Source organism: Podarcis filfolensis (genome assembly GCF_964270895.1).
Source record: "Podarcis filfolensis genome assembly, chromosome: 15".
Classification (NCBI taxonomy): domain Eukaryota; kingdom Metazoa; phylum Chordata; class Lepidosauria; order Squamata; family Lacertidae; genus Podarcis; species Podarcis filfolensis.
In genome coordinates, this window is record NC_139618.1 from 6585325 (window position 1) to 6707220 (window position 121896).

The 121896-nt window shown below is 47.1% G+C and overlaps 1 protein-coding gene and 2 long non-coding RNA genes across 3 annotated transcripts; 2 read left to right on the plus strand and 1 right to left on the minus strand.

The window, feature by feature from the left end:
- The first annotated feature begins 35722 nt into the window (after window positions 1–35722).
- Window positions 35723–58411, plus strand: LOC310750231. Its single transcript, XR_014541999.1, has 3 exons — window positions 35723–36868; window positions 56934–57083; window positions 58256–58411. It is a non-coding gene; the product is annotated as an uncharacterized lncRNA (long non-coding RNA).
- LOC310750257 lies at window positions 43244–64933 on the minus strand. The gene is made up of 2 exons (XR_014542028.1): window positions 64866–64933; window positions 43244–44207 (listed from the first exon to the last, which is right to left on the minus strand). It is a non-coding gene; the product is annotated as an uncharacterized lncRNA (long non-coding RNA).
- A 166-nt stretch (window positions 64934–65099) lies between these two features.
- Window positions 65100–119831, plus strand: LHX1 (LIM homeobox 1). The gene is made up of 6 exons (XM_083587886.1): window positions 65100–66748; window positions 82871–83097; window positions 92069–92346; window positions 113599–113764; window positions 117795–118203; window positions 118379–119831. Exons 1-5 carry the CDS (start codon window positions 66579–66581, stop codon window positions 118172–118174), a joined length of 1221 nt encoding a protein of 406 aa, XP_083444012.1. The 5' UTR covers window positions 65100–66578; the 3' UTR covers window positions 118175–118203; window positions 118379–119831.
- The last annotated feature ends 2065 nt before the right edge of the window (window positions 119832–121896 follow it).

Consider the following 121896-nt stretch of genomic DNA (forward strand, 5'->3'; position numbering starts at 1 on the left):
ATGGCTCTCCCTCACAGTCACTCTGAATGGGAATTCTCTAGAGTAAGGGCCATATGCCATTTCGGGACTTCCCGTCCCAGTTGGGGGAGCCTCTCCCTCCCCCCACCTACTCCGTTCCTGATTGTGGCTGAAATTTGTGCTGTTCGGGGCTCTGAGCTTCTCAGCTGGTTCACGCACACGCCCTCCTTGACACCAGAAGTGACCCCTTCTTTGTGGGGCCTGCACGGATGGGTGGGGCAGAGCGGCTGGGTGGGAGGGCCAGGCACCCCAGTGCAGGCAGCGGGTCCACACGTCTGCCTGCCCCACCGTAGCACAATGTGGGGAGAAGGGGAAGAAAGAAAAGAGTGAAAGGTCCATTAAAGCCACATTTATCTCTGGGGGGGAAAGAGATTTAAACAGCTCCACACCACCAAGGGGCCTGAAGAGCCCACACTTGTAGCTGTTGACATGTGCATTTGTCCTGGGCTCGCCTCAGCAAGATGTCTCTTTTCCAGCCAGCTCTTGGGGGGGGGGTCTGGTTTCCCGACATGCAAACAGACGGAACACGCACATTTCATTTTTTATTTTTTTTTGTCCTGAAAAGCAACATAGCAAAGAGTCCGGCGTGTGTTTCCCTCGCCAGAGTTTGGTCCTACGACAAATGGTTGTTGGTTTCCTCCTGTCTTGGGAGACAATGGAGAAGTGCATCTTTGGGGAGAAGTCAAACCGTTGGAGAGTCGCGGCGCCTGCTGTGGCCGCAGAGACTGATGTGGGAGGCGCATGTTTCGTTGCCGCTGGGGCAGATAAAAGCGTCTGGTTGTGCTGCTGCAAATGCACAACTGTGTTTCTTCTCTCTGTGCTCCTACCAGCAGCACCTACCAAGGCAATCTGATTGGTGGAGGCCGGTCCGCTGGGGTCAATAAGCCCCGCCTCTGCCTGCCTGAGCAGTCCATCATCCTTGACAACTGACCATGCCAGCTGGGGCTGATGGGAGCCCAACAGGTTCCTGAGGGGGCCACAGGTCCCCCACAATCCCTGCTCTTGGTCAAACCATAGCCTATGGCCAGTAGCTCAGGGGATAGTGTGTGTGGATGTCTGCCAGTACCAGTCCCCAGCACCTGGGAAAGACCCCCTGCTCTAGTGAGCCGCTGCCAGCCCGTGTAGACAGTACTGAACCACATGGACCAAATGGTCTGGTTTAGCTCCCAAGGGAAGGACCAGAACTGAGTGTCGGAGCAGGTGCTTGGCATGCAGAAGGTTCAAATTTCAATCCTTGGAGGCTCCAGATAGGGCTGAGATCCTGGGAAACTGCTGCCAGACAGTGTCAATAATACTAAGTCAGATGGACCAATTGGTATAAGGTGGCTTGCTATCCTATGTTCCTATCTAACACTGTGTGTGTGTGTGTGTGTGTGTGTGTGTGTGTGTGTGTGTGTGTGTGTGTTTTCCTAATCCCTGGCCATCTTTTCCAGCCTCTGCCAAGATGGCACCAATCTCTGGTCTCTCTGATGGCAACTCCATGACTTATATGCGCCAGAAGAAATCAGAATGTACTGTATTGGCCCGGATATAAGCCGCACCCAAATATAAGCCTCACCTTTAAAATTCAAGGGGGGGGCAGAGAAAAAAAGACAATACTCGAATTTAAGCCACTCCCTTAAAATTCCGCAGGCACTCACAACTGTTCTGTTTTACCATATGTCTGTTTCGGCAGCGATATCGTAAAAGCCCATTTTTGTAAGGCCGCGAATTTAAGCCGCACTTTAACTTTGCACGGTCAGAATTTGGAGGGGGGGAAGTGAGGCTTATACAGTGGTACCTCAGGTTACATACGCTTCAGGTTACAGACTCCGCTAACCCAGAAATACTGCTTCAGGTTAAGAACTTTGCTTCAGGATGAGAACAAAAATCGTGCTCTGGCGGCGCGGCAGCAGCAGGAGGCCCCATTAGCTAAAGTGGTGCTTCAGGTTAAGAACAGTTTCAGGTTAAGAACGGACCTCCGGAACGAATTAAGTACTTAACCTGAGGTACCACTGTATTCAGGCCAATGCAGTATTTGTCTAGGGAGCCGTGGGGAAGCGGGGGGGGGGGGGAATGGGCAGCATCTCTTTTCCGTGTGTGTCCGATCCGGTTCGCAAAGGGTGACAGCCTCTGCCCACTCTCTCCTCTGCCACCTTCCCAAGAAGGAAGCTGGCAGCGGGGTTTGCGAGGACGGGGGGGGCGGAGAAGCCTTGCTAAATGTTTGGCATCTGTGGGCAGCTTACAGCTGACAGATCAGGCAAGCAGGCATCTGCTCCTGCAAACTGAACACAGAACAGATGCCAGTTTAGCGAGTGAGGCGGGATGGTGGAGGGGGGGCACCGAAACCCCAAATTTCACTTTTACAGTTGAGCGGGCAAGAGATAAATTGGGGGAGAGGAGGGCAGAGATCGAACCTTCAAACCTGTGCGGACTGCCTTCAGCCCAAGCGCATTCCTCTCTTGTTTATTTACTTACGTTTAATGGGCCCCCTGTTTTGTAGGTGTGCGAGTCTCTCTTCCTTTATTTTGCTCCTAGGTCTTTGGCTGCGCAAGACGGATCATTTGGGGACGGCCTTCTTCAGCCAAACCTGCTGCCCATCCCACCCCTGAGGCGAAAGGGGCATGTGGTACTCAGCGGTGGAAGTTGGAGCTGCCAAAATGTCAGATAACCAGCCAAAGAGTGGCAGGATTTGTGCGGGGGGGGAGGCATTGTGCAGCAAAGGTTTCAGGAAGGAATTGCTTTCTACAAATGCAATTGAAAAATGGAAAGCAGAGAGAGAGAAAGAGACAGGCAAAGTTGTCGATTGCGGTGCCCCTTCATTTCCCGTTTTTTCACAGTCTTAAACCAGTGCTCACCACATTTCCACTTCAGTTTGTGAATTTATTGTAAAAAAAAAAAATTAATCCTCACGGAAATTCATCAGCATTTCTCGTAACGCGGAAATTGTCCATGAGGTTTTGCCCAAAGGCTGTGATAGGAATGGGATAAAAGAAGTAGCTTCTGATCTACTCTTACATTTGAAGAAATGGCTCGGCCGCTTGTCCGTTTGTTCTCTATGCGTTCAGCCGCCTCTCAAGACATCATCTCCAGACTCTGCGCAAGGCTCCCCAAGATGGGGGTGGGGGGTCTTCGTTGCCTTTTGGACACCAGGCGCCATTTTGGATCGAGACAGTGGGTCAAAACATGACTTTGGCATCGGTCTGGCTGCCTCTTGAGAGATCATCACCCAACTCAGTGTGAGGCTTGCCGGATGCGGGTGGCAGTCTTAGTCACTGGGCACCGGGCACCATTTTGATTCCAGCTGGTGCACCAAAATGTGACTATGCCATGACTTCACCCAATCTTTGGCATGATAGGTCCAAGCTCAACAATTACACTGTCCATTTAAAAACCACAATATTACTGGGTTTCTCAAACTTCCCCACTTTGTTGTTTAGTCATTTAGCCGTGTCCAACTCTTCGTGACTCCATGGACCAGAGCACGCCAGGCACTCCTGTCTTCCACAGCCTCCTGCAGTTTGGTCAGTTTGCCGTGGCAAAGGGGCTTGAATAACTCAGAGAAGCTATGAGCTATCCCGTGCAGGGCCACCCAAGATGGACAGGTCATAGTGGAGAGTTTTGACCAAACGTGATCCACCTGGAGCAGGAACCGGCAAGCCACTCCAGTATCCCTGCCAAGAAAACTCCATGGACAAAGACAACAGGCATATAAAAGTTCCCCACTAGTAAGGAATAAATGAGCAGCCTGCCCTCTGTGGGCTGGGCCTCGGAAACGTCCACAGGCCACACCCTCTTCCCTCAGACCAACACTCCTCACTAGATCTGCTTCACATCCTCCTTTGGTGTTTTTGCCTGAATTGGAAATGTGTCCTTGAGCTCTAACACAGCCATTTGCTTACCCAGAGGAAGGATGGAGATATGAGAGAGACAGACAGAGAGAGAGAGGAGGAGGAGGAGAAACGAGTCTACTGTACCAAGGTAAAATTAGCATGTGATGCTCCACCCACTTTTGCCTCTGGGCCCGCCCACCACTGTCATTTGGCCCCCAGAAAGTTACCCAGAAGGGACTGTGGCCCTCAGGCTGAGAAAACTTCCCCACAGCTGGTCTAAACCAATTTAAAAACAAACAAACCTTCTGCATTAATAGGGAACGTCGAAGCAAACTGGAGAGCATTTAGACTGACTGCAGCATGCATGTATTTCTTGGAGGTGAACGATTTGTTGTTCAAGAGGGAGGAGGAGGAGGAGGAGGAGGAAGAAGAAGAAGAGCCCAGGCTGATTGATAAGGGGGAGGTTTCCAGGCGGTGCATTGTTAGCAGAGCGCCAAATAGGCTTTTAATTTTCTGGGGAGAGATGCGGGGCGTCCCCAACGGGCATCCATCATCATCATGAGGATCTCGGGTCCCAGCTCCCAAGGGGACTCTCATTGTAAAGGGCTCTCTCTCCCCCCCCCCACACACACACCACCCCAACTTGGGGGCCGTTTCCCCGCTCCAGCACTGCCCCCTCGGGCAGACGAATTATCCGCTCGCGTCTCCTGCGGCGAATTAAAAAAGAAAAGAAAAAACTCATGTCATCAGCAAAAAGCCTTTAAATGTGGCCAAGTCATTGAGAGTTCCCTTCTGGGGATGCGGCGAAGCCATGAGCCTGATAACTGGGGGTGGGAGGACAAATGCAGCTGGCTGTGGAATGGAAAACGGGAGGGTGGCCAACATTTCACAGTAGAAATGGGAATTTTGAGTGTTCCTCGGTAGATTTTGGCACTATCGGGGGGGGGGGGAGGTCCAACTTGGTATAAGGCAACTTCCTACTTTCTTGTTTGATTCAGCACTGGCATGAGGACTAGAAACTTAATTTATTTTTAAGCGAAGGACCGGAGCTCTGCTTGTGTGTGCAGAAGGCGTCCGCTTCCATCCCTGGGATCTGCGGGTCAGGTTGGAAGAGACCTCCATTTGCCCACTTGAAACCCTGGTGAGCTGCTGCCAGTCAGTGTCGGCAGCACTGTGCTAGATGGGACAACTGCCTAACTCAGTGTCAGATAGCTTCCTATGTTCCTATTTGAACCACCCTTCATTCAGAACCATGAGGACTAGGACGCTGCATCTCTCACAAACACACTGGGCTCAGAGGGGTTCCCGAGGGTGATATTCAGCTATGGGGAAGGGCTGTGTGGCTCAGTACCAGAGCACCTGCTTTGCATGCAGAAGGTCCCACGTTCTATCCCCAGCATCTCCAGGTAGAGCTGGGAATGCCTGGGCAGCCGCTGCCTGCCAGTGTAAACAACCCCGAGCCGAATGGCCCCATGTCCCGACTCTGCGAGAGGCAGCTCCTCTATGTCCCTGCGTCCCAGAAGCTGGCAGCATCGGACCACGTAAGCCAAAGAGGTCATTTTCACTTCTCCTTTCCTCCGTCAAAACTGCAAACTTCTGCAAAAGTGATCGGGAGAAATCTTGCTTCTCGAAAAGGCTATTTGGCCGAGGGTTGAAAAGAGGCATGTGGGGTAGCGGGGAGGAGAGGCAATTCTTGCATTCGTCCCCCTCCTTAGCTTCTCTCCCCCGCCACCTTCCTCCAACAGATGCAATCCCCAGTGCTGTAATTTCTGGGCGAATTGGTTCATCTGAGGTGCAGATATATTTGTGTCAAGGTGCAGCTGTACAGATAGCTCTCCTCTATGAATAGTAAGAGGCTTTCTGAGAGAGAGGTTAGGCCCCAGAGCAGGGCCTTATCAATGCAACCTGACTGCCATTTATCTAGTCCTCCATCAAATATGAAAACAGGCCTCAATCTGCTGCTTCTATTTTCCTTGGGAAGGCTACGGCCGGAATAGTAATGCCGCTCCAGGGCTGGGATGCAGCGGGATTTCACAGAGAGTTACGAGATTGGGGGGGGGGGGGGCAAGGGAAGTGGGTGTCTCATCTCCGATGGTCAACCTTTGGCAAGAGTCAGCTCTCTCGCTCTAACTTCCCTGGGTCCTTTTCGACAGCTGCCAAAAGTACATATATTCCCCTACACACACACACACACACACACTTCCTTTTTTATTTAGGTGACTTCTAGGCTGGTTGGGGTGGATATTTGATTCGGTTTGCATTTGGAGGCGAAACTACCTAATTCCGCACTTTCCAGGGAAATGTATGGACCAAAATGCAGGCCTTTCTCAAAAAATTAGGCAAATATGTTGGGACTGGGAGAAATCTGCACTAAAACACTGGTGGGTTTTCATGAGGACCAGCCTCTTTCTTTCATTTGTGGTGGCTATGCCCTTGAGCGCAACTTTTTTCAGAAACAACTTTCATGAAACAAGGGCAACCACAAAGCCCTCTGCCAGGAATTCTTTAGCTTTGATTACTGCATGGCAGGGGGCTTGCACTAGATGACCCTCAGCATCCCAGTGCTGGGTTTATTATTACTGTGCTGGTAGTTATTAACTGAATTTATATACTGCCCTATACTCGGTGGTCTCAGGGCGGTTCACAGAATAAAATAAAGATACAAAACCACAAAATACATAATGCAGTCATACCTCGGGTTGCGAACGCTGTGGGTTGCGTGTTTGCGGGTTATGGACGTGCCGAACCCAGAAGTACCGGAACGGGTTACTTCCGGGTTATGGCGTTCGTGCATGCGCATAAGCACTAAATCACGTTTTGCACATGCACAGAAGTGCCAAATCGCATCACACCCAATAACACCCCCCGCCCCAAAAATACACATTTTAAAAGGGCATAGGGTGTGAATTTAGGGATTTAGGGTGGTGCGGGCAGTTCCCCTGTGCAAGGTGTTGAGGCATCCTCACGGTTTGGTGTTTGGGGGGGAAGGGGTTATTATTTTGGGGGGGGTTGTGTGTTAACTATTTATTTGTGCTTTTGCCTTGTTTTTATCTTGTGAACCGCCTTGAGATCTGGTGATGAAGGGTGGTATAGAAATCTAAAAAAACAAAGTAATAAAATAATGGTCGGAGCTGGTACAGCTCCAGTCGCTGCTTCCTCCTCCTCCTCCCAATCCTGGGAACCCTTCCAGTGGTGAGAGGGCAGCTGGTGTGGACGCGCAGCCCCCCTCCCCACTGAAGAAAAACATGAGGGATGGATGAGGCAGGCAGTTCTCCTCCGCCCTGCTGTCCACTGCCAACCTCCAAGTAGACCACTGGATTCGCTGCAGGGGGGGCGCCAAATTTTGTCTTCGCTCAGGGCACCATATTACCAAAGTCTGTCACTGCAAGGTCTCTTCCAACTCTGCAATTCTATGAGCATGTGATTCTACACTGCACCCCCAACAGATCTTTGCCAAAAAAATAGATTTGGGGGGGTCTCTAGGGGTTTCATAGGCAGGATCCTAGAAACTGATGTCACTCCTTTAAAAGCAAAGGTAGGGAGCATTTGTGACCCTCCAAGTGTCCCTGGACTCCAACTCCCATCAGCCCCCAGCTAGCATAGGCAGCAGTTGGGGATGATGGGAGTTGTAGTAGGCCCTAGATAACTGCTTCTGGTTAGAGCTGAGCTATGGCCTGTCTGGACTGAAGGAAGGATTCTGTGGGCACTTAAGCGGGGCACGTAACAAGTGGTGAAGAAGCGGCCATAGCTCAGTGGGCAGAGCAACTGCCTTGCGTGCAGAAGATTCCCGGTTCAATCCCCGGCATCTCCAGGTAGAGAGGCTCCCTGCCTAAATTCCTGGAGAGTCGCTGCCAGTCAGTGTAGACAATATTAAGCAAGATGGATCAATGGTCTGCTTCAGTAGAAGGAAGCTTGCTATGTTTCCTTAGCAGGGTGTTCTGCCTCTGCTGTCTAAAACCATGTGCAAAGGTTAGTCTGCCAGCTTTTGAAAATGCAGCTGGTCTATAGGATCTGCATTGATCATACGGAATATTATATTCCAGCTTATCCAACCCCAGATATATTTCTTGTCCTTAATACCTCCTGTACACACTCCAACCTTCCACGGGCAGCTTACAATCCTTTAATGCAAATACATCTTCAGGAATTGAAGAAAGCAGAGTGGAGAAATCTCACAGGCTTTTAGGCTGAAAAGGACCAGACCGCTGGCGATTATTCCCCATTTAGTTTTATTTATATTTTTGAATCCCTTCGTTAAATCGCTTCCCGTAAAATGCCCTGAAGCGGTTTCCCAATAAAAACATCAGCAATAAAGACAATTGCCCCATTTCTAATATATAAAAGCAATTATAACAATTTAAAACGAAGCAATTAAAAGCACTTCCTTACGTAAAAACAATTAAAAACACTTCCATGTGTAAAAACAACTCCAAATCCAATACAGATGCAGACTTGGGGCTGTGTACACACCGCACATTTAAAGCACATGACTTCCCCCACCGAAGCCTCAAGGAATCCTGGGAACTGTAGTTTGTTAGGCGTATTGGGGGTTGTAGGCTTAAACTAGTCCCCAGGATTCCTTGGGGGAAGTCACGCCCTTGAAAAGTGTGGCATGTACAGCAGCCCAGAATAAAGATCCCTACTTCAAAGATGAGAGTCTCTGAGATATGCTTGGCAGAATCAGCATATGAAGTCAAGTCCGTTCCGACAGTCAGGCAAACAGCAATCCACGTAGTCAGACAATCAACGGTCCAGACAGAGAGCAGGAAGCAGGAAGGTGGGACCAGGAACCACAGGTGTTGTTTCCAGCATCTGATGCTGCTGAGAGCTCTGGTTAAGAAGGTTAAGAAGGCTGAAGCCAGGTAGGTCTTCAGTGCCTTCTCCTCTGTGTCCTTGAAGGCTGATCAGCTGCAGGTGGAGTCAGTCTGCCTTTGTGATGGCCTGGGATTCGGACTCAGAGGCTAAACCTGAGGAATCCCAGCCTGCACAGGAGTCTCCGCCTCCAGAACCAGCTGAGCCGGGGCTGGGGCCTGAGCCTGAAGGGTCCTCACCTGCACTGGAGCCTCAGGTGCAGGCACCAGCTGAGTCTGCTCTGGCCCCTGAGGTGAGGGAAGACCCATTGCCTGCAGGTGCTGCACTCTCAGCCCCATCAGGGGAAGAGGAGGTTGCCTCTGGGTCCAGTAACCCTCCAGCCTCTCCTGAGCTGCAGAGGCTCAGGGCAGAGAGGCGGAAGGAACTAAGTTCCCCCAGGAGAAGTGCTCGCCTCCAGGCCAGGAGAGGCGAGTCACCTGTGGACCGGGGCCGCCCTATGCCTCGGGGCAGATAAAAGCCGGTCAGCCCCAGTCCCGGGTTGTGGGAGCAACGTTGTTGCTAGCTTGTTCCTGCCTGCACCCTGTCCTGCTCTTCTGCCAGAGTTCCTGACCTCACCCGACTCCCCGCCTTGGACCCAGCTACAGCTTTGACGGACAGCCTCCATACCGCACCCTCGACCTCGGACTGGACTCGGACCTCGCCTCTCAGTTAGCCCCCAGGACCAGCACAGCCTTCAGCAGGCATAGGCAAACTCAGCCCTCCGGATGTTTTTGGGACTACAACTCCCATCATCCCTAGCTAACAGGACCAGTGGTCAGGGATGATGGGAGTTGTAGTCCCAAAGCATCTGGAGGGCCAAGTTTGCCTATGCCTGCCCTTCAGCTTCAGCAGGCAAAGCTGACACCTGGCTCATGACAAGGAGATCAAACAAGGGAGAAGCTTCCTGATGTAGAATAGGCTGTCACTATTTTCATCTGAGAAATGCAGGAGAGAGCTCCAAATCACGGGTGCCACCACAGCAAAGGCCCCGTTCTTCCACCACCATAAAGAGCAGGACTTGTGATAAGATGGGATCTGCCTCTCCTGCAAAGGGCTGTAGCCAGCCAGGTTTGCAAGGGGTGAGACATCACCCCAGGTATCGTGGCCCCAAGCTATATAGGGATCTGCGCCCCAGTGCCAGCACCTTGAACTTAACCCAGGAACTAATTGGCAGCCATTGCAATCCTTTTAGCTGAATTTAGCCTGTGTAATACCAATGTGAGAGAGCTACCGTAATATTGCAGAGCACAGCCCATCCCTCTCCTCCTCCCCCTTCCCTCATCAAATCCCTTTTAAAGACACCTTTCTCTGTGAAATAATGCACGCTGAAAAGCTGCCACGCTTACAGTCTTTTAAAAAAATATTTTTTATAAAAAAATCCGTATCTGTGTCTAAACTGCTGATGCCAAACTCCGATTCAAGCCCCGAGCTTCCAAGGGCAACGCAATCCAAATGTTAATATTTTAAGCCCAAGCGCTAATATTTTTATGTGGGAAATTGAGATTTTCTACGGTTGGCGGATGAACAGGCCTGTTCTCTATGCCGAGGGATGAAGACGGCATCTAAAAGATGGGTGGCCGGGGTGGGGGGGGGTGATGATGGAGGTGGAGGGACTCGTCATTTAGCATATTTGTGTAAGAGAGATTTCTTATTTTCCACCTGCTTGCTGCTCAGGCTGGTGCCCGTTGCACGGACCAGGGCTAGCTACTCGCAAAGGGCCTCCTGTGGGCCTGATCCTGTATTGTATTGATGATCCCCATGTACAGGGAGTCCCCATGTACAGGTTTACCAGCAGTGGTGGCCTGCAAGTGTCATGGTTAGAGAGCTGGACTAGAACCTGCAGCCACCAGAGTTCAAATTTCTGCTTGGCCACGAAGCTCCCTTAGGACAGCCACTGTCTCTCAGCCCAGCCTACTTCTCAGGGTTGTGTTTGAGGGTGTTTGAGGGTGACAAGTGGGGGAACGAGGGAGAACCATTCATACTACACTGAGCTCTTAGGAGGAAAAGTGGGATATCATACTCTCCAACATTTCTGCACTAAAAATAGGAACATCTGCTGCTGCTGCTGCTATATTTATAACCCATCCATCTGACTGGGATGCCCCAACCACAACAAAATGTTTTTTAAAAATGCATCTTCTACAGTTCACATGCATTAACAGCAAGCACAGCCAGGTCCAATCCTCCAGGAAGTGTTATCAAAACAAATAAGCGATGGGGATCCCGTGGCCCGCAAGATCTTATTGGATTCCATCAGCTCCAGTCAGTCTGGCCATTGGGATTCCTGTTCAGTCCTTACCTGGCTTTGGAAACTTCACCAGTCATTGGCCTTTCAAGCTTCTCTCGCAGCCTTAAGGACTGAGAACTTGTTTTTCAGTCAAAGCTGAAATTCTCAGGATGCCAGCAAACTCCAAAGAGCTGCCGAATGCCAAATTCTGCGCTCGTCTTTTATCTGGGGGATTGGGGGAAACTTTTTCAGCCTGAGAGCCCTGTTACTTTCTGTGTGTAACCTTCAGGGAAGGGGCAGGGCAGGGCAATGGTGGGCGGGGCCAGAGGCAAGAGTGGGAGGAGCAAGTATTGTGAACTTTACCTTTGCCTTTTACTCTGTCTCCCATCAAGAGAGAAGAATGATCAGAGGGCAAGGGCATGTTCCAGCCAAGGAAAAAACACATGAGGAGGGTGCAGAGCAGGGCTGGTCAGAGGTGTGGCCCAGGGAGAGTTTTGAGGGCCAGCCAGGAAGACCTGGAGGGCCACATTTGGCCCCCTGGATCTGAGGTTCCACCCCCCTGTGTTAAAACACGCAAATCTCACCAATTAAAAAACATCAAACCTGCGTGTATTCCCGATGAGCATCGGTACTTTTTGCATGTGGCAGGCTGTGTCTGACCAGCTTGCACAAACGCACCCAGAGGAGCACGGGAGGGAAGGAATTGGGGCTGGGGGGGGGGAGGGAGAAAGATACGAGGCAGCTTTTTGTGATCAGCTAAGTCACTGTCCAGGCTTATCGCTGGCGTAACAGACAGTCCATCTGGTAAAATAACTTGATGCCGAGAGAGGTAGTGTCTCTCCCTAAAGGCCTGCGATAAATCATGTTTATGGGCAGCAGTCACGGTCCAAGCCGTGTGGTCCCTCTCTTGCCGGCTTTTTGGAAGCAGAAGGGGAGCCGGGGTCAGGTGCAGCTGTAAATTACCACCTAAACTCAGGCCATCCAGAGCTAATCAGAAATTGGTGACAGAATGCAACGCAGGCACAAGACTCAGGCCTCGCACGAGCCTTTAGCCAAGCAATGGGGTTTTTTTGGGGGGGGAATCTTTTAAAGCTTGTCCTTGCAACCATGAGATCTAGAAACTTGCAATTAAAAGTTGTATATTTAATATATATATATATACATACATACATACATATATAGTAAAGGTAAAGGGACCCCTGACCATTACGTCCAGTCGTGGCCGACTCTGGGGTTGCGGCGCTCATCTCACTTTATTGGCCGAGGGAGCCGGCGTACAACTTCCAGGTCATGTGGCCAGCATGACTAAGCCGCTTCTGGCGAACCAGAGCAGCACATGGAAACGCCGTTTACCTTCCCGCCGGAGTGGTACCTATTTATCTACTTGCACTTTGACGTACTTTCGAACTGCTAGGTTGGCAGGAGCAGGGACCGAGCAACGGAAGCTCACCCCGTCGCAGGGATTCAAACCGCCGACGTTCTGATCAGCAAGTCCTAGGCTCTGTGGTTTAACCCACAGCGCCACCCACATCCATTTATATATATATATATATATACATATATATATATACATATACACACACACACACAAACCCTAGGTGGCTTTATAAGGGTGTTAGGCAGATCCATAGGGGATAAGGCTGTAGGTGGCCGTGTTCTGTCAGGGGGTATTTATGGGATGAAGTGGTTAGAACCGGGATTTCCCTACAACCTACGCCATTGCTCAGCATAACCTTGGCAACTTCTGTTGGGAAAGAACCAGGGATTTCTCTGTGATCGGCCACCAACGCCTTTTGTCATGTTAACAGCCTCTATCCCAGGTGAGGCCCCGAGTTGGAAAGGAAGCTTAGCCTGTATTTGTCCACTGGCCTGGAATCTTCCATTCCGTACACCAAATATTACCTACTAAATTCTAGCATTTTACCAATTTCTAGCACTCGCTAACTCTAAATCTGTGGCGTTGTGATCTTCCTTGCCAGCCCCATCTCCTTTTTCATCCTTTTCGACACCTCTTTTGGGAACGGAACCAAGTTTGTCCAGATGCACAATTCCATCCATCGCCCCCCAAAAACCAAAAATGGACGAACTCCACCCATGAGAACAGTTCTGATCCATTCAACTGGGTTCCTAAAACTCAAACGATCTATAACTTGGGAATGAGCTTCCACAGACTCCTTGACTTGGCAAAGAGGCATTTGGAGAGACTAAACAGATTGGAGATGAAAGTGGATAAATATTAAGACAGACGCATCCCAGCACCTCTCTGGTAGATCAGCGTGTTTTTCATCAGAATGGACGTTAACAAGAAAGCCAGGAGGAGAGGGGGGAATTCCCCCGCCCTCTGATTATAGATTCCTGTGAGAGAATGGGACAGGCTTGCATCATTGCTTAAGATAAGACCCTGATGCAAATTGGCAGACGTAGAAATGAGCGGTCAATATAGATTAGGATTAAGCCTCTACTCCTGTCCACAACCAGAGGGCCCAGCATTGATTGGATCACGGCTGCCAGAACACTCCAGAAAGGCCCCGTGAGAGAAGTCAACGGGCCGAGGAACCGCCACTCAGTCTGGGCTTCAGTGCTGAATCAGAAGCCCAACCGGAGTCCTGCATGGGTTTCTCATATTATTATAGTTCCAGGGTTGGGAAACTCAGGTCCAGGGGATGAATGCGGCCCTCCAAGCCTCTCCAAGCCTGGCCCTTGGATGCCTCTCCCCAGGCCCTGACCCTCACTGGCCCTGCCTCACACCCTCCTTGGGTGTTTTTGCTGGCTGGAATGTGTCCTTGAACTCTGATCATGCCTCTTTCTTCCCTGGATGGAGGAAAAGAAAGACAAACCAGTACTAGGGTGTCTGTTCTAGGGCACCACACCCCATCTGCACTATCTATTTCATAAAATCATAGAGTTGTAGAGTTGGAAGGGACCACAAGGTTCATCTCGTCTACCCCCCCCCCCTGCAATGCAGGAATCTCTTTGCCCAACATGGGGTTCAAACCCACGACTCTGAGATTAAGAGACTCATGTTCATACCACTTTTAGAAGCCATGGCTACTAAAACTACACTTCCCAGGATTCTTTGCAGGGGAAGCCATGCCTGTATAAAGTGGTCCGATAGTGCTTTAAATGAATAGTGCAGATGCAGACCTACATTGTAGTCAAAAGTAGACCCATTAGAATTAATTGGACCCACATTTAGTCACGTTCACTGATTTCAGTCAGTTGACTCTAGGAGTGACTTAACACTGGTTATCGCCCTCAGTAAACAAGTGTGTCACCAAACAGAGATCAGTTTAATTAAACACTGTGTTAATCAGGAGACCGGAAACCGGCTAACTAAACAAGTCTGAAGCCTATCTCCCTGGATCCACTCACCGGTAGTATGATCCTCTGCATAGCCTTGGACCAATCTTTCCATTTGGGTTTTCTCTCAGTTTCTCACTTTTCCGTCTCCACATTTCCACATCAGTTTGACTTTTTTGTATATGAAACAGTGATGGAAATTCATCAGCATTTCAGTGCTCATTTCCTCTAATGTGCTCATTTGTGAATGCAGTTTTCCCTCAATAAATATATTTTTGCAATTTTCCCTATTGCCTTTATTATGTTATTTCCATCAACATATGAATGCTTAGGCACCCTTCCGTCAAATATGTGCAGTGTTTGTTACCGATTGGGTTGCATCAAACTAAATTCTACTCAGAAAGACCCACGGAAATTAATGGACCCAAGTCAGTCATATCCTTTCAACAGTTCTACTCTGAGTAGGATGAGCGCTGGCTACAAACCATTATTATTTATTTAGAGAACTGTTTTGCAAGAGTCGGACACGACAAAATGACTAAACAACAACTTTACCCTAATGTGTGCATTTTGCATGCATTTCTTTGCCGGATAATTGCATCTTAGAATTCGGAGACATGCGGATTTTGAAGGACAGTTGCTTTGGGGTTCGCATACCATTTCCGATGCTGCAAATTAGGTAGATTCTCCTTTCGATGAAAACTGAATCAAAATCCTCCTCCATCCCTGGAAAGAAGCCCCACTGTTTTCACTCTGGCTCTCTCCTCAGGAATCACGCAAAGGACGGAGGCCTTCTTTTGCATGCCGGCGTTTTCTATTTTTCTTTCCACCCCAGCACTGTTACGACTGGGGTCGGAGGCCTGTCTCGAACCAAGATCCTGCCTAGCTTAGCACAGGCAAAAACGGAAAGTGTGTGTGTGTCAGGTGGGGGCTTGTCGTCAGTGGAGAGGAAGAATAGCTGGCGTATAATAATATGGATTTGTACCAGACGAGGATTTGCATTCAGATGTTTGCCTCCCCCCTCAGACTCTGAGCTTTATCATGTCAGTACAGGCAACAGCTTGTTTATGAATAAAAAATGTGGCAGGCAACCAAAGGAGTGAGTTGTCTTTGTTTTGTCGAGAGCGCCAAAGACAAAACGAGCGCCCCCTCGCAAGTCTTCACTTTGTACAAGCCGCCTGGGACCTCTCGGGGCAGCTGGCCTCAAAGCCGCTACCTGCAGGCCCGTTGCCATGGCGAGCCGCCTTCACCCTCCTTGACAGGCCCCGATGCATATTCATGAGCTCCGGGCCCTGTCTGCCTCTGGAGGGACCAGGGAGATCTTTCTATGCAAAGCAGCGGGGCTTTGACAGACAGCCACTTTATTAACTCATTAAGCTCATCTTGTTCCCTTTAAATGCAGTATAATTACAAATAAAGCTGTCACACTTTGTTTGCAGTTATATAATTTAGCTAAGTACCGCTATGACCCAGGTTTCAAGGAGGAAATAGAGGTTATGAGCTCAGGATACGATGACTCTCTCTCTCTCTCTCTCTCTCTCTCTCTCTCTCTCTCTCTCTCTCTCTCTCTCTGATACGAGACGCAGGCCAGAGACGATACAGGCCCATTCACCAAACCTGGGTTTCCCCCCTCATTTGTGATTTGGCAAGAATGCGCTGAGAAATAAAGTCCGGGTGCTTTTGAAAAAATCCAGGCTAACCTGTCTGCCACAATTTATCTCTACTCGGGGGTGCCAACTTTAATAAAATATGGGGGTGGCCAGGTAAACCCGACCCCACAGTACTGATCGCAAGATTGTGTGTGGCGGCGCATGCACGCCATTTGAATGGCAATGCCCATCAACTTTTTAGGGGGTCCAGACCCCTCAAATATTTTATTGGGTGGGCCAAAGGCACCTCAGCCCCTCGGAGTTGGCTCCTATATGTCTCTACTTATCATGATGCTGTTACACAAATCTGTGGTGAAATCTGCACTTAGAATACAGTGTACATTTCTTTTCACCTCACCTCACCCGGTTGCCATCTTCAAACGTCTGAAAGGCTGCAACATGGACAACAGAGCAAGCTTGTTTTCTGCTGCTTCAGAAGGTGGATTCAATAGATCCAGTCGATTCAAACAGCAGGAAAGGAAATTCTGACTCAACCTTAGGAAAAACTTCCTGATGGTAAGGGCTGTTCTCCAGTGACTCCCTCAAAAGTGGTGGTCTCTCCTTCCTTGGAGGTTTTTAAGCAGAGTTTGGGTGGCCATCTGTCAGGGAGTCTTCCTGTCAGCTGAGATTCCTCCATTGTGGGGGGTTGGATTAGATGACCCTTCCAATTCTACAATCCTATGGTCCTTTGAAAAGGGATGTTGTGGCTCTGGAAAAAGTTGGGCAACCAAAATGATCGAGGGGACGCAGCGACTTCCTTATGAGGAAAGGTTCCGGCAGTTGGGACTTCTTAGTCTGGAGATAATGTGAGCAAGAGTCGACACGATAGGAGTGTCTAAAACTATGAAAAAGTTTTTTCACATAATGTTGAAACTTGGAGTCCTCCAAAGAAGCTGAAGATTCGGGACAGACAAAAGGAAGTTCTGCACACAGTTCTTAATTAAACCATGGCATCAGTAGTGATCCCACCCACCCCTCCAATCTTGTCTCCCCACCCACCATCCCATACACTCTCTCACCTAGAACCTCTGCTTCCCCCAAGAGGTATTGGTGGCAGAGCCGTCTTTCCCATAGGGCTTAGTGGTGCGTCGTGCCAGGGTGCCGGCCTTTCAGGGGCGCCCCAGCAAGTGGGGGAGCTGCACGGCTTTGCTGGTGGCCTCCCCTTCCCCTGCATGCCCGCCAGCTGCGCCCCTTCAACCATAAGGCTGGCGGGCTGTGCAGCCTCCCTCCCAACCCTCCTCGGGAGGAGAGCGATCCCCGCAGAGGCTTAGGATGGAAGCTGTGCCCTGCCAACCATAAGCCTCTGCGGGGATCGCTCTCCTGCAACGCCATGGGGGAGAGTTGCACCCCCCTCCCCCAGATGGCTGGCAGTGCACAGCTACAGCAACCCCAACACGATCCTTGGTAATTTGGGGGCTCTGTGTGGATACTTGCACCCCAGCACCGCATCTGCTGAAGACAGCCCTGATTTGTGGCCAGCATTCTACAAGTCCGGGTTTAAAAAAAAGTTTTTAGCAGGCGCCAAAAACTACAGTGAAGACACCTTGCCTGATGTCAGCAGGCAGAGAGTCCCGGAATGTGGGTGCTGCCACACTAAATAAAATGATTTCTTACCAATGATGGCTCATTCGGTAGAGCATGGGGCTCTTAATCTCAGGGCTGTGGGTTTGAGCCCCACATTGGGGCTCAAAGATTCCTGCATTGCAGGGGGCTGGACTAGAGGACCTTCATGGCCCCTTCCAAGTCTTATGATTCTGTGGTTCTGTGAAATGAGTATTATCTGGTACCTCTAGCAGTGCCAGTTCCACAGGTCCAAGTGGTTGAGTGGGCATAAACGGAAGAAGACAATCTGAACCGGGATCTCTCACAGAGCTCACATCAAAATCTAGATCCGATGCACTTTGGCTTCGGCCATTCAGAGAGAGACAGATTGTCTTTCGTCAGGAGAAAAGGATGCTGGCCTGATCCGGTAGGACTTGCTCTCGTGTTGTCAGGCACCCTTCATCAGACACGGCATGCCCAAGCAGAAATGCTCAGGGTGCCCTTTAAAACTGCTGTTGCAATTTTAAACAAAAATAGAATTTAGCATGCATTTTATTCTGCCGTTTCCAAGGTCTTCCTTTAAAAAAACCCACCACCACGCTCAGCCTTAGATTTCACAGCAGCTCTTGTAAGGCTGGGAAGAGATAAATCCCCAATTGTGCTGATGGGCCCTGCAGAGTGGTTACATCGTCCTCAATGACACTTCAGTCCCTGTTGTCATGACCCCACATAATCCAGCATCCCGGTCCATCTGACACAGACTTGCTCTTAACATTTTCTTAGAGACTCTATAAATGAGATCTCTTTGACCTTCAATCCTTGGCTAATTTGCTGGCTTCATGTACAAGACTGGCTTAATTTTACACAATAATTACCTGAAAGAGACACTACTGCACGAGGCTGGGGGCAAGCTAGAAATGTCAGAACTACGGGGGGGGGATAATATCAAACGGTGGTCAATTTCCTTTAGGAATAGAGACAGAGACTCTGGGGCTTTGGGGAGGGGTGTAAATCTGCCTGTTTAGGAGCTGCACGGAATCCGGTTGCAGTTTTTTAGGTTGAAGGCACAGACTTGTAGGTTTGTTGCCCGAAAAACACAGCCAAAACATCGTTTTTAAAGAAATGTATATATCTGTCCTGCCTCGCACCATTATTTTCCCATGCTTGCGCTTCCTTCTTCTTCCTGCAATTGTGGCGAGGGTGAGCCCAGCACATCGGGGAACACAGAACACAAAGGGCATGCACATCAAGGGCCCACTTTGCCCAGCACCCTGTTCTCACGATGGCCTCCCAGGTGCCTGTGGGAAGACAACAAGCAGGACCTGAACTCGGCACTTCCTACTTGCAATCCCCAGCCACTGGTATTCAGAGGCATACAGCCTCTGACAGTGGAGTGAGATCAGGGACTTGGGGAAGGGCCATAGCTCCATGGTAGAACATCTGCCTTGAATGCAGAAGGTCCCAGGTTCAATCCCCGGCCTCTCCAGGTAGGACTGAAACAGACTCCTGCCTGAATCTCTGGTTAGCCACTGTAGACAATACTAAGTGTAGTATTGTCAGTGTGGACAATACTAAACAAGGCGATTCTGCATAAGGCAGCTTTCTATGTTGCTGGGGATCATAGAATTGTAGAACTGGGACCCTGACGATCATCTGGTCCAACTCCCTGCAATGCTGTCCCCTAACAGGGATGGAACCTGCAACCTTTGCATTCTCAGCACCACGTTCTAACCGACGGAGCTATCCAGGCATGTAGAACATGGACATCCTAGCTCATGGCCACGGATCGCCTCATCTTCTCTGACTCCGCCTGATCCTCTTTTAAAACCATCCAAGTTGGGGGTCATCCATCACATCACTACACCTTGCAATGGCCACTTCTACAGGGTACAGTGGTACCTCGGGTTAAAAACGCTTCAGGTTACAGACTCCGCTAACCCGGAAGTAGTACCTCAGGTTAATAACTTTACCTCAGGATGAGAACAGAAATCGCACAGCGGCAGCAGGAGGCCCCATTAGCTAAAGTGGTGCCTCAGGTTAAGAACAGTTTCAGGTTAAGAATGGACCTCCAGAACAAATTAAGTTCTTAACCCGAGGTACCACTGTATAAAGATGCGCTGCAGGAAAATGTACTTCCTTGTCCTGAATCTTCAACCATTTGGCTTCATTGGATCCCCCCTGGTTCTGGTATCATGCGAGAGGGGTCAAAATACTTCCCTGCTCACTTTTATCCATGCGATGTATAATTTTATACACCTCTAGCATTATCCCTGCTGTACTCACCTTTCTTCTGAAAGAAAAAAGCCCCAAGTATTGTAAGCTTTCCTCATAGGGGGCTTATTCCAGCCCCTTGATCGTTTTGCTAACCCTTTCCTGAACCTTTTTCCAGATCAAGCATATGCTTTCTGAGGTATGGTGACCAGACATGCTCCTGGTTGTCTGTATGTCTGTCTGCATCCTGTCCCTCTCCCAAAAACAGCCATTCAGAGTTTGCCTTCCAGCCTACCTCTAGAATTCCTTCTTTTGATTACCACTCCTGGCCACGTTGAAACCTCCAAAGTGAACAAAAGTCTTTTGGGGAACTAACAAAATCTCCAGGGCAGGAAGAAAGTGAAGGCTTACTGGGAAATGATATATAATGAGCTTTAAAAAATGTTGAAATATACCTCTGTAAAGAAACCAGAAGCCTTTCTATTGGGTATTGTAGGTAGGGAAATACAGTACATAAACAAGATAAAACATTGTTTTTATATGCAACAACTGCAGCAAGAATTTTACTGGCCCAAAAATGGAAACAGGAAGAGATCCCAACAAAAGGAGAGTGGCAGGTGAAGTTAATGAATTATGCCAAGTAGGCAAAACTAACTGGAAAAATTTGGAACCAGCAGGACCAGACCTTTCTGACAGACTGGAATAAATTTATGTTGTATTTGAAAGACAATTGTAAACAACTGACATTGTTAGTAAGGTTACAAGAAGTTTTGTAAGGTCAGAGATATCACTTATTATCAGTATGATATTTAAATGGTGTGTTTAAGACTTGGATTAAGGGTAATAATAATAACAAAATGCAATATTAGAGTACAATTAGGAGGAGGAGGGAAGTCTCAGGTCAAGATGGCCAAGTGGTTTTTATATATTATATGTAAGATTGTTGTTTTGCCCAAAAAAATTGTAAAATTAAATAAAAATTATAAAATAAAATAAATCTCAAGGGCAGGAGTACCAGCTTGGCTGGGGGGCCATGGGTACACAGTGCCATGCGGCATGCATAGCCCTGGCACTGAAATTTGTAGGTGCCCGGCCCCTGCATGGGGAAGTTTGTGGGTGCTCGGGCACCCAGGACCCCAGGGAGTTGGCACCTATGCCCCAGAGTCAAGTGGCACAACCCTTGCAAGCAATTTATAGTGATTCCCAAGAGTTGAAACCTGACAGAAATCTTAGGGTGCGCTGTGCCCAGCCAGGAATGCACTGGCCAGAGTAAAAATGGCCCCAATCTCAATGCTTTTGCTCCAGTGGCGCCATCATTTGCCGTGACTGCTGTGTCCTCAAAGGCACTGGCAATTATGCTGCCATCGTGGGGACACCCGTCAGTGCCCAGCACAGGGGCTCAAACACTCTGTGAATGTTCACCTCACTACCAGCACACCCCAGTCCTGTTCTGCAATATTGTTTCCCCTGTAAACATCTGATTTTGGGGTCACCTCACCAGAAAAGCAACGTAGGAAAGGGTTCAGAAAAGAGCGGCTGAAATGGATGGAGGGACTCCCCTATGAGGAACAGTTGCAGCATTCGGGACTGACTTTTCAAGTATGAGGTGACATGATAGAAGTCTATAAAATTCTGCACTGTTATGTACTGAGTTGAAAAGGATCCAAAAGGCAGCAGTCTGATTGGTCCTAGAACAATAGGGTCCAGAATGCAGCAGTCTGACTGGTCCACAGGAGCCACCCAATCCAGCTCCAGGTGGAAGTGAATCCGCAACCTGATTGGCCTACAGGAGAATCCCGGAATTAGCCAATCACGTGGGGCCCATTGTGTAAATAATGTATATAAAGCAGACATTCTGGGGGAACTTTCATTCCTCCTCACCACTATGGGCTGAATAAAGAGCATGAAATCCACTCATGACTCCAAGTATATTTCATGCACGCTGTGGAGGAAGCGGATACCAAAAAGCTTCTCTCCTTCTCTCATAACACTAGAAATTGTGGACATCCAGCAATGCTGGATGCTGGAGGATTCAGGGCAGATAAAAGGAAGCACATAGTTGAACTATGGAACTCTCTCCCACATGAAACAATGAAGGCCATCATCTTGGATGGCTTTAAAAGTGGATTAGGCAAATTCCTGGAGGATAAGGCTTCCAATGGCTACTGGGCATTGCTCTGGTCAGAGACAGAAATCTGTCTGGATACCAGCGGCTGGGAACCTCAGGAGGAGAGAGCTCTCTTGTGCTTGGGTCCTACTTACCAGTTTCCTACAGGCATCTGATTGGTCCCTGTGAGAACGGGATGCTGGACTAGAGGGACCAATGGCCTGTTCCAATAGGCTCTTCTTATGACAATTGCATAAATGGATGGGGAGTGGACGTCTTTGGGATGGGGCCTCCCACAGAAAGATCAGGAGTCACATCTGTTGCTCTATTCCTTTTCCATTGGACCCCATCCACCAATGGCATGTGACCCTTGGAGGGTTGTCCAGATTGGAATGCGGCCCTCAGTCTGGAAAAGGGTTACCTGCCCTGGTCTGCACGGACTGACATCAGCACTCTAGAACTTCAGGCAGGGTTTTCTCCCAGCTCCACCAGGAGATTGTTCTGCAATCATTCTGCATGCAGAACAGATGCTTAGCCCTTCTTTTAGAGAGTGTGGGAACACAAACATACACCCAGCATATTTTCCAGAGTGTGGATAAATGAATGAATGAATGAATGAATGAATGAATGAATGAATGAATGAATGAATTGATTTATTACAGTCACAGGCCAGAGATATGGACTGGACATATATAACAATAGAGAATGTATAAATATAAATAGGTTAAAATCAAACTCTATAAACGAGAACACTGTAAATAATACAGATTCAAAAACCATTGAAATATATAGATTAAAACCTTAACCACTAATTTAAAATGTGTGTGTTAAGACACTGGCCATCAGATTCATTCAGAGCCTGTCTCCTTAATTTTATAGCAGCAGCACAAAATTCAGCCACTTTTAAGGTAATCTCTGGTTCCCTGTCCTCTATTAGATATTTAGAGTATATTAGATATTAGATATTTTAGGTAGTGTGGATGTTATTTCCAGTTGCTTTTAAGTCCTTTTAAGTCCTTGCTGTTGAAAAAGTGAAAAGGAACACAGGAAGCTTCCTCATACTGATTCAGGCCATTTGGTCCAGTATTGTCTACACTGACTGGCAGCAGCTCTCCAGAGAAGGGATATTCTCAGCCCTACCTATGCCAGGGACTGAATCAGGGACTTTCTGAATGCAAAGCAGATGATCCGCCCCTGAGCTTTGGTCCTTCCCCTTAAACATAATGTGTTCCATGTTGGGCAACCTCTGAAAAGTGCTCCAGAACTTCAGCTGGTCCACAATACGTCGCTTGGTAAGTTGTCCATCCAGGTCCAAAACAACAAAAATGCCTCATTTCCTCAAAACAAACAGTGGGAGCCCATCGGCATCTTACTACTGCAATGCCTCTTGCATTGGATTCAATTAATTGGTGGGTGAGATTTGGACTAATGAAAATAAATTAAAATCATTCCAGCAATTAAGTCACTGTAAACATTATTGACAATGCTTCCTGCATATAGTAAACTCCAGATTTAGAGCCATATGGAGCAATATTGGATCGCAGGTTGGTTGCTAAATCGTGTGTTGCATGGACTGGCAAGCACAGATTTTGGCCCTATCTGCACTAAATGCTGTCATATCCTTTTAATCAGTTATGGCTTCCCCCAAATAATCTTGGGAGTTGTAGTTTACGAAGGGTGCTAAGGGACCCCCTATTTCCCTCACAGTTCCCTGGGTGGCTTAACGATCCCTCTTTCTAGGGAACTTCCCAAAGAACCGTCACCAGTCGCTGAGAGAACCAGCAAGTCTTCCTCAAGCATTTGGAGAACTAACTTGGATATGAGAGGTTGCGTTGTCCAAATATTGTTGGCAAACCCTGAGCTAAGGGTTGGGGCTTCTAGCTCTGTAAAGGTAAAGGGACCCCTGACCATTAGGTCCAGTCGTGACCGACTCTGGGGTTGCGGCACTCATCTCGCTTTATTGGCTGAGGGAGCTGATGTACAGCTTCCGGGTCATGTGGCCAGCATGACTAAGCCGCTTCTGGCGAACCAGAGCAACGCACAGAAACGCCAGGAGCAGGGACTGAGCAACGGGAGCACACCCGTCGCGGGGATTTGAACCACTGACCTTCTGATCGGCAAGTCCTAGACTCTGTGGTTTAACCCACAGCGCCCCTAGCTCTGTACCCTGCTGCAAATGGTTGTTGTTGTTGTTTCTTAATAGCTCTTCACTAAGAGCTTCCAAGGTGGGTGACAACATTTTAATCACGCCATTTAGAATCACTTAAAACAAATGCGTTAATCGTCACTTTGGTCCGGAGATTCTGTCTTTTGCTAGCAAAGATCATGAACACTTTTAGTGCACGGTTAGTATGCAAAAACGAGCCCCGTATAAACCTGTGTTGCACCAACGGCTTTCTGTTTTTTAACTGTATTTCTTCGCCACATCCAACCATTCGAGGACCAGGTGCTGTGATGTGGATGTGTTGATGATCTGCGAATGGAGAACCGCAGAGGGCCAATTTAAGAGGGAGCTGCTAGCGAGAGATCATTATCGGTTCTGCTTTGGGTGCAAGGGTTAATGTATGCCGCAAAACAGGGTGCTTCTTGCCAAAGCAAGAAAACTTCACATATAAAAATATTTACTAGGCCACAATTTGCTCAGGGCCTCATCTCCCCTTTTGCAATAAAATGGGAATGTGTCTTACTTCAGCACATTGGTTTGCCAAGAGAAGATGGAGGTCTGGGGTGAGGAGAAGGGGACACACTCATGGGAAGGAATTCTACAGGGAAAACACTGGAAGTGAGTTACCTGTTCAGCTTCCAACACCTTCTCCTCCCAGTCTGCTCCCTCGTCTCCCTCTGACTTCTCAGTATTGTCCCACCAGCAGTCCCCGGATTCTGAGCCTTCTTGCCTCAGGAGTTCCCTAACTGGTGCCTTCCATCATTCATCTGTGTCCAGCCAGTCCATGACACGGGGTGACCTCAGGCCAGTCAGTGCCTCTCAGCCTCACAGATTTGTTGTGGGGATTCCTTGTGGGGCGGGGGAGAAGCAAGTGCCCCGCCTTGAACCCCTTGGGGGGGAAGAAGAAGAAGAAGAGGAGGAGGAGGAGGAGGAGGAGGAGTTTGGATTTGATATCCTGCTTTATCACTACACTAAGGAGTCTCAACCTAGCAGTTCGAAAGCAAGTCAAAGTGGAAGTAGATAAATAGGTACCACTCTGGCGGGAAGGTAAATGGTGTTTCCGTGCGCTGCTCTGGTTCGCCAGAAGTGGCTTAGTCATGCTGGCCACATGACCCGGAAGCTGTACGCCGGCTCCCTCGGCCAATAAAGCGAGATGAGCGCCACAACCCCAGAGTCAGCCACGACTGGACCTAAGGGTCAGGGGTCCCTTTACCTTTACCTTTAAGGAGTCTCAAAGTGGCTAACAATCTCCTTTCCCTTCCTCCCCCAAAACAAACACTCTGTGAGGTGAGTGAGGCTGAGAGACTTCAGAGAAGTGTGACTAGCCCAAGGTCACCCAGCAGCTGCATGTGGAGGAGCGGGGAATCGAACCCGGTTCACCAGATTACGAGTCGACCACTCTGAACCACTACACCACACTGGCTCACTGGCATAGGAACACAATCAAGGAGAATAAGTCGGAGGTTTCTCTACACCCCTCTCCATCCAGGAAAGCAAAGAGGACACATTCCAGCCAAGCCAAAGCTCTGGAAGAGAATGCAGAACAGGGCAGGAGAGGAGGCGTGGCCTGGGGAGAGAGGGGGGGTGTCGAGGGAAAGAAGGGAGTGGCCTGGGGAGAGGGGGCGTGGCTACAACCTTGCAATATCTGGAGGTCCACAGCTTCCTCGTCCCTGCCCTACCCACTGATGCTGGACACGTCCCACCCCATAATCATCGCAGGGAAGTGCCAGCCTTAAGCCTCTTCATCTCCCTCTCATCCTCAAAGCAGGCTCGATGGGGTTTTTTGTTGGCCTTGTCTTGCTGCCTTAAAACGGCGCCACGGAGATAGTTGTACTTTCCAAGGAGCTGGCAACCCTTAATCAATGTTAATTGGCTCTAATTAGCATATGTTAATTAATGATATTTACTACAAATTAAAGGTATGAGTGCTCCCAGAGGGTTTCCTGTTCATCCAATTAGTGCCAATTAGTGGCAATTAACACGTGTAAATGAGATGCCATTGAACCCAAAAAAAAACCCACCAAACAAACAGCACATTGCTAGGCTTGGGGTTTTTTGTGTTTGTCTGTTTTGTTTTGTTTTCCTTGAACAATCCGGGAATGTGCCAAGCTAGGGGAAAGGAAGGGAGGAGAGATAAAAAGGGTGTTTGAGGAGATTTGTATTAGCTTAGCATTCCCACTCCATAGAATTATAGTTAGCGGCGCCATCTGACAAGACTTTGGGGTCCCTCACTGGGTTCCCACCCTGCCCAATGAGCACAAGAGGGCCCACAGACACAGCAGATCAGCCTTGTCCCAATTAGAGATTGATCTGAAGAGGCCCCCGCACTATGACCAGTACATCCAGAGCCTAAAAAATGGGTGGGGAATCTTTTTTTCCACCACAAGGGCCACATTGCCTTCTGGGGAGGCTCTTGGGGGCCACATGCCAGGAATGGATGGGTGGTGCCCGAGAGGGACCCATGAGCAGAGCAAGGTAGGCAAATGTTACCTTTGTGTAGTAGGCGAGATTCTACACACCAGGCAAGCAAGAGGCACGATTGGAGTTCAAGGACATATTCTAGCTAGGCAAGAACATTCAAGGAGGGTGCAAAGCAGCCTGGAGGGGATGGGGAGGAAGGGGTGAAGCCCAGACAGGGTCCTGAGGGACAGATGATCATATTTCTCCCCCAGGGTGCTTGGTTCCCCCCCTTCCCCATGTCATGGACTGGCTGGACACAGAAGAATGGTAGGAGGGAACCCCTCAATGGAAAATGACTCAGAGCCAGGGGATTGGTGGTGGGACAATGATGAGTGGTCAGAGAAGAGGCAGCAGATTGGGAAGAGGAGGGGTCAGAAGCTGAAGAGGCAACAGGGCTTAGTGAGTGGGGGGAGTCTGTGCCAGAGAGAAGCCCAGAAACAGAAGCTGAAGCAGGAGAGGAGGGAGGTCAAGAGGCAGAGATGAGTCAGGCTGGTGAAGAAGCACAGGGGTCGTTCCCTTCTGCTGCAATAAGGTCCCCTCCCGCCTGGTCTCCCAGGACCATGAGAAGCATGGAAAGGGAGCAGCAGAGACAGACAAGCCTGCGTAGTCTCAGAGTGCTTGGGAAAGATTCAGGAGAGGAGGGGGCTTAGGGCAGCTGTGGGGAGGTGGGGACCTTTCATCCCTACAACTGCCTCATACGGGCAAGACCTACTGAAGAAGAGTTGCTCATTAGACCTGGCACCCCTGTTTCGTCTAATAAAGAGTTAACATCACTTGCTTAATGTGATTTATTGCTGGCTTGCCTCTGACAGCCTCCCAAGAGTTGGTGTCCACCAGCACTGGAGGGAGCCAGGATGGGGAAAGGCTGATCAATAGAGGCAGAGGTTTTCCACCTCCATTCCTGCATCTCAGGAATGGTGACTCAGATGTTGCTGAGCTACATCTCACATCATCCTTAACCACTGACCATAACTCAGCGTCTTCGAATTAAGAAGAGTCAGCTGGCTTCCTGCTAAGGCCGTGTGTGTGTGTGTGTGTGTGTGTGTGTGTGTGTGTGTGAGAGAGAGAGAGAGAGAGAGAGAGAGAGAGAGAGAGAGAGAGAGATATCCTAATTTTAGGGACAGACCATAGCTCAGTGATAAAGCAGTAAGTTGCTATTTCAGTCCCTGGCATCTTCCATCAGGGCTGTAAGAAGAGCTCTGCAGGATCAGACCCATCATTTAGTACTGAGTATCCCAAACTTTCTTGGGCTTTCTTTCTTGGGCTCCATGATCACTGCAGGTGGCGACAGCAGTCACAAAATTAAAAGACACCTGCTCCTTGGGAGAAAAGCAATGACAAACCTAGACAGCATCTTAAAAAGCAGAGACATCACCTTGCCAACAAAGGTCCGTATAGTTAAAGCCATGGTTTTCCCAGTAGTGATGTATGGAAGTGAGAGCTGGACCATAATAAAGAAGGCTGATCGCCGAAGAATTGATGCTTTGAATTATGGTGCTGGAGGACACTTTTGAGAGTCCCATGGACTGCTAGAAGATCAAACCTCTCCATTCTTAAGGAAATGGAGCCCTGAGTGCTCACTGGAAGGACAGATCCTGAAGCTGAGGCTCCAATACTTTGGCCATCTCATGAGAAGAGAAGACTCCCTGGAAAAGACCCTGATGTTGGGAAAGATGGAGGGAACAAGGAGAAGGGGACGACAGAGGACGAGGTGGTTGGACAGTGTTCTTGAAGCTACCAGCATGAGTTTGACCAAACTGCGGGAGGCAGTGGAAGACAGGAGTGCTTGGCGTGCTCTGGTCCATGGGGTCACAAAGAGTCGGACACAACTAAATGACTAAACAACAACATCCCAAACTTGGGTCTCCAGCTGTTATTGGACTACAACTCCCATCATCCCTAGCTAGCAGGACCAGTGGTCAGGGGTGATGGGAACTGTAGTCCAAAAACAGCTGGAGACCCAAGTTTGGGAAACCCTGATCTAGTCCAGCCTCCTGTTCTCACACTCTCCCCTCCTGGGGTTTCCAGACGCTGGCATTCAGCGGCATTACTGCCTCCGGCCATGGATGCAAGATTTCTTCCTGAAACCCTGGAGAGCCGCTGCCGGTCAGTGTAGACAATACTGAGTTAGATGGGCAAACGGTCTGGCTTGTTACAAGGCAGATTCCTGTGTTCCTCCTTCCTGGCATATCTAAATAACGGTCATTGCCTTGCAGACTTAACCGTGAAACGCAACTGAATAGATAACTCTTTGACCGAGAAATCATTACGAAACAGGTTTCTTATTGTGCTTACAGACCCAGCTATCTTATGATTTCCCCGCTTGAACCCCCTACCCCGGGCAAATCCAGCACCAGGGGTGTGCTCTTGTTGTTCTCTAAGAAAGCTGTTTTTGTGTTTAATGTGGGAAGGAAGGAGAAAGTTTAATAAAAATTAAAATTAGCTTATCCTGAGTGAACACATGAGCATACACACACCCGCGCACACACACACAGAGCTGGCATTTAAATGAGAAATTATGATTTAATAACTTGTCAAGGAATGCACACATGCAGCCGCCTGAGAATTACAGCAGAGGATATTTGTCATCTCTTTTCTGCCCTACGCTCGGCCGTGGGAAAGTCAGGTAATCGCATCGCGCCAGATTGCAAAACGTTTGCTGCCGGTTGCGAGGAGTTCTTTCTGAAAGGCCCCTCCGGTGGAATTTGTTAGTGCTATTCTTTATAATATTCTATCCGTGGCGGCCTGGGAGGGCTTTAGTTGTGAAATCAGGTTTAGCCCCTGGAATTTATACTGTAGAAAATGGGAAACCGCAGCAAAATGTTGCAGCGCAGAGCACTCCTATTTGTGGTTCCCATCAGACTGTCACACCCTTCTCCAGAATACTCAATTCCATTCCACCACCCAATCAGTTTTCTGCCCCCTCCCACCAACAATAGGTCTACTGAGCATGCTCAGTCCTCTGCTGAGGTGTTTTTATGCTCTCCCCAAATTCACAGTGTCTTTTCACCAAAGACGGTTTTGCACTTCTACAAACCTCAGGGTTAGGATTTGGATGCCGTGTGTAGAAACTGGCCTACTAACCAGAGGTGAACTTTTGCCCCACCCAGGAGAGAAGAATGCAGAACTCAGGCTGAATAAAGGTCTCTCCCCAATGTATTTTGCTATATGCATGTGTTTTACCTTGATGTGCACATTTCCACATATATTTTCCTCTAAAACACACAGTTTTTAAAGGTGGTTTTTGTAAATCTGTTGTGCGGTGAACTGAAACCCCAGAATTCAGAGAAGTCACAGAATCACAGATTCAGACTTGTTGGAAGGGACTTCCAGAGTCATCTAGTCCAACCCATTGCAATGCAGGAATCTTTTGCCCAATGTGGGGCTTGAACCCACGGCCCTGAGGTTAGGAGTCCCATGCTCTGCCAACTGAGCTATTCCTCAGGGTGGCATCCGAAGCATAGCCACGTTCTGACCCTTATATAAATTCCTGAAGGCACACGATTAGGCCACTCCGCTTCAAAACGTGGGCCAAACGAAATTCTCTTCCATCCCTAAGATGTGAGATGGAATCAGTATTGATGTATTGATGCCTAAAACTCTAAGGGGGCTCTTTTGGTACCAGCGTTGCCTAGCACCAAAAAATACAAGCAAAGACCATTTTATTCTCCCAGATTTTTAAAGTTTTCTTTTATTTTTGGATCTAGTAAAAATTCCATTTGTATTGCAGGCACTGGGCAGCATATAAATAATAAACTTACTTCTTCTTCTTCTTCTTCTTCTTCTTCTTCTTCTTCTTCTTCTTCTTATTATTATTATTATTATTATTATTATTATTATTGGATCTAGTAATAAAAATACCCTATCCATTTAAAAATCACAATGTGGTTTCTACATATTCCTGGGCAGCACCAGGTACTAGTTTTACCATAAAATTTATATATCTATATATAAAAGCTTGAGCCCCAACAACATGAGTTTTCCTTTCTTTCAGAAATTAAAGAGTGGAAGGGTAGGAGAGAGGCTATGTATTTAAATTGAGGGGTGGCTTTCATTTATTTGCTCTTTTTAATGAGCTTGTGGCTCTCCAGCACAGCCCTGAACAAATAAATAAGATCTAACACAATCAAGGTTCCACCTTAACACCTTCTCAGCTCCATTTGGGAGCCCGGCAAATTTGCTTCTCTTTAAAAGCAGGAAGCCAGATAAAGCTCTTCCTATTCCCATCACATGCTTTCCCTTAATTTAAATTAGAGTTTCTCATATATATATATATATATATATATATATATATATATATATATATGGTGTTCTTTAAATTACAATCTCATATTCTTCAACTAGTTGATTATGGTATATGACTCTCTGCTGGAACCCCTTTAAAAAAAACACACACACAATGATTTACAAAGCATTTAAAGTGAAATCAATGTCATAAATATTGAAACACCGTAATAGATAATTCTGAGAAAGTTTAAGCAAAAATGGAGCCCGCAATACAATGTTTAGTTAGGAAGAGGATGGTGAAAACTTGAAATAGGAGTGTGGCAGCAGAGGTAGTATCTCTCGCTCTCTCTCGATCTTTCTGACTTCAGCATTCTGTAAAGATCTCGGATCAATCGAAACATAACAAATCTCAGTTAACCTGAGATCCTGAATATACCATCATGTGTGAAAACATATGTGCTTTGTTGGGTCAGAAGAGCGGGGGTCCACTCTTTGGCATCTGCAGGTAAAGATGGGAGAAAGACCTCTGTGTCCAGTGCCCAGGACAGCAGCTACCTGCCAGTGTGCAAACCAGGCCTGGGCAACCTGTGTCCCTCCTGACACTGTTAGAATTCAACTTCCACCAGCCTTATCCAGGAGGGAACTTACTTGTGTAGAACTCTGGAGGGGCCCGACCCCTTCATTGAAAAGTTGTCGGTGCCTGGGGCCCACACAGATGACGTCTATGCCCTTGAGTGTTTTCGCCTGTCTCTAAATTGTCTTCAAATTTTGAGAATGCCTTTTTTGCTATCTAGGTGGAAGATTGTTGGCAGGGGACAAAGGTAATATTAATAGACTTTTCTGCACCCTCTCTTGCCTCTGGCCTCATCTGCCACTGGCCTGTGGTCTGCAGAAAGTTGCCCAGGACACAACGTGGCGCGCTGGATTAAAATTTTTTAAAAAGAAGCTTTCCAGCCCTGGTCTAAGCTATGTCAGATAACAGCCATAAATCCAGAGGTTTTGGACACCCAATCCAAATTAACTGCAAAAAGCAAAGCTAAGGGGAAATTATATGAGGGCAACAAAAGATTTACTGCAGATCCTGGCAACACCACGGGGGCTTTGCTGTTGTTGGGGGCAGGAGGGGTCCTGCTCAGTAAAAACCAGTGTTATCACACCGTAAATCAAAAGCAACCCAAGGTAGTCTAGCAGGCAGCTATTTTCCTGACCATCAAACCATCTTCTTTTCATTCCTGGTTATGAATTTGTAGGCGGTTGGAGAATTCTTGCTGCGTCGCATTTGAATTGGGACCTCGGCACATGAACAAAAAGTCAGAAGAATGCCGGATTATATAGGGCTGGAAAAGTTAAAGGTCACCCGGTCCAACACCCTGCACAATGCAAGGATCAACGGTGCAGGAAGCAACGGTCACACCCATGAAAGATGACTGCAGCCTAAAATCACATGTGCCCTTTTTGCTGCCGCATCACACTGCTGGCTCAAGCTCACTTTGCATTCTGCCATCTCTTCCCACAACCTGTTCCCGAGAGCAGCCAGCCAAACATGTCCGGGGAGGTCACAAGCCGAGTGTCAAGGCAAGAACTTTCCTTGTATTCTGGCATCTGGTGCTTTCAGGTAGACTGAGCCTCAGCCTGGAGGTACCATTCCTGTGTATCAAGGCTGTGACCAAAGAACTGCCCTGCCAGATCAGCCCAAGGGCCCATCTAGTCCAGCATTCCAGTTCCCAACAGCAGCTAAACCAGGTGGCGCTGTGGGTTAAACCACAGAGCCTAGGACTTGCTGATCAGAAGGTCGGCGGTTCAAATCCCCGCGACGGGGTGAGCTCCCATTGCTTGGTCCCTGCTCCTGCCAACCTAGCAGTTTGAAAGCACGTCAAAGTGCAAGTAGATAAATAGGTACCGCTCCGGCGGGAAGGTAAATGGCGTTTCCGTGTGCTGCTCTGGTTCGCCAGAAGCGGTTTAGTCATGCTGGCCACATGACCCGGAAGCTGTACACTGGCTCCCTCGGCCAGAAAAGCGAGATGAGCGCTGCAACCCCAGAGTCAGTCATGACTGGACCTAATGGTCAGGGGTCCCTTTACCTTTACCTTTAACTGCAGTTCAGAAGGTTGTGCCTCCTTTTCATTCAGAAGGTGCCATGTTCAGTCCCTGGCACCTCCAGCTGTGGAAGCTGGTTCATTGGGGCAAATGGGGCACTGCCCCACCAACCTCAGTTTGCTGTCCACCAGCCCCTCACCTGCTCATTGTCCTACATATAGCCAATCATAGTGTAGTTCTGCCTGTCATTGGCTCTGGAGCTATCAACTTCTGGTCTTCCCCTCACCCCCCTCACCAGTTCCTACTGGTTTCCAGTTAAAAGTACCAGATGATGGGGATAACCTTCGTTTACCCAAGACCTGTAGTGCTGCTGCCATTCAGAGTGTGAACTGGGAAGCTTTGATATTATTGTTGTTGTTTTTTAAAAATCACTTTAAGCATCCGGATCATGGGAAACTGGATTTGTTCTGCTTGTTTCCACTGACGTGCTTTTTTAAAAAAGAAAATTACGCCAGGGGCTTCGCTACCTCCTCAACGTGACACCTAAGCTCCCATCTGCCCAGACCACCCCAGGTGAAAGCATGGCTTTTGTTAAGGGGTCTCCGTTGTCGCTGTTGTCAGGGGAGTCGTATTGATTAAGCATCACTCTGGAGGACTTAAGCACAGGACAGTGAAAGCAGCTCTAATGTCACTGTTAAAAGATGTGAGCGAGAATGAGCTGTGGAGAGGAGATTGGGAGAGGTGGGGGACAGAGGGGGAGGTTTTGCCACCAGGTGAAAACAGAAGACCCCTCCTGCTCCACCCACCCAGCAACCTTCAGTGTGGAATGCTTCTTCTGAGTTTATCTGGCCAATTCAAGTTTAGGGTTCTCGTGCCATTTTTGATGGTCTGAACGTCCATAAGGACATAAGCAGCCCCACCACACACATAGGTAAAGGGTAAAGGGACCCCTGACCATTAGGTCCAGTCATGGACGACTCTGGGGTTGCAGCGCTCATCTCGCTTTACTGGCCAAGGGAGCCGGCATACAGCTTCCAGGTCTTGTGGCCAGCATGACTAAGCCGCTTCTGGCAAACCAGAGCAATGCACGAAAAGGTCGTTTACCTTCCCGCTGGAGCGGTACCTATTTATCTACTTGCACTTTGTGCTTTCGAACTGCTAGGTTGGCAGGAGCAGGGACCGAGCAACAGGAGCTCACCACGTCATGGGGATTCGAACCGCCAACCTTCTGATCGGCAAACCCTAGGCTCTGTGGTTTAACCCACAGCGCCACACACACAAACATCGGAGCAAATTTCATACCCTCCAACATTTCTCCAATGAAAATAGGGACATCTTCCTATTCCATACTAATGATGATAATTTTACTATTTACAGTATACCTCTGATTGGGTTGTCCCAGCCATTCTGGGCAGCTTCCAACGAAAACATAATAAAACATTAAACATTTAAAAAAAAAATACTTCCCTATACAGGGCTGCCTTCAGATGGCTTGGGGGTCAGATAACTCTATACCCTCCAACCTTTCTCTGAAGAAAATAGGCACATCCTAAGGAAAAGCAGAACCAGGACATTCAGGGATCTATTATTATTATTATTATTATTATTATTATGCTGTATTGTTTTTAACACTGATTGGGAGCCGCCCAGAGTGGCTGGGGAAACTCAGCCAGATGGGCGGGGTATAAATAAATTATTATTATTATTATTATTATTATTATTATTATTATTATTATTATATCAGAAACTGGGATGGCTTCTGTAAATCCAGGGCTGTCCCTGGAAAAGAGGGACACTTGGAGGGTCTGAAATTTTCTAACCATTTCACACGACGGCTCACCAAGCAAGTCCACATGCAGACCTTAAGATCATAAGAAGAACACTACCTAGTTCAGCATTCTGTTCTGACAGTGGCCAATAAGATGCCCCGATGTGAAGCCTGTGAGCAGGATCTGAGCACCAGAGGACTTTCCTATGGTTTCCAGCAGCCGGTATTCACAAGCTTTGATGCCTCCAACTCTGAAGACAGAGCAAAGGAATCATGGCTTGTAGCCACAGATAGCCTTCTCCTCTGTGAATGTGTCTAATCCTCTTTTAAAGGCATCCAAGTTGGTGACCATCACTGCTTCCTGTGGGAGTGAGTTCCATAGGTTAACTAGGACTGGGCAAAGAAATACATGCGGTCTCTCTCTCTCTCTCTCTCTCTCTTCTAAACTCGGGACCAGACATCCCAAGCCTAAGGGGAAGACACACTGTTAGGTATTCTGCTGCAACTTCCTGGCCATCCAAGTGTCCTCTTGTTCCCTGTAGATGGCGGTGAGCCTAGCGACAGTGAGTACCAAGAGGACGGGTGTGCTGCAGCTGTAGGGGAGGGGGGGTGTAATTGAGAACTGATAAGCAGCAGGCACCCCCTTTGCCTAGAAACAAGTGCCTTGGTGTGCCAGGTGGATGGGAAGCCCAGATGGAGCAATCTTTAATTGTGCATGTGCTTTAGATAGCTGTAATCGGCGCTAATCTAAAAAAAAGGATGGCGGTGCGGAGGGGAAAGTAAACAGACTAGTTGAAATGGATAGTTAGAACATATCTGAACAATTTTAACTAGTCTATGTTTATATATAGATTCTCCCCATCCCCCACCTTCACCCTTTTTTGTTTTGAATTAGATTAGTATAGTTTGGCCCTGAGAGCAGCCCAGTAGTCATATTGATTGATTGATTGATTGATTGATTGATTGCTTTCATTTATATGCCACCTTTATCTTCCCAGGATCTCAAGGTGGTGTACATGGTTCTCCTCCTCCCCGTTTCATCCTCACAACACCCCTGTGAGGTAGGTTAGGCTGAGAGATGGCGACTGGCCCAAGGTCACCCAGCGAGCTTCATGGCTGAGTGGGGATTCGAATCCTGCTCTCCCAAGTCCTAGTCCAAGACACTAACCCAGGGGTCAGCAACCTTTTTCAGCCATGGGCCGGTCCACCGTCCCTCAGACCTTGTGGTGGGCTGGAATATATTTTGCGGGGGGAGGGAATGAATGAATTCCTATGCCCCACATATAACCCAGAGATGCATTTTAAATAAAGGACACATTCTACTTACCGGTATGTAAAAACATGCTGATTCCCAGACCGTCCGCTGGCTGGATTGTGAAGGTGATTGAGCCGCATCTGGCCCACGGGCCTTAGGTTGCCTACCCCTGCTCTAACCCTTATACCACACTGCTCTCATCTGCTGTGGAAGAGAGCACCAGCATCTTCTAGCATGTAAGATGTGGTATTCTCCCCACTTGTGATTCCCGGCAACTGGTACAGTGGTACCTCGGGTTACATACACTTCAGGTTACATATGCTTCAGGTTACACACTCCGCTGATAAAGAAATAGTGCTTCAGGTTAAGAACTTTCCTTCGGGATAAGAACAGAAATCGGGCTCCAGCGGCGCGGCAGCAGCAGGAAGCCCCATTAGCTAAAGTGGTGCTTCAGGTTAAGAACAGTTTCAGGTTAAGAACAGACCTCCGGAACGAATTAAGTACTTAACCTGAGGTACCACTGTACCCAAAAGCAAACTGCCTCCAACAGTGGATGTAGAGACACGGCCACCACGACTAGTAGCCGTCAACCATCTTCTTTTCCGTGAACTCCATGAACTTCTGAACCCTTTTAAAGCCCTCCAGATGGGCGGCCATCACTGCTGTCGCCATCCCTGGTGTGTCAACGTAGGGGTGCGGCAAGCGTGTCACACTTTTCCATCCGTGAAATGGCCGAGGGCGTGATGTAAAGGCCTCTGCTTGAAATTACTGAGCTCCTTAATGATTTTATAGCCCTTGCCTAGGGTTTCAGAGCGGTCTCCTGAAAACAAACCATGTTTGTGACTAAGATAAGAGGTGTTGGCGGTGGCTGGGGTGGAGGGAGCAGGAATGGTGTGGGGAGGAAGTGGCAGTAAATCTCACCATTGATTCCCAGGGAGCGTTGTCGCCAAGGGAACGCCACGAAGGCTCCTCCCGGGCCTACAAAGGCCTGTTTTAGTCACTGGGAATCATAGAGTTGGAGAGGACGATGTAGACCAGGAATGGGGAGCCACAGACTGAGGGACAACTGCGGACCTCCAAACCTCTCCATCTGGCCCTCAGGACTCTCCCTACACCACACACCATCCTGAGCTACACCCCCTTATGGGCCTTGTTTGCACCCTTTTTGAGGGGGGGTGCAAAACAGAGGATAGAGAGAAATGCGTTTAAGTGTGCGAAGAAGCCAGCCTACTATATCAAGGTAAAACTTACATTTGGAAGCAGTGTGGTGTAGTGGTTAGAGTGTTGGAATAAGACCCAGGAGATCAGGGTTCAGCTGCATGAACCTCACTGGGTGACCTTGGGCCAGTCACCGACTTCCAGCCTAACCTACCTCACAGGGTTGTTGTGAGGATAAAATGAGGAAAGGGAGAGCCACCTTGAGCTCCTTGTAGGCCAACAACATGTGGAAGGCCAGAGGCTCCCCACCCCAAGACAAGACAGTGCCCTAAAGATGGTAGAGATAATTCTGGCATTGTAGCTTTCATATACGGTGGCACCTTGGCTTACGAACTTAATTCGTTCCGTAGGTCTGTTCTTAACCCGAAACTGTTCTTAACCTGAGGTGCGCTTTCGCTAATGGGGCCTCCCACTGCTGTCGCATCGCCAGCGCGCAATTTCCATTCTCATCCTGGGGCAAAGTTTGTAACCCAAGGTACTACTTCAGGGTTAGGGGAGTTTGTAACCTGAAGTGTTCATAACCTGAGGTGTTTGTAACTCAAGGTACCACTGTATTAAGTTGTAGTGCAAAAGTCCACTTAAATCCCCCCAATAAATTGCTTTAAGCAATAGAGGGCAGAGTTGGGGAGCCTGTGGCCCTCTGGGTGTTGTTGGACTCCAACTCCCATCAGCCCCAGCCAGCATGGCCAGTGGTCAGGGATGATGGGCAGCATAGTCCAACAACATCTGGAGGACCCCAGGTTCACTGCCCATGGTACAAGCGGAGCAGAAACACAACCCCACTTTTCCTTTGCAAATGGTACACTGCTCACGCAGCCTTTTATGCATGCAGACATAAGTGTGAGTGTGTGGTCCAGTGATTTGTGTGTTGGACTAGCACCTGGGAGGCCCGAGTTCGAATCCCCACTCGGATCTGAAGCACACTGGGTGACTGTGGGCCTTTCACTGTTGCTTTGCCTAAATGAAGGCGAGGAGGAGAACAATGTACCCCACCTTGAGTTCCGCAGAGATATAAATGAAACAAATGTGTAGTCGGAATCTCCTTTCTTGAAACTTATATTCTTATCAGGAAGAACTTTCTGACACTGCTAAGGCAGTGGAACGGACTCCTTCAAGAGATGGTGGGCTCTCTATCCTTGGAGGTTTTTAAGTAGAGGTTGGATGGCCTTCTGTCATGGATGCTTTAGTTTAGATTCCTGCATAGCAGGGGGTTGGACTAGATGACCCCTGGGTCCCTTCCAACACTATGATTCTGTAGAAATGGAGTACCCACAAATTGCAGAGAATTGAGGCCCAGATGTCCCTCCTTATGTAGCTGTGATCAAATGGAACTACAGCCCTCAAAGGGAGAGGGAAATGTACAAAGTTGGCCTTTAGATTCTAAGCGAATGGGATACGGCAAACATTTCACCCTTCTGCAGGGATGTGTTGGTGGGAGAACACCCCGCTAACTCTTTCTTAAACCTGTCTGGAGCAAGAAAACCTCATTGATATGCAGTTGTTCACGTGTGCAGTAAATTCCAATTAGTTTTACGGAGGTCTGCTTAACATTTATGGGAAAGAGAGCCTCGGTATTGCTGCAATATTATCAGCGAAGGAGGTTTGGGCTAAGTGAGGATTCTTTCCCCTCTTTTTAAAGCTCTCAATGGGTTAATTATATTTTGCAGATTTGGGGAAGGGGTGCTGGGGGGGTGGAGAAGAGAGGATTTCGAATAACTCCTTGAGACAAGGCTAACAATCCCGTGTGTTCTTTTGTGTTCGAGTGACACTATATATATTTGCAATGGCAAGGGGTCATTTTTCTGACCGAAGGCAGCATTCCCTCCTGGGCAACCTCTGAGGGGGTGAGCACATGTCACTGGTGGGCAGGACCAGGGACAAAGTGGGCAGGGAAACCATTGTAAAATTTTGCCCTTTGTACAGTAGGTTGCTTTCTACATGGGCCCTCCTCTCCATCCTTCAGCCAGGCAGGTGAGAGACATTAATAGAGTTCAAGGACACACAAAAGCCAGCCAAAGACAATCCAGGAGGGTGTGGATAAGGAGAATCCTGATAGAGAGGCTTGCCCTGATTTATTACATCCATTCCACCCCTATTCGGCAACTATGTTGTGAACTGCCCTGGGATTGATGGGTGAAGGGTGGTAAACTACTACTACTACTACTACTACTACTACTACTAATAATAATAATAATAATAATAATAATAGCTTGATAGCCTCAAGACAGCCTCCTATCCCTTTGCCACTTTCCCCAGAGGAGGACAATGCAGAAATGGTGGGATCTAGTTGGTTAAAGTCTGTAAGCTGTTTGAAATTCCGTGTGCTGCCAGGCCTCTCTTAGGGGTAGGGACTGCCTGAGTGGTGCAGCTTGCTGTTTTTAGACTCTTGGCTTTCAGAATGTAACAGACTGGCTGGACACAGGGGGATGTTGGGAGGAACCAGCTGGGGGACCCCCAAGGAAAGAAGGCTCAGAGCCCAGGACGTAGTGGTGGGATTACAATGAGTGGCCAGAGGGAGAAGACTGGGAGGAGGAGGGGTCAGAAGCTGAGGAGGTGACAGGGCTTAGAGAGCAGGGAGAGTCTGTGGCAGAGAGAAGTCCAGAATCAGGGGCAGAAGCTGAAGCAGCAGAGGACGGAGGCCAAGAAAAGTCAGGCAGGTGTTCCCCACTCCTGTTGCAGCAAGCTCCCCTCCTCGCTGGTCTCCCAGAACCAGAAGAGGCATGAAGAGGGTGGAGAAGTTATCTTCATTGAGGCACAGTCTCTGATTGCTTAGGGAAAACCCTGGAGAGGAGGGGGCTTAGGCAGCTTTGGGGAGGTGGGGACCTTCAGTCTCAGCAACTGCTTCATGGAGGCAAGACCTGCCAGAGATGAGTTGCTCTGCTCATTAGGCCTGGGAAGCTCACCCAAGTGCAACAGCAACTCTTGTGACTCCCAACACAACACATTGCTGCCTCCAACAGTGAAGGAAGAACACAGCCATTGTGGCTACCAGCCATTGGTTGCCTTCTCCTCCATGAATTGCTCTGATTTTCTTTGATAAGCCTTCCACATTGGTACCCATTACTCCATCTTGCAGAAGCAAGTTTCTTAGGTTAGCTATGCGCTGTGTGAACAAGTCCTTACTTTTGGTCTGTCCTGAACCTCCAGTTTCGTTGGATCTGCTCACCCCTGGAGTTTTAGCATTATGAGGGAGGGAGGGAGGAAGAAAAACCTTCACCCTAATCCACTTCCTCTGCATACATTTATAATTTCAAGTACCTCTGCACACACACACACACACACACACACACACACACACACACAATCTTCCCATAACACACACCTACAGCAGACCCTCCAGGTGTCTCTATTTTCCAGGAACAGTCCCAGATTTACAGAAGCCGTCCCGGTTTCTGATTTGATCCCGGACTGTCCCACTTTTCCTTAGGATATCCCTATTTTCATCAGAGAAGTGTTGGAGAGTATTGAGTTATGCGACCCCCTGAGCCAAGGAGATAAGTACAGTGGACGCTCGGGTTGCAAACGAGATCCGTGCGGGATGCACGTTCGCAACCCGCAGCGTTCGCAACCTGCGGCTGCGCGTCTGTGCACACGCTGCTTGCAATTCGGTGCTTCTGTGCATGTGCGACCGCTGAAACATAGAAGTAACCCGTTCCGGTATTTCTGGGTTTCGGCGGTCCGTAACCTGAAAAAACGCAACCTGAAGCGTCTGTAACCCGAGGTATGACTGTAACTATACAACCTTTAGAAGATATCTGAAGGCAGCCCTGTACAGGGAACTTTTTTTTACATTTTTATGTTTTTAGATATGTTGGAAACCGCCCAGAGCAGCTGGGGCAACCCTGTCAGATGGGTGTGGCATAAATATTTTTATTATTGTTATTATTATTAAACACGACGTCCCTATTTTCATCAGAGAATAGTTGGAGGGTATGACACGGTGCCCTTAACCATCCTTCAAGTACCAGGTCCCTCTTCCCAGTGACAGGCCTTGCTCTGTTTACTTGGATGCGGCTACTTGGTGTGGGGGATAGCGGTGGCAGTGAGGAAGCAAAACCGACACGAACCATGTGCTCCCCCATCTGCAGACACAGGCGTAATCTTTCTGGCAGGTGTACATAAAAGATTTATTTTTGAATTAGCATGCTATTGATTTGTATTATGTAAAGCCCCGTGCCGGGGGCCTGGAGCAGCCAGCCGGCATTATGTTCCCATAGTGCGCACGGGGCCATATCTATCGGAATGCCGCAACAGTGTCAGCGATGCTGCAGGTGCTTCGTTGTCACGAGGATGAATGGGATTAGCGTCGGTGATGGTAAAGTCGATCGAGCAGCGGGTGGGCCCCGGCGTTTAACTTCTGCTAAGAGATGATCTGGAGGCTTCCTGTCCCCTTGGAGTCTGTGCTCCTCTGACCCGGAAGCCATGGTCCCTGAGGCCTGGAGAGAAGGGGATGGAGGCAGATCTGGCAAAGGAGCTTTCACAGAAACACAGAATCGCAGAGTCAAGGAGGGGACTCCAGGGGTCATCTAGTCCAACCCCCTGCAATGCAGGAATCACAGCTAAGGAATTCCTGGCACATGGCCATCCAAACTCAGAGAAGTCTACTTCTGAATTTCCTCCTTAAACTGTGGTGCCCAGAACTGGCCACAGGTCCTCAGAAATACGCTCTCCTTGCCATTTTTGCACACTCACAAGAGCTGAATCTGGGCCACCTAGAATCATAGAGCTGGGGGGACTCCAGAGGACATCTAGTCCAACCCTCTGCTCAGGGCAGGATTGGCAGGGCAGGATGCAACTGCCCCATCCCTCACAAGTTGGCCGGCCGACCTCCTACTTAAGCACCTCCAGGGGAAGGAGAGTCTACCACTTCCCAAGGCACACGCCACACAAGTCTTCTCTCAAGGAATCCTGGGAAGGGTAGTTCACACATTGCAGAACTACAGTCGCCAGCACCCTTGACAAATTATGCAGTTCCCATTATTTTTTGAAGGGGGTTGTTTTAGATGTGTGGTATATACACACCCCTAGTTCTACGCTGTAAGTCTTACTGTTAAGAATCTCTGAATAGGAAACCCTCAAATGCGGCCCTCAAGGCCTCTCCATCAGGCCCTTGGGACTTCCCCCCAGGCAGGAGTGCCAGCTTGGTCCCACAACCGTGGGTGCCCAGCACCTTCATGTGGAATTTTGTGAGTGCTTGGGCACCCAGGGCCACAGGGAGTTGGCACCTATGCTCCCCAGGCCACACACACCTCTCTTTTTTTTCCAGGACACACCCCTTTACACCCTCTGTTGTTTCCAAGTTGGAAAGTGTCATTGGGCAACGGTCACACTTCTTGCTAGTCCGTACAGAGGATGGAGGGGCAAGCCTACTGCACAAAGTTAAAATTAATATTTGTTGCTCCTCCAGCCAAAATAGGGACACGGGTGGAATAGGGACGCGGGTGGCACTGTGGGTTAAACCACAGAGCCCAGGACTTGCCGATCAGAAGGTTGGCGGTTCAAATCCCCATGACAGGGTGAGCTCCCGTTGCTCAGTCCCTGCTCCTGCCAACCTAGCAGTTCGAAAGCATGTTGAAGTGCAAGTAGATAAATAGGTACCACTCTGGCAGGAAGGTAAACGGCGTTTCCGTGCACTGCTCTGGTTTGCCAGAAGCAGCTTAGTCATGCTGGCCACATGACCCAGAAGCTGTACCCTGGCTCCCTCGGCCAATAAAGCGAGATGAGCGCCACAACCCCAGAGTCGGCCACAACTGGACCTAATGTTCAGGGGCCCCTTTACCTTTACCTTTACCTTTTACCAGCCAAAAACTGCTTCCTTGAAATCTTTGGTTCTATTTCCTACCAACAACCATCACAATGTCTTGGAGCAGCCCACAGAGAATCCCTTTCATATCTCCACATCACTGTTTTACTTCAGGAAATTCACTGTTGTCTCAGTCTAATCTACTTTGCAGGCTCATTGTGCAGACATGAATCTTAAAAAGATTGTGACATCTGATGATACTTGACTTTAGTACTTGGCCACAGTGTTTTGTTTCCATCAGTTGTTGTTGTTTTTTAACTTGATGATTTGATTGCTGGCATGCAATAGTATTTCATATCTGACAGTGTTTGGTAGATTGAGAGAAACAAAAATTGTCCACTTCCTACTGGAATTGAATTTCTTATTGTGAGCAGTGAAAAGCTGTGACTTCTGAGCTTCAGAGAGTCTGGGATGCCTTTACATAGAAAAGCATATGGTGGGGTTATTTTTAAATGATATTTTTTTTATTTGAGTCATTTGAATGATTTATATGAGCCATGCAATAATCACGTATGATCTTGGTGACTTGTGTTTTGTTTTAGATGCTCATTCAGTTTGGTTACATCCTGTGGTCATATTTGGCATGAGACAGTGTTTACTCTTTGACCATTTTTTAATAAATGACATGCAATGTCACCTCTCTTTTTTTCAAAATTGACATGCAATGTTATTCGTAATTGATAGCTGATAAGCAATGGTATTGGCTGGCAGCAGGCATGTGATGGTATTTCATGCTTCACAGCTTACATACAATATCTCTTAGGATGTTTGGAAGGCATGCGATAGCACGAGTGGCATTTCCCCCCACTCTAGTCTTTTCTGGTGATCCATGATCTTTCCTCCTCCACCCCTATAATTCCCATTATTCCCACCCCAAAACAGTAAAGTCTGTCTTTGAAGGAGAAGCACTGCAACTGTCATTCTGAAATTTAGCCTGTTTCATCCTCTCAGAAGGGTGAGCATGGCTGCAGATTGCATCCAAGTCTGGAAGAAAACAAGACTTGTTTCTTTTAATAATAATAAAAAACCCCAAACTTTAAGGGGTACACTGCCCAAGCCCCCCAGATATATCATCTGCTTACAATTTGGCAGGCTTGCTCCAATCTGGAGGACCTTCTGTGCCTGAAAATGTCACCTACTTTTCCAAAAAGGGGATATATATCTCCATTTTTTATTCCCCAGTATAGTGAATGGGGAGAAAATAGGGCTTTGTTTCTGATAAGATCTAATTTGAGTCGAAGTGGATGGAGCAACTTCAGAACAGATTGGGCTGCTTCCCAAAGCTACAGATGCGAGTCAAATATTGTAGCCACCTAGCGGATGAAGCTAGTTGCTTGGTGCTCCCAGTATGGGGTGTCACTGAGGACTAGTAACCCAAATGCTAAATTTGTCAATGGCCGGTGCATTCACCCTGTATCCTCTGCCTCTCCAGCCACTGCTGTGCACTGTGTATTGTTGAGTGACTTTGGCAGCTGCCAAACTAATCCCGTAGTTGCTTCTTCTCTGTGTGTGTTTTCACGCTGGGACTCTGCAGGGCGCCTGGATCCCATGGGAGGGTCTAAAAGAGAGACAAAACTGCAATTGTTATAAGTCCACAGTGAAGCAACTAAGAAGAAACCTTTTATCGCAGCCATGTAGCATGCAAATTGCTGGTCAAACATTACGAAATGTCATTAGCCCCAGAGTAAAGTTGAGTCCCGTTGAGTGAATTCATACGTGCTTCTGAATAGATCTGAATGGACGCTGCTCTTTTTCAGGAGCATTGAAAGTCGCCCTCACAACAGCCTTGCAAGGTAGGCCATATTATTATCCCCACATTGCATATGAACATGTGGTGTAGTGTGGTAACCAGCATGCCGCCTTGAGCCAGGATGAAAATGCAATGAAACGGTGTTTTAAAAGTTCCTGAGGGGCCAGAAGAATTTGGCCGGTGAGAATTTACTTCTTTCACAGCTAGTTGGATTCCAAGCCTATCTTAATCTGCCTTGGCCAATTGTACAGCAAAAGGATAAGCAGGATTCATAGCAGGCAATCCCTCTGCGGGTTTATGAAAGTGGACAATTCTTAACAATAAACCACCTCAAATCTTGTGTTTCAAAAACATCTGGGGTGGCAGGGGGTCAAGCAAGGAAGGGAATATGGGTCTGTGAAATATCTACACATTTGCATTTTTCTGTCTTCGGATATCGCTTCCTTGCCGACTGCCAGGGAGAAGGAAGCTCAGAGGCTGTCTTTTAAATCATTCTCACTTGCAGAAGTTCTATCAGGGAAAAAAGCCATTAATAAGAGGGTGGGGTGGGGGGGAGAAAGCATTACCATCTATTATTTGCCATAACATGAGTTTAAAACCAGGAAGTCGAATGATAAAATATGTGGTTGGTAAGTCTGGGGAGGGACAAGTGGAATAAGTGATAGCGCTGGGCCTCCGAGCCTTCAACTTAATGTGCTAAGTAAATCCCCGAGGTTAAAAATGTATGGAAATTGTTGCAGCTCGGGGAGACATATTTTTAACTCTCCAAAAGGTTCCTGCAAATCTACTGCCAGGGTTTCCCCCCCCCCCTTCTCTCGTCCAAGAGTTGCACCAGACGAACAACTCTTTAGCATTTCTTTGTGTGAGATGACACACTCATTGCCCTGCTGTGCTGTACTTGGGACTGGTTCAAGGTCCTAATCTACAAGGCACCTCAGTGACTTGGGTTCTAGGATACCTTGAGGACCGCCGGGCAACCTTATATATCCCTGCCTGCACTTTGCAACCTCCTAGCCCTTTGAAAACTGACCCTGCTCTTGATAATACCCCAGATCTCTCACACACATGGTCCGCCTATGAATGGACTTGTGAAATTGTTTCGCAAGCAGATTTGAACACGGCAGTAAGTGTGCAAATGTACTTGGGGACAGTGGGAGGCTAAATTATTGCCAAGGTTCACAGACCCTGACCCTGAGGACACAGAAGATGGGGAAGACTAGGGGTTTTAACCACATTTGGAGAGAACATGCCTTGCAGGGGTGTCTAGTGGGAGAAGACCCACCGTTGCAGGGCGTTGGACTAGATTACCATTTGGGTCCCATCCAACCCTACAGTTCTGTGACTGTATGTATACCAACCGTTGCTTTGCCTGGGGAAGTAGGTCTGTCCCCCTCTGACTCAGAGGACGGCAGCTCCGCAAAGTCCTCTGCAAGGCAAGTGGGGAATTCATCGCCACCCTATAACTGGGATAGACATACATCTCTCAGTCTTCCCAGAGCCTATACCAGAGGGACAGGACATAGTCCCTTTATGTCACAGTAGGTTCCCGCAGAGAGGTTGCGGCTAGAGGCAACCCCTTGGCTGCAGGAGAACGTTAAGTGGCCAGCTGCCCCACACCACCCCCGACTGTTGCTGCAGCAACATCTTGGACTTGCTCTCCTGAATTTGCCTTGCATCCAGCCTCTGGTACTTCCTCCTCCTTACGGAGCTCTCCAGGGTCCTGATCTCCTGCACTAAGCCTGCCAAGCCTTACCAGAAATATACCAAGGCCTAACTCTGACACTTGTCTTTGATTCGGGAATGAAGATTACAGGGTTAATCCAGAAGGCGCTTTAAAAAAACAAACTGGGATCTGAAGGAAAAGGAGGGCATAGCACCCAACAAGCAGGAAAGAGTCCAGGATCTTAGAGTCAATGCTGTTTTGCTTTCAGTACAGCCACCCTTTCCAGCCTCTGGTCCTTGTTGGACGTCAAGGCTGAGCTACTGGGGAGAGCCAGGACCCAGGGGCAACCAGGAGTCGGGGCAGCAGGGCAATCAGAATATCAGGCTCAGAGGGCAGGACCAAAAAGTCAGGCCAGAAACACAAGGCAAGGTATAGCTCAGGTTGGCCATGTTGCTCAAGCAACTACTAGCAGGAAGAGGTGTGCCTTCCTGCCCAGGAGCAGCCAATGGCCATACAGGTTGGGTGGAGCTTGGCCAGATCCGGAAGGTTCTTCCTTGAGACGCCACAGTGATGCAGCTCGCCACATGGGGCAGTGGTCAGCCGCTCCTGACCATGGATCTTGCAGCGACCGGTTTCAGTGACCACTTCCAAATCCAGTCCTCTTTTAATTGGTTAAGCAAAGGTGATCTACCTATAGGTAACTAATATCGCTCTTCTTTTGTGGTTCTCATACCTAGTTTATTTCACAATATATACGAGGACAAGGGTTTGCCGCTGGGGGTTCCAGATACAAATGGAGTGGTCAGCGTGAGGCCAGAAAATTGATGCTATGCTTGTCCAAGTATGAAGGGACGAGGGTGGGGGGAAGGTCTTTTTTGGCGTGTTTGTGTTGGCTACGCAATCCATACTTAAACAGGCCCTAAGCTTGTCATCCAACGCTCATGCACACCACTCAGCCATCCTTTAACCTCTGAGTGAAATGTCACAAACGCGGTATGTAGATTGAAAGGCGAGTAATTGATCCCTTTGTGCGATGGCGGCAGCGCAGTGTTTAGACTTTGCTTGCCAGCCCCTTCCCCCCACCCCCAGCCCGCCTCGCAAGCTCCCCGTCTCCCTATTGAGCCGGCCATGCTGTTGAATTTATGAAGAGAGATGTTTTAGCAGAAAATCCCCCAGAGTCTCCCTTCAAGCCTTAAATCCCCAACCTGTTCTCCCCGGGAGACCTCATGACACGGAGCATGGCAAGCCAGCTTCCTCTTGCTTATGCATTAGCCATCTATTTCAGCTTTCTGACATCTCTCACACATAAAACGGTAAGAGAGAAATAAAATATCAGTCTCTGGGCGAAAATAAAGCTTTGCCTCCCTCCTGATCTATAGGATATAAAATAAAGCCGAGACTTTGATAGTGGCTTTTCCTTATGCTGGGGTTGTTCTTCCACACAGGAAGACAATGAAGATGGATGGCGCAGATTCTCCAGGTTTTACTTCACCCTTTCTTTCCTTTTATTCTTCTTTCGTCTTTGTCAGTTCCGCCCCCCCCCTTTCTCTTCTTGTTTTTAAATTCCCTCTTCAAATCCTCTGTTCCCGGCTGCACTGCTTGGTCACGTAATAAGACTTTGCCAACATTTGTATAGCGCTTTCAGTCGTTCAAATCGTTTCCCATAGAATCATGGAATTGTTGGAAGGGACCCCAAAGCAGTGGCATAGCGTGGGGTTCTAGTGCCCGGGACCACATGGAGGAGGATTGGTGGGAGGGAAGCGGATGGAGTACGCATGCGCATTCAGCTGCATAATGTTATCTGCATCACCCAGGAGATCACAGCCACAGAGAAAATAAGAAAATAAGAGTTGTTGCGTTGTCTGGAGAGGTCACATCCTGGTTCTCATGGAGAAGCCATTTTCAATGGAGCCCAGTAACGGAAGTGCACAGCTGTATTGAGGCAGCACTGGGTGCTGAAACTTTATGCCCCTAAGAATTTTGCACCCAGGGCAACCACCCCTGTGCCCCCCACTACACCACTGCCCCAAGGGTTATCTAGTCCAACCCTCTGCAATGCAGGAATCCCTACTTTATACCTCATCCAGATCAGGGGTGGGGAGTCTTAGGCCCGGAGCAGTCAAATGTAGCCCTCAAGTCTTCTCCATCGAGGAGGCTCCCTAGGCTACAGTTCCTGCCCAGAAGACAAATGAGGAGAAAAGTTCCTGATATGATGCTTCATATCACTGGTTCTACAAATTTCACTGTTTCTGGGAATGGGAATCTGGAGATCATGGTTCGTCTTACTCACCTACCCTTAGATGCCTACGAGACCCACAGACCAGACTCCCCATCTCCCTTCTCTGGAACTTGACCACCACCAGCCTGACATCTTCATCCACATCGTCTGCCTCTGGCCCTCTGAATCTTCATTTGCTTGTTCCAGAACCAAACCCTTCCCCTCCAGCCCTGGGCCGCCTTGGAACTCAGCCAAGACCTGACAAGCCTAAGCTACACATCTACACACAGGCCTTTGTACTGCAACTCTGATGGCAGCTTTTGAGAAAAAAGCAGCTTCAGGCAGAACCAATTTTTCAGTATAAGAGTGATGCAGACTGCTTCACCCTTCTGCCACTGCCACACCTTCCCTCTCCTAAACTGCTTTCCCACCATCATTGCAGAGACATGTTTTTCAGGGCAAACAAGCACCTGGAACCCTGCAAGAGGGAATGTTGGAGGGGAAAGGAGTTGCAGCATAAAAACAGGAGGAGAGTAGGGGTTAGGTGCCTCTCCTCTGCACTTCTCAGCTGAAAATGAAGGCTACTTTTCCCTTTTGAAAAAAAGAGCATAGGTACCTTTTGCATTTATTTATTTTTAAATGCATGTTTGCATGCAATGGATTTAGTTTGGCTTCAGGTCAGCTTCCACACCAGCAAAATACTGAAGTCTCAAAAAGCTTCCATCTTTTCTATTTTAACCCCCTTTGTCATTTAACTTGCCTTTTCTAATTGTGCCTTTCTTTTCCCCAGCTCTGTCCAAGCTAGATTCATGCTATCCAATGCCTTGAGTGCACAAGAGAAGGCTGCTCCCTTATTCATTCCATATGAATTCACCATTTTGGGGGGGGGAGGGGGTGTCAGAAAGCCACTCGTCTTCCACCCCCCACTCAAAGAGTACAAGAGAGAAAATGGAGTTTGAGGAGAGGGAGAAACTTAAAGTAAACATATATGTATATAACCCTATTAATTTTGAATCTGCTGTTCAGATTACAAGATGGTGGGCAAATAATATGAATAATTGAGGGCTATGGAGTTCTCTCCCTAACATCCTAAATGTGTTTGCCTGCGGTGTTTGCCATATGGAAATATTAAAAGTATTTGTGAATATTTTAAAAAAGGAAAGCAGAGGGAACTTCGAAGCATTGTCTTCTGCTCAGGCTTGGAGAAAAGGGAGCTGCTGGGAGTTTGTCAACCTAGGGATCATGGCTGTAAGGGCCGCAGCTCAGTTGGCAGGACACGTGCCCTGCATGCAGAAGGTCCCAGGATCAATCCCCGGGCATCTCCAGGTAAGGCTGGGTGAGGCCCCTTGCTTGAAACCTTTGAGAGCCACTGCCAGTCAGTGTAGACAGTACTGATCCAGAAAGACCAGCTTTATTCTTTTGTTGAAATTCCTGCATTGCAGGGGGTTGGACTAGATGACCCCAGGGGTCCCTTCCAATCATAGCTGTCAATGTTCCCCTTTTGTAAGGGAAATTCCCTTATTCCGAATAGGATTCCTTGCAAGAAAAGCGAAAAGTTGACAGCTATGCTTCCAACTCTACAATTTTGTGACTCAGTATAAGGTGGCTTTCTGTATTCCTATTTAAACTATTTATCAGGGAATCAAGCAGACCAGAATCTTTTTTAAAAAAAATTAGAAGCTAAAATCCAAAAGAAAAAGGGAATAAATGAAGAGGGAAGGCATAGAAAGTAACTGAGCTGCATGGCCCACTTCATAAAAGAAATAGACATCCCTTTGTAAATATTCAAGCTATCATGAGGAAGGAGAAGAGACTCAGAGATTTAATGTGCATCTGATTCTGCCCCCCAGCTGGCAGACAGGATGGTGATTCCTCCTCCAGACAGGGTGTTTCATCTTCAGCGATGAAGGCCTGAAAACAAAAACCTTGGGATTTAAATGGGGGAACGGAGTGGCGCTCAAGTCATTTTGCCTGGCTGCCTGTTTTAGTAGAAGCCATTGGGCTTGAGGGCTGGGGAAACGAAGCCCCAAGAAGGAAGATGTCAAGGCATATGTCAGGGAATCAGGAGCAGGAACACTGGGGAGAGAGGATTGGGAGAGCGAAGGGGAAGAATCCGAGGGCAGCGTAGGGGAGTATGACAGTGGCTCGAGAGATTCCATGAGCTTCTCCAGCGAATCAGAAGATTCCCAGAAGGGGGCGCCGATGGTCAGGGCAAGGGGGGTCCCAGGGGGGACGCACCAGAAACAAGGAGCCAGAGGGGAACCCCAAAGCAGCAGTGGAGGATCGGGACCAGTTTCCCCACCAGAGCGTAGTGGGGGGGAAGAGTCACATGTGTCAGGGTCAGTGTCTCCTCCAGAGAGGGAGTCAGGGCTGACCACGCCTCCAACGGAGGGGAGGTCAGTTGCAGCTAGCCCCCCCGAAGTGGGAAGCAGTGACAGCAGCAGTGGAACGGTCAGGAGGAAAGCTGCTGGCTGGGCGCGCGCGCCAAGTTCAAATGTGCAGGCGCGCGGAACAGCAGGAGACCCGGATGGGGAACCAGCTCCTAAAGCCCGCCGGAGGGAGGGAGAAGGCTCAGGGGAATCAGCGGGAGAAGAGGCTAGAAAGGGCGGAACCCCGGCGGGCAGGCGGACCCAGAGGAGGAAGGAGCAGCGGAGAAGGTGGAGCAAGGCTAGAATCTTAAATTGGTGTCAAGGGGGAGGAGACTCAGACGGAGCATCAGCGGTCTGACACTTGAGACGTGGAGCTGCGCGCTGCGGCTCTGGAAGTGAAACTGAACTTCAATAAAGACTTTTATACTTAACAACGAAGCAGCGTTGGTCCTTTGTGAGCTGGGACCTAGGGTAGCCCTGACAGCATACAAGTGCAGAGAAAGAGGAGATGGGAGATGCTGGGGAACACCTTTTGAATAATGAGAGAGGGGAGAGAGAGAGAGAGAGAGAGAGAGAGAGAGAGAGAGAGAGAGAGAGAGAGATGGTCTCTCAAGCAGCTATTAAAAGCACTGGGGTTTTATCCATCAAATACAAGGTGTTAGTATGCCCAATTTACAGGAGGCAAGGAACATTTGTCCACAAAAGACGTTAATATCGCCATTTTACAGAACAGGAAGATGGAGGCAAAGACCATTGCATCCATGGCAGCACCACAGAGGCATCCAGCTTCTGTTATCTAAATGCCAATCTTAGCTGTTGTTTTCTTTTTCAGTTGGCCCTGAGATGCCTTTTATATAAAAAAAAAGTCTCACTCAGCTGATCAAAGGCTTTTAGGGGCCTGGCTAATATTTCCCAATTTATTAGGAAGTGTAACTGTAGTGGTGGTTTCTGTGTGTTTGTCCTAAGCAGAGAAGGATGGAAGAGTCAGACAAAGGTGAATTAATGCTTTGCATCCCATAATGAAATTGGAGGATGGTGGGCTTGCACACTGCCTCACTCCTTGCAGCCTCTGCTGCAACTGAGGCTTCCCAACCCAAGCATTCAGCTTTTCGAGTCCCACTCAAGCAGCCTTATGTGTTGTGTGATCCATTCATAACTGCCGCAGAGTGCATGGGAAATTGCAACCAGGGCTGGCTGTGACATTGGCCCAGAAACTAGCCAGAGAACCCAGACACAGGGATAAGGGAGTAATTCAGTTCAGTTCACATTTAAAGGCCAGCCTACCCAGTCTGCACTTTCTGGAAGAAAGCAGTAACCAAAACACTGCCATCCTGAGAAATTCGCACTTCTCCAAATTTTGCAATGCAGTTCTCCAGCCAAGCAACACGTACAAAAATGCATATACTGGGGCATAAAAATTAATACACTGGTGAAAACAACACACAAAAATGGTTCATACTGGAGAAGATCAATTCGCAATAATATCTACAGTGGTACCTCAGGTTACATACGCTTCAGGTTACATACGCTTCAGGTTACAGACTCTGCTAACCCAGAAATATTACCTCAGGTTAAGAACTTTGCTTCAGGATGAGAACAGAAATTGTGCAGCTGCAGCAGGAGGCCCCATTAGCTAAAGTGGTGCTTCAGGTTAAGAATAGTTTCAGGTTAAGAACAGACCTCCAGAACAAATTAAGTTCTTAACCCGAGGTACCACTGTATATTGGAGGTAATGGCAAACAAAAAAAATGTGGATATTAGGACACTAGGATGCTGATGGATTTTCAAGAGGATTTTCAAGAGTTTTTATTTTAATTGAAAACTGATGTGGAAATGAGGAAAACCAGTTTTAAGATTGGAAAATTGAGGCACTAATCAGACTTATGCAATAGTTGGGGGTTATAGTGGGTAACGTCCAAATTACAGAGCCCCCACTCCAACGCCAAACCCCATAATCAGAGTTCTGGCATTAACTAAGACAAGCCAGAGGTCCATCTAGTCCAACAATCTCTTCTCACAGTGGCCAACCAGCTGCAGAATTCGAACGTAAGTGCACTCTCCTGTGGTTTCCAGAATCTGGCATTCAGAAGCATTCCTGCCTCCCACAGTGGAGGTGGCAGGTCTCCGTCAGTAGCCATTGGTAGCCTTGCCCTCCATCAACTTGTCCCGTCATCTTCTAAAGCCACCTGAGATGATGGCCATCGAGCAACCACACAAGCCTTTGCAAGTGCAATCCCAGGAGTGCTGATGGTTTTTCTACCAAGGGTTTCCAGAGGTTTAGAGGGTGTTTGCAGGCTTTTACACTGCTGCTCCCAATACTCACAATTTCACTTAAACGTGTGGTGCCTTGGAACGTAAGCCCTGCATAAAAGGGGAGTTGCCTGGTGCCTAAAGATATATAATGAAGGCTCCAGGTGAGTCTCCCTGGGAAGGGCATTCCACAAACGTGGAGCCACCACAGAAAAGGCCCTGTTCTCGTGTTGCCACCTTGTGTACCGCAACATACAGATTTTCCAGAAGTGACCTACGTTCTTTTCTATTTTTTAATCTCTTTATTAGATTTCATTTTTTGAAAATACAGATTTAATCTAAACTAGCCTACTCTAAAAAAATTAAAATAAAGTCAGTTTCTACATTATTCCAGCCACTTTTGCCTCTGGACCTACCCTCCACAGGCATGTGTTCACCGGAATATTGCCCAAAATGTTGCTGGGAGAAGGCTGGGAAGTCTTCACCCACCACACATTGCCTGAATTGTTTGCCAAACTCCTGTTCAAATTCAATGAAGCTGTCGTCTGCACATGTGCAAGAATTGTCTCAAGTGTACACACCTCTGCTTAAAATTTCCCATTGGGACAGAAGCTGGCTTGAAGGGAAACACAACAAACTGCAGCATTTCTCAGGAAACAACAGGATCTGCATGGACCGTGGCCTGCTCCCCTGTGTGCTCTGCTTCAAGTGGGAGCTTGCTGGAGTCAGACTGTACCCACCTTAAATCTCACACATATTCAAATTTAGCTCAGCCGGCTAAGGCCGATTGCCACTGACATCCTCCAGAACTGAACCCCCCACAGTGGCTATTCCACCTGGTCATTATGTAACTATTATGTAAGAGCTGGCACCCAAATTAGCTTCCTCCCTCTCTGCCCACCCCTTTCTTTCTCCCATTTGTCATTGAGCCAAAGAGGACACTCTCTGTTCTTACACAGTACTTAGGAGAAATGTTGAGGTCTTAGCAGTGATACCCAACTAAACCATACTCAGAGTAGACCGAATGAAATCAATGAACCCTTGCATTGATTTCATAGGTCTACAGCATAAGTAACATTGGCTTTCACCCTATATTACAACAACGACTCATTTCAGCACACGCACCGACTTCAATCAATCTGCTCTGAGCATGATTAACATTGGCTATCGCCTTATATCGGCATTTGCCAGCCAGGTGCCTGCCAGATGTTTTGAACTGGGACTGATGGGAATTTTGGTCCAAGATATCCAGAGGACAGGTGGTTGGCAAAGGCTGCCTTATATTATTTATAATACTTTCGGTGCACACAAATACTTTTCTGCAAAGGTGAACAACACAGGTTTCCTCCTACACACGCACACCCCATAGTTCCCATGATGGAACTCATGTCACATTAATGACCCACTGCAGGAACCAGCCTGGATAAACCCAGGAAACAACATTCCCCAACTCCCTGGGCTTCCTTCTCCCCTCCCCTCCCCCTCGCGCCTTTACCTCCTTCCCAAATGATTTGCCCAAAAACCAAAGGAGGCTTTGCCAGGAAGCTCTGACAATAAATCAATGTAACCTTTCAAAACCCATCTGATCAAAAGGCAGGTTTGCTTTAGTGGTTTTGCGAGGGAAGTCTGACGCTTTCCAGATCAGTGCTCTTACAGGTTCCTAAAATCATTAAGGGGAGGGGTGGGGATGCTTGAAAGCAGGGGGAGAAACAGGTTTGTATAATAATCTCCTTTTGTGGGACCTTGGAAGCAATTACAGCCCTGACCTCCTCCCTTATTTCCCCCACACACACCTTCCTGCTCGCCTTTTCATATCCTATAGCCCAGATATAGCCCACTGCACAGAGGAAACATCCCCACCAACATACTGGAAAGAAAGGAGGGTGAGTGGCTGCCTGGTCCTTTTGGGGAGGAAATGGCAAAAGTTGTCTTTCACCCTCCCCACTTCTCTCTGTCTGTCTCTCTCTCTCTGTCCCATCATTTCAGATTGGAAGCGCCTCAAGGCAAGCGCCTGTCCCCTTGCTCTTCAACAAGCACAATGCATGCAGATGACACTACAGTGGTACCTCTGGTTAAGAACTTAATTTGTTCTGGAGGTCCGTTCTTAAGCTGAAACTGTTCTTAACCTGAGGTACCACTTTAGCTAATGGGGTCTCCCGCTGCCACCGGAGCACGATTTCTGTTCTCATCTCTTCTTAACCCAAGGTACTATTTCTGGGTTAGCGGAGTCTATAACCTGAAGTGTCTGTAACCTGAAACATCTGTAACCCAAGGTACCACAGTATATAAAAACGCACCATCCCCATCCTTGCCACCAGGATTGGTAGATCTAGGGTTGGTACCCCATGCTAAGCTGCACAAGGTAGGCTAGTTTAAAATAAGGGGCTCATGACTTAACTTGGCTCCATTAATTTCAGTCAGTCTAACGAATATATAAGAAGAGCCTGCCGGATCAGGCCAACGGTCCATCTAATTCAGCAGCCAACCAGATGCCCCAATGGGAAAAGCCTGCAGGATTCAAGCATAAGAGCATCCTCCCTCTCCCTTGGTCTCCAGCAGCTGGCATTCAGAAGCATTGTTGTCTCCTAACTATTGGCTACAACCTTTATTTGTTTGTTTCACTTCCATGTGAAATGTTATGATGATGTCTCTTTTCCTCTCTGTTGAAGTATCTCCTTCAAAACAACCCAATTTAAAAAAATAAAATAACCTTTGCCTTCATGCCTTTAATCTTCATCTTCCCCCATCCCAAAACAAAGTCTATGTTCACTGGTACATGTGAACACATTTAATCACTTCCTAACCTTTTGCACGTCCCTGTTTTCAGTCTTGTTGCCACATGACTGCCACAGTCTTGTTTGTTTGTTTGTTTGTTTGTTTGTTTGTTTGTTTGTTTGTTTGTAACACTTGCAAAGCCCAGCAGGGTCTTCTTGTCAATGTCATATTGTAATCCTTTTGGGAGCAGAGGCCCATGATTATTTAGTTGTCTTTATTTTGGCTCACAAGACTGTCTAAAAAAACAGCGATGTAGCTGCTGAAATGGAATACACAGGATGAAACAGTTAAATCAGCTATGATTAAGTGGGCACAAGACATTGGTCATAACATTATGTTTGAAGACTGGGAATGGTTGTGGACCACCGGTATAAAGTTCACGGCATGTAACGCCTTAAAAGAAAATATTATGAAAATGATTTACAGGTGGTACATGACCCCAGTCAAACTTGCTAAGATTTACCACTTGTCTGATAATAAGTGCTGGAAATGTAAAGAGAATGAAGGTACATTCTTTCACCTCTGGTGGACGTGCCCAAGGATAAAGGCTTTCTGGGAGAAGATCTATAATGAATTAAAAAAAGTATTTAAATATACATTCCTGAAGAAACCAGAGGCCTTTCTCCTGGGGATGGTCGGCCAGTGGGTGCCAAAGAAGGACAGGACATTCTTTATGTACGCCACAACAGCAGCAAGAATACTTATTGCAAAGTATTGGAAGACAGAAGAACTACCCACCGTGGAAGAATGGCAGATGAAAGTTATAGATTACATGAGACTGGCAGAGATGACCGGCAGAATCCGGGACCAGGGAAAAGAGACATCGGAAGAAGAATGGAAGAAATTTAAAGACTATCTTAAGAAGTATTGTAAAATTATGGAATGTTGAGACGTTTGTGGATTTGAAAATATAAGGTTGAATGCTGTAACTATTATGTTATATGAAAAGAAAGGTTAAAATTTACTTATCAGAAAATAGGGAAGGATTTGTTGAGCATAACTAATTAAGGATTGGAATGCAGTAAGGGGAGGTATGAGGAGGTCGGGAAAATCTTGTATGAAAAAGGGGTTTGAAATTATACATGTGGTGTTTTTTATGTTTTGTGTGTGTCTATGTTCTTGTTTTGTTGTGATTTGTGTTTTTAAAATTTGTGAAAAATTAATAAATATTTTATAAAAAAAAAAAAAAAAACAGCGATGTAGAATGACGCAACTATATTGGTGATGCTCTCAGGCTCTCCTTCACTCTTTGCTTGTAGGAAACCCTTTCCAGACTGAACTGGCAAAAAAACACCTTATTACCTGCCCACAGGAAGAAATGCATTGTTGGGTACCACCCCAGTCTCTCAGTGGTGAAAGACTCCAGCGGTCGCAGTGCTTAACCGTGGTTCAGTTTCCTGGAAACAGTGGTGAGTGTGATGTCTTTAGTATATATGGTTTTATATCCTATGGTCAGAGGCAGTATGCTTCTGGATGCCCATTGCTGAAAACCACAGGAAGGGAGAGTGCTCTCACACTCAGGGCCCTGCTGGCAGGCTTTCCACTGGGGGCATCTGGCTGGTCACAGTGACAACAGGTTGCTGGACCAGGAGGTCCATTAGCATGATCCAGCAGGACTGGGTTATGTTCTTATGCAGCCACCCCAGATTTCGCCAAACTGCATCAACTCCAGCCAGCACAGCTAAAGGTCAGGGATGCAGAGAGCTGGAAGTTGTGTGACTCTGATTTAGGATCTCGTTTGGAAGACCAGCCAAGTTCATTCATCCCATACTCTAGCGACACACTAGATCAGGGTTTCTCAAAATTGGATTCTCCAGCTGAACCCAAGTCCAGCTGAACCATCGCTGAAGTTGGCTTCAGAGTTCCTAAGGTGGGGACGGCAGTGGTCTTTGTAACTGCTGAGATGACAGCCACGAATTCAAGACAAGACAGTGGACCAAAGCATCACTTTGGCATGACTTCACCGGGGTTTGGCACCTCTCAAGATATTGTCACCAAACTTGGCAGAAGGGTTTGCAAGTCTTTACCAAGTTTGGATGCCAAGTGCCATGTTTGAATCAAGAAGGTGGGGCCAAATTACACCGACACCCACTTTTGAAGCATAGGTTTGGCCACTTCTTAAGATGCCACCTCCAAACTCAGCATGAGAATTCATGAGATGGGACAGCGGTCTTCATTGTCTTTGGATGCCAAGCACCATTTTGAATCGAGATACTGGACCAAAGATGGTGACTTTGCCAGATTAAGTGCTGCAGAAAAGGATAATATTATCATAGGGTCCGGGGCAATGAAGAAACAAGCCCCCTCTTTTGTAACAAGTTTCCAATGTCCGGCTCTATTGAAAAACCAACAGTATCTGTTTTGGATCTGAATTGATCTTAAATACATGCTGTTGTCATTTTCTTTAACTGCTTTTATATTTATGATTTCTAAATGGTTTTTATATATGCAATCACTTTAATTGTTTCTTATATATGTAACTGTTTTATATATGGTACTATATTGCTTATTGCTTTGGGATGTCTCGGGGGAAGCAACTGTTATTGAAACAAACAAGAACAATATTTTACTTTGTTTACAGGGCAGCATTTCCCCCTGGAAGTCAGCCAAAATTTGCATTCAGCCACATAAATTAGCATTTGCGAATTTTATGCAGTTTTTAGCCATGTGTGCCTTGAGTCTTTTAAAGATCTCACAATGCCCTTCAGCCTACCAATAATCTTAAACAAAACATCCCTACGCCAATTAAATTAGGCCTGTGCAATTCATTGATGGGGGTTATGTTGTTGTTGTTTGGGGTATAGTTTTTGTTTGTTATTATGCTATGTATTTTTGTGTTTTTATATTGCATACCGCCCTCTGATCTTTGGATGATGGGTGGTACAGAAATAGTAGCAATAGTCGTAGTGGACTATAGGCTGCAATTTGAACCCAGCTTATTTGGGAATGAGCCCCACTGAATTCTGCTTCTGGGTCGAAATGGTTAGGATTGTACTATACGACTGCAGCCTCAAGCACAGTTATTGGGGAGGAAGACCTATTGAAGAGAGCAGAGTTTCAGAGGAACTGGGCACAGGGTTGCACTGTTCATACTTTTGTTGACTGGATGCATGGAGGCAAGGGAGGAAAGCTTGGAGCCTTTAGCCAGTCTGTCTGTAACAGTTTGGGAAAGTGAAAAAGGAGGGGGAGGGAGGGAGAGAGAGAGAGAAAAAGGAGGGAGAAATAAATTGAAGAGAGAATAAATGAATGAAAGAAATAGTGAAGTACATAGGCAGACAGATATAGATAGAGGGAGGGAAGCAGGAAGGAAATATATATAGTCAGAGAATAAATTAAAGACAGTGAATAAATAAATTAAAGAAAGAAAGAAATAATGAACAAGATAGATGAAGAAAGAAAGAATAAACTAGAGCGATAGAGAGATGAGGAGAAAGAAGGAAGGAAGGAAGGAAGGAAGGAAGGAAGGAAGGAAGGAAGGAAGGAAAGATAGATGATAGATAGATGATAGATAGATAGATAGATAGATAGATAGATAGATAGATAGATAGATAGATGATAGATTAGATTAGATAGATATCTGGTATTCTCCTCCTAGCCTGCTCCTTCCTGGAAGTCCAGCCCTGGCAGGCTGATAACAAAGTCTCTTCTTGCTCAGCGAAATCCGCAGCTGGGTTTCTTCCCCCGCCCAATTCACACACACAAACCCCTCATCTCCGCAAACCGTTGAGGGGCCTGCGATGCTCATCTCCTGCGCCTTATTCATCCCGCATCAGCGCTTTTCACTTGGGGGGCTGGAGTCAAAGGCGAATGGGTCCCTTGGCACCGCTGGTGCATCTGTCGCCTGGGAGGGGATGGAGGGAGCCGGCGGGCCGTGCAGCTTGGCAGGAGGACGGAGGATGGAGGAGGAGGAGGAGCCCGGCGCTGGCCGCCAAGTGGACCCTCTGGAGATATGGGGCCAGGGACTCTGGGCTCTCGCCTTTCCCTCTTCTCCTTTGTACTATTTCTCATTCATTATCTCTCTCTCTCTTTCTCTCTGTCTCTTTCTTTCATTCCCTTCCTCTCTCCCATTCAGGGCTCTCCCAGTCAATCAGTTCACTGAGCATCCTTCCTTGTTTCTGTGCAGGGAGATTAGACGATGTCGGCTCTTTCACGCGCCTTGTGGGTATGTTAGACGACAGTTGTCTCAAAACAAGTGACTCCGGGCGCTCCCCCCGTGCATTTTCACCCCCCTTATCTCAAAGGGGGCTTCCACGCTGTCGCTTTTTTTCAAAAGAAGGAGGTTTGATCCCCTCCCACCAAAAAAATCAGGTTGCGCAGTTATAGCTGGGGAGCAGGAACTCTTGCACAACAAACCGGCTTGCGCCCAAAACGTAAGACTTTCTGCTCTCTTTTTTTGCGAAAAGGAAAGTGACGGAGAGAGGCACTGGGAAGTAGCGCTGGAAGTAACCTCCCACAAACAAATTCGAATTATAGCTCAATAAATCGGTATTTTGAAGCTCTCAAAGAGTCCTATTTGGAGCGGGGAAAGAGACGTGTCTTCCCCTTTATTTCTCCCGTTCTCTCTACCTTTTCCCCTTCTCCCCGTGTTTTCCCTCTCCCTCCTTCCCTGCCCCTCTCACTTTCTCTTCTTTCTCTACATGGGGGGAGAGGGGAATCAATGAGAATCATTATGAACCCCCATACCTCCCCCCCGGAACCCTCCCCTTTTTCTACACTCACATAGGCAGAAAGTCAAGAAGCAGACAAGCAATGGCAAAACCCAGAGACACTTTAGACGCGGAATCCGTAAAGTTAGGTCTGGCTTTAGATACGGAATCTGCAAAGTTACGTCGGAATGCGTCCCAGAGACGATTTAGACACGGAATCTGCACAGTGACGTCGGAATCCGTTCCAGGCACGTCTTCGACGAGGAATCTGTCCATGCAAAGCTTTTTTTCTTTTTCCAGCGTTTGTTTGAACCCCTCTTGCTCATAAATGCAAACTGTCTTGGCTTCAGTAAAAGGGGAGCGCCCTCAGAGAGGGTAAATCGCGAGACTACTCTCCTAGGAAACCTCCGACGCGACCAGCGAAGCCTAGGCACGCCTCTTGAGCAAAGCTCAAGGGCGACTTGCTTCCGAGTAAACATGCATAGGATCGGGCTGTTGGGGCGCTCAGGATCGCGGTCTGAGCAGTTCGATGATCCGACCCACTGCGCGCCTTGGCTGCCCTGCTAAATCCTTGGGCAGTCTAAGATCTTCCAACGCCTGCAGATCTTCTTATGTAACGATATTTCTTTGGAAGCAGGTCCCTATCGGGGTGCGCGGAGTTTCTTCCTAAACCACGCTCGCTGTGGATCGCAGCTATCTCATTCTCTTAAACTAATGGTAAACGCATCTCACTAGTTTGCTGGTGGTCGGGCTGCAGTATTCCGTATTAATCGTTTCTCTAGAATTGACCCGCAGGTCCAGATCTGGAAACGGATTTCATGGGGAAAACGTGGGCTGGGTCTGCTCCCCTAAGCAACGTGTTTCGAACAGGGGGGCGCAAAGAGGCTTCACTCTGGATTCACTAGGTTGTAAATCGGATTGAGAGGGGTGATTGGGGGAAGAATAGGGGTGTTGCTAACCTCACACTCCGCCCTATGTTATTGGGGGGGGGCAGGATGTATCAGTTTATGGCAAACTTGCAAGATAGCAGAAATACTTCAGGGGTGGAGAGTCAAGAGATTAGCTGAGGTGGGGAGGAAGGTTATCTCTTGAATTGATTTGAGCTTGCAAAAACTGCCCATTTGGGGGTGGGGTATTTTCTGGAGCGACTACGTTAAAAGAAACAGCAGCAGCGCAATCCTATGCGCCTCTCATCAGAAGTCCTACTGCGTTCAATAAATCTTATTTCCAAAAAAGCGTGTTTTACATGGGTTTTTAAAACACCATAGTTTCGCCTTCACCCCGTTGTTTTAACACCACATGTTTGGTCTCCAAGCAAATAATTCATTCTAAAAGAACTGGCATCGGGATCCTAAGCAAATTTTAGACGGGAAATAAACGCTCTTGGTTTCACATCCCTTCCAACTAAGGGGAGAAACTTTAGGGAACAAACCGATTTCACTTTATGAAAAAAAGGAAACTTGCGTTTGTGTGGCAGTTTTGGAGAAACCTTGGTTTGTAAGAATGTTGTTCCGTTAGAAAAACGAAATAATAAGAAAGGAGAAAATGTAGGAGTTCGATTTTTTCCCCAGGATAAATAAACAAACCTAAAATAAGTAGAAATGAGACCGTTAAAGGTAGCATAAATAATTACTGTATATTATTATTATTAGCAGAATTAATAGCAACAGCAATCTTTTTGTTTCCATTATTATTTTGTCCCTTTTTCTAGTCCTTCGAGGTGAAAAACAATTACAACTAAATTCATTATTTTTTTATTTTTATGGTTTTTCTTGTTTGTTTGTTTTGGCACTCGGAGAGCCAAACCGAACCGGGGAAGTGTCGGAATACCGTCTGCCTGCGAAATTCTTCGGCTCCACTCATCTTGCTAGTCATGTTGTGTAAACCTAAAGGCGAGAACTTGTTAGCCTTCTATTTGAGAAGGGCTTTGACTGGGAGGGGGGTTTAAATGTAGCTCTCTCCTGTTAAAAAACAAAGAAACACGGCTGTTTACTCAGAGGTTTGAGCCTCTTGACCGAAAGCGGCAAGATTTTAGGTGGGGAATTTGTCAGAAGGGGAGATTTTAAGCGATTCGCGTTTCTGCAGTGAATGGAAATCGACTTTTAAAACTTCTATTTTCGGGGAGGGGGCAGGTGAGGGCTGGAAAGAGGGGGTGCCTCCGGCCTCCCTTCCCCCAGATCAACAAGTGCTACCTGGATTAAGCAATTTGTACGACACACAGACATCTTTTTGTCTTCTCCTCGAGTCATCCATTTCCAAAGGCTGGCCAGCCCCATATATATATATGAGTAAAAGTACAGAAGACAAACGGGGAGGAAAAAGGGAGAGATACCTATATGGATGAATATATTCCCCCCACTTCACTCCAGCCTCGAGGCCTAACCCAGAGCTCAAGAGTTCATCTTTCACGGAAATCCCTCCTCCCTCCCCCCTCCCAAAAATGGTCACATGAAACAGCATCCTTCACAAAGCATGGAGAGTTTGTGTGCTGGATGTTATATATATATTTGTACACACAGAGAGAGGGAGACTAGAGCCATTGAAAATAACGAGCCTGACTTGTATCGATATATTTCAGTGAGTAAAAATTAGTTGAATGCAACCCATGCACGCACACTTGACACACGTATACACGCAGTACGCATACATACACATTGTACTCCCTTTTTAAAAAAAAACTAGAAGTACTGCAGATTTAGGGAACGTGAGGACGATCTTATCAGGACGTCTCCACCCGCGTCCTCCCGGGCTAAAGTTCTTCCTTCCAAAATACCTTCACCCCCCCCCCCTCGCGGATGGCGAGGTCTTTCTCCCTCGGTCCGCTCCGAGGCTGCCCCTTCGATCTGCCAGCACATTGGCTTTTGAAGGAGTTGCCTGCATGCTGTGTGATCTCCTTCCCAGTGCGCCGCCCGCCCCCGCAACGCCCAGGATCTCCTCCTTGGGGATCGAGTGCTATTTCTGAAGTCCAGGCAGAATGCAGTCAGCAATCGAGGTTCTAGACATCAGGAGTCTTTTCGCCCTGACATCTCGCAAAACACACACAGACTTTATCTTCTTCTCGCCTCCCACCCGCAACGTAATAAGGCCCCATTTCCATTTCAGACTAGGAGGAGATTCTTGACCCGACCCTCAGCAAAACACCCACACGCACCTCTTTTGCCAATGCTAAACTTTTTATAAAACACACAAAGAGAGAGATAAATCGTATACAGTGAAGTTGAGTTTCCTCCCTTTCAAGTCGGACGAGCGATTATGCCCCCTTCCCTTTCTGCTAAGAGAAACCTTACTTCATTTATTAACTACTGAGAGTAGAGCCATTCGAAGCAATGGCCCTCAGTCCGCAGGTCCCCCGTCTGCTTCAGTGGGTCTGCTCCGAGCAGGTCGAGAAGTTGCGCCCCAACCTTAGCCGCGCTCAGAGCAGACCCCTCGAAACCCACGCGAGCGCTTTCCACGGGTCCACTAGACAGCACAGCCCCTGAGCTGGTCCCAACATCGATTCCAGGCGTCTCCCTCGCCTGAAACCCTGGGGAGGGCGGCTGCCAGTCTGTGTGGACAATATTGACCTCAAGTGCACCAAATGGGTCTGGCTCTGTATAAGGCATGATTGCCTACATTCCTAGTTCGATGCAACCCCTTTTAAAAAGGAAAAATAAAGATACACACATACATACACACACACACACACACACACACATATATATCTATGCTTATCTCTCTCTCTCTCTCTCTCTCTCTCTCACACACACACACACACACACACACACATGCCTATCTTTAAAGCTATGGTTTTCCCAGTAGTGATGTATGGAAGTGAGAGCTGGACCATAAAGAAGGCTAATCGCCGAAGAATTGATGCTTTTGAATTATGGTGCTGGAGGAGACACTTGAGAGTCCCATGGACTGCAAGAAGATCAAACCTCTCCATTCTTAAGGAAATCAGCCCTGAGTGCTCACTGGAAGGACAGATCCTGAAGCTGAGGCTCCAAGACTTTGGCCACCTCATCAGAAGAGAAGACTCCCTGGAAAAGACCCTGATGTTGGGAAAGATGGAGGGCCCAAGGAGAAGGGGACGACAGAGGACGAGATGGTGGGACAGTGTTCTCGAAGCTACCAGCATGAGTTTGACCAAACTGCGGGACGCAGTGGAAGACAGGAGTGCCTGGCGCGCTCTGGTCCAGGGGGTCACGAAGAGTCGGACACGACTAAACGACTAAACAACAACAACATGAATACAACAACACGACTCGCCTGCAGCTCTTCTCCGAAAGGACCTACCGTTTGGGGCGGCGGGTGCAGAGGGTTGACCCCTCCCGATCCTCGGGCTCAAACTCTCCCGAAAGTTCCCTCCTCTCCATCTCCATCAACTTCGGCGAAGAAGAGCGCGAGGAGAGAGGAGGACGCAGGCAGCCCCTTCTCTCCTCCTCCTCCTCCTCCTGGTCCTCTCTCGTCCAGGATCCTCCTCCTTCTCCCCATCCTAAACAGCCCCCAACCCTGCTCTGTCCGCCCCCCCCCGCCCCGTCCGAGCGCGCGAGCGCAGCAGCGCACCTGGTGGGAGCGGCGTCCGCGCCGTCGGGCTCCGGGCCGGGCTCCCCGGCTGGCCTCCTCCTCCGCCTGCCGCGCGCGGGGTCTCGCCGAGGAGCCTCTGATGATGGGCGAGGGGAGGGCGGGGCGAGAGGGGCGCCCTCGGATTGGGCGCCGGCGGCGGTGACGTGGCGGGTCCCTGCATAAGGCTCCGGCGTGGAGGCGGCGGCCAACATGCAGACTATAGCGAGGCTGGAAGGAGCAGCGGCGGCGACGGCAGCGGCAGCAGCCCGGGAAAGGAGGCAGAGCGAGGCGCGCGCGGGACTGGAGAGCCCGGAGCAGCAGCAAAAGCACAGGCAGCTCCGCCTGCCAGAGGCCTCGTCCCCTCGCCTCCAGCATCGGCCAGGAAAAGAGACTCAGGGGAAGAGCTCCTTTAATTCGATTTTTATTATTATTATTTTTTAAGAGGTTGGGGGACCTGCTGGATGTCCTCAGCAGCCCGGGAACGTCCTCGCCAAGCCAGCCCCGCATCAAGCGCGTCCCCATGGACCGGGCCAAAGAGTTTTTGACTCCTGGACTCACTCCGAGCCCATAGGGGTAAGGGAACTGCTGCTGGTCGCTGTTGATTGCTTACCTTACCCCCCACCCCCATCCCACCCCCAAAGGATTTTATATTATAGAAAAGGGAGGAGGGCGATTATCAGCACCGATCTGGGGGTGTTCTTAAAATAAAATTAGGGGAAAATTGTTTTTGTTTTGATTTTGTCCCGAGAGAGGGGGGAGAGCTTGCGCTTCCCCCTCCCGCTCGATTTCCTAATATGAACATCGTTCTATTTATATAGCAGACATCATATTTCTCTCCTCGCCTTGCCATCCCTTCCTCTCTGGCTCCTCAAAATATCTCCTCTCTCCCTTTTCTTGAGACCCCCCCAGGCTCCTGTTTTGAGATGCCCCAGGCATTGCAGCCTATGATTCCGGACGATTCTTTTTTTTAATGTTGGGGAGGGGGCTCTGATGTGACTTGCACTTTGACCTCTGACTGCTCTACCTCAAACCTGCGAGGACTCCTTTGTTTCCACCTCCACCCCCCCCCCCACGCTCCTTTACCTTCCAGCATACTGACAGCACCTGATTTGGCCTCCTCGATTGCTCTCATTCGTTATTATTATTAATAATAATAATTCAGGTTCTTGAAGAAGGCTTTTTTATCTGGCAACAACCTCAGCCACCAGAAAAAGGCCACGAAGAAGATTAGTTCAGTCTCTGGTTCTTGAGCCGCCAGCCTGGCCTCCTCCGGACGCTGGAGTTTTTAATTTTTGGAAGATTTTTTCAAAGAGAAGATTTATTGATGTTGTTGATGATGGTGATGATCGTTGGCTTTTGAGTTTGATGTTCCCGCCGGGACTTCGTTGAGAAGATCAACTTCTGCAGACAGCTTGCTCCAACGTGAAGGTTTTTCAAAAGCGCCGAGCCTGGGGAGGGTCTTCCCTACACCCACCCACACACCCGGGTGTGTGTTTTGGGGTGCTTGTTTTGGGCATCGATTTCTGCCTCTGCTGTGGACATCTGGGAAGGAAAAGCGTCGCCTGCCCGCCTGCCTCCTCCAGCCTTGCTTGCAAACTTTTGATCCTACTCCGCCTCCAGAAAAACACAAAAAAACCCCAACAACTCACGACGACATACCCAGCGCCACAGCCACAGCCCCCAACCACCCGCCCGCCCCCCTAACCAAAGACAATGGTTCACTGTGCCGGTTGCAAAAGACCCATCCTAGACCGCTTCCTCTTGAACGTTTTGGACCGCGCTTGGCACGTCAAATGCGTTCAGTGCTGTGAATGTAAATGCAACCTGACCGAGAAGTGTTTCTCCAGGGAAGGGAAGCTTTACTGTAAAAACGACTTTTTTAGGTGAGTCCAAAACTTTTTGGATTTTTTTGGAGGGGGGAAGGGATGGTCTCTTTTGTCTCACTTTCTGTGTATACTATGTGTTTACTAGGGAGTAAGCCCACTGTGTTCCGTGAGGTTTGCTCCCGGGGGAATCTGCCCTTGCGCGCTTGGCCCTAGGGAAGCGCGTTTTAGGACTGCGCAAGGGTGTCTGGGGGTCGCAGCTCGCATGCTTGCTTCTAAGGAAGCGTGCATAGGATCGCGGCTTGCATGCTTATTCCTGGGTGGGTGCATCTAGGATCGCAGCTTGCACGCCTACTCCGGCGTGAGTAGGGTCGCAGCTCGTGTGCGTCCTCCTGGGGTTGAGCCCTGTTAAACACAGTGGGACAACGTCCCTCTAAACACGCCGGAGATTGCCCTGTTCATCAACTTTGGGTAGCAGGGAGGGGTTATTCCACTAACCCACCTCCGCAGCATCGCGTCCAAGTTAAGGTACCATGCCTGAAACTTTTCTCCTGCTTCCCGCCCGCCCCCAACATTACAAACCACTTTATGTGCGTAAGGGAGAGGAGCAGTCAGTACCAGGTTTCGCTTGCCCCCCCAAAAAAAAATAAAACAATACTTTCCGGGCTTTCCTATCTGCCCCGGGCCCTCTTTGAATTACCAGGCTTTGTGGCCCCAGGATACCTGACGGAACTACCCGGCCTCTGAACATGTACAAAAGTGCTTTTTCTACCATCACAACTAGAGGCAAGCGGACTTAGACTTTGTAAGACCCCTTTTTAAAAAAATTATTGCCTGGATAAAATATTTGGGGGAGGGCAGGCTGATCAGTCCTCAGGGCAAGGATATTTCTGTTTCGTGCAGCACATTATTATTATTATTATTATTATTATTATTATTATTATTATTAACTGCAACTATAAGAAAATGCGGGATCCGTTATGCGTAGAGAGGCTCGTCTGTTTTTCTCCAGCGGGCCTTTGTTCTAGAGTAGCAAGCGAGGACTGATGGCTGTGTCAGCTGTCAGTCAGTGCCTGGGAAAAGGGAGGGTGACCTTAAAAAAGAAAATGATTTTCTCTCTCTCTTCTCCCTCCCGCCTCCCAGGACAAGGGTGGGGGGGTTGGACTTTCTGCAAAGTTCAATTCGGGAAATCTCTCTCTGCGGGCGTTTCTAATATGACCCACTTTAACAAGTCACACTTCCCTTCTCTCCCCCCCCCCCCTCCGCCCCCAATCGCCAAATCTCATCACCGTATATGGCCTTTTTCCTAAATCAAACAAAGGACAGAAGGGAGAAAGCGGAATCACTGGAATTTTAAAAAGTTTTTTTAAGAAAGGAAACTCCTGTATTCCCCCCCCCAAAAAAAAAATATGTTCAGAACCCAGTTCTTCAAATCTGCCTGGTTTTCATACCGGAGATATAAAATAACTCAGTCGACGTTATCACGATAAGTGAGCGGAAGCCTTACTCTGAGGAGACCCACTGAATTTAACGAGCATGGGAAACTTCGTTCGTTTCAGTAGGTCTACTAAGAGTACAGCTTGGCTGAATACAACCCATACGTGTGCTTGTGTGTGTGGTCAGATACAGGTAAATCTAACAGGATGAATGGATAGATAGATAAATAGATTAGATTAGATTAAACCTCCTAGCAGCACCTTCCTCAAAGGCGGGGAAAGGACTTTTGCATATCATTTTCTGTTTTCCTTTCCAATTTCGTAACAACGTGCAAGAGGCGGGGTTGGCATCGGTTTCCTTTCGGCGCCCATCGATTCAATCGCGAGAGGAAGATCACTGCTAAAGCCACTCTTTTTATGATCAAAGAAAAAGGTCCGAGAGTAAATATATAAACAAAAGGTTTGTGCGAGAGGGGAAGGAGGGATTGACCTTGAATTGCTCAGGTTTCTCTCTCAGTGGAAAAATACGCCACGATCACAGCCCACCCTGATACCATAAAGCGCTTCTTTTGAAAACTGGGCTTCTTTTAGGTGTTTAAAAAGAGCCAAAACACCAAACCCGATCAAACACGTCCTTCTCCTCCCCTCGCCCTGCGAAACTGAATGATGCTCCCCGTCTGGCCAATATTTCGTCTTGCTATCCTTCCTAGGAGGCTAACCTTTTAACGGCATACTTTGTTTCTTAATAATCGTAATTAAAATGATAGTAAACAGCATTTTGGGCAATTTAAAGAAGGTGGGAGGGAGGCCAACTTTTAAAAACAAAAATACCCCAGAGGAAAATATGTCTCCTGTTTATTTTTGCTTTATAAGAATTCCGTTGAGGCTCAGAAGGTTATTAAAAACGATGCACGCGAAAGGAGAATTTTTAAATGTGTTTTTATGCAATAAAATAATAATCGTGATAATATGCCATTTTGGCGCATGGAAGCGGTATATAAATTAACGTAATAAGATATATTTTTTTAAGCGCGTTAAGTGAAACGAGCTCCTCTGTAAGCAAACGCTCGAGTAAATAATACCTTTTTACGCGTTAAGCTTTCAGGGAGCATTTTATGCAAAGGAAGGACTTTGACCCGACAGGCAACAGAAACAGGATTATCTGAAGGGCTGGGGCAGGGGAGAAAATCTAAACACGTCCCTTCCAAAAAGCTAGGGACTTCTAAATGCTGCGATCCTAATTTCACCGACTGGAGAGTAAACGCCATTGAACTCAGTCGGGCTTTTGAGTAAACACGTTGGTGGTTACAAACTTAGAAAAATCCGGGAGGTGAACAGCGGGGTCTTTCCTTCTACTCAGAAGTAAGTGCCGTTGAGTTCAAATCGACTTATTCCCAGGCAAGTGGAGCAAGGCCTTGTGCAATGGCACTTACTCCTGAGTAAACGTACGTGGGGGTTTCCCCCTTTCAAATGGTGAATTTAGGTTGGCTCGCGCCTTTACGCAACCACCCCCACTTAACTCATTCTAGAGAGATGTTCTCCTCTTAATTCCCAATTTATTTTATTTGCCAGCTACTTTCGGAGGTTAGCAAAAATTAAACCGGCAATGGACTGGGGGGCGGAAGAAACCCGACTTTTGCTTATGTAGCGTTCTCTTAGGCGTGGGGTCGGTTTACAAAAACACGCCTACACACAATAATAATTATTAATAATAATATTTTTATTGTTTATACCGCACCAACCTGGCTGGGTTTCCCCAGCCACTCTGTAAAAGTTGTTTTCTCCTGCCGACTTAGAGCACACACGGGGGCTGTGTGTATTGGGAGAGGTGTAAGAATTCACCTAGGAAATCTCCCTCCTTGTCTTTGCAAATTCCAAACTCCAGACGAGCGAAGGAAGCGGGTTCCTAATGCGAGGATTTGCGCCTTGTGCACAATCCCTCTGCTTGTTTGCTGTGAATAAGCCGGGTGATAACTAGATCTCAATAAGGAAATGCGTTTCCGGCTGACGAAGCGATTGGTGCCTGCGTGTCCACACGGACAGGCACGCACTAGGGTCCCGTCCTCTCTCCGCCACCCGCAGCTGATCTAAGAATTCACTTTGCACCCGCGCGGGCGACTTGGAATCCTCGTTTTCACACGTCTAGATCCCAGGAACCCCTGGATCTGTGTTGATCCCTCCCGCAGGGGACCCGCTGAAATGAATGGACACTGAGGTCCATTAAGTCCAATGGGTCTACTCTGAGTAAAGTCACTTGGACGGACACACATTCCTTATCCATCTACCCGCAAGAGTTAGGGTGGAGATGGCAAACCTGAGTTTCCAAGACTGGGAAGAGTATTTGAGGGGAAAGAAGTCGGGTTTTTTTTTTAACTTCCCAAGGCGGGAGGAAAGGAAAAGTCCAGTCCATCGGCTGAGAACTTCCTAAGACGGAGGCCCCGTCCATCGGCCGCCTTCCTGTGGTTTGAAATGGGCCGAAGCCTCGATTCTGCCGAAGCGGCTCTGCAAAAGGCTGCGCCGAAGTCAGCGCAGTCTACAGAAAGCGGAAAGGGGAACCCAGAGCACAGGGTTGGGGGGGGGTAGAAATAAAAGAATTGTGGGGGCTGACTGAGCAAACAAAAAAGATTTAAATAGTTAGCTGGCGCTCTGGAAACCCTTTCGGGTCTGGAGAGCGGAGCGCGTAAAAGAGATGCACATAAGTGAGAGGATGGATGGATCACAGCGCGGTCCGAGGCATGTTTACTCGGGAGTAAGTTCCTCTGGTTCCTACCGGCCTTGTAAAAATAATAAAAAAGGAAATGTTTAAAGAGAAGGGAGGGGAAATATGGCTGGCCAAAAAGAACGTGGCGCCCAGAATAAAAAGCGCGGTGGAGACAAAAGAGCTGCGGGAGGAAGCGAGGCGAGGGAGGAAAGATCTCAGCCGCGGAAAGGGAATAAAAGCAGCGAAGGGAGAGGTGGTGTCCGGAGGGCCAGGGAAGGGCCGTGGCTCCGTGCAGGCGAAAGGTCCCCCGGCTGAAATCCGCGGAGAGAAGCTGCCAGCCCGTGTCGGCAATACGAAGCGCCAGATCGGGACCCGGCGCCTGATTCAGTCGGCGGCGCTTTCTGTTCTTTGAGCTTGGCAAAGGGGAAATAGGCTGCGCGGGGGGGGGGGTGAACTAATGTTAGGAGCCAGGAAGGACAGTTCCTCGTTAAAAGGATGACCTGTCCCCATTGTCTAAATCCACCTGCTCTCTGTGTTGTCCCCTCTCATCTCGGTTCTTTCACTGCGAGCGATCGCGCACCCTCCCCACAAAATAAAACAACCACAAACAAACTAGTTTGTTTTTCCCCCTCCTCAATACACCACCCCCACCGGTCCCCCAGAGGCGATTTCCTCCCTTCCCCATGGAAAGATGCCATCCTGTGCAGGTCTACTCGCAAGTCAGCCTCCAGAGGGGAAAGAGGATTGTTCCTGGATCAGTGGGTGCCTAAGGCCCGCTTAGGCTTCGGAGTTTTAAGTTTCTCGGGACTTACTTCCGAGTAGGCACGGGTAGGCTTGTCGGTGTCAAAAGACACGAGGGCGCTAGCCTAAGAGAGCCTTACTTCTTTCTGCTTTTGGGGCCTCCTTGCTTTTCCGTCAAGTTTCTAGTCCCTCTTGTCCCGCGTTGCCAATAAATCCTCTGCGAGCGGCCTTGGCTAGCGGGACGAAAGGGCTTCCTGTATGCAATCATTCCCAGCTTCACCAACCCCGTCGCTTTTTCCTTAATTATTTTATTTTATTTTGCACCAGCAACCCTCTCCCGTGGAAGAAAAATAAAGAAATCTGATTTTTAAATAATAATAATAATACAAAAACAACAACACTCAAACGCTTGGTAAGATGCCATGAGCCAAACCAGTAGGTAAAACGGGCTCCCTTCCAATTTTATACCCACCATGTGTGTCCACGGCTCGAAGCACGTGGGAAACGTTAAACCCGCTAACCCATTCGACGCCTTGATTTCCAGGCGGCTTTACTCCTAGGTAAACCAGGTCGCTAAATAGGCATTATTGTCTCTGTCTCTGTCTTTCCTTCGTCCCTTTAATGAAACAATTCGCATTTGATTCCTACTTCCCTCCGCAAGAAGAAGCAGCCTTCGGCAAACGCCGACACGTATCTTAAACGGTCGTGTGCACGCGCGGTGCTAGCACAAGGGAAGCGCGTGTTGGTTGTGGTTGTTTTAAGAACCCGCTGGTTTCAATGGGAGGCGGTGAAGCGCGCCTCGCCTGTGCGGTTCAGAGCAATGGGGCGGGAGAAAGGTTTCGACTTTGGCTGAATCGCGATGCCTGCCTGCGCACTTGGGAACAAGATGGGGAATGGAGGGGCGACGTTACGGACCCCTCCTAGCTGAACTTCAGGCTTGTGGCTAAGACTATCTCGGTCCAGCGGACCTTGTATAGCCCCGTGGGTTTCTCCATGGTTTGTTTTTAACCACACGGCTCCGAGACGCGAATATTTAAGCCGTGTAGAAGAAAACTCTTAGATGAATAAATGCAATAAATAAATGAAATATTTCTTCCCCCCCCCAATTTTCTTTCTCTCTCTGAGATGCGTTGGGTTGCCTCTAGCGTTTGACCATTCTGAGAGCAAACCCCTCGCAGTTGATGGAGCTAAGTCAGCCGCGTTGCAATGGGTCTACTTTGAGTAGGACTAAGCTTGGATACAATCCATATGTTTACAAGTGACTGGACTGGCGATTGCATATAGGACAGTGCCTAAAAATGTATTTTCGTGATGTGATTTGCCACCAGCAACTTATAGGCACACGCATATCCGCATGCAGACGTATTCGTGGATATTTAGGATTAACTGCATACTTCCAGGTTCAGGGAAAACTTGTCTGGAGTGCCGTTTGGCGCTTTAAAAAATCGGGCAGATTTGTAGACAGAAACAGATACGCAGCACACCAAATATATACTGCATCTATAGATTAGATACCTTATATGTCACTGCGTAGGATGAACAGTGTATAGAAGCTCTCTAGTCGTGGAGAATTGAAGTGGTGGGGGGTGATCTTCGTGTCTCCTCGAAAGTAAGCCCCATGGCATTGCATGGCAATTTTTCCAACGTAAAGCTGCACTCCTGGCGCGCCGGCAGCATGGAAGGTAATGACATCGGGGTGTCGTATCCCTACTCAAGAGTAGACCCATTGAAATTAACGGACTCGCGATAGCCATTTCCAATAATTTCAGTAGGTGGGTCTACTCTGAGTAGGACTAGCGCTGCCGACAACCCGTACAGTTTGTTTTTCCCCCCAATCCACGTAGAAGTAGATGCTTCTGTCCCGGAGTATTTTAAACTGATGGAAGCGATGCAGCCACCCAGAAGCATTTTTCAGATGGCAGTCCTAGGCGCACTTATCTGACAGCTGAGTACCACTTGGGAAGGGGCGGAGGGGAACGACCTTACTTCCGAGTAAACGAGTAGATGAGATCGGGGTTTCGGTGTGGGGAGCTGGAAAGCAAGGGCAATGAATCTTTCATAGGTGTGCCGAGTAGGAAGATTCTGGATCGAGAATAAAGGAATCTTTAACCGAGAGAGAAATTATTTAAGTGTTTTGGGGAGACAGTTAAAAATCCAGGTGAAAATTGTGTGTGTATGTGTGTGTGTACATATGTGTGTGCAAATCAAAATACAAAATAATAACATTTTTAAATTAGTAGTAGACATTATTATTATTAATGGTAATTTGCCCCCTGCAAAACATGTGAAGAAATGACCACAATTGTGGTTTCTCTCACACTTCTATTTGCATTTTCCCGAAAGCGCCTATTTGCATTCTGGACCTGCCAGGGTTTTTATTCAGGAATAAAGCCCTTCTTCATCTTAGCCATCCTTTAGGGTAGAGACATGAATCAAAACAAAGACTCATTAAGCCTGCACAAACTTATCTGGGAGTATTCAGTGGGGGGTTACTTTTGAGTAGGACGTAAGCTGACCATCAAGTCAACAAAAGTCCCCTGGGTTGGTCCCCATTGGTAGAAGATTGCACTGCACCTGAGCAAGCAATACATGGAGAGATCCAGCGATGGATCCCTTGGGGCCATTGATACCTGAGATCGATGCTTTCAGGAACAACACCCCCCCCTCATCTCATTTGTTGTGACTGTAATTTTTAATACTGAATTTTAAATTGTTGCAACCGATACCTGGGACCTGGTGGCGAAGGACGAGTAATAAATTGAGATAATATCAATTAATTCATTAATACAGGGTGACCAGATCAAGAAGAGCAGTCAGATCTGTGCAGGACTTTTGGAGGACAGATTCAATACTGAGGCGAATAAGCTTGCCTTGCTTCTGAGTGCGAGACACACACACACACCCCTACCTCCTGGGAGCTTACTTGTCCGTACACCTGCACGGATCAAGCCGTTCAAGGCTGCGTTTTCCATAGGACCACCCTCAACCCATAATAGTGGCACCAGAACAAAATAGGGTGGGGAGCACAATAGGGTCAACTATATTTCTAGTTGGGTGAATTGTTTTTCTCCCATCTCTGGGTGTGGGGAAAATATATGTTAATGACAGGGGACAGAGCCCAGCAATGGGGAGGGGCAAGTGGGGACGAGCTCATTGTTTGTGGGGGGGGGGCTTGTCCCCCTTGCACTTCTCTAACCCCACTCAGGGCAAGCAAAGAACTGGGGGTTCGAACGACCTTACAGTAATAGATGTAGCCGCCTTGTATTAAATGCATCTAGCTCAGAATAATGCACCAGGCTTCCCTATGGATGTCTCTGGCAGAGAGAGAATCTTACCCCATCACCTGTTTCCTGATCCTTTGAAGCAGGAGATGTTGGGGGCTGAATTGTGGGACATTTCTGCGTGCAAAGACCTAGGCCATCCTTTGGGTTAATCCCAAGCGAGGTTTGGTTTTGGATAGGTTATTTTCCACCCATGTCATCCCACTTGGCCAAGGAGATCTACTGCTTCTTTTTTGGCACGGAGGGAGCCATGTCGAAAGGCATCACACATCTCCCAAATTCAGCTTTAATGCTTATTACGGCATCGTTAATCAAAAGTGTCAGTCCTCTGGAGAGGAAACTCGGTGGCATGCCTCTCTCCCATCTCCCTGTACAAACTCCCTTGTCCTCTTTCCAGGTCAATTACAGCTGCAGCAAACCTTTTATTTATATTCATGCTAATACATTGTGGCCTACAAAGTCTGGCCGACCTAGCCATTTGTGTACCTGGGAGCAAGCCGCCCCCTTCGCTGAATTCACCAGGACTTACTCCTGAGTAAGACAGGGCAGTTAGGGCGGCAGCCTTGCTACTTTTAACCCTACCCAGGAGAAGGAGCCGATGTCATGAAAACTGGAAGAGAACATGCAGTCGATTCTCTTATTCTTGGCGCAGAAGGAGCCATAAGGCCAGAGATGGCAAGAGGACAATTGGAGAAAGCTTATAAGAATGTCCTCTGCCTGTTTCCTCTCCTTCTTCCCTCTCTCTGTGGAAGGCAAGGCTATCCGTGGTTAGTGGCCAGGATGGCTGCGTTCTGCCTTCCTTTTAGAATGCTTCTGAATATCAGTTGCTGAGAATCGCAGGATGAGAGTGTGCTGTTGCGCTCAGAAGCCCTGCTTGTGGCCTTTGCATTTGGGCACCTGGTTAAGCCACTAGGAGAACAGGACCCTCGACTAGATGTGTCCTTGGCAGGACTCTTGTTTACGTTCTCCAGTTCCCTTCTCTTGCAGCTTAGAGAGATGGGTAGGAAGAGTGGCAGGGAAGGGTTGGAATGCAGAGCACAAGAGCATCTGAAAGATCCCGGAAGCCGAGAATATTGGTCTTGCGGCTTTGCTTGGGGAAGGGCTGTGGGTCATGGGAAGAAAACCTGCTTCTCATGCAGGAGGTCCAAGATTCAGTCTACGAGGCAAGGCCAGGAGAGACCTCTCATCTGAAACCCTGGAGAGCCGCTGCCACTTGGGGTAAATAATACTGAGCTAGAGGGAGTAATGGCCTGACTTGATTGGTACAAGGCAGCTTTTTGTGTTCCCGTATTTAGTTCATTAATTTGTAGTTCCTATGTTTCTTTCAGTGCTCTTCTTTGTAATCCTGTATATGCGGCCATTTATTAATATTTCTGTAGCTTAGTCTGGTGGGTCAGCATTATTAGGTCCTAGTTGTATGACAGTTAAAAACAACATCTTCATATTTCTAATAATTTCTACCTGAGTTTGCTTTTTTCCTCCTCCCTCCCCAATCAGTTTTCCTTTTATGCTGTGACTTTATAGATTGTAAACCTCAGGATGCAGAGATTGCTCCCTCCCCCCCCCCTTTTGCCCCTTTTTGTTCATCTAGGAGCTCCTCTGGGAGCCTCTAGGACTCTCCGGGTTCAAAGAAGCTTGGGATTCTAGACCCTTGTCCAAGGGACCACTGGAACCACGTAGAAATTGATCCAAATAATAAATAAGAGAAGCAATGTAGAACTTTACAATCCTCTTGCTTCCACCCCTGTTTTTTCTGCAATGTCCACCCAACAACCCTGTGAGGTAGGCAGTGCTTAAACTTTGAGAATAAAGTACTGGGGTTGTAGCCTTGCCTGGAAGCTACACTCTGCACCCCAGAATCTCATTAACCCAAATTCAGATTTGCTGGGTATGCAGGCTCCTTGCTACTTGAACCTGACTTCCTCCCTCCAAGCTCCTCCTGTTATCCTTATTAGCAGCTGCTTCTAGCCAGAAAGAGATGCTCAGCACAGCCTCTGAAGATTATTTCCATTGCTTCTACAGCCAAGTCAGACTGTAGAAAACAGGTTCCAGGGCAACATATCCCCAGCTGTTGATCACTCTTATTTCCATAGAAATACTTTTGGAACAGTGGCTGAAATGCTTCAAACCAGCTAGAGAATCCCTTGGGTGGGAGGTGAAGGCAAACAGGATTGTATTGGTACTTTTGTTTTCCCAAGAAGGGTCAGTTTATGCTGGTTGGCCAATGCGGGAAGGAGATGGTGGTGGAGCCTGTTCCACACCATACATTCAAAATGCACATGGCTTCCCTTGAAGCAGGCTTCCTCAACCTCGTCCCTCCAGATGTTTTTGGCCTACAACTCCCATGATCCCTAGCTAGCAGGACCAGTGGTCAGGGATGATGGGAATTATAGTCTCAAAACATCTGGCAGGGCCGAGGTTGCGGAAGCCTGCCTTAAGGGATCCGGGGAGTTGTAGTTTGTTAAGGGGTGCTGGAAATTGTATCTCCGTGAGGGGAAACTACAGATCACATTATTCTTTTCTGGGTGGTACACTACGTGCTTTAAATATGTGTTGGGTTTGCTTTAAGTATATGGCGTAGATCTGTATTGCAGTGTATTATTATTATTATTATTATTATTATTATTATTATTATTATTATTATCACTATGTCTTACCTGCCCTTCTCCCAAAGCTCCCAGGGCAGTTTACAGCAATTAAAACACAGAAATAATATTTAAATACAATACTATGCAATATTTAAAGACAACTTACAATCACAAAAAATAAAATGGGTCCTTAAAACGTACATCTCAGGGGCCCAAAGGCAAGGTAAAGGGATGGAATCTCTCCTTGCGCCTCGGTGGGGAGTTCCACAACTTAGGTGCTGGGCTGCCACTGCCACCCCAAGCTTCTGAGGACAATGGAACAAGCAACAGGGCATCCTCCACCGATCTCAGCGCTTGAGAGGGAAATGTTCCACTTCAGCGTACTTCATTCCACACTACCCCAAATAAATAAATAAAGCGAATAGAAACAAAATGTTAGAGTATAATACAGTGGTACCTCGGGTTAAGAACCAAATTCGTTCTGGAGATCCGTTCTTAACCTGAAACTGTTCTTAACCTGAGGTACCACTTTAGCTAATGGTGCCTCCCGCTGACGCCACGATTTCTGTTCTCATTCTGAAGCAAAGTTCTTAACCCGAGGTACTATTTCTGGGTTAGCGGAGTCTTTAACCTGAAGCATCTGTAACCTGAAGCGTGTGTAACCCGAGGTTCTACTGTACCCAGCTTCAGCATCCTCCATTCCATTCAACCTCCTGCCCAGTTTTCCAATCCCACCCACCCCAAAAAACCACACCACTAAACCCATAGTCTCTTGGCTGGATTTTTAAAAAGAGTTCCTTCCATGGGTTTTTGTTCTTAACGCAAACCTCAGGGTTGCACTTCAAGGTTGCTGATGCCTCCCATTCTCGTGCATGGATGGCGCCCTTTTGGCAATATAGAGGAATGGTCTGTGCCGGCTGCGCATCAGGAAAAGAGGGAATGTTCCTTATTAAATATGTCTGTCCATGTCACACTTTGGGGTGGGACATAAAACAAAAAAGGACCAGGCTTCAGCCCGTAGGAACCTGCAGTCCAGATTTCAACCTTGCAGGGAAACGAGAAGGAAGGGAAAGGCTAGAGGAAGAAATCTGGGTTTGCCAGATTTTTAAAATATTTTTTTGAAATCTGCCTTTGCTCTTGTGCTTTCCAGAAGCAACCTGCCCAGCAGATATTAACAGGTGTTGCTCGTTATCTTTAGGCCAGGAACAAAATTCATCAGCTGGTTTTCCTGCAGATCATGTTGTGCTGCTTGGCCCAGGAGCAAAGCAGGCGAGGGTTTTCTGTTTTTGTTTTCCCCCTGGTTCGCTGGGAAGCCTAATAACAAGGGATGGTGGCATTTGGGCTCTGAGCCAGGGACACTTTGCTACGGGGGCTGAATGGGAAGCTTTTCAGCACTTCTGAGCGGAGATGCAAATAAGAGGACAGGCACACAGACTCCGCCTAGGCCCCCTCTGTAAAATATCTGTGCTTTTTCAAAATTTGGGAAGCACAAAGTGTCCTTATTTTAACCTAGGATGAGAAGGTGCAGAACGGGATGAGGAATTTTCAGTATTCAGTAAAAGCTCGGCAGCCTATTTTGGCATCAATAGATAAGCATCCCCCTGAACTGAGCTTTATCGTTTTTAATTGCTTTTAATTGCTATGCTTTCGAATGGTTTGTCTTACTGCAGTATTTTAACTGAGGGTGCTTAAATGCCCCATTTGAACTGCCATTGCATATTTTAATGGTGTGTTGGTTTTACAGTTGTAAAGTGCTTGGAAGCCCTGTTGTCCTATAAGCGGTATATACATTAATTATATATAAATTAATTGTCATTAGTGGTAGAAGTATTTGCAGCTTCCCTCCCATGATACACACTTTGTGCACAACATGGTTCTGTTTATTTCAAACATTTATTTCAAAAATTTACATTGAAACCCTAAAGCACTTGATTGAAACAGAGCCACACTGAAAGAGTTACAACATTCTGACATGAGAACAGCAGCAGTTAAAACAAAGCTATTTGGAACCTCGGGTTAAAAAGCAAGTTTAATAATAATAATAATAATAATAATAATAATAATAGTAATAATAATTTTAAAAAAATGTGCCCGGGGTCTGTTGAAAAGCTAATAAAGCACGAACCTTAAAAACGACCTTCTACTAAGTCAAATCATTGGGCCATTTAGCTCAGTGTTGTCAACACTGACTGGCAGCAGCTCTCCATGGTTTCAGGCAGGGTCTCTCTCCTACCCTGATCTGGAGATGCCAGAGATTGAACCTGGGACCTTCTGCATGCTTATTATTATTATTATTATTATTATTATTATTATTTATTTATTTATTTATTTATTTATTTATTTGTACCCCGCCCATCTGGCTGGGTTTCCCCAGCCATTCTGGGCGGCTTCCAACAAAGATTAAAAATACATTAAAATGTCCCACATTAAAAACTTCCCTGAACAGAGCTGCCTTCAGATGTCTTCTAAAAGTCTGGTAGTTGTTTATTTCTTTGACATCTGATGGGAGGGCATTCCACAGGGTGGGCGCCACTACCAAGAAGGCCCTCTGCCTGGTTCCCTGTAGCTTTGCTTCTCACAGTGAGGGAACCACCAGAAGGCCCTCAGTGCTGGACTTCAGTGTCCCGGCAGAACGATGAGGATGGAGACACTCCTTCAGGTATACCGGGCCAAGGCCATTTAGGGCTTTAAAGGTCAGCACCAACACTTTGAATTGTGCTCGGAAACATACTGGGAGCCAATGTAGGTCTTTCAAGACCGGTGTTATGTGGTCTTGGCGGCCACTCCCAGTCATAGCTGTCAACGTTTCCCTTTTTTAAAGGGAAATTCCCTTATTCCGAATAGGATTCCTCGCAAGAAAAGGGGAAAGTTGACAGCTATGCTCCCAGTCACCAGTCTAGCTGCTGCAAAGCCTTGATAAACTAGGATTAGAGCCTAGGCCACACCAGTCCTGGACCCAAAGGAGCAATTTGCTTTGTCATTCATCTTGTTATTCATCCAGGTTACCACAGAGCCTTAGAAGGCGGCCTGTCCTATTTCACCACAAGCCAGCCCATCTGAACCTCTTTTCTTCAGTTATTTTTCATAATTTCAGTTGCCTTTTCTTTCTAATGCAGTGCTTCAGGACGGACCGCAGCTTAGCTGGGAAAACATATCCCTGCAGAGAGAGGCAATGATGGGATCAAGAAAAAAGCATCTCCTGTTGAATTTCTGTCTGCTGAGTAGCTATTAAGTACATAGGAGTTAGGGAGCGGAAGCAGCTGGTTATATTAGCCACCACAATGTCCTCTTTCTCCACCGGAGACCCTTGTTCCATTCCCACCAAAACAGTCTTGAAATAACTCTCAAAAAAACTCCAAAATACCTCCATCCTTTTTAAGGACCGTACAGTTGTTTGGAAATATAGCTTAGATGTGTGGCCTGCAACATAGTGCTGCAGTATAGAGTATTCCTGTTCAGGGTTCTAGCCAATGGCCCATCTGGTCCAGCATCCTATTCTCTCAGTGGCTCTCCCCACTTGAAGCCCCCAGGAACTGGCGTTCAGAGGCATTTCCTGTCTTCAAAAGTGGGGGGGGGAATGCCGCCATTGTGGCTAGACCCCATTGCAGACCCTCCAAGTGTCCCTATTTTCCAGCGACGTCCCTGATTTAGAAAAGCCATCCCATTCAGCCCGGACACTGAGGTCCAGTGCCGAGGACCTTCTGGCGGTTCCCTCACTGCAAGAAGTGAAGTTACAGGGAACCAGGCAGAGGGCCTTCTCGGTAGTGGCGCCCACCCTGTGGAACGCCCTCCCATCAGACGTCAAAGAAATAAACAACTATATGACATTTAGAACACATCTGAAGGCAGCTGAAGTTTCAATGTATTTTTAATCTTTTGTTGGAAGCCGCCCAGAGTGGGCAGGGCATAAATATATTATTTATTATTATTATTATTATTATTATTATTATTATTATTATTATTATCATCATTACTATATCCTGGAATGTCCCCCTTTTTCATAGGATAGGGTTGCCATATTTCAAAAAGTAAAAATGAGGACACCCTGAAAGTTGTTGAGCCATGTGATTTTTTTGATTCACTTGCCTAACATTCAGGACAAAACGCTGCCTTTCAGAAATTTCCCCGGGACGTCAATTGAAATCCTGGTAATGTCCGGGGAAATCCAGATGTATACCAGCCCAACCTTAGGATGTTTCTATTTTCATTGGAGAAATGTTGGAGTTATCCGCCCCATGACCCATCTGAAGGCAACCCTGTATACGAAAGTTTTAAAAACCTTGAATGTTTTATTATGTTTTTATATATGTTGAAAGCTGCCAAAGTTGCTGGGGCAACCCAGTCAGATGTGTGGGGTATAAATTGTAAAATCCTCATTGTGGAATGGGACGTCCCCATGTTCATCGGAGAAATGTTGGAGGGTGTGCCATTGATGAATTCCCCCTGTCCTCTTTTGAAACCATCCAAGATGGCGGCTATCACTATCTCTTGTGGGAACAAATTATTTCGTTTTTACTTTCTGCTCTATTGTTATTCTTTTTTTAAAAAAGCAAAACCAAGCTGACTCGGGAAATGCCCTGAGTTTGAGTGAGAGGGTGGAACTGGGAGCGGGGGTCTTTCATTTTGACGGACAGGGGTGGGTTTTCATCACAGTGGGTTTTCTTCCCTGGGCATTGCAGACCCCATGATTTAAAGGGAGCGGGTAAAAGCTGTGCTTGTTTTTCCTGTGAATTTATGCTCCTTTACCCAATGCAAATCAATGAAAGGGAATCTTTCTTTTGCAAAGAGAAGATGCTTTGTCTCCAGAGGTCTGCCAGGCAAGCGGGGGGGGGGGCAGCAAATAAATAAAAATACTTAACTGAAAATAGAAATTGTGGAAAATCTTGACATTTTTTTCTGAGCACTTGGGTTCAAAAGAAAGTAATTTAAAACAAATGTTGTTGAGATATTTCATTCTGAATCTGCTAGACAGAGACACAGGATGACGACAGGTGGGTGTTCTGCCCCCCCCCCACTAAATCCTGGATTTGCCTATCCAGAAGACCCCCCCCCCCTCTACCAATGGTCCTTGCACTAGAACAGTGGTGGCCAAACTTGGCCCTCCAGCTGTTTTTGCACTACAACTCCCATCATCCCTAGCTAACAGGACCAGTGGTCAGGGATGATGGGAATTGTAGTCCCAAAACAGCAGGCGGGCCAAGTTTGGCCACCACTGCACTAGAAGGTCCTTTCTGGGAGGGCGGCATGGTCAGCCCTCAATATCTGTTTTCTGCTGCCTGCCATTCTGCCTCTTGGTAGAGCCGGCCCCAATTATTCCCCTCTTCCAGCTTCCCTATTCTGGTTTCAGCCTTGTTCTGGTTTCGTTTCTGATCCATTTCATTACCTCTGGCCTGTTTCCCCCCCCTTCTCTCTCTCCCTCCCTTGCTTTGATCCAGGTGTTTTGGGACCAAGTGTGCTGGCTGCTCCCAGGGCATCTCTCCCAGCGACCTGGTCAGGAGGGCCAGGAGCAAAGTCTTTCACCTGAGCTGTTTCACCTGCATGATGTGTAACAAACAGCTCTCCACCGGCGAGGAGCTTTATATCATCGACGAGAACAAGTTTGTCTGCAAAGAAGATTACCTGAGCAACAGCAGCACTGCCAAAGAGAACAGCTTGCACTCAGGTGAGGAGCAGCGCTGAACTTCGGCTGGGGTGGGGCAGTCCAAATGCAACTGTTCGGACCATTGAAATGCCTGGTTGTCAGGGCTGTATACAACCAGTTCCATCACGTGACTTCCCCCAAAGAATCCTGGGAATTGGGGTTTGCTAAGGATGCTCGGAATTGCAGCTTTGCAGAGGGTTAAACTAGTTCCTGGGATTTGCAGGGGGGGAGCACCATGTGATGTCTGCAAATCTCACAGGAAGACCTTAGGCTACATACCTAGCCATTAAAGGTAAAGGTAAAGGGACCCCGGACCGTTAGGTCCACTTGTGACCGACTCTGGGGTTGCGGCGCTCATTTTGCTTTATTGGCCGAGGGAGCCGGCGTACAGCTTCCGGGTCATGTGGCCAGCATGACTAAGCCGCTTCTGGCGAACCAGAGCAGCGCATGGAAACGCCGTTTACCTTCCTGCCGGAGCGGTACCTATTTATCTACTTGCACTTTGACGTGCTTTCGAACTGCTAGGTTGGCAGGAGCAGGGACCGAGCAACGGGAATTCACCCCGTCGCGGGGATTCAAGCGTATGGTAGCCCATGTCGGTAGTGTAGATTTTGACAAATTTCATTAAAAATAGCTTAGTAGGCAAACTAAGGCCCAGGGGCCAGATCCAGCCCAATCGCCTTCTTAAACCGGCCTGTGGATGGTCTGGGAATTAGCGTGTTTTTACATGAGTAGAATGTGTCCTTTTACAGTGGTACCTCAGGTTACATATGCTTCAGGTTACATACGCTTCAGGTTACAGACTCCGCTGACCCAGAAATAGTGCTTCAGGTTATGAACAGAAATCAATAGTGCTTCAGGTACCACTGTATTTAAAATGCATCTCTGGGTTATTTGTGGGGCATAGAAATTCACTCATTTTTTCCCCAAAATATAGTCCGGCCCCCCACAAGGTCTGAGGGACAGTGGACCGGCCCCCTGCTGAAAAAGTTTGCTGACCCCTGCCTTAGAAACTCCGTGTTGGCTTTTTAAAAAAGATTTCGCAAGGAAAGCTCAGCAACTTTGGTCAAAACAACTCTTTTGTGTCCGGATTTTGACTTTTTGAAATACAGCAACCTTACTCATGGCCCCTTCCAACTCTACAATTCTGTGATTCTATGAGGACGGCCCATTAAATTCAATGGGATATAATCTCAGGCAGGGGTGCCAATTTAATAAAATATGGGGGGGAGAGCAGGTAAGCCCTGACACATACTCACCATTTGAATAGTAATGCTCATCAGCTTGGGGGGTGGGCTCCTCAAATATTTTTTTTGGGGGGGCGAATGGACCTCGGCTCCTAGGCCTAGGAGATTGGGCACCTATGCACCCAGGTAAACTGGATTATGCTTGCAACATTAGAATCTGTACCTTAGCTTTCGTGAACTCTAGAATACTTTAAAACAGAATTGGATCACTCCACCAAGGGGGAGAGGTCTATCAACACCTATCAGCCATGATAACTGGGGAAGGGAAGTAGCTCTGTGCTTAGAGCATCCGCTTTGCATGCAGAAGGTACCCGGTTCAATTCCCGGCATCTCCAGAACTGGGAGTGTCTTCCAGGTGAAAGTCTGGAGAGCCACTGCTGGTCCTGAGCAAGATGGACCAGTGGTCTGACTCTGGATCAGGAAAATTTCCTATGATGTTAACAAAACAGAGCTTCTGGATTCGGAGATAGCGTAACTCAGGGTAGCCCTGGCCAGCATGCCTAATGGTCAAGGGTGATGGGAGCTGGCATGCAGCAACACCTGGAGATCACCACATTCACCACCTCTTCCTCAGAATATCTGCCACTAATATTCATAATGGTGGGCTGTTAATAATAATAATAATAATAATTTCTTATTTATATCCCACCCATCTGGCTGGGCTTCCCCAGCCACTCTGGGCAGCTTCCAACAAAATATTAAAATACCATAATACATCAAGCATTAAAAGCTTCCCGAAACAGAGCTGCCTTCAGATGTCTTCTAAAAGTCTGGTAGCTGTTGTTCTCTTTGACATCTGGTGGGAGGGCATTCCACAGGGCGGGCGCCACCACCGAGAAGGCCCTCTGCCTGGTTCCCTGTAACTTGGCCTTCATGCCAGGCTATGGGGTTTTTTTTTATGGAGGCATGGGTTTGGAAGAAGGGTGTTGGCTTACAACCAGCAGGGCTCATTTGATGTATTTTAATTAATTGATAGGAGCAATTAATTTGCTTCCCCCCCTTTTTTTTCCTTTCTGATGCATTCAAAATTTTCACAGCTACGAAAAATCAGAAGGTGACTGTTCTGTCATTTGGGGAGGGAGCTGAGAGTAGATTATAAACTTGATTGGAGATGGAAATCAAAATATCCACCCCCAGGGGGGAATTACGGAATCACGGGCCAATATTTGGAGTATTATTAAAATAGCGTTGGATTATACCCAACCCAAGTCTTATTCAGAGAAGACCCATTTCAGATATTTTTGAATCACTATGAGTTTGTATTGAATTGTATGGATGGTCTGATGAATTGGTTTCATTCTCTCTCTCTTTGCCTTGTTATACTATTTTGGTTTTGACGTGCTTAGAGCCATTGCAATGTTTTGCTGATGGTTAATGCTATTGATACTACCACGAGCTGTTTTGAGCTCAGCTCTGTCGCTGGAAAAGCGGAATACAAATCTGAAATCAAATTTAAGTCAACGGACCCAAGTTAGCCATGTCCTTTTTTATTTTCTTTTTTTTTAAATAATATTTATTAAAATTTTTCAAAAATACAAAAAATATCACTTTACGGGACTCCCCCCTTCCCCCACCCCTACCATATTCCCCTTTCATATTGTTGGCCAAACAAGTTCCCCATTCAAATTGAAACTTAATTTGTTTTACAGTAAAAAAAAAGAAAAAAAAAACCCAGTGTTCTTTCCCCAAGACCCACCCCATGTCATTCCACAATTTCCATTTTTTAATAAAAGAAGCACCCCAGATAATAGAAACAGAAAAGGTAGAGAATAAAAAAAATATAATGAATAATAGACCAATTCAGCAAAAAATAACCAAGTTGGCAAGCCTTTGGAGTTTTAGTTCTCCCCCCCCTGTCCCCGGTTTAATTTCCCCCTGACCATCAACCCCTGGTGTCTGCCTGGAATTCTTAAGACCATAAATCACAACTTTTCCCCAACTCCTTGCTGGCTTTTTCTTTTTTAAAATTAAAAATAAATTTTTTTGAAAATCAAAATTATTATTATTATCATTATTTTTCAAAACTTTAACTTCAGTCTTTAATAAAACTGTAATAGAACTCCCTCCATTGTTCTTTCCAGGTTGTAGTCTGATTTCCCTTTGTTCCGCTGCTAAAACGTTGTAGTTCGAAAGTTTGGTAAGTCTGCAGGGATGGTTGTTATTCAGGGGCAAAACCTTACGTTCAGTCCCTTCCTTTCTTCAATAGAAAAATCTATTGTCTCCTTTAAAAAAACAAAAAAGAAAACACCCTGAAGACGAGATGTTATTTCCGTTTTGCAGCTTTCCCAGAAGATAACCAGTCCTGTAAAGTTCCATTGGTGTTTTTCCACTTTCCCAATCCTTGTAATGTCCCGAAACTCCTCAAGGGGGATTGTTGTATCTTTGTTTCCTCTAATCCAAAAGTCAATTTGTTATCCATATTCGCCATTTTGTATCCAAATTTTAACAAGTTGTAGCAAATTGTATCAAATTTAACCAGCCAAATTCTCATAATAAAATCCACTCCGCTTTTCGACTTTGACAGCTATTTTGACAGCTGTCAAGATCTCCGACTCCTTTCACCAGGCTCTCTCTTCAGTCACCCCGGTTCCCAGGGGGGGGGGTTGCGTTTCCCTTCTCCAGTTCCTCCTCCAGCACAGTTCTTGTAGTTCCCCATCGTGAAATTTTGGATTTTTATCAGCAATGCAAGCCTTTTTGGGTCTTGGTTTCCCCGTCCTTGTTTTGGAAAGTTTACAATAGGGAGGGGACTGACTTCCTTTTTGGATCCCCCCCGCTCGTATCCAATTCAAAAAAAAAAATTTTTTTTTCCTCCTTTTAAACCCGATTTCCAAATTTACTCACGGGTTGTTGTTGAAAAGTCCGAATTTTCAATGGAAGAAGTCAGCGCTCTCCGCCGAATGGCATGCGGCTTCGCTCAGCAGGGGAAGCAGAGAACTCAAGGCACCACGCTTCTCCCCGGCACCCGATCCGTAGCCTTTAAAAAGGCTCCTTCACGAGTCGGGAGGGCGCTAACGGTGCAAGCCGAGTCTCCATGTCCACGGCCTCCGTGGCCGTGGTTTCTAAGGGTCCCCGCATCGCCGGTGCGGTAGAACCCAGCCCCTGCCGAGCAGACTCCCTCCGGAGCTCGGAGGGAGTCCGCCATTCGGCGATGGCGCCAACCCGGAAGTCCTCCTTTTTTATTTTCAACGGGTCTTCTCTCAGCAGGACTAGGAAGGGAGACAACCAATGGTTTTATTTTTATAGTATATTATAATCACATTATTGATTGCCTGCCCTTCACACACACACCCAAGGTCCCAGGGCAGGTTATAGCAATGTTATAAACAATTTAAAACAACTTGCAGACAGAAAAAAAATAAGGCTTCTAAGTGGTGTACAAAATATAAAAACCAATTGCACAATGTTATTCAAATACTGGTGAAATGGACCCAATTCCTTTTCAGTCTCTGTGTTTGTGCGCTGCAGAAACTGGAGGGTCTGAGAAGATCAGATCAGAACAGGGTCTGCTAAGCACATTTTGCAATCCACACTTAGCTGCAAACTGCTAGGAGGAGCATCCCTAGGTGTCTATGGGTCTTTTCCTTTCTTACATCCCTTTTGGGAAGAGGACCAGTGAATTGGAACTACTGGAGATCCATTTTAAGAGCCCAGGAAGATCAGAGAGAAACACATCTTCAGAGAGAGTGAGTGATAGACAGGCACATACTTTGTAGGAAACAGCTTCTTCTTTTTTGAGGTGGTGGGTGAAGAAATTCACAGTCCCAAGGAAATGTTTGGCCTAGCATACTTGTTGGGGAGATGTGTGTGTGTGTCGGCTTCACACCCGTGTGTTACTGGCACACATGTGTAAAGTGTGGAGGTTTGTTGAAAGGAGAGGAAGAAGGAGAAAGTGACAACACCGGTTGCAATTTTCGCTCCACCACAAGGAATAGTTAACACAATGCTCCCCCTCCGCAAAACACACACACACACTTAAGGACAAAATATGGGGAGGGGGGAAGTGTTTTCTCTGTCTGAAACCTGGGGCTCAGTCCAGCTCACAAGTAGCTCACCACGAGGTCCCATTGATTCATTGCAAACAAATACTTAATGGTGCCACCTTTTGTGGGTCTACGTAGAAGTATCTAAGTCCCACTGAGTTCTATGGGGCTTTTGTTACTCTCAGGTAAAATCATTAGGCAGCCATCCTAGGCATGGACACTCAGAAATAAATCCTAGTGAATTCAGTGGGGCTTCCCCCCCCCCCCCATGTACTATTTTCCTTTTGATTGATTTTGATTTGTTTAACAGTGGGGTTAGGAATGCAGCCTTTATTTATTTTGTAAAATTTATACACAACATGATTGCAAAAAGACTCTGAAATCCTCAAAGCAGTTTGTAAAAAAAAAAAAAGTTAAAACAATAAGAAAAATTAACAACAATGCTATAAGACAAAGTTAAAATAACAATAGACAAAAAAACCCAGATTAAAACTCACATCAACATTAATTGCATTAATCTCTTCCACTGAAGTAAACATAATTTTACTTCAGCTTTCTACATATTAATACATATTTATTTGGAAGAGACCTCCCCCACCCCACGTGTGTTTCAATGGGATTTACTCCCAAATAATTGGGGGTTAGGCTGCTGCCTTAAAAGTGCTTTACGCTGGAACAAGCTTCCCTTACTTCAGTGCGGGGGACGGGGACTGAAGGGCATCCATGCAGGGTCAGGACAAAGGACTATCTAGCCCATGGGTAGGCAAACTAAGGCCCGGGGGCCGGATGCGGCCCAATCGCCTTCTCAATCCGGCCTGTGGACGGTCCAGGAATCAGCGTGTTTTTACATGAGTAGAATGTATCTCTGGGTTAATTGTGGGGCATAGGATTTTGTTCATTTCCCCCCAAAAAATATAGTCTGGCCCCCCCACAAGGTCTGAGGGACGGTGGACGGGCCCCCTGCTGAAAAAGTTTGCTGATCCCTGATCTAGCCAAAGGACAATCTATCCCAGCATCCTGTTCTCACAGCAGCCAACCAGCTTCTCCTATGAAAAGCCTGCAAGCGGAATATGAGCACAATAGCTCCCCCTGGCTCATAGTGATTCCCAGCAACCAGAATTCAGAGGCATAACGCTACCACACTGGTGGGAGAATGCAGCCATCACAGCCAATAGTTACTGATAGTCTCGTCCTCCATCAATTTGGCTAATCTGTGATCATCCAGATGTTTTTAAAAAACCATAGGTGGCTTTTCACCCTGTTAAGTCTCAAAGCGTCTTATAACAGTGTAAAATACACAAAATTTAAAATTAAGCCTCCAAGATTCAAAACCTCAAGAATTTAAAATATCTATTGACGGATATAGCTATCTATAATCATTAATACATAACGCAGCTCGGTCGATTAGGGCGTGGTGTCGATAATGCCAAAGTCGCAGGTTTGATTCTTGTAGGAGGGAGTTCCACAGGGCAGGACCCGCAACACAGTTCCCCATCATTCCCTGACCATTGGCCATGCTGGCTGGGGCTGGTGAAAGCTGAAGCTCCGTGGCATCTGAGGACAGTGGCTTCCCCACCTGTGCTTTCCCTTCCTTTAAACCCAAACCATACATCTCACTCCAAAAATCTACTCGGTACTTATTTTGTTGCTATTAAATAAGTTTGCGGGTTGTTTTTTTAAAGTGACTTTTTAATACAGGTTTGGGGAGAGCCTGTTGGGGTTCATTGCCCCAAATTCTAATATTTTGGAACATTTTTCCTAAGTAACAATGTTTAGGATTGCAGCCCAAGTCAATGTGCTTAGATGCAAATTGCTTCAGGTCTCAGTTCTAAACTCTTAAGTTCCAGGGATGTACAACTAGGAATATGTATTTTGGACAGATAATGCTGTTTCTCTCAAATCCTGTTTGGGGGGTTTCCTTCAGGCATTTGAGGAGGATAAGGTTATCTAGCCAAAATGGCTATGTTCTGTCTTCACTGTCAGTTGCTAGGAATCACAAGGCCCTGTTCAACCAAGCTTTTCCTCTCTAGGGTAATCCAATAAGTGTATGGGATGCCAAAATGTCTGGAAATCAAGGAGACTGACTTGACAAATAAATGTCTCTTTGATGAGGAAATAAGCTGTAGAACCAATTCGCACATGCATGGTTTTCACTTTGTAATCTGCATGTGCGAATGAGCCAACCTGGGTCAAGTGTCAGATTTTTCTTTTTTGGCATTCCACATGGTCTGTGGACACATCCAGCTACTGAAATGCGGAGGAGGAAATGGCTTTGACTTACTTCCCTCCAGGATGATAGCACCAACCAGGATATGGGGCTGGATTTTCCTTAGAACCAGGGCAGCTCAACTTCCTCTCCCTGATCAGTACAATTACTATTTAATTTTTAAAAATAAAATAAAAACAATAGCATTGCTTAAAGAGGCATTTGTTTAATCTCATGTCCAGCTTGGCCCTCAGGAAGTCAGTGAGAAGTACATTAAGTGTATATACAACTGATGCTTTCTATAGTCGGCCAGCTGCAATGGACTGCCATTCAAGTTTCCAGTGGACCATGAATTGGCTGTAACTTTAAGAAGAGCAAATTTCAATAACTTGTGCGTGGCTTGTTTTTTCCTCCTCCCTCCTTGTTCCTTTTTCCTCATATGCCATCTTTTTAGATTGTGAGCCCATCTTAGTGCTGGTTTTCGTAAGCTGCTCTGAGGGCCTTCATGGCTGAAGAGTGGCTATAAATGCAACATTATTTGTTTGTTTGTTTGTTCTGTTGCCTCCCACCTCTGCGTCTCAAGGCAATACACGCAATGTAATAAAAACTGCTAAAAAGCCTTTGGAAACAGCACAGAAAGTATCTGGCAAATGAATGGGGAAATAATAAAATATGGCATAAAGCAATTCATCCTGCTGGGGGAGCTTGTCATAATTTGTATCACTATGCATACGTCTAAAGAAACAAACAAGTGGGACATTTTTTCATTTTCTCCCACATTATTAGAACCTGGGGTCCTGCAATTAATCTGCTTAGCCAGAGACTCAGGACGAGCAAAAGGAAGGCTTCCTTTGTGCAGTGCATCATTTACCTGTGGAACTCACTGACACAAGATGCACTGGTGACTGCCTCTGCCTTAAATAGCTTTAAAGGGGGGAGCCAAATTCACAGTGTGGGGAAGTGTTTTAAGGTGTGGAGGTGGGGAGGTCATGGCATCCAGGACATATTGAGCAACACCTGCATTTATGGTGCTTTCTTAAAGGTAAAGATACCCCTGACTGTTAGGTCCAGTCGCAGACAACTCTGGGGTTGCGCAGCTCATCTCACTTTATTGGCCGAGGGAGCCGACATACAGCTTCCAGGTCATGTGGCCAGCATGACTAAGTCGCTTCTGGTGAACCAGAGCAGCGCACAGAAACGCCGTTTACCTTCCCGCTGGAGCAGTACCTATTTATCTACTTGCACTTTCACATGCTTTCGAACTGTTAGGTTGGCAGGAGCAGGGACCGAGCAACGGGAGCTCACCCTGTCGCGGGGATTTGAACCGCTGACCTTCTGATCGGCAAGCCCTAGGCTTTGTGGTTTAGACCACAGCGCCACCCGCATCCTTTGGTGCCTTCTTTCACGTTGCTTATTTAGCAAGCAAACCATCCTATATGATCAGCTCCCCTATTCAGTTATGATTGAGATGAGATGGTTGCAGTTGGATGCGCATCTGAGAAAAGGCGGACATCTAAGGACATGTGTCTTTGTGCGTGTGCTTCTCCCTACCACTGCAGCCACCACCGGCAGCGACCCCAGCCTCTCCCCGGACTCCCAAGACCCCTGCCAAGACGATGCCAAGGACTCGGAGAGCGCCAACGTGTCGGACAAGGAGGTGGGCAGCAACGAGAACGATGACCAAAACCTGGGGGCCAAGCGGAGAGGGCCCCGCACCACCATCAAGGCCAAGCAACTGGAGACCCTCAAAGCGGCTTTTGCTGCCACCCCTAAGCCCACCCGGCATATCCGTGAACAGCTGGCGCAGGAGACCGGCCTCAACATGAGAGTCATCCAGGTACAGGTGTTTGGTGGGTGGGACAAGGAACGACGGAGGAAAATCCTAGCGTGGGGCAGTGGGAAGGGGATGGGTGTCCCGGGATGGTGGAGGCCAGGGATGCAGAATTAGGCCTTCAAGGCCTCCCCAGCTGGCCCTCAGGACTCCATCTTCTCCTGGGCCATAATAGCCTGGTGAGATGTGAACTGGGATAACCTTTCTTCATTGCCTCAGAGGTGTGTGTGTGTGTGTGTGTGTGTGTGTGTGTGTGTGTGTGTGAAAACTTTTGACACTGGTTGGAATATTGCTTGGTTTTGCTCCACCTGCCTTTGGCCTCACCCATCATTGACTTTTGGCTCCCAGGAAGCTGGGAATCAGGAAATGTGTCCCACAGGGTCACAGAAACAAAGAATTGTAGAACTGGAAGAGAGCACAATGCAGGAATCCTTTGTTCAAACACACCTTATTCTTATTCTTCTTTGGTGATCACTCGTATCCAAGTAAGATTGTCTTCCATGAATATTTAACAGTGAGTCCGTAGGTGACCGTGGAGGCCAGTTCTGGATCCACACGTCCTTCCACGGTGGGGACATTGGTTTCCAGGCGGGAGTTGATCACGGTGAGGGTTTGCCAAGCCTGCCTTCCTCTTAGCTTGTTTCTTCTTTTCGCCCTGAGTTCCTGCTTCTTCAGAGCCCATGACACCTTTCTCCAACTGGAGCGCTCACAGGCCAGTGTTTCCCAATTGTCGATGTTTATACTATATTTTTTTAGATTTGCCTTGAGAGAATCGTTAAACCTCCTTTGTTGACCACCAGCCTTCCGCTTTCCATTTTTAAGTCTGGAAGAGAGTAGTTGCTTTGGAAGACGATAATCAGGCATCCGAACAACATGAACAGGACCAGTGGTCAGGGATGGTGGGAATTGTAGTCCCAAAACAGCTGGAGGGCAAAGTTTGGCCATGCCTGGTTTAGGGCTTTAAAGGTCTTTATTATCACTCCACTTCCGTTTTCTGGAGCAAAAGATGAGCACCAGTGCCATTGTGGTGTGAAATAATTGGGTTCATTTCACTCTCTGGATGGGATTCGTGTAGTAGACAATACTGAGCTGAGTGGATCCACTGCCTTAGCTGGTATCAGGTGGGAATGAATAATCACTCATGGGAGCACCGACCTGTATTGGGTCCCAACTGAGAGTCAGGAAGCGGTAGAGCCTCTGGCTCTCATATCTTTAACTGTGAGTGCCTGATAAGCCACTGCTTTCTATAGTATAGAGTTAAGGAGTTGTCCACCCCTCCGTAACCTCATGTAATTGTAAATTCAGCTGATGACTTCAGAGGCTTCCTCTCAGCACCTGTCAACTGATTGATGCTGAGAGGAGCTCCTTTGCGCACTCTCGGTGCTAAGCAGCTGATTGATACCCATAGCACACCAGCCCCATTAGCAGCACTGGGCAGCGAAACCCAGTCATGCCTTTTCAGCCTTGCAGCTGATATCACATCTGAAATCTGATGTGGGGCAGGTGGGTGTGGCTGGTGGTGGGGAAAAACAACTTTGAGGTTGCTGTAGTAACTAGAGGAGAAGGGGGGTGGAAGGACCAGGGAGGTGTCAGAAGAATGAGAGAGATAGAGAAGCTTTCAAGACTACCTCACCTTTGGGAGCTTCCAAGAATATAAGGCGGTTGAAGTGAAGTAGATGTGGAGCTGAACAGCCCCTCGGGCAAGGCTTCTGAGCTTACTCTAGAGGACAAGCAAAATCGAAGGGAGCTAAACAGATAGCATGTCTACCTTGCAGCAGGTAAGGCAATAATGCATAAGCTAGTTTCACAGGTGTCATTCCCCATGCCCTTTCCTCAAAGGCCAAGCCGGCACTGAATGGACAAGATCAGGCTTCCTCAACCTTGGCCCTCCAGATGTTTTTGGCCTACAACTCCCATGATCCCTAGCTAGCAGGAACAGTGGTCAGGGATGATGATGATTTATTTATATCCCGCCCTCCCCGGCCAAAGCCAGGCTCAGAGCGGCTAGCAAGAAGTAAAAATGGGAATTGTAGTCTCAAAACATCTGGAGGGCCGAGGTTGAGGAAGCCTGGACAAGATGATGTCCTCCTGCTGGAACTGATAAACTGATTCAGTCTCAGAACAACTTCACTCCTTTCTAGTGAAGAGATGCCTATACAGTGGTACCTCTGGTTGCGAACGGGATCCGTTCCGGAGCCCCATTCGCAACATGAGCAGAACACAACCCACGTCTGCGCAGGTCACGATTTGCCACTTCTGCACATGCGCATGACATCATTTTGCGCATCTGCGCATGCGCGAGTAGCGAAACCTGGAAGTAATCCTTTCCAGTACTTCCGGGTCGCCACGGGACACAACCTGAAAATGCACAACCTGAAGCAAACATAACAAGAGGCATGACTGTAATGTCTTTTCTGAAAACACAGCTATGCTATTAACATCAGCTTGGCCAGTGTTCACAGGAAGATCTGTTTTGGGGGAAGGGTGACGATGCAGTGCTCTCTTGGGTATCCTAGGACTCTTGTTATCCCTGGAGGTAGTGCTGCTTTTAATTTGTTTCTTTGTTTCCTGAATTTATTGCATTTATATCCCACCATTTTCTCCAAGGAGCTCAAGGTGGTCTATATACCGTATTTTTCGTCCCATAGGACGCTCCGTCCCATAGGACGCACCTAGTTTTTTGGGGGGGAAATAAAGGAAAACAATTTTTCCTTTATTTCCCCCCAAAAAAGCAGGTCGGAGAAACCGAACCAGGTCGAGGAACAGCGGGATGGCGGCGCTGTGCCTCCCTGCTGTCCCCCGAGCTTGTGGGGCTGGCCGATGTCTGGCCGGCGCGAGGGGCGCTCTGATTCAGGGCGCTCCGCCCACCGGGCGGCAGGCTGCTATCCGCAGCGTGGGGAGCCCTGCGGGGAACTCCTGCAGGCCTCCCCACGCTGCGGATGTGTTCCCGAAGCGCTGGGCGCCCTGAAAGCAGAGCGCCCAACGCTCCGAGAAGCAGGCTGCTATCCGCAGCCTAGACATCCCTGCGGGACCTCCTACGGGGCTGCCTAGGCTGCGGATGTCTTCCTGAAGCCTGGAGAGTGAGAGGGGTCGGTGCGCACCGACCCCTCTCGCTCTCCAAGCTTCAGCGAAAGCCTGCATTCGCCCCATAGGACGCACCCAGATTTCCCCTTCATTTTTGGAGGGGGAAAAGTGCGTCCTATAGGGCGAAAAATACAGTAGTTCTCCCCCTCATTTAATCCCCACAACAACCCAGTGAGGTAGGCAAGGCTGAGAGGCAGTGACTGGCCCAAAGTCATCCAGTGAGCTTCATGGCTGAGTGGGGATTTGAATCCTGGTTTCCCAAGTCTGGTGCTCTAACCACTACACCACACTGCCTCTCACATTAAATGGAAGGCTGCACCTATTGAATTCATACCTCTCTCTCTGTGTATATTATTGTTACTTATTTTACACAGGAGCCCTGCCCGAAATGAAAAATTGGCAATCTTAGGTGTAATTGAACATGAAAGAATGCAAGTTAATAATAATTATAAATTTTTATTTATATCCCACCCTCCCCTGCTGAACCCGGGCTCAGTGCGGCTAACAACAATAAAATAATACAATATTATTATTATTATTATTATTATTATTATTATTATTACTTTATTAATATTATTTAGATTTCTTATCTATCATTTACTGTAAGATCCCAGGGCAGGTTACAACAATATAAACATGTGATAGTAAAATCAGTTAAAATATAAACTCTCTTGGTGCATGTGAGAGTGCTGTGTTGTGTGTGTGTGTGTGTGTGTGTGTGTGTGTGTGTGTGTGTAAAACACAACATAATGTGTGCATTTGTTTTTTATGAAAACAATGTGGGCACAATCTGATTGCTTGTGCTTTGACCCCTGCTGAAATAAATAGGGTTAGAATGTATTTGGCTGAATTTCCTGGATACATTTATTTTTTAAGAAATGCATGCCAGTAAAATGAACAGGGGGGGCTGCAACAAAATGTTGCATCCTGGAGTGCTCCTGCTCACTATCCCAGTCACTGCCATTCCGTTCCCCTCCACAAGCATTTCCCAATCTCCCAACAACAGTCAATCAGCACTCCGCAGCCACTGAGCATGCTCAGTCTTCACTGGGGCTGTCTTGGCGTGTCCCCTAATTTTAAACAAATCCTGAAGACTTTTGGTCCTCCTGAAAACCTCCTATTCCACAAGCCAGTTGACTGCACCTCCACTCCGACTGGGGCAGGACAGGAGCATGGGCAAAGCCGTTAGGCGAGTGCTGACAACTGTATTTCAGTGGCACAGGACACAGATCCCCAGTTAATTCTTTGGCATCTACATGCAGAACAGGGAGAGACCTCCTTCTGGAACTCTGGAGAGCTGCTGCCAGCCAGAGCAGGCAGTACTAAGCTTGCGAGGAATCCTATTCGGAATAAGGGAATTTCCCTTTAAAAAAGGGAAACGTTGACAGCTATGACTGGGAGTGGCCACCGAGACCACATAACACATTGGCTCCCAGTACGTTTCCGAGCACAATTCAAAGTGTTGGTGCTGACCTTTAAAGCCCTAAACGGCCTTGGCCCAGTATACCTGAAGGAGTGTCTCCATCCTCATCGTTCTGCCCGGATGCTGAGGTCCAGTGCCGGTGGCCTTCTGGCGGTTCCCTCACTGCGAGAAGCTAAGCTACAGGGAACCAGGCAGAGGGCCTTCTTAGTAGTGGCACCTGCCCTGTGGAACGCCCTCCCATCAGATGTCAAGGAAATAAACAACTACCTGACATTTAGAAGACATCTGAAGGCAGCCCTGTTTAGGGAAGTTTTTAATGATTGATGTTTTAATGTTCTTTTAATCCTTTACTAGAAGCCGCCCAGAGTGGCTGGGGAAACCCAGCCAGATGGGCGGGGTAAAAATATATTACTACTACTACTGCCATCATCATCATCATCTGCCTGAGTCAGTATAAGGCAGCTTTCTCTGTTTTCACATAAGCAATGCCTGAAGACTGGAATGTGTATATATACTAGGATAAAATGATGATGGAGCTCAGAGCTTGTGCTACACCTGGGTGGGGAACCTCAGGCTCAGGGACTGAATGTGGCCCCACATGCCTCTCTATCAGGCCCTCAGGAACCTCCCCACACCCTCCCTAGCCACACCCTTCACTGGCTCTGCTTTGCACCCTCCTTCCGGGGTAGAACGCTCCCTTGAACCTGGACCCTGCCTCTTCTTTGCTTGGATGAGGAGTAGAGAGCAGGACATGGAGGTGTGAACCCCTCTGACTTTTGAATGCATGGGCATAGCAGGGGGGGGAGCAGGGGGGAGCCGCCTCCTCCCCCCAACAATCCAGTAAATGAATAAAAATACTGAACTAAAAGTAGAAAGATTTTGACCAATTTTTTCTGAATACTTGGAGGTCAAAAGGAAGTAATTTAAAACGACTTTTTTGCTGAGACATTGCATTCCGATTCTGCTACCAGCCTTTCTCAACCTGTGGGTCCCCAGACGTTGTTGAACTACAACTCCCATCACCCCTAGCTAGCCAGAGCTCAGGGATGATGGGAGTTGTAGTCCAACAACATCTGTGGACCCACAGGTTGAGAACCAGAGGATGATTACAGGTAGGTGCCTTGCGTCTCTGCCCCCCAAAAAACATCCTGGCTATGCCCATGTTTGCACCACGTTATGCCAAGTCTGTTGCTCCACTCATTTTCACCTCTGGCCCCACCCAGTGGACTGTTCCACTTGAAGACTGCAGGGTCATATTTTCAAAATTCTCGCACATGAATCTCCCTGCTTGAAGAAGGCTAGCACAGCACAGCTATGCCATAACTTTTGCCTTTTGCTTTGCTACTTACCCCTCCACCCAGGCAATTTGGTTTGGCTGTGATTGGGGGCAGGGGAGCACGATGCTTCTCTGTGCAGATGGAGAGGGAGAAAGAGGGAGGGGTGCAAAGTGATGCAGGCAAAGGGAGAAAAACAAAACTTTTGGCATTGTAATATCATTATACAACTCTATGGTGCGGCCAGGTTTGGAATACTGCGTACGGTTCTGGTTGCCTCTCCTCAAAAAGGGTATTGTAGAGTTGGGGAAAGTTCAGGAAAAGGGCAACCAAAATTATCAAGGAGATGGAGTAACCCCCCCGCCCCCGAAGAAAGGTTGCAGCATTCAGGAAGTTTTAGTTTTGAGAGAAAAGGCATTATAGAAGTTTACAAAAATGATGCATGGTTTGGAGAAAGTGGATAGAGGAAAGTTTTCTCCCTCTCGCCCAACACTAGAACTTGGGACGTCCACAGAAATGGAATGTTGGAAGGGTCAGGGAAGATAAAATAAACGCAGCAGGCAGTTAACTGTGGAACTCCCTCCTGCAGAAAACAGCGATGACCACCAGCTTGGATTACTTTAAAGAGGATTGGACAGATTCATGGAGGAGAGGGCTACCAATGGCTACTTGATGCCTCCCTAGCTGAAGGCAGTAATGCTTCTGTATACTAGTTGCTGGAGGCCTTAGCAAGGGCGAGGGCTGCAGTGCTCGGATCCTGCTTATCTGTGAGGGCAGAACGCTGGACTAGATGGGCCACTGGCCTGATTCAGCAAACGCTTCTTATATTTCTTTTCCTCGCATTCACCGCAACCCGTAGATACCCTGTAGTTTCTTGAGGAGTACTGTCATTTGGTCATGTGTTTCCCCTCAAACCCCTTTCCATTGGCTTTGGAAATGAAAGCTGCCGTTGCGTACATTTCAGACAGCCATTGCACATGCTCAGAAGGCAGATTCATTGAATAGGAATTGGGGGAGGAGGGTTGAAAGTGTGGGGAAACAACACAGGTAATGTGCATTGGATCTCTGCCCCCTCTCTGAGGTGCGCGGCAAGCTAAAATCACGACTTGACATGCACCTAGAGAACCATCCTCGCTACAGTTTGAGTTGCTCATGTGTACCTTAGTCAAATCCCTATGTCTAATTTTGTAATAATAAGAGCATTTATTTGGGGGTGGGAGGATGAGGAACCTGTTGCGATTATATACGCTTTGTGTCACATGTAAGGAATCTTCCCTGTCCAGAGCCAGACCGTTATGTCCCTCTTCCTCAGTATGCATGTGTGCACTGCTGTCACAGTTAGCTATGTACTCCACTGGAGTATCATAGAATCATAGAATTGTTGGGAGGGAACCCAGGGGTCATCCAGCCTAACCCCAGATGCATGGTTGTTGTCGTTGTTGTTGTTTAGTTGTTTAGTCGTGTCCAACTCTTCGTGACCCCATGGACCAGAGCACGCCAGGCCCTCCTGTCTTCCACTGCCTCCCGCAGTTTGGTCAAACTCATGCTGGTAGCTTCAAGAACACTGTCCAACCATCTCGTCCTCTGTCGTCCCCTTCTCCTTGTGCCCTCCATCTTTCCCAACATCAGGGTCTTTCCCAGGGAGTCTTCTCTTCTCATGAGGTGGCCAAAGTCTTGGAGCCTCAGCTTCAGGATCTGTCCTTCCAGTGAGCACTCAGGGCTGATTTCCTTCAGAATGGAAAGGTTTGATCTTCTTGTAGTCCATGGGACTCTCAAGAGTCTCCTCCAGCACCATAATTCAAAAAGATGCATGGTAGATGCATGGAAAAGATTCATAAGACAGGTAAAATTTTGTTTTGTTTTGTTAAAAAAAAAAGGTCTCTTCCACACAATACATTTAAAGCATATTCAACATACATTTGTAGCACATAGCTTCCCCCAAGGGATCCTGGGAACTCTAGTTTGTTAAGAGTGCTCTGTAAGAGGTAAATTACCGTACCACTCCCAGGATTTTAAGTGGGGAGGAGGAACCATGTTATTTAAATGTATTGTGTGACTTACATGATATATTTTGCGACCTTTTAAAAGTGCTCCTGGGCTGCTTATTTTTATTTTGGCTAAAAATTTCTTAGTTTCTTGACCTTCCTACCCTGAATTTATAATTTTTTCTGCTGCTGCTGGGCTATCCTTATCCCTTTGTGTCAATACCTCCCTGCCTTGTTTACACCTCTCTCTCTTATATGAACTTCAGATTACTAGACACCCCTCAGCCAATCACCGTCCTTGGAAGGTTCCAATTGGAGTGGGGGGGAGAAGGGGGGGAGAAATTGTGAATTCAAATCATTGGTGGGGGGAACTGAGTTTTTTAGATTGGATATGACCCACTGTCTCCAAACACCCACACACCCGTGTTAATAATAGAGTAACTATTTTAAATTAATGGACAGAACTCCCTTAGGCTCATTAATTTCAATAGGTCTACTCTTGAGTAGAATACAGCCATAAAAGAAATAGCCACATCAAGGCTTCTTCCTTGAACTTGTAGATTGGAAAGCAGAGGAATAAATGAAATAGAGACAATCAGTGTTTTCGTCATTAAAAGAGGGGAACATTTGAGGAGCATTATGAAAAGACATGGTACACCCCCTACCTTGTTTTCTTAATTGCTTTTCTTAAGCGGGATACGTGTTGTTGTTGTTTTTTTAAAAAAGCAAATACATTTTTAAACAAATGTAAAATTTCAATTCTATTTTTTAAAAGCACAATTTTCGAATTTTTTTTTTAATTATTTTGATCTCTATCCAACCTTTTTCTTTTTCTTTTTCTTTTCAAATGTCCGATGCGCAGGAGTTGTTAGAAGGTTTGTAAATCCGGAGTTGGGAGATGAGGCTAAATTGCTTGCGTGGACGGAGGTTTTAAGGCAGAGTTGAGCACCAAAGAGGTTGGGGGGCTCTCTGAATTAATTCCCTCCTTCTCTTCACCCGCCGCATTCAATGTCAGCTCCCTGATATTTTAAAAGGAGGGCGCTTTTTAAAACACTTCGAAATGGATAAATGCCTCTTTACGCACTCTGAAGACCCAAGCCCACCGGTTAAACCTTGGGAAAATCGTCCTGGGGCGCAATGTCCCCCGCGCCAACCCTACAGCTTTCCTGCTGTGCGACTTTGTGAGCCGTGATTTGAGCCCACTGAAGCGGTTTACTCCCGAGTAAAACAGGCGGAGGCTCGGATGGTAAAGCTGCAATCCAAGCCCCATCAGAGGTTGGGAGGGATTTGCTTACTTCCAAGTAGGATACGGCAACGCGCTTGCGAAGCTGAGCTTGGCCGGGCGCTGGAAGGGCGCTCTGTCTACGCTCAGAGGCTCTGTTTGCTTACCGAAAACAGACCCAGATTAAGCTCAGAATTCTTGTTTATTTATCGAAAGACATATTTATCCGGGGCGCACACAGAGAGCCTTTCCGCTTCGGTTGAACGGATCTGTTGAGACAATTGAGAATATAGCTGTCTTTGGATTTAGGATATGAGACCCAGAGGCTTCTGTTTGGGGGGGCGTGGAGTAGAGATTTGGTTGGAAAATTTATTACATATTTATTTATTTCGAAAATGTATATACCGATTAATGGCGATCTTCTCTATAGATTTCTGTCTGGGAATGGGAAACACGAGGTGATCGCCTACTTTAGCCCTACTCAGAGTAGACCCACTGACTCCCACGAAATTCAATATTAGAAGCAGCTCTTCCTGCTTATAATATTGTTCTTAAGGAATTCTGTGACAACATTGCAGTGCTTAGGCGTACTGCTACCATATATAAACAGATGATGGGCCCCGATCCAGCCAGAGTTAAGGCAGTTTAATCCTTGCAGAGTTGTTGTCAGGATAAAAAAGGGGCAGCATACGTTTTACCTTGAGCTCCTTGGAGGAAAAGAAGGATACAATTTTATTTTATTATTGATTAAAATTTATATACCGCCCTTCATCCAAGGATCACAGGGCGGTTGACAGTGTAAATTAATTAATTGATGAGGCGGAAATATTTTTTAATCTTAATTAGATTTTCCTTTAATTGACCTAAATTTTGTGTGTGTGTGTGAACAAACTATACAGCCCAATTAAGGTTCCAGTCTAATGCACACCCACGTGGGAGTCAGTCTTACGAAGGTCAATGGGAGTTCCTTCTGAGCAGACGTGCATAGGATCGCTCTATATTAAACGAGCTATGCAGATCTTCAAAGCAAATCGCGTTGCTGGGATCGTGACCATTAGCTCGCTGCTGACTACCTCCACATTTTTAAGAGGTGTGTGCCTTTGGATGAAAATCTAGAGGTCTGCTTACTCCTGAATTCAAGGAGTCCGGGAATAAAATCATCGAACTGAGACTGACTTTTGAAGCGAAGAAAAAAATGTGTTTTAAGATCGAGGAGTTTGGCGTGTGAGAGAGAAAATCCAAAAAAATCACACCCGGGCCGGCAGAGCAATAGGTTGCATATCCCTTGCTTGCCTAAGAAGTTGTTTCATTGAGCTCAGAGGAGCTTACTCTTGAGTAGACATGCAAAGTTGTTGTTTTCTTCCTCAAAATCAGCCGTGGAAAGTTTACGGATGATTCAAAGAATAAAACACCAGCCTTCGTGCGTTTCTGAAAAATGTGGATTTTGCAAGCCCTTGAGTTCTCCAGACTGCTTCGTCAGGGTGGCGCTTAGAAAGTTTAGGAAGCAGCAAAAGCTGGCTTGATATTGTGGTCGCTAGTTTAATTTGTTTCTCCCGTCACCAAGAATCCTGGGAACTGTAGCTCACAGTGCTACAATTCCCAGCACCCTTAACAAACGACAGTTCCCAGGACTCTTGGGGAGAGAGAGGGGTGATGTACTTTAAATGGATGGAGCTCACAATCTTAAACTGGGCTGCAACTCGGAACACGTTCTTGTTTTATTTACCATTATTACTCACCTATTAACCTAATTCTCCGGGAGACTGAGAGGTAAATCCCAGGGAACACATTCGGACTTGCTTCTGAGTAAACATGTCTAGGTTTGCACTGCTAATTGGATTATTAGGCTCTGTGGAACTTTCACAGTAAGCAAAAAAACAAAACCGAGAGAGACAGTTCTCTGCCCCGAGAGGATCCCATTTCCGCTGCTCTCCCAGCTCCGCATTGGTTTGAGGGCATTTCCGGCTTAACTCGGCTGCAGATCCAGATGTGGATTGGGCGGCTCCTTCATTATGTGAATCATTCGGGCCTGTAGTCCCTTAATCCAGTCACGACCTGGAGGGATAAGGGGAGGCTGCAGCCGAGGGACCGATGGTCTGCTATGCCTGCAGAAAGCCACAAGTTCAATCAAACGCTTCTCCAGGTAGAGCTGGGAAAAGTCTGAAATCATGCCGAGCCGCTGCCAGTCAGTGTAGACAGCCCTGACCTAGATGAGCAGCTTTGTATGCAGCTCGTAGTTCAAAACACTGAGGACTTTAACCTTGCTTTCTTTTTAGAGGAAGGGAGCTCAGCGTCTGCTTTGCGCGCAAAAGGTCCCATGTCCAATGCCTCTCTAGGCAGGACTACGATTCTGGAAGGCTGCTGCCAGTCCGTGCAGGCAGTATTGAGCTAGATGAGCCAGTGGCCTGACTTGTACTGAAGGCAGCTTGCTATTTGACCTGGTGCCTGAGCACCAACTGATCCGGAATGGGATCGCGTTCAAACCGAATCAAGGAGAATAAAATTAACCTGCCTTAAGAATCATTGGAGTGTGATTGTGTGTGTGTGTGTGAGAGAGAGAGAGAGAGAGAGAGAGAGAGAGAGAGATCATCTATAATTTTATTGTAGCTTATTTTATTTGCTCCTACTACTAAGGCATCTTGCAAAGTCTGGCTTGATCTCTGTACAATTTAAAAAAATCTACCCGTTTCAATCGTTTGAGGTGCGATGGCTGCAAGTGATAGATTCCATGTTGTTCGTGTGTGCAAGGTTGCTACACAAGTTGCTGGTTTAGTAAAGGGAGTGGGTAGAGAATGGATGATAACGTGCAATAATGCGGAAGGAGATGTTTTACACAATCTCCCAGCGCTGCCAAAAACACCGGGCGGAATCGTGTGTGGTTCATGCAAGACGCAGAAAATCCAAATAGATTAAAAAAAAAAAAAAGAGGAGGAGGAGGGTTATCTGTTCTGTTTTATTTATTTATTTTTGTGGGGAGTTTTTTTCTAATTGGGGGGTGTGGCATTTGAAAAGCAGGTATATATGAAAAATAATTTAAAATGCAAGAAAACCCTCCTACTTTGAGCAACAGTTCCTGAAAGGCATTGAATGGAATCCAGCTAGGTTTTAAAGTCAATATTGAAATTAAGGGAGCTATAAGAGTCGTGTCTATGGAGTTCAGTGGGTCAACCCTGAGCCAGGATTAACTTTCGATACATTGACCATGTGACGTTATGAGAAATCCTTCACGGGACGCTGGCCAAATGCAAAATGGGTGGGCCGGCTCCGGGCTCCTGCACCTTTAATAGGAACATAGAAGGGCGACTATCTCCTGAAATCGCCTCTTCTACACAGCAATTAAAGGTACAGGAGCCCCCGCTGCCGCTTTGTAAGCGACCTGCTGAAAAGCCCTCTTCTGTCCGATGATTAAAGGTGCGGGAGCCGGGCCCCCTCCGCTCTTTGATCCGGCTGCCCTATTTCGTACAAGATGTGTGTTGTTGTGTACATTGCACGCAGGTACCGCCTTCCTAAAGCTGACCTGTATCTAAAAACAGTTCGGTTGGGTCCGGCTGACAGAGGCTGCAATTCCTTCTTCGCTCTCCCACTCTTGGCGCAGATAAGATCGGTCTTCGTCTTTACCCACTGGAGAGGAAATGCGCAGGGCGATCCTGGGCATGGGATTGGGCTTCTTCCTCAACCGAAGCAGCGCTAGCTTTAAAATCTGCCTTCACCAGAACCAAGCGGGGCTTCTTTAAAGTCTTGCGCTTTGTTCCTTGCGCCACTGGCCTGCAAACCCCCGTTTAATTCGCGAGGGGGCTGCCTTGATCTAAGTACCCCGCTGATTTCAAGGGAATCTACTTCCCCGGAAGAAGATCCCACCTCCAAATGTGTTTTTAGGAATCGAGATAGATTTATTTGGAATTAACTCCTCCATACCAGAATTTGTGGGCTCTTTCCCTCCTTGCTCTCTAGTGTGGTTCTAAATCTCTTAACGACCGAGGCTTGGAAGGTAGTTCGGGTTAAACCCTGCTGAACCCGAAGTACCTTATTGGAGATAATATTTCAGGGATTTCCAGTTCTTGTGTACGTTTGGTAGGGGGGTGTTGTTGTTTTTTTCTGGTGGGAGGGGACTGCGCTCATCTCCTTGGAGGATCCCGGTTTAAATCCGCAAAAGATTGCGCTCTCTCCCTACTCCATCAGTTTCCCACATACGTCGCTCTTCTTAATACACTGCAGCCCCTAACCCCACTTGCCTCGGAGTAAACCCCACTGGATTATAAAAGGTTTACTTCTGAGAAGACATAGTCAGGGTTGCGTTGTTCCAAGGATCGCCTTGCGCCTCTTTTGCGCCCTAGCGTGCTGAATAAGAGAAAACTGTGAACCGCCGTGAGATCTACGGATGAAGGGCGGTATACAAATTTTAATAATAGCGACAATAATAGGCAGGGAGGCATTTTGCATTGCAGGACCCGCGTTTAGTCCAACTGCTTGTTTTTAAGCATAATAAAAGGGTAGCTTTGATTTGGATATTTGAAAGCTGATAGGCCCTGCAGTCATCTCTCTCTCCCCCCCCCCCCTCTCTCTCGAATCCAGAAATTGTAATTAACCTGCTCTGGGGATTATAGCAAAAAAAGCGAGCGAGCGAGAGCAGTATATATTCTGGAGGTGTCAAATCTGATTATGGCTCTCGGCCAAGGCGGGCGGGCGCGCAGCTCTATTCATACCGATTCCGGAGAAAGTCTCGTCGGGTTTTACGTCCGAATGAACACGCATGAACTCGGACTGCTCGGAGAGCAAAACGTGGCCTTAAAGACCTGGCGGGTCTCGGCTATTTCGAGATGGATTTTCTGCTTAGGACGGTCAACCTCAGAAAGGAAGGTGGCTTCTTTCTGAATAAGGCCCCGAGTCCACGCGCGTTGAAATAAAGAGGTCCCCTTTCCTCCCCAACACACACACGCTAAAAATGCGTCGAAATCGGTTTCAGGCTTCGCATTTCATGTGGACCGGATTGCAGATGTAAGCGCGTCGGTTACTCGGGAGAGAGAGTCACTGAAAATCCGGGCTGAGGTTCCTTTTGCGACCCCCGAACCAAAGCGCGCGCTTCGCATGGAAACACTTCGCGTTGGGGTTGGGGTTTTTTGGGGGGGGCGTGCTTTCTCTTCTCTTCTCTTCTCTTCTCTTCTCTTCTCTTCTCTTCTCTTCTCTTCTCTTCTCTTGAAAGGCAGCCCCGGGTCTCCGTCTCTGCTGGGCGCGCAGGGGACAGTCCGTCGGCGCGCGGGTTAGTGGAGGATTTTTGTCAACGAAAAGAAGCGCGGTTTTGGTTTTGTTTTTACAAGGGAGTGGCAGAGGAATAATTCAGAGAAAGAGCATTAGACCAAAGCTAGAGGTGGCTGCGCGAGTGAGGGAAGGAGGACGAGCTTGGTCACTTTCGTCTCTGGGAAAAAGACTCTGCGCGCTCTCCTGCTCCTCCGTCTCTCGCGCTCTCGCCTTCGGGGCTCCGCTGCGCTCCTTTCGCCTTCCTTCCCCTCGCGCCCCGGTTTGCGGAGAGAAAAGCGGGGCGCTAAGGAGAAGGCTGAGGTCGGAAGGCTCCAGTCACACCCCAAAAGAAAAAGAAAAATCCGAAAGCATAGAGAGAAGAGTTATGTCTTCCAAAGGGCAGGTGCGCGATATAATAAACTCGGTTTAAAATGCAATATTTATAGATGAGGATATTAGATATTCAGCTCGATCCGGTGGAGAATAGCCACCGCTAAGACTAATTAACTTCTTTCTCTCTCCCTCTGTATAATCCATACACCTCTCTATATGATATCATACATTTATACAGTACCTAGAATCATAGAATCATAGAGTTGGAAGAGACCACAAGGGCCATCGAGTCCAACCCCCTGCCAAGCAGGAAACACCTGCTCATTATATATTCCTGCTCATTATATATTCTATATATTTAGGTATGTGTGTATTGTATATAATCATAATGTGTTTTGACTGTTTTTAATACCCGGTTTTTAAATTGTAAGCCGCCCTGAGACCTCATGGTGAAAGACGAATAATAAATGTATCACAACAACAACACAAGAGCGTGTTCCTTGTAAAATGGAGCTAAAGAAAAAAGATTATTCGCAGTTTATTGCTTGCAGATTGCATTAGACTATATACTTCTGTACTTTGAATACCGAATAGCCTGTTGTTGTGTTTGGATTTCTTACTCGCCCTTCACCACAAGGACCCAAGGCAGGTGACAGCACTCTAAAAAGGCAAGATTAAAATAAATTTAAACTATTTGCTTACACACACACACACACACTATCTCTCATATACTTCTTCGGGAGTGCATCCCATTAAGCTAAGGGCACAACCTTAATATTTACGGGCTCAGAGCCCATATACACGTTTACTTGGGTGTAAGGCCTCCGGTGTTCCTTGGGACCGGGGGCCGAGCGTGCGGTCTCACCAGGTGGAAATTCAGCCCCGTGGACCTGAGCTGGAGAGCTTCTCCACGAGACACGCAAGCCCTCAACCTGCCTCCTTGGAAGTAAGCGATCTTCTCTGCTGAAGTCGCGACTTTCTTGAATAAACAGAAGCGCTCTTTCTGGGGATTTAGGAAGGGGTGACGGTGGCCCGGGGTTGTCTTGCTGGTGAGCAAGGGCGCGTAGTATGCGGAGTGTGTGTGTGTGTGTGTGTGTGTGTGTGAGAGAGAGAGAGAGAGAGAGAGAGAGAGAGAGAGACTAGCTTTATTAAGGATTCCGCCCCCAAACACCTTTTGTTAATTCTTGAGCTTATCGGATCAGCGTTCAAGGCTGGCAAATAAGAGCTATGGGGTTGCTTAATGTTGGGCTGTGTCTTATGCAATAACGGATTGGAGGGAGGGAGAGAGAGAGAGAGAGAAGCGCACCTCTGGTTGATAGAGGGTGGGGGGGGCGGAGTTAAAGGTGGGAGGGGGACGCTGCCTTGACTCTCCTGCTTGCTAGGATGTGTATATCCGAGAGGGAGTCCCGGGGAGCAAGTTCCCCGAAGGGTGCGCGTCTTTGTAGCAGAAGTGCGGTTGCGAGAGGGCGCTCAAGTGAGCGGAAAGCCTATCAATAAACAGAGAGAAATAGCGGTAGCCTTTTCTCCTCCTTCCTTTGCCCCTGCAGTTCTGGAGTGAGCTTAAAAAAGGAGAGGAAAGACCCTTAGTTCAGTTGTTAGACCATCCATCTACTTTGCGCGCAGAAGTTCCTGATTTCAATCCCCGCCATCTCCAGGAGGGGCTTGGAAAGACTTGGAACCCGGAGGAGCTGCTGCCAGCCAGTGTAGACAGTACTGGGCAAGATGGGAGAATTGCTCTGGCTCAGTACAAGGGAGCCGCTTTGCGTCCCGGGTTAAATCCCCAGCATCTCCACCTAGGGCTTCTGTCGAAGAGCAAGTTTCTCGGATGGAAGTGCTCCAACTAGCACAGATGAGGTCAAAGGATCCCTTAAGACAGCCTTTCTCAACCTGCGGGTCCCCAGATGTTGTTGAACTACAACTCCCATCACCCCTAGCTAGAAAGGCAAGAGCTCAGGGATGATGGGAGTTGTAATCCAACGCAATCAGAGAGCATGGCAGTGGCTTCCCCTGGTCTACACATGCATACTTAGATGTGCACATGCCCATTTTCTCTGCATGGACAATGCTCTGGGGCTGTACTGCAATGTTTGCAAGTAAGTCTGTATGTATTTGCATGCTTTATCCATGTCTTGGTTAGGTTCAGGATCAACTCCCCTTTCAGCCATGGGTGACCTTAGATCAGTCCACATCTCTCTGCCTAACCTACCTCACAGGGTTGTTGTAGGGATAGAATGGATGGGGGAGAGAAAGAAGAGAGAGATACCACACCCCCCGCAGAGCTGCCTGGAGAACAGACTCTTATTATTTGTGTTGTTAATTCATTTTATTAGTCCCTTGACTCAGAAGGACTCACAAAATTTAAAAGCGTAAAAGGATGGCATAAAATCGGGGGGGGGGGGAGAGGGAGAAGAAGAATGCATTGCAATAAAAGCCATACAGTAATCTATAAAATAAACCCAATAAAACAGCAGGGAAAACACATCACCAATAGACAGCGAAATCTAAACGGATGGTGGGATGGGACTGTAAGGTGGTTATTATCCCTCCTCCTTAATGCTGTTTCCCAAATCTCTGCCCACCGAAAACACTGTTTACCTAGTTTCCCCCACTCAGATTATAAACGTATCCAGATACAGACAATGTGTTTGTACAGCTCCTGACACTAATATATAGATTGCAATTTAATGGGCATCAGTTTATACATTTTTCAATTTACACCAGGTGTGGAGCACTATTGGCCCTCCAGATGTTGCTGTACTACAACTTCCAGCAATGACCAGGGTAGATTGCACTACTTCAGGCTGCAGATGGGGGGGCATATTTTTAATGCTTTGTCCAATATTGAACATAACCTGCAAGTAGAAAACTAGCCCAGCAAGGAATGACCTGGACTACCACAACCTCTCTGGCTAGTGTGAAATTATTAGTCGCAGGGAATTCATTTCTGTCTTGGGGGAGAATTCAAAACTGGAGCCTCTTCCTGCAGCCTGAAATGGTACTGTCCACTTTGGCTCATGTAGGCCACCCCACAAATATGCTGGCTGGTGGCTGATGGGAGTTGGAGTCCAACAGGGCTCCATGTTGGCTACCCCAGATGTATGCTCAAGGGGAGGCGAGGCGGAAAGGAGAGATTCACACAGGGGGTGTTGATTCTTTTCTGCTAGGACCTGCCTCTGAAATGTGAAACAAACGTGCAAATTAGATCTTTCCTTGTGCAATCTGGAATTAAATAAAGTCAAGGCTGAAAGCACATGTGTTCACCAGTCTGCTGGAGCCAAACTAGTCCCAAATGTAAGAATGGATCAAGCCAATGGCCCACCTAGTCCAACATCCTGTTCTCACAGTGGCCAGCCAGATAGATGCCCGTGGTCAGCAAGCAAGCAGGGTTCAAGCACAACAGCACTGTCCTCTCCTGTGGCTTCCAGCAAGTGATGTTCAGAAACATTGCTGCCCCTAAATGTGGGTCAGCTGCAGTGCAGGCTAGTCCATTAATGGGCGAATGGGGCCATGCCCCACTAAGCTCAGCTTGCCTTCAGCCAGGCCTGCCACCTGCCTGCTTTCTTTCCTGCAACCAGGCCAGGATTTGGCATTGGTGGCGAGATTCCTCCTCCTTCATCCCAGTGTTGCCCTTGTAGAACTCAACAGGGAGGTGAAAAGGGTGAAGCTACACTCAGTTGGCTCCGCCTTTCAGTGACTCTGACTCCACCCACTGTTTGAGCTCCTTGCATTCCACCACAGCAGTTTTGGTGGACCGCAGTCACCAATGGGTCCTGGTCAGTGCCGGATTTACGTATAAGCTAAACAAGCTATAGCTTAGGGCAGGGGTCAGCAAACTTATATGGGGTCAGCAAACTTTTTCAGCAGGGGGCCGGTCCACTGTCCCTCAGACCTTGTGGGGGGCCGGACTATATTTTGGAGGGGGGGGGAGAACGAATTCCCATGCCCCACAAATAACCCCGAGATGCGTTTTAAATAAAAGCACACATTCTACTCATGTAAAAACACCAGGCAGGCCCCACAAATAACCCAGAGATGCATTTTAATTAAAAGGACACATTCCACTCATGTAAAAACATGCTGATTCCCAGACCGTCCGCGGGCTGGGTTGCGAAGGTGATTGGGCTGGATCCGGCCCCCGGGCCTTAGTTTGCCTACCTATGGCTTAGGGCCCCACTCTTTTGGGGGGCCCCCAAAAAAAATTAAAGGGAAAAAACCTGGATGTACATTTCCAAAATATAATATAAAAAAACAAATAAAATAAAACCTACTGTACATACAGCAACAGTGTTTTGTGTTGTGTAGGCTCCTATTTGTTATGACTTTAGATACCTATTAGGTCCCTAAATTACCATATAGCATATATTCAACACAAAAACACAGCAACAATTTGTTGTTGACAAAGGACAGCTGGGCATATGAAGGGCCCCATTACCTTCAGTAGCTTAGAGCCTAATCAAACCTAAATCCAGTCCTGGTCCTGGTACTCTTAGGGTTGAGATCAGACAGAGCCCCCCCCCCACCTCCTCCTTTTATGGTTTTATGGTTCATTTTGACTTAATTTTATCCACTGTGTGTGTGTGCTTTTGGTAATCTTGATGTACACTGCAAAGAAGCGTTGGTGATTAAGCGGTATATACACAGCATAAACAAAATAAAATAAACAGGACACCTGGTGGAAGAAAGGTGGGAAATAAATGCAAAAAAACGAATAAAACATCCACACATTCCCACAAAGAAATAAGAAAATGAGGCTGCAACTTTAATTCTGTTTACCTGGGACTAAGCCCCACTGAACATAGGACATACTTGTGAGTTGTCATGATGACGATTTCACTTTTAATGGGGAATAGGCCCCTCATGAACTGTAAAGCATTGTGACTTAGTGCAGATCTGCAAAAGGACATGATTCCCCCCCCCAAAGAATGCTGGGAACTGTAGTTTGCTAAGAGAGCTGGGAATTGTAGTGCTGCTAGGGGAAAACTGCAGTTCCCAGTATATGCTTTAAATGTAGGGTGTGGCTCTGCCTTTACTTCTGAGTAAGGACGCACAGGATTGATAATATGGAAGTAGATTTCAAATTATTTATCCCCACTTTAGCTTAATAACAACAACAACAACAACAACAACAACAATAATAATAATGCCAAAACTACATTTAAGTAACTTTAAACCTCTATATTTTCTATATTTAAGAACTGGCTTGTGTGTATTTATTTATCACTTGCTTCAGACCTCTTGTAAAGACAGGCTTTTACTGACCCATAATATCAGTCCCTGCTTTTTTCTGTATTAATTCCCTTTATTGTTTTTAAAATATGCTTTTATACCACTGTTTTACATGTTTTATATTGTATTTTTGTTCCAATGATCTCATTTACCGCTTTAATCGTGTACGCCACTTAAGGTATTTTAATTTTTTAAGTGGTTTATCAATGTTTTAATTGCCTGATTGATCGATGAATCAATGAATACTGGGGCTGTGTCTTGCACTGGTGTACGGTACATTTCAAACGCACACATGAATCTTGGGAACTTGTCGTTTGTTAAGGGTGCTGGGAATTGTAGCTATGGGAGGGGTAAACGACACTGTGCGGGGGTTCTTTAAATGGATAGTGTGTGCGTACACGAGTTCTGTCCCTATATGCAAGACCTGCCACTCATTCTACCCTTCTGTGAACGTGGGGACCTGGTGTGTGTGTTTACCTGCAATATGCGTGCAAGCAGGGAGGCTGGTATCTGGACTATGTCCCTGTGAGTGTGTGCTTGTCAGCGAAAGGGAGCATCCGTATTTGCGTATGCTGAGCCAGGCAAGGGGTTGAGAGCGGATTCTTTCCGGTGGTGTGTAAACCGCGGCGCTCCCCGAATCCGGATTTGCGCTGTCCTTTCTTCTGAGCCAGAGGATATCTTGAAGCCCGATAATTTTACCTCCAGTAAAATTCTCTCTCTCTCTCTCTCTCTCTCTCTCTCTCTCTCTCTCTCGTGTGTGTGTGTGTGTGTGTGTGAGAGAGAGAGAGAGAGAGAGAGAGAGAGAGATTTACCTTCAGTAAAATTATAATTAGATACATGTATGAGCGAATAAGAATCAAGCAGTTTCAACTCCAGATCTCTGCACACCATTTCACTTTAACAAATTGCGGATTGGGTGAATGACGTTTGGTTGTCTCCAGCTAAATTGTACTCCGAGGAGACCCACTGAAATTAACGAGCGTGTTAGTCGTAGCAATTGAATTCAATGGGTTTGCTCTGAATGAAACTGACGTTGGATACAACCGAAAGAGGCATTGCTTTAACAATCCTGGCGTCTAATCCGGTTCCCTTCCCGGCCCGCTTGTCAACCCTGGTATATGTGTTAATCCAGCACTGCTCCCTCCGTTTAGCTGCTTTGAGAATCCGGTTTCCCTGGTTTGATATACCTTCGTGTGTGTTCTTAGGTTGTATTTTGGCGTCTCTGAATGGTCAGCCTAGCGTCCTCCATTCCCACCCCCTGCCTGCCTGCCTGGCCCTTTGGCGAATGTCCTGGGCGAGTGTTCCAAAAGCTCTCCAAACGGCATCTCTCCGTGCGCCCTGGGCGCGCCACGGGGGCGATCCTGCTTGGCTTCTCTTTCCCCGTGGCTCTATCGTTGATCCCCGGGCCCTTGTCCTCGCCTCGCTATCCCAGGCAGCCTCTCAACTCCGGCTTCTCTTCCTCCTTCTCCCTGGCAGGTTTGGTTCCAGAATCGGCGTTCCAAAGAAAGGCGCATGAAGCAACTGAGCGCGCTGGGGGCTCGACGGCACGCGTTTTTCCGCAGCCCCCGCCGCATGAGGCCGCTGGTAGACCGTCTGGAGCCGGGAGAGCTCATCCCCAACGGGCCCTTCTCCTTTTACGGAGGTGGGTAAGCGCGGGGGGTGGTTCCTGGGCGTGTTCACACGTCTCCATAGCTGCATCTACACACACAAGCCAGTTCTAGAATTTTGATTTTACAGCTCTTGACAGGCCTGGAACCAGCCAGTTTGCAGGGAGGGTGCACCGCAAAACCGTCAGGAAATAAACTTGTTATTAGGCTGTTTAATTTTAGATAATATTTATAATATTTACATTTTTATAAAAATTTTGGTGGGAACCTAATCCCAGCCCATTAGCCAGAAAACTTACTTCTTAGTGACTAATTTGGCACTGCATCCTTTCCCTTTATTTCCAACTAAAAGGTGCACCTTTTAGTTTTAGGGTTTGTTTTTAGGGTAACTGAAAATTAAGCAGGTGCCTGTAATCTCCCTTGAGTGTACCAGAACCAGAGCTCAAGTCATGGGGAGGGGGTATAAAGGCTTTATGAAATCCTTAGCCCCCCACGTTTTAGCCAAATCATGCTTCCTGGTCTCCTATAAGCAGTAGCTTAAGAGGATCATCCTAAATGGTAAAGAGGCTGAACTGCCTCCCTCACAAGAGAAGAAGCTGCTTCACGCTGAGTCAGACCATTGATCCACCAAGCTCAGTGTTATCTACATTGACTTGTTAGCGATTCCCCCAGGTTTCAGGCAGGATCCTTTCCCAGCTCTACCTGGAGATGAGCCTGGGATTTCCTTTATGCAAAGCAGATCCTCTGTCACTGAGCTACAGCTCTTTCTGCAAAGGTCCTCTGTGAAGCTGAACCCAGAAAGAGCCTTGCTTTAGAATCTGGAATGAATCTCTTCATGCAGCTTCATAGGGTCTAGCCTAATGCAACAACAACAACAAAGTGTTTTTATACCCTGTCCATCTGACCCCAGACACTCTAGGCAGCTTCCAACAAAATATAAAGAAACAAAACAAAACATCAAACATTAAAAGCACCCCAAAACTCAGAACCAAACTAAGCATGAAATTAACTGCATAGTTCTGTCCTGAAATGCAAGGGGTGAGTGGGAGTCCCCTCCAATTGCCAATTTGGGGGGGGGGGGCTGGTGCAGATTGGAACCCTAGCATAGGGGGGGCACTCACAGAGATAAACAGTATGTGTTGGTGCTGTTCTTCCCAATCGGTCAGAGAGAAGCAAACCTGATCCTGCCTTCCTTGTGTTCTGGGCCAATTAGATCAAAGGCACTGGGATGACTGGCAAGCCCTAACCCATTTTGAAGGTGAGAGGAGGGTGTCATGTTGGCTAGCCCCGGTGTAAGGGATATAATGATCTTGCAGTGGGGCCTGAGGGTGGTTGCTATTTTCAGCAGAGATTCAGATTAATTCATTTATAGAATTTGTAGACCACTCTTCAGCCAAGAAGGCTCCCAGAGTGGCTTAAATGCAGTCAGTTAAAACAAGACAGTCTTGAAGCCTGTAGGCTTAAAATTGGGGGAGGTGGGAAATTATCCAACAGGGAAGGGGGAGACATCAATTATTAAATAGTTATTCTTATAATGACTAGCTGACACAGTTCAGGGGAAAGAGGTGCGTGGCAGAGCTGGTCTTTCAGCAAAGCTGATGGAATGAGCACTGCTTTCCATATCTCCCACTGAGGCAGTCCATGGAATGACTGCCCCAAAGTGTCTTTCTGATGGAGTTATCATGTTTGGGGGCGGGGGCAACAACACTGTTGTTCAGTGGTAGGTTGCACAATTATAGCTGATTGGGAAATATTGTGTAATAAACCCACTATCCTAAAATATCAGGCCTTTTTGCAGTAAGGAAAGTGACAGGGAAAGTGGAGGATGACACTGGCTTTGATGCAGTGCCATCTAGCCTACCCACAGACAAGCCAGAATGAATGCTCATTAAATAGTCCATGTAGTCTAACCTCCCCGCAAACAAAGACTGTAATCCTAAAAACCTGCTTTCCTGGGAGCAAGCCCCACAGAATCCAAGAAGATGTACTTTTGAGGAGATAATGGTTATGTTTGCACACCACCATATTAATACTGGTTCCGTGGAAATACAGGGAGAATTCCCCAAAGTGATCTTGGCTGCAGAGTTCATCTTCAGCTTTATAAGAATCTTGGCGTCCTCTCATTCTTAAAAACAAAATCAAGCTTCTCTTATTGTTGAAAAAATGTTATTTCAAGTTACTGGGTGAAATCAGAAACCGCAGAAGTTTCTGTGGCCCCTCTTCCCCTTATCAGCATAATCAGATCAAAGTGTGAAAATAATAACAATTTAGCAAAATTGATTCAAACTTGGCATCTTATAGCAGCGTGTGGTTTTAATTTATTGCAGAATTTGCATTCATCACATTTTAATTTAAAGCTGAGGACGTGCAAACAGGTTTTAAGATGCAACTAGGGGGAAAGGTGGGGTTGTTGATGACAAGCATTTGCAACTGTGTAGGTGCCTGGTCCTTGCCCCCCCCCCCCAAGCATAATGAGTTTTTTTTAAGAAAGGAGAAATAAAAGTTGCCGTCATCAGCATCAGGCCCAGAGCTGTCACTGGAGGCACAGATGCTGATGCAGAGCACATTTGTCACTGTAATTTGCCACTTTTCGGGGGGGGGGTACTTGGGGGGGTCAGAGCCTGGGCTGTGGTGGTCCAGACTTCAGCTCTGAGGTCCAACCCAAGTTGCACCACTGTTGAGGTGGTGGCTGGGGGCCTCATCAGGGCCTCCCCAAATCATTTTGCTGACTGTGGCGAAGCAGAAAATGGCGCCAGGTCAAGGTGCAAAAGAAGCCAAGGCTAGGTTATGTAGTAGTAATAATAATAATAATAATAATAATAATAATAATAATAATAATAATATATTTATACCCCGCCCATCTTGCTGCTCTGGGCAGCTTCCAACAAAATGTTAAAATACAATAATTAATCAAATATTAAAAACTTCCCTAAACAGGGCTGCCTTCAGATGTCTTCGAAAAGTCAGATAGTTGTTGTTCTCCTTGACATCTGGTGGGAGGGCGTTCCACAGGGCAGGTGCCACTACCAAGAAGGCAATCTGCCTGGTTCCCTGTAACTTGGCTTCTCGCAGTTAGGGAACTGCCAGAAGGCCCTCGGCACTGGACCTTAGTGCTTCTGAATACCAATTACTGGAAACTACAGGAGGGGAGCACAGGGCGCCATATTACCAAATTCTGCTCTTGCTTGCAGGCTTTTCATTGGAACACCTGGCTGGCCCCTGTGAGAATGCTGGATTAGATGGGCCATTGGCCTGATCCGGCTGGCTTTTCCTATGTTTCCCCTTCTCTAATCGAGACATGGGGAAGCTCAGCCTACCACGAACCACATAGTGAAAAGGGCAACATCCTGCTACATAACTAATCAAATTTGGTTATGCAGTATTGACAGCTGATCAGGCCATCCTCTGCTGTAATTATGATCTAAAATAATAATAAATAATAATAATTTTATTGTTTATATCCCACCCACCTGGCTGGGTTTCTCCAGCCACTCTGGGTAGCTTCCAGCAAAATAAATAATAATAATAATAATAATAATAATAATAATAATAATAATAATTATTATTATTATTATACTTTATTATTTATACCCCGCCCTTCTGGCTGAGTTTCCCCAGCCACTCTGGGCGGCTCCCAATCGAGTGTTAAAAACAATACAGCATTAAATATTAAAAACTTCTCTAAGCAGGGCTGCCTTCAGATGTCTTTTAAAGATAAGATAGCTGCTTCTTTCCTTCACATCTGAAGGTAGGGCGTTCCACAGGGTGGGTGCCACTACCGAGAAGGCCCTCTGTCTGGTTCCTTGTAACCTCACTTCTCGCAATGAGGGAACCGCCAGAAGGCCCTCAGAGCTGGATTTCAGTGTCCGGGCTGAACGATGGGGGTGGAGACGCTCCTTCAGGTATACAGGACTGAGGCTGTTTAGGGCTTTAAAGGTCAGCACCAACACTTTGAATTGTGCTCGGAAACACAACAAAACATTTAAAAACCTCCTGATGCCGCAAAGAAAGAAAGAAATATCCGTGGCATGTATGTCAACCTTTTATCTTTTCTCCGCCTGCCAGATTACCAGAGCGAATACTATGGACCTGGGAGCAACTACGATTTCTTCCCCCAAGGACCGCCTTCCTCTCAAGCCCAGACGCCGGTGGATCTCCCTTTCGTGCCATCGTCCGGGTCATCAGGAACGCCTCTGGGGGGGATGGACCACCCCTTACCTGGACACCACCCTTCCAGCGAAGCTCAGCGTTTCACAGATATCATGTCACACCCACCTGGGGACTCTCCGAGCCCCGAACCCAACCTACCTGGCTCCTTGCACTCCATGTCGGCCGAAGTTTTTGGGCCGAGTCCTCCGTTTTCCTCGATATCTGTCAACGGCGGTGCTAACTATGGCAGCCACTTATCACATCCGCCCGAAATGAACGAGGCTGCTGTATGGTAGCTTTAAATACCAAGACTGGGGGCTGAGAAGTAAGTGGCCAATCGACACCCACCTTTGCTTACATCCAGGTGTATAGAAACGAGTTCGAGCAAATAGTTTCTTTCTTTTTTTTCTTGCCCTAAGACATATAGATATATAGATATATATGTTGGGGGTTTTGCTTTTTTTGTGAACTTTGGGAATTAACTGAATTATTCATTTCAGATCGAAGCCCAGGGAGATTTTGGTATAAACCGGAGGACAATCTTCATGATACAGAATGAACAGGAGAAAATAAAAGACAAGGGGGAAAAAATATGAAGAAAGTAATCTCTTTTTGTACCAAGTGAAGAAGGAAAAAAGACACTGGCGAAGTGGATTTGTTTCGATACTGCCATATACTATGGGATGGCGAATAGTGAGTGTCCGCATTCACTAGACTATAACTCTAGGGGGGGAAAAACAAGATTCTCAGAGACTTTTCTCATAGGAAAAGAAACCAATATTGAATAAAGGCAAGGTCAACAAGAACAAGAAAAAAAAGCTTCAAGGAATTCTAGCATTTTTTAAAATGATGATTCTTTTGGTATTATTGATTTGTTTAATTTTGCCTCCGAACATTCAACATGAGCCACAACAATAGACTTTTAAAGCTTCAGAAATGTCAGGTGGGGCAAATGAAATGTAGTTAATTTTGTTGTTATTTTTGGGAGGGTGGTGCTTTTATGTTTATTTTATTTTCATTGGCCAAAATAGCAAATATTTAAATATAAGCCCTCCGAATCAACTCTTCTACCTTCTCTGAGCGACACACACCAATAATCCTCAAAACCCAGAAGTCTTCTGCTAGACTTCTAAGTAAAAAAAAAAAAAAACTGACTTGAAAAGAAACGAACGACAAAGTATTCTACCTTCAGAAAAATAAAAGCTAAACAAACAAAAATAAAAAATAAAAAGACTCTATGAAACTAGAAAAAAAAGCAGTCAACTGTTTACGTCGAATGTTAAATTCAGGAGCGCAATGTTTTACTTAAAAAAAATTCCTGTTTTAGAACCTCTTGTTCAAAAGCAAAGTATTTTGAGCAATCAACCAAAATAGTTCATTTTTCTTTCTTTTTCCTTTTTTTTCTGTAGTTGTTATAAGACATTACAGGGCTTGTGTTTCACTGTGCTAGTTTGTAAAGGTGGCGTTTACAGCAGGCAAAGAATAAAAACTTATAAAATCAAACAGTTGCCAAATAAAACAATTCTATAGCACAAAATACTCTTTGGGGGTGCTGTACCCACAGCCCGGGGGAAAAACGCAAAACATTTTAAACAAAGTGTTACAAGGTTAAGAGGGGGGGAAATTTAACATCTTTGCTAATGTTTAGTCCTGTTCAACATTAATGGAATTGTTAATATGACTTATATAGACCCACACAGGTTTTATTTTTGTGTCTTTAAAAGAAAAAAAAGTCCAAAATATTTAAATTTTATGGTCAAATATGCAGTCAGCAGCTGCTACTTTTTTTCCTTTATATATTAAATTTCTCATATGTCTTTTATTGTTCAAATAAACCTAAGCTTGTGTGACCTCCAGTGCATATTAGACCATTCACTGTATGAAAGGGGGGGAAAGTTGGATTAAAAAATTTGTGAATTTTTAATAAAATTAGAAAATCTGATGTTTAGATAACCTGTGTTTCATTCAATGCTTTAAAAGACTTATGACATTGGGGGGGGGGGGAGAGGTGGCCAAGAAGGAGGATTCTGATCTCTTTTAAATATTGCCAAAAGCAAAATTTTAATTGTGTAGGTTCTTCCTCAGGCAATTATTTCCTCAGAATTTTTTTCCCTTTGGGATTCTGAGGAATAGCAGAACAGCTTTTTATAAGAATATCAAAATCTGAGGATGTTTTCACTCATCCATAACTTGTCATTGGATTCTGCATTAATTCAATGAGAATCTGGTGGTTTCTCCTCAGATTATGTTTCTGAGTCATTTTGAGGAAAGCGCTATGAGTTTTGATAATGCTGGCAACATTGCTCAAGTTGGGTTGTCATTGGATTTCATGTTAAAATTAAGTTTGAAGTGCTTTAGGAGCTTTTTCCTCAGCGATTTGAAGAAGCATCTTGAGGAATCCTGAGAGAAACTCCCAAGGCTTTACCGCCATGTCTGATAAAATTGTCACAGCAGGGTGCTCACTGCTCTATTGGCTATTTCTGGTACCATGGGACCTTCTTACAGCAGATAGTTACTGAGTGTGGATTTGAAGAACATACACACACATTTGAATGAAGCTCACTCTGCCCCAAATACTTGTAGGATTGAAGTACAGTGGTACCTCGGGTTACATACGCTTCAGGTTACAGACGCTTCAGGTTACAGACTCCACTAACCCAGAAATAGTGCTTCAGGTTAAGAACTTTGGTTCAGGATGAGAACAGAAATTGTGCTCCGGCAGCGCGGCAGCAGCAGAAGGCCCCATTAGCTAAAGTGGTGCTTCAGGTTAAGAACAGTTTCAGGTTAAGTACGGACCTCCGGAACGAATTAAGTACTTAACCTGAGGTACCACTGTACGGCTCTACCATTAGGCTGAGTCAACCGCTTCAGGTGGCAGTGCCCCCTGTTCCAGCCACTCCTCCAATTCCCCTCCATTGGACACAACTGCGTGCGCAACACAACTAAGCTAACCTTGAAAGAAGATGAATTTTTATTGTCATGGTTTAACCACAAGACCGAGCCTCTATTATATTCCCTGTAGCTTGGCCTACTCTTGAGGATTGCAGTGGATTCTCAAGTAATAAGAAGAAGAAGAATAAATTTTTATTTATACCCTGCCCTTCCTGGTTCAAAAACCGGGCTCAAGGTGGCTAACAACAAATTTAAAACTTAATTGTAAAAGCAGCATAAAATACAGTATAAAAACATGAATAACAATAAAATTCAAAATTCAGAAATTCGTTTAGGGGAAATAAGCACTAGGTAATCCCAGGGCTAGCTGGCTGAATTGGTCCTACTTGGGCCAGCAAGGAGGCCAGGGGAGAATTAGCTGTGGGGTCTCAGAGTGGGTAATCTCCATAAAAGGGGAGGGGGAGGGAAGAGAAGGGAAATAAAAGATCAGGCTGAATTCAAATTAAAGGCCAGGCGGAATAGCTCTGTCTTACAGGCCCAGTGGATAGAGGTTAAATCCTGAAGGGCCCTAGTCTTATGGGACAGAGCATTCCACCAGGTCGGAGCCATCACTGAAAAGGCCCGGGTGGAGGATAATCTGACTTCCTTAGGGCCCGGGACCTCTAAACTATGGTTATTCATGGACCTTAAGGTCCTCTGCGGGGCATACCAGGAGAGGCGGTCCCGTAAATACGAGGGCCCTAAGCCGCAAAGGGCTTTAAAGGTCAAGACCAGCACCTTGAACCTGACCCTGTACTCCACCGGGAGCCAGTGCAACTGGTAAAGCCCTGGGTGAATATGCTCCCATGGCAGGGACCCCATGAGGAGCCTCGCTGCAGCATTCTGCACCCGCTGGAGTTTGTGGGACAGTTTCAAGGGCAGCCCCGCATAGAGCGAATTACAGTAGTCAAGCTTAGAAGTGACCGTCGCATGGATCACTGTGGCCAGGTCGGGGTGGGAAAGGTAAGGGACCAACTGTTTGATGCGGCGAAGGTGGAAAAATGTCGCCTTAGCTGTGGTGTCATGGTGGAGTCAGGCTGGCATGTGTTTGTCTCTTTGACATCAGCGCATACGTTTCACAGAGGCA

Excerpts from the sequence above, each read along its gene's own strand:
- LHX1 (XM_083587886.1), top strand. The coding sequence starts at position 66,579 with ATGGTTCACTGTGCCGGTTGCAAAAGACCCATCCTAGACCGCTTCCTC. Across the intron at positions 83,098-92,068 it reads AGAGAACAGCTTGCACTCAG|CCACCACCGGCAGCGACCCC; the intron begins GTGAGGAGCAGC and ends CTACCACTGCAG. Across the intron at positions 113,765-117,794 it reads GCCCTTCTCCTTTTACGGAG|ATTACCAGAGCGAATACTAT; the intron begins GTGGGTAAGCGC and ends TCCGCCTGCCAG.